This window comes from Prionailurus viverrinus, chromosome B2 (genome assembly GCF_022837055.1).
Source record: "Prionailurus viverrinus isolate Anna chromosome B2, UM_Priviv_1.0, whole genome shotgun sequence".
NCBI lineage: Eukaryota > Metazoa > Chordata > Mammalia > Carnivora > Felidae > Prionailurus > Prionailurus viverrinus.
In genome coordinates this window covers 133,915,078-134,059,256 of record NC_062565.1, presented here as the reverse complement: position 1 = coordinate 134,059,256, position 144,179 = coordinate 133,915,078, and the positions used below count along the sequence as shown (strand labels likewise).

Sequence of the window (144,179 nt, the reverse complement as noted above, 5' to 3'; positions counted from 1 at the left end):
TCTCTCCTTCAAAAATAAATTTAAAAAATTTTAAAAAGATTAGAGTAGAAATAGAGAGTAGGAAAAAAATAGAAAAAAAAGGAACTAAGAGTTATTTTAAAAAAATAAACAAACTTGGAAAACCCTTAGCTAAATTAATTCAGGAAAAAAGAGAAAGGATTCAAAAATAAAATAAAAAATGAAAGAGAAGACATTACAACAGATGTCTTGGGAAGAAAAGGACCATGGGGGGCTGTTATGAATCATTGTATGCCAACAAGTTGAATAACCTAGAAGAAATGGATAATTTCTTAGAAACATCCAAACTACCAAGAATGAATCAAGAAGAAATAGAAAGCATGAACAGACAAATAACAAATAAGAAGATTGAGTCAGTAATAAAAAACCTCTCAATGAAGAAAGCCCAGGACCAGATGAACTTTATTTGTGAATTCCACTAAACATTTAAAGAAGAATTAACATCAATCTGTCTTAGGCTCTTCCAAAAAATAGAAGAGGGAATACTCCAAATTTATTTTATGAGCATCTTATCAGCATCACTCTGATACAAAGCCAGACAAAGATACCACAAGAAAAGACAACCACATGTCAACATCCCTAATGAACACAGATGCAAAAATTCTCAGTAAAATACTAGTGAACAAAATTCAGCAGCACAATAAAATGATTATACACTATGACCAAATGAGATTTATCTCTAGGATGCACGGATGTTTTAACACATGCAAATCAATGTGATACACCACATTAAAATAACAAAAGATAAAAGCCATATGATGCAGAAAAAGCACTTGACAGAATGCAACAACCGTTTGTGAGAAAAATTCTCAACAAAGTAAGTATAGAAAAACTTATCTCAACACAATAAAGGCTATACATGAAAAGCACACAGCTAACATCATGATCAATGGGGAAAAACTGGAAGCTTTTCCTCTAAAATCCAGTACAAGCAAAAATGCCCACGCTCACTATTTCTTTCTCTCTCTTTTTTTTTTTTTTTTGAAATACTGTCACTATTTCTAGCCAACATAGTACTAGAAGCTCTAGCCAAATAAAAAGAAATAAAAGACATCCCAATTGGAAAGAGGTAAAACTATCTCTGTTTGTAGATGAAATGATCTTAAATTTAGGAAAGCCTAAAGACTCAACAACTGTTAGAACTAATAACCAAATACTCGAAAGTTGTAGGATACAAAATCAATGTACAAAAGTTAGTGGTATCTCTGTACAAAACAACAAACTATCTGAAAACAATCCCATTTATAAGAGCATCAAAAAAGAATACAAACTTAAGAATAAGCTTAATCAAAGATGTGACAATGTGGTATATAAACATGAAATATTATTTACCCTTAAACAAGAAAGAAACGTTGCTATTTATGACAACATAGATGGTCCTGGCGAACATTACGCTAAGTGAAATAAGGCAGACAAAGGAAGATATATACCACGTGATATCACTTATATATGGCATCTAAAATAGTCAAATTCAGGGCACCTAGGTGGCTCAGTCGATTAGGCGTCAGACTCTTGGTTTTGGCTCAGGTCATGATCTCATGGTTGTGAGACTGATCGCCACGTCGGGGCGTTGCACTGCGCATGGAGTCTCCTCGGGATTCTCTCTCTACCTCTCTCTCTGCCCCTCCCTCACTTGCACGTGCATGTTCTCTTTCTCAAAATAAATACAGTTAAAAAAATAAAAATAGAATAGTCAAATTTATACAAGCAGAAAGTAGAATGGGGCTGTTAGGGAAAGGGGGAGAGGGAAATGGGGAGGTTCAGGTCAAAGAGTACAAAGTTTCAGTTATGCAAGATGAAAAATTTCTAGAGATCTAACGCATAGCATGGTGAGTATATTTAGCAATACTGAATCGGATACTCAAAATTTTTAAGAGGGTAGATTTTAAGTGTTCGACTGCCAAGAAAAAAAAAAAAGAAGAAAGAAAATGGTAACTGTATGGAATAATGGATATGTTAATTAGCTTGATTGTGGCAATCATTTCACAATGTACACATTCATCAAGTTGTATACCTTAAAAATACGTATTTCGTATTTGTCAGTTATACCTCAGAAAAGCTAGAAAAGTAAAGGTAATGTGGGTGTTCTCTCCTGCTGCCCAGTGGCTGTGTGATGAGGGTAAGAAACTTAACTCTCCATACCTCAGTTTTACTGTTGGTAAAATAGGGCTAGCCATAATAGCTCTTAGCTCTTAGAGTTATAGTATTAAAGGAGTTAATATATGTAAAGAGCTTATAACAAATGGTGAAGAAGGGTGATACTCTCCTAAGGATTCTTTGAGTTGTAACAATCTTCCTTAAATCCAGTCAATCCTGATTATTAATGTTTGTTAATCATCAATATGCAGTAGTCAATCAATACTCACTTTAGATTAGTGAGCTTGGTACAGTGATGTTGAAGACATAGTTCTCATCATCAAAGAACATCTTATGATAAACATTTGAGAAGTAAAATAATATTCGGGGGGAATTTTATGTGTCCACTTGACTGAGCATGTCTGAATATGTCTGGGAGGGTGTTTCCAGATGCGGTTAGGGTTTGTAACAGTGAAGTCAGTAAAGTAGATTGCCCTCCCCAACATGGGTGGGTACCCTCCGATCCGTTGATGTCCTCAACAGAACAAAAAGGTGGAGGAAGGAGGAATTTGATCCTTTTGCTTCCCCACTGCCTTCTTGGGCTGGGACATCAATCTTTTGCCCTTGCACTGGGATTTACATCATTGCCTCTTCTAGTTCCCAGGCCTTCAGACTCAGACTAGACTTAAAGTGCTGGTTTTCCTGTGTCTCCAGCTTGAAAATGGCAGACTGTGGGACTTCTCAGCCTCATCATCATGTGAGCCAATTTGTAACCATAAATGTCTTCCTATATATATATCTCCTATCGGTTCTTTTTCTCTGGAGAACCCTGACTGATACAGAAGGCATGCTTCCCTCCCCTTGCCAGCTGCCTATCGAGCTAATAAAATATCCATCTTCTCACTGCTCAGTACAGATCCCTTCTATTCCTTCTCTAGTTCTTTATTAGTTCTCACAGGGGACGAGTGGCTTATCTAATTGATTCTGTTATTCACGGGGCCTTATGCCACTATGGTCAGTATTACTGCAAAGAAATACAATTCATCGTTGGGCTCAGTTCAGCCTAGGGCTAGACAGGTGGGCATGTCCAAACCTCTCAGTCTCTCCACTACCGTCACCTGCCCTCGCCCCTTTCCCCCTACGCACCAACATACCGAGCAGGAGACTCTATTCTCACATACACCCATCCATATATGCTACAACATAGGTGGATCTCAAAAATACTGTGCCAAGTGAAAGAAGCCAGTCACAAAAGGCCATATGTTACATGATATCATTTACGCGACACATCAGAATAGGCAAATCTATAAAGAGAAGTAGATTAGTCGTTCCCTAGGAGTTGAGAGTGAATGAGGGAGAGTGGAGAGTCATTTGTTTGGGGGGGTGGGGGTGGTGAAACTGCTCTAAAATTAAATGATAGTGATGGTTATACAGCTCTGGAAATGTAATAAAAACCATTGAATTGTATACTTGAAACAGGTGAACTTTACGGTATGTAAATTGCATCTCAACAAAGCTATTACAAAATGAGAATAAACATTCCTTACTACCCATGTGCTTCAGTCTTCTGGGTATACAGGGTTACTTCACCACCATTTCAGATTAAGTGTATAAAAATCAGACACTTAAATTTTCCCTGTTTATATTTAAAGACCTATAACTTATAAGGAGAGCATGACTAAGAATGGAAACTATGCATTCCTCTCATTTCTTACTTATCCCACTCAAAAAATTCAAGCTGCTCTTCCTGTATATTATCTTCCTGTTCTGTTTGTTTTCTTCCAACCAAACAGTTCCTAGGCGCTCATAACTTCCTCCTCTTCCCCCTTCTTCCTCTTCTCTCCTTCTTCTCCCCCTCCTTTCCCTTCCTTTCTCTCTCTCTCTTCTTTTCAAGGCAACATCCACTTCCCACATTTTAAAACCCTGTCTATAAAAGTTTGTTATTATGATGATGACATCTGACCTTCTTTGATTCACTATAAACACTGAACATTTAGTATATACTGGACTCTGTGATTACTACTAAAGACCCAAGATAAATGACCCAATTTCAGTCTTGACGAGCTTTCAGTCCAAGTGAAATGATGTGATATGTATATGTACACGCATGCAAATAGCTATATGACAACATAAAACAATGCAACAGATATAGGATGGGAGTATAATTAATTTTAATCAGACGAAATGGGACAGCGTCCTAATCCAAACAAATCTTTATAAATTTGCCATGTTGTCAGTTGACTTCAAAGTTCTTCAAGGTATCATGAACCAAATTTCAAAATTAAAGGGCAAAGTATGGGATTTAGAATTGGTCCCTCTCCATAAAGAAGCCTGTTAGTTAATTTTATATTCACGTAGAATCTATAGATGTTAACAGAATTAGACCACAAAACTGAAATTCTAATAAAAGGAACCAAAAGAATGTGAGAACACTAGAAAATAAAACCAAACCTTTGAAGACTAAATACCTCTAAATCACCAAATGAAACTCTTATAGAAACAAAACGAACCCAAACCAATTCAAGACAAAACAACACTTCTCATTTTGAAGTAAGGAAATAAATATGGCAACTCTTAATGCTTGATCTGCATACATGTCTATGGGATCCCTGTACAATTCATGTTCACTCTGATGATGCTACCCCCCAAGACACAGAAACAAGAAGCATGCTTAGCTCTACAGCATCATGCATAGAGAAACTTTGACTAATTTGTCAGTCCGTGATGTCACTGTCCACTTTCTGTTGTACATTCTGACATGCGCTGTGGCATTATATGAATAGATCTCTCAAAAAAACCTAGAATCCTGAGTCACTTAGGGGGATTGTGTGTGTGTGTGTGTGCGTGTTCATTTGTGTGTGCGTGTGAGAGACAGAGGGAGGGAGGGAGGGAGGGAGGGGGAGAGAGGGAGAGAGAGAGAGAGAGAGAGAGAGAGAGAGAGAGAGAGAGAGAGAGAGACTCCCAAACAGGATCCACGTTTAGTGTGGAGTCTGATGCAGGGCTCGATCCCACAACCCTGGGATCATGACCTGAGCCGAAATCAAAAGTCAGACGGCTCAACTGACTGAGCCACCCAGTCACCCCATTTTTGATATGTAAGTCACCACCCATGGTCAATCTCAATCCAATAGGCACAGTAAAGTGAAATGGAAAGCAATGAGCCTCTTGTGCGGGGTCCAAGGCCTTGAGCCCCGGTTCTTTCTATGGCTGCTGATGACACATTTCCCAGACTTTGTCTTCACATGCCTTGATGTCAATTAATCTCTCCTGGCCCTTCACGTTTAGCTGATTTTCCTATCACCCATCACCTGCTTGCAGTTGAATCTCTCTGGCACCAGAAGCCCGTTCTACTGGTAGTTATGTCCACAACAGGGTGCCATCACCACCTTCTCAATCAGCCTCTTGGTCTTACTTCTTCTTGCACAGGCTTGTTCAACCCTGGATGACGTCTTTTTAGGAGTATCTCTTCTCAATTTTCTTTTATGTACTCAGTTTATGTTTGTTTAATGACTAAACTTTGTCCCATCACCTTTTAGAATTTATGTAAAGGTGAACAGAGTATACTCGTCGATTATCTCTAAGTTGTATGGCTGGCTCTCCTTAGGACCCAAACAGCATGGGTAAAACGCCCAGTTTTAAAACCTGCAGGATCAGAGAAAATGAAATTTGCTGCTATCTTTTAAGGTCTTTAAAGTGATAGGCAATAAGGAAGCTGCCAAATCAGAATCAATCTAAAAAAAAAAATTTTTTTTTCCCCTGGGAGTGATGGAGAGGGAACATAGAAAGATGTCAGGCTGACAGATGGATCACTGCCATTTCAGATTTGCAACCAGAAAACAAGGCCAGGCTGTGGATCTTGGTGTGAAATTGCAAGCCTTCTATCTATTTCGGGAGATTACGCTGGAACCGCTTATTTTCTTTTCCAGCCATCTACCCCTTCTCTTACATACACAGCAGCTGCTACACCTGATGAGGGCTGGTCAAGGACAGTGCGAGAGTTATAGTCCTGCATATTTTCCTGTTCCCAACCATTTTTTTTTTTTGGTGCATACCAATTTATAAAATTTATCAAAGCAGAGGGGCTTGTAGATAATATGTTGCTCTGTGATAGGTAATTCCTAAGATTGGATTCTATCATCGAGAAGCAAAATACAGACTACTACAGCATTTTCCAACATCTCCTTCTAGGGTCATTTTCCTCTGGGTGACCTCACTTTCTATGCCCCCAACACCCCCGCACGCTACTGTGCATTATTGCTGCCTTTAGGCAGCCTGTTTGCTTCAAGCACCTTTGTATTTTCTAAATATTTCCCTGAACCTCCCCCCACCCAAACGTAGTTTTTATTTCCTGACGCCAATAAAGAGATCTGCCAATTCCCAACTCATGCTGGGTTTGGGATTTGAGAATCTGCTCTATTGAGAATCTGCTTTAGCGTTTTCTTCACTAAAAGAAATGGCTACTGGGGCACCTGCGTGGCGCAGTCTGTTGAGCGTCCGACTTCGGCTGGGGTCATGATCTCGCAGTTCGTGGGTTTGAGCCCTGCATAGGGCTCGCTGCTGTCCGTGAGGATCCTCTGTCCCCTTCTATCTGCCCCTCCCCCGCTTGTGCTCTCTCTCAAAAATAAACATTTAAAAGAAAATGGCTACTAAAACACATTGCCTTAATCGAATATAACGTGGAAGAGTAGAAATTTAGACAGTGAAGAAAGATGGTATTGCCTCATTTCAAATCACACCCCAGAGGTGACTATGACCCTTGTATATAAAAACTGGGCTTATGCTTTCATCTTCAAAAGGAAAAGTCTAATTTTTTACTTTGGTTGAGTCATTCATTATTCAAATGTCATAGTTTGATGTTATTTTTACTGGACATTATCTTTTCTTATCTTGACACGGGGAGAATTTTAAATCTTTTAAATACCTTCTGTATTTATAGTTTGGTTTTCGGATATGAAACATTTTTTAGCATTGCGTCATAAAACAGTGAGTTTAGGGGCACCTGGGTGGCTCAGTTGGTTAAGCGTCCGACTTCGGCTCAGGTCATGATCTCACGGTCCGTGAGTTTGAGCCCCGCGTTGGGCTCTGTGCTGACAGCTCAGAGCCTGGAGCCTGCTTCGGATTCTGTGTCTCCCTCTCTCTCTGCCCCTCCCCTGCTTGCACTCTCTCTCTCTCTCTCTCTCTCAAAAATAAATAAACATTAAAAAAAATAAAGCAATGAGCTTAATAGCAAAACAATCCCGTAATTATTAGCAAAATGGCTCTAAACTTTTAAGAAGTATTGTCTTACTTCATTTTCTGAATCAACTAATTTAAAAGCCATCAATGATGATATAGCATCCTCATGTCAAAAGGAAGGCAGGAAAGCAAGGTCCTAGTTTTACCATGTATACTGGTGTGGGATTGAGAAAGTGACATCACTTCTCTGGGCCTCTAAATGTTAAGAGCTCGATTCAGTGATCCTTGAAATTGCTTAGGTCATAGATTCTTGTGAGAATCAGATGAAAACTGGTCCATCTTTTTATCATACACACAAAGACACACAGTTTTGAGGCATGTTATTTAGACTCTTTGTGGCAATATCATGGTTAATATCTGGCCCGACTTTGAATTCCACCCTCACCGCTTATTGGTTCTGTGGTTCTTGGAAAGTTACTAAGACTCTCTAAGCTTCCTTATCCGTTAAGCAAACAAAACAACACCTACTTCATAGGCTATTATCGATCCTAATATACTTACGTACCTAATATAGGTAAGAACACTTAGAGTGGGCTTCAATAAATGATAGGTAAAAAAATTCATGAAGCCAAAAACCATTGGATTAAATAATCCCTAATAACATTTAATGTTTAAATTTTACTCTATGTATTTATTTTTTTTGTTTTCGTTGTTAATAATTTTAATTTTTAGAGCAGTTTTAGGTTCTAAGCAAAATTGAACAGAAGCCACAGAGATACCCCATATACCCCCTCATCCCACACATGTATAGCCTCCCCCATTATCAACATCTCCCACCAGAGACACGTTTGTTACCGCCGATGAACATACGCTGACACATTATTGTCATCCAAAGTCCACAGTTTACATTAGGGTTCACTCTTGGGGTTGTATATTCTATGGGATTGGACAAATATAAAATGACATGTGTTCAACATTAGAGTATCATAAGGTAGTTTCACTAAAATCCACTAAAAATCCTCTATTGATCCCTTCCTTGTCCCTGCCACCGGCAACCACTGATCTTTCTACTGTTTCCATAATTTCACCTTTTCCAGAATATCATATATTTGGAATCCTGCAGCTTTTAGCCTTCTCAGATTGGCTTCTTTCATTTAGTGATGTGCATTCAAGGTTCCTCTGGTCTTTTCATGGCTTGATAGCTCATTTTAGTGCTCAGTCATATTCTATTGCCTGGTTATAACACACTTCATTTATTCATTCACCTACTGAAGGACAGACATCTTGGGTGCTTCCAAGTTTTGGCAGTTGTGAATAGAGCTGCTGTAAGCATCTGTGTGCAGGTTTTTGTGTGGACAAAAGTTTTCGGTTCCTTTGGGTAAATACTAAGGAGGATGATCACTGAAAGTGTGTTTAGTTTTCTAAGAAACTATCAAACTGTCTTTCAAAGTGACTTTGCCGTTTTGCATTCCCACTGGCATCAAATGAGAGTTCCTGTTGTTCCAGGAACAACGAATCCTCTCCAGCATTTGTTGCTGTCCATGTTCTGGATTTAGGCCTTGCTAATGGGTGTGTAATGGTATGTCATTTTGGTTCAATTTGCCTTTCCTGGATGACCTACATTGTGGAGTATCTTTTTGTATGCTTATTTGCCATCTGAATATCTTCTTTGGTGAGGTGTCTGTTTGGAGAGAGAGGGAGAGAGGGAGAGAGGGAGAGAGAGAGAGAGAGAGAGAGAGAAGCAGAGAGTGAGAATCCTAAGCAGACTCAATGCACAGCGTGGAGCCTGATGTTGAGGTTCAATCTCACGACCTTGACATCATGACCTGAGTGTCTTAGCCTACTTTAAAATCAAGTTCTTTGCTTACTTACTATTGAATTTTAAGAGTTCTTTTTATATTTTGGTTAATAGTCCTCTATCAGATGTATCTTTTATAAATATTTTCTGCCAGTTGGTGGCTTATTTTTTTCATTCATTTAACAGTGTCTTTTGCAAAACAGAAGTTTCTCATTTTAATGAAGTCCAGTTTATAATTATTCTTTCGTGGAACATACTTGTGGTGTTGTATCTAAAAACTTACTGCCATACCAACGTCACCATCTACTTTATCTTGTAGGAGTTTTACAGTTTTGCATTTTGCATTCATGTTTGTTATCTATTTTCAGTTAATTTTTGTAAAGGATGTAAGATCTGTATCTAGATCCTTTTTTTTTTTTTTGCCTTTGGATGTCTAGTTGTTCTAGTTGGTATTTAATTTTATTTATAACCAAATAATATTTATTCATTATTTCAACATAGTACTTAAGTCTGCATTTACCAAGCAAGCATCACAGAAGGTTTTTTTAAAAAAAATATCCTCTGGGGAAAAATTTGGGAGCTGGATGCAGGGAAGGCATTCCATTAAACAATGTGGGGGAGCGCTGCATAGATCTTGCTTTGAGATTTGCAATGTTCACAGCATATTAAAAATTCTGATGAGTATTAAAATAAGGAAAATACACTCGTGGACCATCTCAGTGTTTCTCAAACTCATTTCACTGGGTGATTCTGTTTCTTTTTATCCCAAATCCTATCAATTTTTCTAAGAATGAGTGTTTCTGGACATAATTCAGGAATTACTCTTTTGGTCTATCATTCTTTTTCCTCCTTTAATCTCATCTCCCTCAAGGAATAGCTTCCTTACTTATTCAGAGGCCATGGTGTATGGTGGACATTGGGATTGCTGGGATATTAAGTACAAATAGAAATGGCTATACAAGATGGACGAGCACAGTGATATGTTTTGTCTGTGTTGACAAGTCCTAAAACACAGCCCAATCAATCAATCAATCAGCCAAAATTCCTCACACATGAGCACCGATTGCTAATTATGCTTGCAGTGGAAGGTAGTTGAGACATTGCTTGATAAGACCACAGTCTCAACATTCACACCCTACAAATATTGACTATGAGATTGCTTCACAGAGTTCTTCATCCAGAGACACGTGGGATGGCTGACATCCATTCGGTTATCTCATCAAATAACTCCACTGAGAGCTAGGGAAAACAATTTGGAAACTATGAGTAGCCACTGAATTGATGCATCTGAGACCATCACTGGCATTGGTGGCTCTGAATGTTTGGTGTGGAAATTTGGGTAATTGCATTAGATCTGGGATACAGATTTGATATTAGATACCCGTTAACTAGACTAAAATTTATCAAACACTTAGAAAATTCACATCCTTTCTTTTACTTACTCTAGATCTTCCAAAAAATCTTGCTAGCTTCCTCTTTGCCTTTTGATCTAGATAGACATAGTATTTCTGCACTCGTGACCCTAATTGTGACTATAAACTTGGATTACATAAGCAGGAAGTAACATATCAAAAAAAATAAGTGAGAAAGAAATGTCATGCAAAACAAAACAAAACCCAAACCAACAAACAAAACCCCAAACAACCCCAAAACATGAAAAAAGAAAAGATAAAAAACCAAACAAACAAACAAAACACCCCCCCCCCCCCCCCCCCGCAAAAACAAAGACAACTGAAAGAAATAAGTTTACTTTCTGGGGTTAAGGTACTGAGTATTTTGCTGAAACAGACGTGTGTTTTTTACCTTCACAAAAATTATACATCTTTTCTGAGTAAAAAGAACTTGACCCAAAAGAGAGAAGAGACTCCATAATTCTGTCATATGTAAACAGCATACTCCAGAAATAACTCCATCCTGCAATTTAGCAAAATAGTTGGGTAAAAGTTCTTGTTTCCCGAGAATTCTGAATATCTCGCAAGGATTATTTGTTGTTAGTATATGCTTATGTTTTACAGGAAATTTAGGACTGGGTTTCCAATAAATGCTTTCCCTGGATAAAGCTTTTATATTAAAAAAAAATGTTCATCAAGGCAGAGGCTTATATCTAGCCACTTTTAAGCCTCAGGATTCTGCAGACGCAAGTTTAAATTGGCATTGCGTTTTTACCAGTTGCTTAACAGGATTTTGCTCCATCGAGCAGGTGGACAAAAAAAAATATATATATATACATATATTTTTTTTTTTGAAGTGACTCACACTACATCATAGCTGGAAACAACAAAACATTTAAAAGGTCTTTAGTATAACATATTGTGAGTTGCCAGCTGTTTTTCTGATCCATAGAGCAAATCCTGCACAGAAAGACTGCTGCCCAGAAGGCACGAGCTGACATTGATTTGAATCCACCAGCTCCCCCAGTGGATCAGATGGCATCGCAGCATTGGAATCAGTATTACTATCACATAGTCATCTGTCGCCTCACGGGACAAGAGCTGTAAGAAATACGAAGGGACACTGCTCCCGTTAGGGGGTAGCTGCATTTATTTCCATGAAAAAAATTTAAAAAGCCACCACCTATAATGTTAAAATGAAATCTAACCCTAAAAAAGAATCCATCCTTTTCTGCCCCAGTATTAATAAACTCAGCAGCAGAACAATACGTTACTTCTGCTTCCCAGCCTGTTGTAGCCTTCGTTGGGGTTGACCTAACCAAGTTCTTTTTGAGGTGGCATGGAAATGATTTATCTTCTCAGAAACTCACACCTAAAGACATTCCAAAGTGGTTGCCACTTTTGCCTTGTGTCCATTTCCATCCTTGTGGGTGCACCCACCAAAAGAGGGGACTCTTCAATCAGTGAAACAGAGTCAGGAACTTTTCTACATCGTTATGTATTCTCCGATTTCCAGGACGGCCCTTCCGTTTGAAAGACTGCAAGCATTTCTGGAGAAAGCGAGGTCAAATTCTAAGTCATTTCTTTTTCTTTTTTTTTTATTTTAAAGATTTAATTTTAATTTTAATTTATTTTTTTAACTTTTTTGATGAATATAATTTATTGTCAAATTGGTTTCCATACAACACCCAGGGCTCATCCCAACACGTGCCCTCGTCAATGCCCATCACCCACTTTCCCCTCTCTCCCTAAAGATTTTATTTTTAAACAATTTCTAAACCCAACGTGGGGCTTGAACTCACAACCCCGAAATCAAGAGTCTCATGCTCCACCAACTGAGCCAGCCAGGCGTCTCCCTACCTGCCTCACATTTTAAAAAAGATTTTATCTTTAAGTAATCTCTATACCCCAGTGGGACTGGAACTCACAGCCCTGAGATCAAGAGTCTCATGCTCCACCGACTGAGCCAGCCAGGGGCCCCTTACATTTTAACTCATTTTCTCAGCCAAAGATAAACTGGCTGGCTCTAACGGAAAGCACCGCCATCTTCCTAAGCATTCATTAGCCCTCTGCGTGGTCATTTCACATTCATGGCAGGACACTGACTTTCAAGAAACATTTGTGAAGCTCATAATTCAAAGCAGCCCAATGTAAGCCTAGGCTCACAGAAAAAGCACAGACTCCTACCCCAAACCACACGCTTCTATCTATCCATCCATCCATCCATCCATCCATCCACCCACCCACCCATGCATTCACCTACTCAGTCAACAAATATTTACTGAACGCCTGTTAAGTACCTGAAGAGACAGCCACAGATAAACAGACAAGGCCCCTGCTGTCACAGAACTCATGTAGAAGGGACGTGTTACCCTAAAAACACGGATTTCATGATAATCACTGCTGTTATTTTGTAAGCGCTTGCCTTAATTCTATTCTTTCCCCAGTGCATTCTTTGCCAGGAAAATGCTCAGGGACAACATCTTTGGGTTAAGAATATAAAATATATTTAGAAAAGCAACGATGATGTGTGACGTCTACGATATAGCCCGTCAAATATTCTCAAAGAGATAAGAATCTGAACAGAGAAAGTCATAAATACCTTTAATATATAATACTAAACATAGCGATGGAAGCATAGATGATGTCTGCATGATGAATTGTTGACCAAGTATGTCATTCAGGAAAAAAGTAGAATCAATTCATGTGGGTCTTAGAGCATAAAGAAAGATACCGCTAAATGCAAACCTTGTTTAGCAAAAAATAATTTATTTTTAGTCACAGTAGCAAGAGCCCCTTGGGAATAACAGGTCATTAGAAGCTTTTAAGATTCTCATAACAGACGACATTCCCTTAGGTCCTTTTCTATCCCAACTTGGCCCTAATCATCCTTTCTTTGGCTCTTGTTTAAGGCAGTAGGCTGCAGTATAATATATCTTGACATCATAACCTAAAATATCAGATCGGCTCAATTGTTATGCAAGTAAGGCTGCTCTGCAAATGACGGAGGGGAGAGGAGATGCTACGAAGTGAAGAGGAAAATGCGTGCCACGTCCACTCCCTGCTGCCTGTGGCTTAATCTGAAATAACATCTGTGAAGGGACATGTGACACTTCGATCCAACAATGCATGTGATGGGCAAAAGTATCTGTAAAGAAATTTCTAGTACAAGGGAATCAGGACGCTGCAGCCTCTGCCTCTGCCTGTCCCTTCCCTCACCACTCCGCGCCCAGCCAGCTCCCTCCTAGGAAAGGGGGCCCGCTGGAATCGGCTCCCCCTGGAAAGCAGCATTTTACAGGGTTCACCCAGATTAGGACTCCATCCCCAGGGGTGGGTTCTCCGGCAGGGGCAAAAGCATCTCAACCCCCTCCTGGCCTTGAGAAGGCTACCAGCAAAATGATCTGCTCTGTGCAACCCCAATCCAAAAAAGGATTTAATTCGAAAAAAATTACATGTTGTAATTAGCATCTATGAATATTGATACCCTGGAGGTATAATCTTTTTTTTTCCCCTTCTGCTTTATAAGTTATCTTGGGGCATCTAAAACTGTATTTAAAGAGATTTCAAAATAATCATAGGAGTTGTCGGGTAACTGGTTCATGCTGAGAGATAAAATGGAGATAAAAGGATGTCAGAGAAGCAGATTCTGGGAAATATCTATGTACGTACCCACAGCATGCCTGCGTCTGCTTTTAAGGATTTTTTAAGGATGAAAACAGGGGGAAAACACATATATGCATATGGATGCAAAAATATCAGAGAATTCCTTGCCAGCTTCTCGTATTTCTACTATTCCTCAGCATGTATTGCCAAGATGCCTCTGGGCTCGGTAATGTGTCTATTATAAGCAACCACTCCCTGTATATTAATAAGAAGATTCAGGCTGCAAAACCGCCGAATGAGACTTAAATCAGTTGCGGCCTTAACTTAGTTATCAGCCCACCTTCTCATACTCGTCACACCATAAGGTTTCAGCAACACCCGCAGCAGAGTGGATACTCAAGAAAGACGATCATCATTTTTGAAGGAAATAGGACAGAGAATGGGGTCTAATGACAGTGCTTTGCTGCAGTCACTGCAGGAGGTACAACTGAGGCACCACCATGAGAAAGTTGTCAAGGGGCGCCTGGGTGGCTCAGTTGGTTAAGCGTCCGACTCTTGGTTTCTGCTCAGGTCTTGATCTCACCCTTCGTGCGTTCGAGCCCCGCCTCGGGCTCTGCGCTGACAGAGGGGAGCCTCCTTGGGGTTTTCTCTCTCCCTCTCTCTCCACCCCTCCCTTGCTCGCACGCTCTTTCTCTGTCTCTCTCTCTCAAAGTAAAGAAATAAACTTAAAAAAAAAGAGAGAGAGAGAGAGAACGTTGTCTAATTCCTTGGCGTCTTCACAAGGTGTGGCAATGGCCCACCAAGCCCCCCACCCTAAAGCGGCTTAATAAAAGGGCATGTGAGTGAGCTCCTGGAGAGGCCGGACTCCCAGGTCTGGTCTCAGGAAATGAATGGAATTCATGAATGAGTGAAGAAATGAATGAGCGAATGATGGATATCGTTGTGGCACACACCAGTCTTAACCACAGCTGGCAAATGGTGGAGGAGAGTGAGGGAGGTTTCAGGGGCTAGGACATCCGTTCTGCCCACATTCACCAGGACTCAGCACATGGGATCACAGCCTATGTGCCCGGAGTCAGTGAACAGCCAGTCTGTGCCAAACGAAGTAAGGGCTCAGACATCCAGCCGCTCTAAAGGTCTGCTTGCTCTGTGGCTCCAGCTGTCTATAGGTTCTGCCACCTCTTGAGTATCTGCGGCCTTGGTACACCTCCGACACACAGCGTCTCTGAAGGATCTTGGTCCCTGGAAGAGCAGAAAGCCCATGCGGCAGAGTCTTGGTCTATCAGCGCTGGGTCAGTTTCCTTCCCAGTCTATTCCATTCCCATCTCTAGTCCCACTAGCGCATGCTTGGCTCCCTCTTCCTGGTTCTTCGTCCTCACTTTTAATTTCAGTTCCAGTAGCAGGGTCCCTGTACTATTCATTTGCCTAAATCCAGACATCAGTTCCGGCCCAGTCAAGGGCCCATCAGGAAACAGAAGGCACACAGGCGCCATTTACACAGGTATAGGGAAGGTGTACAGAGAATGTAAGAGATAGAGAAGCACTTGGGGCTGGGTCAGAGGGGCTAAAAACAGAGTGGTCGTAGGAGTCAGTGGGGAAGGCCCCCCTATGGGGGGTTGAGAGAGGCAGCCAGCTCAGGGCAGCTTCCCAGGGAGGGATTCTGGGGGGCGATGACTCTCCCCCTTCTTCCTTCCACTCTCTGATCTCCTACCGGTGATTCCCATTGGCAAAAGTCAACAGCACGCTGGGGGGTAAGGATTTCCTTTGATCCTGTCCACACAGGCTGGCCTCCAGGAGCACAGGGCACCGTCAGGAAGGGCGGAACACAGATCTGGAGGAGCAAATGGAAGCCACGGGGCATAGCAACCCTGTGTCTACACATCTAGATCCTTCTTTTACAGCTCAGTCCCCATGGATGAGTTCCCTCTGCGAGCAGCTACCACACCTTTGGACGGAGCATTGCCAACCTTCTGGGACTTCAAACAGGTACTTCCGGACACCCCTCCCTAATACCGCCTGCCTATTTACCCACAGCTCCTCCCGTACCCCCATTAGAAGCACAGTTTTTGCAAGCGGGTCCATTTAATTTCCAAGGAAGCATGGGGTAGTGCAAAGATCTTGGACTCTGGAGTCAAAGAGACCTGAGTTCAAAATTCCCACTGTCATTTTTAGCTGCATGACTTTGGCCAAGTTAGACTCTCTGAATTTCATCTGTAAAATAGGGCTAATGAAACCAATATTCCCAAGCAGACAGTGTCACCCTGAGAATCAGAGGAGAGCCTGAATGAAAGCCACTTATGCATTTTGCAATATTCTATAAAACTAAGGAGGTATCAGGTAACTATCGAGGATGCGGCAGGAGCCACTACAACCACATCATGCAGGTGCAACATATTTTCTTTCTTTTTGTTAAAGCTTATTTATTTATTTTGAGAAAGGGAGAGCACAGGCACAGCAGAGGGAGGGAGAGAGAATCCCATGCAGGCTCTGTGCTGTCAGCAGAGTCCAACGTGGGGCTCAATCTCACAAACTGTGAGATCAGGAACTGAGCCAGTATCAAGAGTTGGACCCTTAACCGACTGAGCCACCCAGGCGCCCCAAGATACGACGTTTCTTCCTTTCCTTCTTTCTTTCGTTCGTTCCTTCCTTTCTTTCCTTCCTTTCATATATATACATATGTATATGTATATGTGAGTGACGGACAGAGAGAGAGAGAGAGAGTGAGAGAGAGAGAGAGAGAGAGAGAGAGAACAAACCAGGGTTCACCCAAAGTAGGGCTCAAACTCACGAACCATGAGATCATGACCTGAGCCAAAGTCAGATGCTTGACTGACTGAGAGCCACCCAGGCACCTGATACAACATATTTTCTTAAGAGCACATAGCAATTTGGGGGCATGTAGGTAGGTCAGTCGGGAGCCGGAGCCTGCTTCGGATTCTGTGTCTCCCTTTCTCTCTGCCCCTCCCCCACTTGCTTGCGCACCCTCTCTCTCTCTCTCTCTCTCTCTCTCTCTCTCTCTCTCAAAAACAAATAAACATTAAAAAAAAGAGCACAAAGCAATTTAATTTCCTTACTTGATTTTATAGAGGAAATTTACTATTTTCTCATTATTATATTAGCATCCATATTTACATCCACCCTGGCTGACTGCACAGTATATCTTCCAGGGTTTTTTTAGTCACTCCTAAATTTCCTATCTAAATAAGTTCCCATCAATTATTCCAAACAGCATAATCGGAGTATTGTGGACAGGGTTTTCCAAGGAACTATCCCGAACCATCAAATAGTAACACACATCACAATTATTAATTGGGACCCCAAGCTTGAGCAATTATATGACTTTTCCTAAGTCCATAGCTCTGTGGCAGCCCTGGGGAGAACCCAGTGTTCTAATATATCATACTGTTCATCTCCAGCAAGGAGAGCTTCTTCCTCCTAATCTTCCCAAGACCCAACTCATATCTGCCGCCACGGGAAGGGGAATGGTGTGATGGCATCCCTTGCCTCAAGTTAGAAGGACACTCTCCTAAAAGCTGAGTTGGGAGCCTTGAATGTCAACAATGAAAGTCAGAGACCAGAAATTTGCCACCGCAGGGTGCTTTTCTTTGCATCCAGTACGTATTTGGAGATGCCAAGAGCATTAGGTCCCAATCTAAATTGTTTTTGAATCGGAAGAACATTATTACGAACAGATACTTTTTAGAAAGCCAAGTGCCTTCAAACTTAACATCTTGCTGTGTCACGAAGCATTCCCACCCAGCATCTCTGCATCCCAGGAACTGAGCAGGAGAAACTCCGGACAATTATGCCGCCCGTCATCTGCCAATCCAGGACTAGAATAACCTTAAATTCTCACCCAACCTTGCGTTACGGAGATGGCTGATTTTTGTTAGCAGTTCTTTTTAGAATGTCTGACTATACCAGGGATTCATACACCTGTTCCACAGTCTGTCAATTGTCTTAGTTTATCTGTTGTTCTTTGCATTTTTACAGCATCATCGCCTGATGTATAAGTAAACCATTTTCATTAAGCCTCCTAGGTACCCAAACACTCCATCTTCCTTATGCCTGACCACCTCTCTGGCCTGTAACACGATGGCTTGTTTCCCCTTCTCCCCTTACGTGCCCCCTGCCATTCTCTTCCCTGCTCAGTTTTTTTCTAAAGGATTGCTCTCAGAATGCTCTTACCTCCCCCGCGCCCCTCCTCTCTTGTGGGATGAATCTCAAGAGGCTCTGTTCTTGTCCCTTTGCCATTCCCTCCCCTATTTTCTACTACAGGAATATCAACTGCCACGGCCGCCACCTGGATGCTGTGTCTCCTGTCTCTCTCCACTGCTCGCTGCTCACTGCTCACTCCAGGAGCACTGCACCCCCAGCGGAGGATCCTGCCTTTACAGTGTTCTCTGAATTGGGGAGGTGCTGGGTGACCCACTGGGATGCCTCTATTGATATTCCTTTATCTAGAACAGGAAAAGACTTAAACCTTGTATTTAATGTATTGATATGACAGTACTCCACGTCTATAATGATTTATAAGTATATATAACTCAGCTATTGAAAGAGGTAGACTTGAGACAGATGGACTGGACATTTTTTCACACCACTGCCTTCCAGCAAGTTCTTTGAATTATTCTTTGGATGCAGGTGAAATCTTATCCACGGGCAGTGGTTAATTTTATCTGTCAACTTGACTGGGCTAAGGGATGCCCAGATAGCTAGTAAAACATAATTTCTGGGTGTGAGGGTGTTTCTGGAAGAGACTGCCATTTGATTCAGTAGCTGGAGGAAAACATACGTGACCTCGCCAATCTGGGTGGGCATTATCTAATCCCCTGGGGGCCTGAATAAAATAAAAAGGTGGAAGAAGGGCAAATTCTCTTTCTGTTCTTGAGCTGGAGTGCCTATCTTTTCCTGCCCTTGGACATCAGAGCTTCTGGTTCTCAGGCCTTTGGACTGTAGGACTCACATCAGCAGCCCCCTGGGTTCTCAGGCCTTTAGACTTGAACTGAATTACACCACTGGCTTTCTTGGTTCTCTAGCTGCAGATGGTAGGTCATGGAACTCTCTGGTCTCCATTAATGCATAAACCAATTTTTTTTTTTAATTTTTTTAAACGTTTATTTATTTTTGAGACAGAGAGAGACAGAGCATGAATGGGGGAGGGTCAGAGAGAGGGAGACACAGAATCCGTAACAGGCTCCAGGCTCCAAGCTGTCAGCACAGAGCCCGACGCGGGGCTCGAACTCACAGACCGCGAGATCGTGACCTGAGTCGAAGTCGACCGCTTAACTGACTGAGCCACCCAGGCGCCCCCATAAACCAATTCCTAAAGCAAATCTCTTCTTTATCTCTCTCTCTCTCTGTATGTGTGTGTGTGTGTGTATAAAACCATCTATAATATATATGTATATATATAATCATTTTATATATATACACATATATATACACATATTTATACATATATACATATACAAACATATATATACACACATATACATATATATGTATATATATATAACATCATCTATCTATAAATCCAGACAAGGCAGAGAAGACCACTTAGAAAAGAAATAAGAACTGTCCACTGGCTTTCTTGATCGGGAGCAATATCATTTGTGATTTTAGTAAAAGAAGGTTTACCGGGCTGTTGGAGACAGAAACCAGATCCCTGTGGATTCACAGAGTGAACAGGAGGTGAGGAATGGAAGTGGCAAGTACAGAATCGTCTTTCCAGAAATTTATCTTTGAAAAGTGGACAGAAATTGCATGGTATCCACAGCGAGAAAATTTTACGGATAGGGACATGCGGAGAAAGGGGGAAGGGAGGGAAAGAAGAGGCAGAGAAGGAAGGAAAAAAGGGAGATGAACAGCATGCGGGGATGTTTATGATAATAGGGTTTTTGCTCAGGTCTCTAAAATTCCATGAGATGTTGGCCCTGAGGCTATTTTGATGTAGAGTGGTATTGAACATGTGACCTTTCAGTAGTTAATGTGCTCCCAAAGCCCTCTGCCCCAACCTCTCCAATTAAAAAGGCTTGAATTATTTAAATTTTCCTAAAAACATCGTACGCAATGGGATTTTCTTTTGTATGTTTCGTTTTTTGCTTTGGCTTTTCAAAAGACATGGGGAAGAAGTTGACTTTGGTACCCAGTGCCTCATGACACCTCAGGAAAAAGATCACCAATTCTCAGGCCATCGCGGAAAGCACGCATTCTGAGCAGTGGCAGAGAGTGTGTGGACAGTCCCCTTGCCTTAGAATGCCAAGCACTGTAGGAGGAACGTGAGGAGGTGAGGTGTGGAAGCAGATCGTCCATGATGTAGTCTAATTTACCAGTTGCCTTAGTTTTAAAGTAATAGAGGTAAGAAGCCACGAGTACATACAGTAAGCCCGTGATCTATGACTTGGTATTCGTGGAACGTGTTTATGGGCCCTTGAGGGATAGAAGCCAAGTTCTGATATCATTACCTCTTCAACATGGCAAAGGTTAAAGCGCTACACCTAATGTAACTTCGGAGTTTTATATTGCGAAGATGTTGGGGGTATGTTACTTAACGATCACTCTTTGATTTAAAGATACAAGCAGTTTGCTTAGGGCCCTGCCTTGGTCTCCGGCAGTAAGAGCTGCAGCAGTAAAACACAGGCAGTGACAGATGGTTATTAGCACAAGGAAACCTCCTAAAGGGCTCCAGCAAGCTCAGAAGGTCCACAAATTGAACCGGAATCAGTGAATTCCCGAAGTTTAGAGGTTTCCAACACCAAAGGGCAAGGGGATTAACGGGAGACAATCAGGGAACAAAGGTCAAAAAGCTGCAGGCAGCACAGTCCCAATTTATTAAACAGCCTCTAATTAGGACTGGTCTGGTGCTAATGTCCACGCAGAGCTCAATCAATAGTTCAAACTGGAATTCTGTAACAAAGAGAGAGAGACGGAGAGAAGGAGAAGGGGAGGGCGAGAAAGAGAGAGAAACTTTGACCTCCTGGAAAGAAAATGTGGGAGGGGGCATCTTTTTTGGCCAGTTAAATACAGTTGTTTTTAGGAAATCCTATTTTCTTTCTCAGTCTTTCAGCTTGTTGGGCACTTTCTATGTCAGTAATCTTTTTTTTTTTTTTTAATTTGTTATTTATTTATTTATTTATTTATTTATTTATTTATTTATTTTGAGAGAGAGGGAGAGACAGAGCGTGAGCAGAGGAGGGGCAGAGAGAGGGAGACGCAGAATCCGAAGCAGGTTCCAGGCTCTGAGCTGTTAGCACAGAGCCCGACGCGGCACTCGAACTCACGAACCGCGAGATCATGACCTGAGCCGAAGTTGGATGCTCAGCTGACTGAGCCACCCAGGCGCCCCTACGTAAGTAATCTTGATAGCATTTAAGTTTTTAAAATGAACTCTAATTAAGAACTTCTAAAAAAAAAAAAAGGCCACGATAGGGACCCAACAGTTCCCCTATTGCTCATTATGCTAAAGGGAAAGAGAACAGTGTGACAAAGAACATATCATACTTTATTCCAAAACATTCCTGAATGCAGTCTGTTTAACACCTATGTATTCATAGTATTTACACACACACACACATACACACACACACACACACACACACACTTTCCTCTCTAATGGTAACTTAAGAAGAATAAATCCCAAGTAGAAAACTACGGGAGAAATTAGAAATGGATATAAATCATTCTTGAAATAAAATGCGAACGCAGGACTCAAATGAGTAACCAGAAAAGCAAGCCTTCAGTCATTAATCTATTTTCTCACCACAGCAAGGCAGGTACCATCTTTTAATATCAGGACAGGTGCCAGGTGATTAATTAGAAAAGGCCTCCGAGAAATCCACAGGATAATGTTTCATGGAAATACTTGATATGTGCAAAGAAATAAAGGTGAGGGTGCCTCATGGCTTGAACACAGGAGCTGGGCAGCTGGTGGAGAGAAGCCAAAGATGTTACTTAGGCATCCCAGGAAACAGTTGGGAAGTTTATTATTGCTACTTACTTTATACCTAAGGGGATGGGAAGGATGCTGTGGTTGAATCACACACGCGCGCGCACGCACACACACACACACCATTGTAGCACAAAGTTGTATCTTCAAACTCTAAATGAGTGTCGTATATATATCAACAGGACAGGAAACAACCCTAAGAAAAACACATAAAACTGCTGTTGAATAATTTAGGCCACGTGGTAAACAAAATAAATAAATACAGTGTCAGTTATTTTCAATAAGAATATTATCACATATAAAATCTAATACACATGGGCTCAATACTGAAAGGGGAAAGGTGTCTTTCTTTTCAGTATAATTTTTTAAAATATCAATTTCTTTTTGAGAGAGAGAGAGGCAGAGAGAGAAGGGGAAAGAGGATCTGAAGCTACTAGCTGTGTGCTGACAGCAGAGAATCCGATGTGCGACCTGAACTCATGAACTGTGAGATCATGACCTGATCCAAAGTTAGATGCTTAGCCAACTGAGCCACCCAGACACCACATTAAATATAGTTTTTGTGAGGCAAGTTAAGAGGAATTCCCACAACTTGAAATGTTTTCTTTTAATTTTTTTAATGTTTATTTATTTTTGAGAGAGAGAGAGAGAGAGAGAGAGAGAGAGAGAGAGAGAGAGAACAAGCAGGAAGAGGCAGAGAGAGAGGGAGACACAGAATCTGAATCAGGCTCCAGTCTCTGAGCTGTCAGCACAGAGCCCGATGTGGGGCTTGCACCTACGAACAGCAAGATCATGACCTGAGTTGAAGTTGGAAACTTAACAGACTGAGCCACCCAGGAGCCCCTTGCAATATTTTCTTGTTGAAAATGGCTTGACTTCTAGTTAACAAAGTTTGTCACTAGCCCCGTTGTGAACCAGATGACACCAAAATAGAGGTGTCTGTCTACTCAAGGTCTCAAATGATCTGAAGATTCAGAGATGTCAAGCTTTCCACACCGTGTCTAAGGCATTTTGGTGGCAGTAGACGTACAAATGGCTGTGTCTTCTATGCATCTGGAAGTTGCACCTGGCTCCAGCTTCACTGCTCTATGTCCCAAGCTGCCAGGAGAAGAGAGGTCCTGGGAGGTCCAGGGCCCAATGACAACCAGCAACACGACCCACCTTCTTCTGATAGACTGAATGAATCTGCCCACTGGAGTCAGTTACCAGGGAATTTCAGAGCATGTTAAAGAACGCTGGCTGGTCAGTATTAAAATCAAATTATCTGGAGAATTGTACATGGGTGTAAAAATGTCATGGCATTTCTGTTCTTTGCAATATTTTCCTTTTAAATAGGTCCAGAAGAAGAATAAGTAGCCTTAGGTCAGACTTCGAGCCCTATGCATACAGCAGGCTTCGAATAAAGGCTTTTTAGAACTAAAAAAAAAAAAAAGAATCTCTTTTTTGAAAAAAACAAAGTTTAGGTCATTAAAGTCCATGGGAAACTCATTTTAACACAAAAGGATACATAAACGAGGTGGAGAAGTATTGGAATTCCAGCTGTACGACTCATTACTAAAATATCACATTGGCAGGCAGTTAAAAAAAACCCATATAAGGGATTTGAAGAATTGGGGACAAGTAAGCATAATTTTGATCTTCCCTGATTTAAGGAACTTTCCTAACAAAAGGTCCCACTTTTTGGGTCTCAGGTTTAAACCTGAGGTCATTACAGAATCCCTGAGGGTGGGGATTTGCCTATGGTGTGGTTTTAGCTCACACTGCACGCAGACTAGTCCCCAATGGCAATGAACTAGGATGGCTCCAGGGCCAAGACGAACCATGGCGGCAACAACTGCTCTTGGAAAATTGATAAGTGGGTGCATAATCATTCTCTTACTTTACCCTCCTTTTTGGTGCCGGTCAAGAGATATAATCTAAAAATCACTTTTTTTCTTCAGCTTAACTGAATCGTATATTTTACTGCCCAGTGGTTTATGCAATAAATGTTACTGAAAGGACTAATTTAGGATCTGAATTTATTTTAATTAGTCTTTGTAATACTGCAGCAGATGTGAGTCTGCTCATATGCAACCTGTACTGGCTGAGAATGTCAATGAAGTCTCAAACATTTTATGCTGCCGGAGAAGACAGTTTTAAATAATATGAACAGGAAGAGGAAGTCAGAGGAAGGGGAAAAGAAGGAAGCAGGCTTGTGTGGGTTTGGACGTGTTTTCTGTGCACACGCAGCCGGTTATGGTGGGGTCGTGGCGTGGTATTAATAACTGACAGCTGTTGTTAACTCCTACGGAAGAGTAGATAACCTTACGTGGAATCCATACCTAGATCCTGGGCTGCAGAGTAATGAGTCCCCCTGGAATGAAAGCTTCGGCCTTCTTTGTTGTAACTATTGATCTACTGTAGAGGCCTGATGTGATTTAGATGAGGGAGGAAGAGATAATGGCATTGATTATTCTATTTGGGAAGCAGACTAAGACAGAACTCAGGTACAATACATGAACAGAAAAAAACCCCACTCAATCATTCCTTGTCTTTTCTTTGCAGTCCAAGGCAACACAAGTTGTCATAGTGACAGGGGAACACATCTTGATAAACATGTAACTTTGAATTTCAGGGACACTTTGGTATAACAAAACCCTAACATTGCTTTTTCTGCTCCAGCTTTTTGATGGCCATGGATCACAGTCCTGGCAAAGCCTTGGATGGTGGCTTACTGGTGAGGGGTGAGCTTGAACTTGAGGGACCGGGTGCTCACTCAGAAGGAAGAACAGTCTTCCCCAACTGAGGTCATACTTTCTAACTTCATTAGGTAAAAGTGTCTTTGATTCAAAAGTGGACTGTGTGATGTAATGAGTGAAGCTTAGCCCACCTAGACCATTCAGCCTAGTTCAATTTCTCAGATGGCAATACAGAGGCTAAGGGTAGGCGATTTTTACCCCCAGGGCACATTTGCTAATGTCTGGAGACAGCCTGGATTGTCATGACTGAAGGTGGGGGTACTACTTTTATCTGGTGGGTGGATACCAGGGACGATCCAAGCATCCTATGATGCACACAGCACCCTTATGCAACAAAGGATCATCCAGCCCCAAATGTTGGTACCATCAACATTGAGAAAACTTGGTCTAGTTTTTATTTCATAACAGGGTTACCTAGAATTTGTTTGGAATTGTTCACCAAAAAAGCTGCTCAAATGTCTAATAGATTGCCTTGGGAGAAGAATCCAAGAGAAAAACAGAAATAAAAAGCATGGTGGTCGTGGTTTTGTGCTGGGTCTTATCAGACTCTCATGGCCTCACTGCCATCTGCTTGATAGCCGTTTAAACTACAGAAAATCACTGCTAAGCACCCCGTTAACCCAAGCCACCGCATTCTGGGCAGAAAATTAAGAGATGAAATAACAACCTTGACTTCCCCTGGGTTAATATTCTAGGCCTGAGTAACACTAAGTAATAGCATGGGGGTAGATTTTGGATGTCCTTCCTGTGGCAAGCAGAGAACAGGAGGGACAGGAGAGGAATCGTGTCATGACATTCTGGAATTCAGACACAAAGAGAACCAAGATCTTATCGGTTCTAATAAGGCACCATGTAGTAGAGAAGCTATGAACTTGGACTCTTCAAGTGGAAAACCTAGCTGTAGCACATAAAGCGATATGATTCTGACGCACATGCCTGTGCATAAGCTCTCTTGAATGCTGATTTTCTCACCTGTAAAGTGAGGTTCCTGGTATTTTTCCTTATAGAGTTATGAGGACTTTGCGGAACACTGTGATTATTTTTGGCTTTCATTGGCTATTTCGCAGATGAGAGAACCACACATCAGCAGCACAAAGTAAAGGTAAACAGCAAGTCTGGAAAGCCAGAGCTACACCTGAAATGTGGCCCAAGGTGAAGGTTCTATCCATAATGCATGCCACATATCTATTTCCTCAGATTCCCATTAATACTCCCCCTGCTTAACATCGGATGCACATCAGCACCCATCACGTGCCAGGTACCATTCTAGGTACAAGGGACACAAACACCAGTAAGACAGAAGCACTAGAATCATGGTGTGGATGAAGCGTGAAGGGAACATGGACTGGGGGTGCATACTCAGCCTCATGGGGTTGGACTGATTTAAAGCTGAGATGGTCTTCGAACTGGGCTTTAAGTGGTGAAGAAAGTGGAAATGGGGTGGCTCAAGGAAGCCCCCAGAGTCTCCAGAAACAGCAAAAGGTAGTGTTTGGCATGCTGGTCGGTGAGCAGAGAAAATGCAGGTTTCAATAGGATGTTGTGGATTGTCTTTTACGCATGGAAATAACCTTATGTTGACATGACTTCAGTTTACAAAGCATTCCTCCATACTCTACCACCATTACTACCGCATCGTGATGAAATGAACATTTATTGAGTGCTTACTATGTTCCAGGAGCTGGGAAAAGCATTTTACAAGAACCAGATTGTACATTTTAAACAAACAAACAATATCTATGAGGAAGATGCTATTATCATTGGGTGGAAGATTATTCATTGATTTTATTAATTATGAAGAAATTTAAAGGGGATTTAATGATGTGCCAAAAATTACAGGCTACTTAATAGCATGTTTTGGCTAAAAGAGGAATCTGTTGACTCCATGTCCAATGTTGGTGGAATTTATTTTTTTTATTTTATTATTTTTTTAATGTTTGTTTATTTTTGAGAAAGAGAGAGAGAGAGAGAGACCAAGCATGAGCAGGGGAGGGGCAGAGAGAGAGGGAGACACAGAATCTGAAGCAGCTCCAGGTTCTGAGCTGTCAGCACAGAGCCCGACGTGGGGCTCGAGCTCACAAACCGTGAGATCATGACCTGAGCCGAAGTCGGACGCTCAACCGACTGAGCCACCCAGGCGCCCCATAATTTAATAAAGATAGTATTAGTACTGGAAATTATCTCAAGGGAGTGCTCTCCTTTAAAAGGTGTTGGTAAAAAGAGAATGATCCTGGATCTGAAAGAGCCAGCTCAGTTGTAAAAAGAATGATGGTTGTAGTCTTTATCTATGGGAGGATTAATACAAAGAACTCAGAACATTCCCTTGTCTGCCCAACCTAGACGATTTCATCAGGTTCAGGCCATGAGCGTAAGATTCTAAGGAGGTTTCAGCAGCACATGGGCCACCAGAGGGGCTTTGGATGAATGAAAACTTTTCTAAATACTGAGCTTTGTTTGCTTGGAAGCAAGAGAAGTTATTTCAATTGTGCTGCCAGTAGTTCAGCAAGGATCGCACTAAAGAGTTCAAGTTTCCCTCAGCCTGATGCCCATGAGTCCAGTGGGTCTCTAGATATGTGTGGGTGTCAGATAACTCACAGAGCAAGTGGCAATAACAGGGATTTTCTCTCTCATAACTCGTTCTTTCAGACTAGGGTTCAAACTATTTTAATACTTGGAAATTAAAAACACTTAAAGCTCGTATATTGACTGTGATGTCATGATCAACGCTTTGATTTCAAGGACGTGCCTCAAGGTTCTTGATGGGAGGGGCTGAGGATGTGTGCGCGTGGGAGGGATGCGAGTTACTGTGGCCAGAGAGAGGATGTGGCAGATCGTATTTCCCAAGATGGTCACATCAAGATCCTCCACCCTACATCCTCTTCTTATAATCTGATATCTACATGCCTCCCACCAAGAAGTGGAGTTAATGTTCCCTTTGAATTTGAGTAGGAATGGGACTAGAAAGGAAGTGATGTGATTTCTGAGGCGAGGGCATAAAAAAAGATAGAGCTTCAAAATGGTCTCTCTTGAGATACTTGTGCTGGGAACCCAGCTGCTATGCTATGAGGAAGCAGAGGCCACTGCAGGCGCTCTGGCCGAAAGCTCCAGCTAAGACAGCCACTATCGATTGCCGGGCATATGAGTCCTTTGAGGTGACTCCAATTCTAGCCATTGACCGCAACTGCGTTAGAGACCCCCAAGTGAGACCCTTAGCGGAACCCAATCAACCCAGAACCAGAAGAGATAATATTTTTTTAGCCAGTTAGTTTTGGGATCATGTGTTATACAGCAATAAGCAACCAGAACAACTACCTCACTCACTTCCTGTGCTGTGTTCACTTTGATAAATGGGTTTGTTATATGTAATACACATATATTACATATAAGAAGAAGCTAGTGATATGATATATAAGACCTTCAAAAAGGTTTGCTAAACTCTAGGTTTCTCCTCCGAGAGAGAGAGAGAGAGAGAGAGAGAGAGAGAGAGAATGAGAATGAATCTGAAAGTATACTTCTGACAGTTCCAAATCCTGCATCATGATTTCTAAAATTTAATTTAGAGCTTTGCATTTCTGCTGACATTCTTGTTTCTTGTTTTTTGCTGAAATAGGTTTTTAATGATAATCTTACTGCTTGTGGGCATTTAAACTATGAATTCTGAGATTAGCAGTGAAGTAGAGTTAGAGAGATCTCATCATATTCAGATAGCTGAACAGGCAAGCAAATCATACTGTGAACTGTCACCCTCACTGCTGATAAATATCTTTAATCCCATTCAAATATATTCCACTTTCAAGGCTACTCATAATATGGTTTTTCCCCCATCATCAATTCTATTCATGCAGGTTGCCAAAGTCCCCCAAATGATTCTGCCTCCTTTCAATAAATTATCGGAATATAATTAATATTTCAAAGGTCTACTTGACCCAGGTTCCTATGTCTTCTTAATAGAGTAGATTAAAAAAAAACACTTTGGGGCACCTGGGTGGCTTAGTCGGGTAAGCATCTGATTTTGGCTCAGGTCATGATCTCATGGTTTGTGAGTTCGAGCCCCGCGTCAGGCTGTGTGCTGACAGCTCAGAGCCTGGAGCCTGCTTCAGATTCTGTGCCTTCCTCTCTCTCTGCCCCTCCCTCACCACAGTCTGTCTCTCTCTCTCTCTCCAAAGTAAAATAAAGATTAAAAAAATACCTCTAGCTTACATGGTAATGAAGATATAGACAAAGTCACATATAGGGTCAATACAAGTCCTGTGAATTGGATACAGAGGAAAGATTCCTTTCTCTGTAAATTGGGTTTAATCACTGAATGGTTGGGCAAGTGAAAGAGAAATAGCAATAAGATAAGAACATTCTGATGTTGGCATAAAGCTGAGGCCAGTCAACTGAGTGTTAGTTGAAGGTGCCGGGTCCAGATTGCCTATGACATACAGTACAGCCGTAACCTGACTCCTGGAACGAATTTTTCAAGATCCCTATAATTTAATCCTGTAGACCAAGTCTTCAGATATTTCCACTGTTTCCCTGTCTAATCACTGCAGTTAAAAAATAACACTCCAGGGGCACCTGGGTGGCTGAGTCGGTTAAACGTTCGCCTTAGGTCATGATCTCATGGTTCGTGGGTTCAAGCCCCGTGCTGGTTTCTGCACTGACAGTGTGGAGCCTGCTTGGGATTCTTTGTCTCCCTCTCTCTCTGCCTCTCTGCTGCTGCTCTCTCTCTCTCTCTCTCTCTCTCTCTCTCTCTCACACACACACACACACACACACACACACACAATAAATAAACATAAAAAAATAACACTCAAATAAAAAGAAAATACACCCACACAAGATCTTAATGATAGTTAAATCTGAATAAGGCATGAGCTGGGCTGCTAGCCCTTGGAGTTACAGATGAAATTCAGTTCCTGCTCTGAAGCCATCATACAGATGGATTATGTTAATTTTACTAGGGCTGCTGTAACAGAGGACCACAGATGAGTGGCTTGAACACCAGAAATGTGGTGTCTCACAGTTCTGGTGGCCAGAAGTCCAAGATCAAGGTGCGATGAAGAATTTTTGCTTGACCAAACTTTAGCCAGGCTTCTAAAACTTCTCCTAGCCCATCTGTGCACTTGTAAGATGTGGTTTCAGTAAGAACTCGACTAAGCCACTTCATCTCTAGCCTTGGTATCTGATGAGGTTCCTCATTCCCCACCATCCCCAGGTGATGTGTAACCACTCTGGCCTGTATTCAGCAAAAAACTTGTTAGGTTGGTTTAGCCAGGAACCCCTATGCCTACTGTTTCCTCTTAGTAATTTTCCATCCACTGACCCCCACCCTGCAACTTGGCTGTAAATTCCCACTTGCGCATACTGTGTTTACAGTTGAGCCCCAACTCTCTCCACTGGAAGATCCCACTGTGCTGGTCTCCATGCCGATTGTGAAGGTCCTGAATCAAGTCTGCCTTATCCTCTTTACCAAGTGTCACTGAATATACTTTTCTCTTTAATGGGTGTTGGTGGAGTTGGTTCCTTCTGAGGACTGTGAAGGAAGGGTCTGTTCAAGGCCTTTCTCCTTGGCTTGTAGATGGCCTTTTTCCTGTTCACATGGCATTCTCCCTATGTGTGTGTCTCTGTGTTCAAATTTCCCTTTTTGATAAGGACACCAGTCATATTGGATTTGGGCCCCACTCTAAGGACCTCACTTTAGCTCGATTACCTCGTAAAAACCCTGTATCCCCCCCAAAGGCCACATTCTGAGGCATTGTGAATTATAACTTCGATATATGAATTTTGGGGGAAGGGAGGCACAATTTAACCCATAGCAAATATAATGGTTAAGTAGAGAAAGGAAGTGCAGTGTAAAAAAACACGATAAGAGGCCTCACTGGAAAGTCAAGGCGCACACAATTAAGACAACAATTCAACTGGGTGTAGTACAGATCCAGAGACTTCTAGCATCACATTGCCTTCAATATCAGGGCTCAAGAGGGATTGCCTAATTGTACACACTCTGATTGCAAGGCCACCCTCTGAGTTGCCCCACAATACTCCTGGTATTCTCACTACTTCTTGCCTAGAGGCTTCAGGACTGATGTCACCATGGCTGTTGCCCCTGATCATGCTTCCCACCATATGAGGCCCAATTCTTCCCTCATTTGCTATGCATAACTCCCATCAGGCTGTGGGAAGGCTTCTTCTTTTCCTTCTGAAAAACACAGTCTGTCACTGACAAAATCCCCATACCCTTGACCTCCTTTATAATGTTCTTGTCACTTGCCTATCTGAAGCTTGTTACCCGCAAGGAGGCTCTTTCCCTGCTGCTCTCCCAGGTGGTAGCCATTTTTCTCCTATAGCTCTCTTCTCACTGGATCTAAAAGTGAGGTACAGGGGCGCCTGGGTGGCGCAGTCGGTTAAGCGTCCGACTTCAGCCAGGTCACGATCTCGCGGTCCGGGAGTTCGAGCCCCGCGTCAGGCTCTGGGCTGATGGCTCAGAGCCTGGAGCCTGTTTCCGATTCTGTGTTTCCCTCTCTCTCTGCCCCTCCCCCGTTCATGCTCTGTCTCTCTCTGTCCCAAAAATAAATAAACGTTGAGAAAAAAAATTTTAAAAGTGAGGTACAATTCTTTTTTGCTCCTTCTAGATTCTTCTTATTTTCCCTTAAAAGTAAATGTATTTGAATCTTATGCTTTCATACTATACCACCTTGTAGTAGTTATCTCCAACTCCCAGGGCAGTCTCTCTTATTCATGAAGATTTTAGGTTCTGGCTCACTCTCTACCAAACTACTCTTATTCTTTTAATCAAAAAAATTTTTTTTTCAGGAATAGAATTTAGTGATTCATCACTTACATATAACACCCAGTGCTCATCCTAACCATTGTCCTCCTTAATGTCCCTCACCTCTTTAGCCCTTCCCCTCACCCAACACCCCACCAGCAACCCTCAGTTTATTCTCTGTATTTAAGAGTCTCTTATGGTTTGTCTTCCTTTCTGTTTTTATTTTTGCTTCCCTTCCCTTATGTTCATCTGTTTTGTATCTTAAATTCAACATATGAGTAAAATCATATAATATTTGTCTTTCTCTGATGGACTTATTTTGCTTAGCATAATACATTCTAGTTCCATCCATGTTGTTACAAATGGTAAGATTTCATTTTTTTTGATCACCAAGAATTATTCCATATATTTAATGGAATATATATATGTATCATAATACATATGTATAATAATACATATGTATAATAATACACACACCACATCTTCTTTATCCATTCATCAGTCAATGGACATTTGGGCTTTTCCCATACTTTGGCTATTATTGATCAAACTACTCCTGTTGTAACTCATGATGAGTTTTATACCCATGTAGGATATTCTTCCAAAACCTTGGCCTCTCAGTTTTTTTTTTTTACTTCATCTCTTCCAATTATCTTGTTCCCCACTTACCTCAATTATTGATTCCCATGGTCATCATACCCAAACCTTGCCATTTCCAATACCTGTGAGAAAGCCTTTAACTCCAGCATCCCATTCCACAACCACCACCTCATATATTCATACCCATTCCCCTAGGATCCCCATTCTAATCCTTCAGCCCCATCAGCTCCTATAATTCATCAATACTCCCTTTTCACTGTCCCTCACCCGTTCCTGATGACCTCACCCAACTCCATGTTCTTAATTCCTTATTCAGCTAAATGGTCATGGACAAACACCGGAGTAACTCTCTTATTTTTATCTTTAACTCCCTCACCCTCTCTCATTTTGATACAACACCATGACAAAAGCTAAACCCTTTTAAATTCACTTCTCCACCTATTCCACGCCTGCATAAGGATGTTGAAAAACACAGCTCATGCTCACTGGGCTGACTTCAAATTCATGTCTTCATGCCTCTTTTCTGTTCTGTTGATGACTTCACTCAGCCACACAGCTCAATATTTCTTGGAAGCTAGGCATTAGAGAACATATTTCCTTTTTGTCATGATATAAAATTCATTTTATACATGAAGGGTAAAAGTTATTTAAAAGGGGAAAAGTTATTCTTCTTTAAAGACTAAATTCTGCCTGAGAAGTCTTTTACTAGTTACCACTGCTATCGCAGTTTAAGAAGTAGTTCATAAAAATTCAGAAACTTCAGGCAACTGAGATTTTACTCCAACCAATGAATCTGAAAGATCCTGTAGTTGATACTCTAATTGGATATCCAGGACAGGATTCTTCATAAATTAAAGAAAAATCAGGTTTTCAAGAAATGTGGCTCATCAATTTCTTTTTTAGAAGAGAATGTCACCATTGACCATTCCTAGTCTTTTCTCAGGCAAATTCTGCTTTTGGCTTACTTAATGGGCCATAGTTACCCAAAACATACATATGAAAACTAATGATAATGTCTTCCACTTAGCAGCATCTTCTCTGTTTTCAAGCATTGCATGTGAATTAGAGATTTGAGAAAAAACATTTGCATGTCATATATATGTATTTTTTTCTCTTGTGTGTGTGTGTGTGTGTGTGTGTGTGCGCGCGCGCGCACGCGCGTGCGCATGTGCTTGCTTTTACTTTTTGAGAGACCAATTTCCAGTTGTAGTCTGACTTGCATTACTTTCCTTTTTTTTTTTTTTTTTTTTTTTTTTGGTAAATTGAATACCTGATTCTACTCTAAATTCCCCATTTGTGTACAAAAAAATGACTGAGGTGAAACTGTGGACGCCTTCCTTAATCCTGAAACAACTGATTCCTACTCATAGGTACTCTCCTTCCCTGGTTGGTCTACTTCATGAATTTCCCAACATAGAATATAAATGCTTATTTAAATCAAGTACTTTCCTTAATAAGCACCACAAATTGCTTTCTGGTACAGTTGTCATTGTGATAGACATTCCTGATGAGATGTATGATTCTCTAGAATTTAATGGGGGAAAAAAGAGTAAAACACATATTGACCAATTTTGTTGATATTAAAATAAGTGACTTTTAGATAAAACTTTATAACTATTTTCAAGGTAAATATGAGGGGAAGATAGTGGTTAAAAATTTTTTTTTAACGTCTATTTATTTTTGAGAGACAGAGAGAGAGAGAGAGAGAGAGAGAGAGAGAGCGCGCGCGCGCGCGCGCGTGCGTGCGCGCGCGCGCGCGCGCATGAGTGGGGGAGGGGCAGAGAGAGAGGGAGACATAGACCATGAAGCAGGCTCCAGGCTCTGAGCTGTCAGCACAGGGCCTGACGCGGGGCTCAAACACAAGCCTTGAGCCGAAGTCAGATGCTTAGCCAACTGAGCCACCCAGGAGCCCCAAAGATAGTGGTTTTAATCCTGGAAAAAGCATATTTCTATTTCCTTAAATTCCCAATTCTCTTCTATAAACAAAAGAAAGCATAAGATCCCTAGAGGTCACTAAAAGTACCTGACACTGGGTCTAACTGGAGGATACAGAGCGTATTATCTCAGTCTTAATAGTTCCAGGGTATCTGATAGTTTTTCATCTAGGATGCTCATGTCTCCTTTTTAAGTATGAGAAAAGTATAAGAATTAAATAGGCAACACTTGGACAAATTTGGGATTTATTATTCATAGTCAAATCATTAAGATCTTGTCTGCCCTTTTCTTCTTAAAGAACATTTCATATTTTGCTTAGATTTCTAGATAGTGTATATGTTGTTTTGCCTCTATTAAACTGATTATGGGGTGCCTGGGTGGCTCAGTCAGTTAAGTGTCTGACTCTTGGTTTTGGCTCAGGTCCTGATCTCACAGTTCCCGAGTTCAAGTCCCACATCAGCCTCTGCTCTAACAGCATGGAGGCTGTTTGAGATTCTGCACTCTCTGTCTCTCTCTCAAAGATACATAAAGAAACATTAAAAAAACAAAATGATCATATAACTTTTTAAATCATTAATGTGGTGAATTGCAGTAATAGATGTTAACATTAACAGATGGTAACATTAGTTAAACAAACATTGTTCACCTTGGAAAAAAATTCTTATCATAAGGTATTATCTTTTTTATGCATTGCTAGATTAAGATTGTTAATATTTGTTTAGAATTTTTGCTTCAGTTTGCATATGAGAGATTAGTCAATAATTATTTCCTTCTAATATCATCTTTTGAAAAGATTTTGGTAACAAGGTTATCATAGTTTCAAAAAATGTCTTAGGAGACACTTCTTTTAACATGTTCATGGTAGACTTTCCTCTTGAAATAATGTGGGCTAGAATTGCCTTTCTTGGAGACTTTTATTCTCTTTGTTTTTGATGTTTTGCAGTTTCATTATGATCTTTTTAAGTGTGGATTTCTTTGTGTTTATTTCCTCTGTCTTGGATCTTAGGGCTTCCTGATTCTGAGGGTTAGTATTTTCTTTATTCCTTATATTCTCTCCCTGCCACACTCCGAGTATATTTTTGTTATTCCTTCTTAAACTATCCTCCGTGTTTCTCACCTGGTCCTTTATATTTTCCATCTTGCCTTTCTGTGCTGTAATTCGAAATTTTTCTTTTAACCTATCTTTCAGTTTTCTGGTTCCCTCTTCAGCTGTGTCTAATCCTCTGCTGATTTTAGTTTCATTCATTGTTTACTGTTTTATTTCTAGAAGTTCTATTTAGTTCTTTTTCAAATAGCCTTGCTTATTTTTCTGTCTTTTGCTTCTGGCACATACTTTCATTTCCATATTTTATTTCGTTAAACATATTAAACATATTCATTTTATATTTTATTTCTGATAACCCCAGCCTCTAAAGTCTTGCCTACAAGAGTCTTATTTGCTTGTGTGCTTAGGTTTTCCACTGTAAGCTCATGACACATGAGAAATGTCCATAATATTTCTCTGAAGGCTAGCTTGCAGGTGGGTTTCCATATAGGATTTGCATCTCTCTCTGTAAAGTTACTGATGGAATCTTCAAATCAGGACTACTGTAAAGTGCATTCCGCACTTGAAGTTTAGAAATGACTGGAAAGTGTGAATTTGGTTGGTAAACTCATCTGATGTCTGATGTTGGTATGGATTTTCAGGGACAATGTTTTCTTCCCAGTGCCAATTTCTCTGTTGTACCCAGAAAGGCAGTTTTCTTTGCTTCTCCTAGGATATGGATGAATGTTGAAGGGCTAGGTTTTTTCTCATTTGCCTTCACACTTTGTGCTAGGAGATACTCTTATTAGATTCACCATCCTGGGGGGGACTCCCTTAGTCTGTAATTCCTGTTCACCTTGAGATCATAAAGTTCAAGATCAACTTGAGCAAACACCTTCAGGGTAAATGCTGCCTTCAGTAATCAGTTCACATCTCTGGTTCCTTCTTCGAGTAGTTTTTGGTATCTGTGAATTTTTTTTTTTAATTTTTTTTTTAACGTTTATTTATTTTTGAGACAGAGAGAGACAGAGCATGAACAGGGGAGGGTCAGAGAGAGAGGGAGACACAGAATCGGAAACAGGCTCCAGGCTCTGAGCCATCAGCCCAGAGCCTGACGCGGGGCTCGAACTCACGGAGTGTGAGATCGTGACCTGAGCCGAAGTCGGCCGCCCAACTGACTGAGCCACCCAGGCACCCCGGTATCTGTGAATTTTTAACATTTCTACTATCTCATACAAGCATTTAAAGTCTTTTAGGGGTGTCTGGGTGGCTCAGTCTGTTAAGTATCTGACTGTTGATTTTAGCTCAGGTCATGATCTTGCAGTTCATGAGTTTGAGCCTAGCACTGGGATTCACGCTGACAGTGCAGAACCTGCTTGGGATTCTCTCTCTCCCTCTCTCTCTGCCCCTCCCTTGCTTGATCTCTCTGTTTTTCTGTCTCTAAATAAATAAATAAATAAATAAATAAATAAATAAACAACAACAACAAAAAAAAAAACCTTAAAGCCTTTTACAAATTCCATTATTTTCAGTTCTTCTCAGAGACAGTGTCTATACAGAGTTATAGCCTGTGGTCGTCTGTGGTATTTCCAGAAACAAAACCTGGGAGTTCTTTTGAAGACTGGAAAAACCATATCTGGGATTGATGTTAGTTGTTTAGCCGAGTTGACATAATAAAATAATTATAAGTTTCAGAAACAGCAAAGCATATATTTGCTGCTAATGTCATTCTGTGGCTGGGGTCTTAATTATACAAGAATGCCAATTTTGATTTGTAGAAGAATGGGAAATAATGATTATTTGATCATTTAGTTCTTTGGATTTTTAATGAATAGGCTCATTATATAACTTCTTTTCGAAAACCTAAAGCAAGCAAGATTTTAAAGACATTGCTTGTGTCTAATCTGGAACTTGTAGAAACTTAGAAACTAATTAATGGGGAAAATGTTAGAAATTTAAAGACTGGCGTATGTATTTTAAAATGAATTCTTTTTCCTTTCCTAGTATGTAAAAAAAATCAAGAGTTTACTGTGCTTGAAATTTATAAGTTATCACAAACATTCCATTTCCACATGCTGACATAAGAATAAAATAACTAAAAAGCAACAGTCATCTCTTAAGGGGTCACAGGTCCAGCAAGGAAATGGGAAAGAAGACTTTCAGTCTAACATTTAAAAGGCTCATATAAAGGACCTGAGGCTTTGGAGAGTTTTTTTTTTTTTTACTGAGACAATGCCTGTCTCAAGTGGAGGCTTTGGTGTGAAAGATCACAAGACATCATTTCTTCAGTTTATAATCCATTTAATACTATCTTTCAATCCCATTTCATGCTCAGTAAAGCAAGAATAAGTGAACTTTTTGCTGACATTGGTTTTGTTGAAGAGCTTTTGTTTATAAAGCGATGGTGACACGATCTTATCGTGGTCCATCATTATTGGGTTGCTTCTGTCCCCCATCCAAGTAATGCTTTCCCGTGATGTGTGCAATTGTTTTCATAGCGATGACTCCTGTCTTATGCTAAAGTGCTTTGACAGTGCTTGCTCACTTTTAGAAGAGAGACACATTCCAACTTTCTGCCACGAAAATCTATTTAAGTGTTCACCTTTACTCAACCATCTCTGGATTTTGAGGAGGAAATATGAATTCAACTGCTTGAAAGTGGACAATGGCAAAGAACCTCTGGACTGCTGACCAAAACTGGGGGGTGTTACGGAGTGGGCACTTCATGACTTTATGCTGAATCTAATTTCTTCTGTGAGCCGTGCTTACCTATAAAACACAGGCTGACAGTTAAATTACTGAGGAAAGGAGTCAGGAGGAGTTGAACAAAGAAAACTCAGCTCTTAGCGTTATGTCTACTTAAGATCTGTGAGTGTTATGTATAGTACTGTATCTCTCTATTTCTCCTGTCTGAGATTTATAATAGTAACCAGAATATGATACGAGTCTAGGCTAAAAGATGTTTACATGGGGTATGTTTTAAAAGACTGATTCAGTATTTGGAAAGGAAATAAATTATGATGGTTTTCGTAAAAGTTGTATAGTATTGCAATTTTATCTTAAATATCTATAGCACTTCATGGGCTGCTCTCACACAGTCAGTAACATTGATCTTTCTTTTTCAGATGAAAGAATGGAAATTTAGAGACCAAATGAACGACCTCATCGAAGCCCCACAATACAGTGTTAGCGAAGCTACGTCTAGAACCCAGGTCTTCTGACTCATAAACCAGTGCTTTCTCTGCCACAGCAGCCACGCATCAGCAGGTCCCTGATGTCCCTTTGGTTATCCTCTATCATACCTAGAAGGGCACACAAAAATCACACAAATTGACAGTTGACTTAGGCCCTCACCACAACTCTAATCTCTGGTTTGGGAGAGTCTTTCTACCATACCCCAAAATAAACATCAATTTCCAAGCACAGCCATGATCTATTATGGATTTATTAAAGTTGACAAATGGACAAACACACCACTAAATAACTATAGAGAAAGCTTAGAAAAATATTTATAAATGATAGCTCCCAGAAAGGTTTCACATTGACATCATGAAGAAACACTTATAAAATGCCCACTGTGTGTGGAAACTTCCTGATAACAGCGCTTTCCCAGAAGGGTCTGAAATGAGGTGGAAAGACAGGGCATGTGTCTAAGGGAATATCAGATTCCAGCCACCATCAGCATAAAGGTAGACAGAGTGATGCAGGATGTCTTACTGGCTCTGATGTGTACAGAAACGTTCGGAGAATAAATAGAGACAAATCTTACACGTGGAACTAGGGAGCTGCATTTTAGGGAAAAGAGGTAGAGACTGAAGTCAATGACTGGGGTCAGCCCCCACACTGCCATGAGAAGCGGGAGTCCTGGGGTGAGTTTCCCCGAACCTTGGCGTTCTCTGTCAATGTGAGACAATGACTTATACCCCAAAGCGGTTTAGAGGAGCAAATTAGGTTAAGTGTGAAAGTGCCTTGTAGATCATAAGGCAATGCATGAGGTAGGGAAGTGAGAAGGACAGGTTGTCAATATGGCTGTAAAACTTGGCTGTGGGTTTTGTCCTGGCGGTAACAACCACCTAAACTGCTTTGAACACTTTACAGAGAGCTTCCCCCCCAGACCCCCAACCCCCACCCCATGGCCGTTCTTCGACTTGATGCTCCAATTCATGAAGCCTTGTGGCAAATGCCAGAGGTGGCATTTGGGAAATGGTCAAGTACGGTTTGTGCTTCGTTATGGCATCACCGAGTGTTCTATATGCTTTGGGTAATCCAACGGTAACACACTGCTACGAGCTGTGTTCATGTGATAACTACCATTCACACTTGAGGTGCCATGCTTTGATTTCTAAACATAAACGAAAGAATATGTTCATTAAAATTTTTCAGGGAAGCACATCATTCTTCCTTTCCCTCTCCTGGCTCTTTGTTTCTTTTTCTGAATTCCTAGAACTGGGCGTTACACCCCACAAAATTATCATGCCAACCGTGACTGGCTTCAATTTGCTTAGATGCATCTGCCTCAATCGTGGGCGACAAAATGATAAAGGATGGACTTCTATAACATACAGCCCTTCTCACCTCCATTGGCGATACTGTCACAGCAAGTCTAGGTGAGTTTTTAAGTCATCTGTGAAGTCAACCGGAAATCAAAAGGCACTAAAAACAGAGTCAGTTTGAATTGACTAGGGGGTCAGTAGGAAAAAAATAAATAAATAAGAGGAAGATTTCCTGCATCTAAAGAGTTCAGAGTCATATGCCACGTATTAATCACACTCCCACATAATTAATGTTGTGCTTGTGTTTTGACAGACAGCCTGATACAAATTAGAAACCACCTTAAATCCTATTCAAGATTCTTTTTTTTTTAAATGTCAGCATTGCATTTCACACAGCCTAACATAAGAGCTTGTGTATAAGATGCAGAAACAGGCTGCAAAGAAGCCCCAGCAGGTATTAAGAACTATGTAAACCAGTCTGGATTTGGGGAGCACTACACGACTGTCTTTGCTCCAACTCTATCAGTATCTGGGGTTGAGACAAAGAAGGGAGCTGATCAAATGCACCAATGAAACAAAGATGGGCAGGATAATGAACAACCATGACAGAATCAAACTTAACAGGAAAAAAATCCAGCATTTAGAGTCGATTTCTAGTAAATCGTTAGTAAGAACTGAAGATCAAACCTGAAGGCTTCAGTTTCACCAGAGGTGATATGGTTGCATTGAATAAAAAGGCTTAAAAATAGTCTGTGTTAATAGAAGGAAATGTTGAAAGACACTTTTTGCATCTAATCATAGGGTACGTCCTTCCTCAAAGGCTGTACATTGGAATCACTGAGGAAGATTTAACATAAATCAGGTTCCCTGGACTTTCCACAATTTGTCTGCCTTCTTTTTCTAGACCTCTGTGGCTACCTCTTCTAGCATGTGTTGTGAATGCTATATTCTTCTAGTTCTAAAATCTTTATTCTATCCTATGATATCTTTGTATACCTAGGTCAGTATCTTCAAAAATTAACTTCGACATTTTGCTGAGATTACCTCCATTCTGTCAAGAGCTGGAAAAACTTGGCTTTATCTAGTATTGGTACTTCTGTAAAACACGACTGTTCTTGGCATAATTCCTCACAACTGCCTCCCTAAGTAGTTTCTCTCATATTTCATGATTTAGTTAAAAACCCAATATGGTTAGGAGAAAGATGTGCATAAGTGAAGCATAATTATATTGATTCATGTTCAGCTGATAAAGATTTATATGTCCTCAAGGCATAATAATGGCCAAGATTTGCCCATGATCAATAGCTCTTGAACCAATAAATCTTGATATCGGCAACAAAAGCCAATATCTACTTAAACTTTTTTCAAAGTGTTGTTATAATATGCTGATGGCATGAAACGTATGAACACATAAAACACAATCTCTTGAGCTTTGTGTTGACACTATGTTTGTATTCCCTAAGAGTTAATGTTCTATATTCCAGTGACATAGGAGCAACCTGATGATCGAGGGGAAAGTTAATAATGAGGACTGATAGTTAATAAGTTTTTAGAAGAGCAACTAAGATTCGAGTATGTGTAAACACTTTGTGGAAACACAAATCATTGAAGAGATGTAAAATATAACAGAGTTTGCCTATGGATTCTAAGTTTGCACCACATACTTACAAAAATAAAAACATTTTTTTTTTTTTTGTAAAGGAGAAGGAATAGAAGCAAGATATGAGAAGGAATGAGGCAAAAGGGACAGTGACAACATTGCATTGGGTCCTTGGCATGTGCCAAGACCTGATGTGTATTTTTCTGTTCCATTCTCATAATTCTATTAGGTGCAAGGCAAAACTCAAGCACAACTCAAATTGCTACAGAACGGGGGTGCAGGCTAAGGAACTGGCTCCACAGTTTTAATTAGCGGAGCTGGTATTTAAGTCCATGTCTGTCTAAACCCAATGATCATGTTCTTTCCAGGCTGCTATGAACAGAAAGCTTCAATGGTTACCTTTTTAATCATTTGGGATTTGTGAGGGGCATAGCAAGTCTTCTCCTTAGACTGGCCAACAGGCCATGCTCTTCTTCCCTTTCTCCTCCAGAATTATTTTCTCTGCTACACTAACCTGCCTCAGATGAACCTATGCCGTGATACTAAATATTGGTGGCTGACAATCATAAAAAGACAGGTCATGTAGGTGGTTCCTTGGGAAAGTGAAAAGGCCTGGTGAGACAGAAGGATGCTGGATTGTCTTTGGCCTTCAGGAACACAAAGTGTCCTTCCCCCACCATCTGCTCAGCTGCCATTACACAATGCCATATCCTGGGGGCCTTAAATGATAGAAATTTATTTTCTTACAGATCTGGAGGCTGGGAAGTCTAAGATCAAGGTGTCAGCTGACTTGGTTCCTGGTGGGAGCTCTCCTCCTAGCTTATAGATGTCCACTGTGTCCTCATATGTCAGAGAGAGAGAGAGAGAGAGAGATGGAGAGAGATTTTGATCTTCCTCTTTATATAAGGACACCAGGTCAATCAGATCAGGGCTCCACCCTTATGACCTTCTTTAACCTTAATCACCTCCCTAAAGACTTTGTCTACAACATAGTCACAGGGGGGTGGGGTGGGGTAGGACTTCAACATACGAATGTTGGGGGAACACATTCAATCCATAGCAACAAGTACAGCCCATTGAACCTGTACCCACAGAAGTGCTCATGCGATGGCCGTGTGAACTTGGGCAAATTTCTTATAAACCTTCTTGAGTTTCAGTGTCCTGACTAATAACATGGAAATCATTACGCTTGCCCAGTGAACACTGCTGGGTTGTGAGGAGGATGAAACTTCACAACGTGTGGGTAGTTTTTGTGCATAAGTTTTCCTGAGAAAATGTAAGTGGGACTAACACCCCAAAGATAGACTAGAGTGTTAGAAGGAACTTCTATTTTCTGGACTATAAAAAGTGTCCTAAAATCTCCAAACATCACCTGGTAGGTGGGAATTTTGGCAATATACATCAAGCTTTTTATATGTTTGCTTTTAGTCATTTACTGATTACTGTTTTTTAAATTTCCCAACATACAAATACATATTGCAAAAATACAGATGATATTGAAATAAAAAGCAAAAATCTCTCTCTACCTTTTTTTATTTTTCATAAATCCCACTCCAAGCCCCAAAGATAACCACTATTGTCAGTCTGGTGTGTTCCAGTCCATGTATTGACAAGGATGTATGTATATTTCCATATATGTTTACATACACATGTAGAGACACTGACTTTTGTGGAAGGTTGTTTAAAATATGAAAATAGCCTGTTTCCATGTTTGTTCTTTTCCTTCTCATTGAAGGCGTATTTGTCTTATGTTCAACAATTATTTTGTTTTTGAGCTAAGGATTTGCTATTTCAGAATGTGTTGAGATTTCTGCCCTTGTCTGGATTATAGGTTTAAAAGACTATACTTTTTGCAATATCAAACCAGTAATTTTCTCCAATTTTCTACTAATTTTTAGAAAACAATGAAGCAAAACATGCAATTATTTCAATATCTTGGTGCAAATAAACATTGCTGTGCAGACAAAGAGGAAAACATGACTGAAGCAGAACTTCCAGCTATAAGGCAGTTTAAAATATTCACTCGCTGAAGACATCGAACTCCGGTAGAGCAAAGGTAGCTTAAGGATGTACATGTATATTTCATAAAAGTGCAAGTTGTTTTAAATTCAACCTTATAAAATTTGAGCTTACATGCGAAAGTCATTTGTGTGGCCATACAAGTGTGTTTGTGCCAAGGAAGAAAGGGCGGTCTCATTTTGTTAAAAGGCCCTTCTTCTAAAAGTACTTATAAATTTTCTCATATTCAGCCCTGTGTGTGTGTGTGTGTGTGTGTGTGTGTGTGTGTGTGTGTGTATGTGTGTGTCAGCTTTTGTCATCTGCCTGAAAGCCTCGTCTCTCTTGCATTTAATAAACAAGTCTTATTTTACAATTCATTACAATTTCACTTAGTCTCTATGCTTCACATTAGTCTTTCTAAAGCAACTTGTGCATTTACTCTTAGAAAAGATAATAGGCTTGAGATGATTTTTTTTTTAAAGTCACCAACAAAACACCAAAGGTAGTCCAACGCAGCTAACAATTTAACTCTGTCCTACATACCCAGAGCAATACCGGCCGGTGAAAGGCAATGTCTTGATGGATCATTCATGGAAAACTAAACTAATTACCATCATTCTAATATTCCTATTTAAATGCATGAAAAACTGATTAGCTGAAGGCAGCCCTATATATAGCAGAATGGCATCTTCTTAATATTTATGCTAATGTAAAAGACATTTTACACAAAGGTTAGAGGTGACAAATGGGTAAGAAATGATCTGAACGTACACATTTGTTTACTTACAAGAACGCATGACATGACTATTACTCCTCGAGAGGGATTTAATTGGCACAGAGGACAAGGTGTGGAGAAATAGATCAGTGTGAAAATACATACACGTTCGCGGGCACATATAGACGTACACACTTGTAAGACGCATTTACACAGAATCACCAACCACTAACAGAGAAGTAGAACACCCACACCTCCAAGCTAGTTTTACAAGTAGATTTCAGTTCACATTCACCCCGAGGTTGTCACATTTTTTTTTTAGTCCAAAGAGAATTTTAATGGAAATGAGAAAAGGTTTAATAATTTAGCTGACTCTGAGCATTATATACTTGTGATATAAAAAAAAAAAACGAAAACATGTTAAAATGATGGCATTTCCAATTGCAGTTACTATCTTCAGCGAGGAATGGAGAAGTGGGCTTATAAATTCAATTTGATTTTTACACTGTCATTTCCACATGACTAATCCACAGACTGAGTTCTGTCTCCTGCCAGCTCTCTAAGCACGCTCCAAGGTGAGACTCCCCAGAAATGGTGCATGACAATGAGCACATCACACAAGCAGTGCATGAAGAACAAATAAAACATGAAATTACACATGAACTCGAGAGGCACATAAGTAGGCTAAGAATGGGTTACTGTCAATAACGGATTTCAAATAAGCCTCTGATTTAATGACAACAGAAAGCCAGAGTCTGATTGAGGGCAATCAAACACTTCTCTTTTTTCCCACTTCTAACTCGCGTTTTATATGGAAAGAAAAACTGTGCCATTACAACATCAGCAACGGAGAGCTACACAAAAATCCGAAAATAGAAGGGCTGTTTCCACCAGCAATTATCATACAACACACAGCCGCATCTACAGTGTGGTCAAGTGAACAAGCGACCAAGAGCAACTTCTTACTCAGCATATTGGTGGACATTCCCTGGAAAGCGTGTACCTGCTTTTCCCTTAAGCTTTCTAATTGTGATTGTCATTGCCAGCACAATATGGCTGAGGAGGAATATGGCTTTCCCATTTCAAAACTGAACATGCCGCCAGGTGACTGACCAGGGGGAAAGGAAGCCACGTGGGAAACTACCCCTACTTTGGTCCCTAAGACAGGTACATCTTTTTAAGAGCTTACAGGGGAGAACGCGTTACCCTCCCTGATTATCTCCTCCTAATCGAACCCCCGAATCCCAGCCCCCACAACGCTACCTGAAACTTTTATTTGTACACATGAATGTATTCCTTAGCATTTTCACTATTCACTATCTAGTAGAGTTTTCTAGATTTTCGAGTCTAAATGTTTCTGAGACGCTTTCCATCTTTTCCCCAAAGCAGTCTAGTTCTTGCCAGGGAGGTCCTGGTATGACAAAACCTTGTGGAATTAATATTGTACCGGAAATGGGAAGGAAGTGAAGAAGTTATTGACCAGAGTCAAAAGAGTCTAATTTCTAGATAAGAGACTAACCAATTGCAGATCAGGAGTTTGGAACCCAAAACTTTTTTTCTCCCTAACACACAGATTTGGATATTTTCACTGTGTGCCCTCTACACATTGTTGTAGAGACTGGGGTTTTCGCATTTGGAAAGCGCTTGCAGTCAGATAATACGAGCTGCATATGGAAAAAACTGGGTTGCATGGTTGAATGCAGTGTGTGTGTGTGTGTGTGTGTGTGTGTGTGTGTGTTTATGTGACTTGGAACCAGAGGTAGGCTGTAGAACTTGGATCCATGCTGATCCACTTCCAACTTGCCTGGAAGGACCTTGTCTGTCCAGTCCATTTCATAGCTGGGAGTGGAAATCAAAGTAAAGAAATGCACCCATCTTTTGTGTACCCCAATTCCCACAAGGGGAGGGAGCAAAATGGTCTTGACCCTTGGTGATACCCTGAAGCTAGATCTGGGGCGGTAGCTGTTGTCCTTTGACCCTACCGCTCTTCTCCAGCCCTCCGGATCTCCCCATGACACTAACCTTTCTCACAGAGAGGACCCCACTTCAATGTCAAGAATATGCATTTGCAAGAAACACGTTAGAACCCTGTTTCCTTGGTAACGTGGGCAGGAAAGGAATATTTGAGAAGATGGGAAATGTTCCTTCTGATCAGAATATATCCATTCTCCTCATCCTAAGGCTTCATCTGCAACACAAGGCAGGTCCCAAGTTGCTCTGTGCAGCTGTACATTTAAAGTTAAATGGAAAGTGAAGTCTGCCGCTAAGTTTAGCTCTCCTGCTGAAATCCTTGGGAGAGTATTACTTCCTTCTGGCTATATCAGCACCCCCCCGCCCCCCTTCTCCCATACCTATCAAACAGCTTTGAAGTTTCACTTCATTTGAAATATTCTACAGTACACGCACACAGTGTGCTAACGGGCTGCATGGATTAACGGAGCAAATAGTTGCTTAAATTTAATTTAAAAGTAGTTCAGATAAAGACCTAGAGAATTAGGACTGGGGTTAAGGTTGGATCCTAGTGAGGGATGCCTGGCTGGAGGGGAAAATCCAGGGAGGAGGGGTGGCTTCCCCCTGCCCCTCCACCTCCTATGAGGAGAGGATTTTGTTTAGTGCCTTTGTGCAGTCAAAGGGGCTCCTGGTTGAAGGATGAATATGTATGAGTGACTCTCAGATGAATCGGGTTTAGCCCTAACAGGTTTATGTGGAGCAGCGGCTACCCTCTGCTCTTGATTCTGTGTTGTGAGGTGGGCAATGGCAGCTCAGAAAACCAATGGACTTCTATTACAAACGAAGAAAAACGTTATCAAAGCTATACCATGCGTCTTGGAAAAAGCTCACATTTCTTTTTTTCTTTTCTTTGCCATACACAGATGTATCTATCAACTGTTCCTTACTTAGCCCTGTCACTGGATTTCAGTGACCCACCTGCAACTCATTACCCTTTTTACAACACTCTGCAGCAAATTCTTATTCATAATCAGACATCTTATCCAATTCTAGTCGCAAAAATCACTTAAGCAGTCTTAATGAATACGGCATCCTCGGGATTTATGGTTAGTAAAAATTGAGAGAAAAATATTTCTAAAAAGCCTAACATTCCCATCCATAATGCAAGTCTATAAAATCATAGCTAAGACAGTGCGGCCCCACTTGATTTTTTTCTTTCCTCTGCTCTTTTTCTGCTGTGTTTAGGCTCCTACAGTGGTTCTAGTGAAATCAGATTTCCCCCAGTATACATAAGTATACTTTTCTCCATTCATAAGTAGAAGTGAAGGCTGAAGTATCTTGAACAATTTTCCACCCTAGTGTCCAGAATGAATGTAACAAGAATGAATCTAAAATCGAATTCTAATTTAGATTTAGAACAATGAAGGAAGAGGACAGAGTAGTGCATTCTTTTTTCTTTTCCTTTCCTTTCCTTTCCTTTCCTTTCCTTTCCTTTCCTTTCCTTTCCTTTCCTTTCCTTTCACATTTATTTATTTTTGAGAGAGACAGAGACAGAATGCAAGTGGGTTGGGGCAGAGAGGGATGGAGGCACAGAAGCTGAAGCAGGCTCCAGGCTCTGAGCTGTCAGCACAGAGCCCGACGCGGGGCTTGAACTCACCAGCTGTGAGAACATGACCTGAGCCGAAGTCGGATGCTCAACCGACTGAGACACCCAGGCGCCCCAGTGCATTATTTTCTTAAGAAACAAGGAGACACTGCAGAGTAAGAGCTCTCCCATCACTGCTTCGCTTCTACTCCCAGGGTGAAGGAGCTTGCGGAATAATGAGGGAGGCATGTCTGGGAGCGCACAAAGCAACAAAAGGGAAGACCTCACTCTCCCCATACTCTCCCTTCTTCTAGATGAACTGGAGGCAGTTTATATACTGAAACACAGTGCAAAGTGAGACATGGCTGTGGGGAATCCACCAGAAGGGAACAGAAGAAGATGCTTCCAGACTTTTGCATTGAGATTCTCAAATAGCTATCATTGCTAGCTGGTCCTTAAGGCACTGCAATGTCCTTTCTGAGTTTGTTTTCTACTAACCAAAGCCAACCAAACCAATCAAACCCAACTAAACCAACCAACCAACCAACCAACTGACCAACCGACCGACCGACCAACCATAACCATTTCCACCATAATTTAGGAAAACAATTCTTTCTTGGACTGTACTCATGCAGAGAATTATTGCATCATCCTTACTAAAGGGCATGTGGGGTATCAGAAGAGTGTGACCTCTGCTTTCCTCCCTTCTGGAATTCTGTATCTAGAGCAGTGCCTGGCCCATGGTAGGTACTCAATAAATGTTTGTTGAGTGGAGGAATGAGAAAGGAATAACAAATTTAGTTAAATAATTCAACTTGAGTTTTATAAAAAACACATGCATTTTAACTGGCAATCCTCATATGGAGAAATAGATCATTCCCTATAATAGCAAGAACCACAGGATAAATTGTAATTTCTATTTGATTTGATTATGGAACACTACAACTATGGAATAAGAGGAAAACAAATTGAGGTTCTGTTCATTTTGATTTTCTGTTATTTCTGTGGCTCGCTAATAAGGCAATCAATAATATGAATAAATCCCTGCAGTCATTAGTGACTCTCTTTGGTGAATTTACCAATTTCTTTTTAAGGAAGGCAATTACAGCATATAAAACCCATTCCGTCTTTCACAGAATTCCCCCATACTATATTGAAAATCTAAATGGTCCATGCAAGTAGAGGTGACTGCATTTTGAGTGTTAGTAGCATTTTTTTCAGTTACAATTTTATTTTTAGATAATGGTAGATTCAGATGCAGTTGTGAGAAATGATACAGGGAAACGCTGGCTATCCTTTACCCAGTTTTCCCCCAATGGTAACAACCTGTAAAACCACATGTAGTACAATATCACAACTTAGATATTGACAGTGATACAGGCAAGACCCACAGCATGTCTATACCGCAGGGCTAACCAGGTTGCCCTTTTTATAGTCACACCCACCACCCTCCCACTTCCAGTCTACCTTAACTCCAGAGATCAGTAATATATTCCCCATTTCTGTAATTTTGTCATTTCAATAATGTTACCTACATATATCATACAGTATGTAATCTTTTAGGATTGACTTTTTTCCCTCAGCTTAAGTCCCTGGAGATTTACCCATATTATTGTTTTTACCAATAGGTTGCTCCTTTTTATTTTTAGGAATTACTTCATGGTATGCATGTACTGCCATTTCTTTTTTTTTTTTTTCATGTTTATTTTGACGGATGAGAGAGAGTGCGCGCAAGCGAGTGCGAACAGGGGAGGGGCAGAGAGAGAAGGAGAGAGAAAATCCCAAGCAGGCTCCACGCTGTCAACGCAGAGCCTGACATGGGGCTCCATCGCACAAACCGTGAGATCACGACCTAAGCCAAAATCAAGAGTCGGTCGCTTAACCAACTGGGCCATCCAAGAGCCCTTGCAGTTTGTTTTACTTTTCGCCCGGTGATGGACATTTGGTTGCTTCCAGCTTTGGGTTATTCTGAATAAAGTTGCTATAATCACTCACGTACAGGTTTTTGTGTGAATATAAGTTTTTAGTTCTCTGGAATAAAATTCCCAGGAGGGCGATTCCCAGGAGTGGGAGTACAGTTGTGTGTTTAGCTTTTTAAGACCCTTGCAAAAATGTTTCTAGAGTGACTGTAATATTATGCATTCTCTCCAGCAGTTTATGAGTGATCTAGTTTCTCTGCATCCTTGCCAGCTTTTGGGGTTTTCACTAGTTTTGTTTGTTTGTTTGTGTTAACCTTTCTGCTAATGTGTATAGATAGCCCAATGTAGTTTTAATTTGCATTTACCTAATGGTGGTCAACATCATTTCATGTGCATATTTGGCATCTGGATATCCTCTTGAAGGGAAATGTCTCTCCCTGTCCTTGACCATTTTCTAGTTGAGTTGTTTCTCATGTTGATTTTTTCAGGATTCTTTTTTTTTTAATTTTTTTGAACGTTTATTTATTTTTGAGACAGAGAGAGACAGAGCATGAACGGGGGAGGGTCAGAGAGAGGGAGACACAGAATCTGAAACAGGTTCCAGGCTCTGAGCTGTCAGCACAGAGCCCGACGTGGGGCTCGAACTCACGGACCCCAAGATCATGACCTGAGCTGAAGTCGGCCGCTTAACTGACTGAGCCACCCAGGCACCCCAGGATTCTTTATATATTCTAGGTAGTAATCCTTTCTTGTATATATGGTTTGTAAATATTGTCTCCCACTCTAGCTTATTTTTCCATCTCATTAACAAGGTGTCTCACAGAACATAAGTTGTTTATGTTGATGAGGCCCAATTTATCCATTTTTCCTTTTAAATATTCTATCTGCTATTAGAGTTTCCTATGTGAGAGTTTTATTTTTCTGCTCCCTGGGGCTAATGACACAGACACAATATCAGGGTTTTTGAACCAGTTTTAAGGTAAAGTCTGCTGAACTCTATCCATTTTTCCACCCAAGGAACTGAGGAGAGAGCTGTAAACATTTCTGCCTGTCAATATGTTTTTTTTAAAGATTCAGTATCTTTCTTCTCCTTAGCTTTATTGAGATATAATTGACATATGCTATCATGTCAACTTTAAGGTATACAATATGATGATTTGAAACCATTTATATTGTGAATGATTACCAAAATTGGGCTAGTTAACACTTCTAACACCTCCCATAATTACCATTGGTTTTGCTATGATGAGAATATTTAAAATCTACCTACCAACTTCCAAGTATATAATACAGTATCACTAACTACAGCCGCCATACTGTACATTATATATCCCAAACTTATTTATCTTTTAACTCTTAAGTTTGTACCCTTTGGCCACTGTCTCTTCATTTTCCCTACCCCCCAAGGCCTGGCAACCACCATTCTACTCTATTTCTATGAGGTTGGCTTTTTTAGATTCCACATATAAGTGATATCATGCAGTATTTGTCTTTCTCTGACTTATTTAACTTAACCCTCAAGGTCCAACAACATTATTACAAGAGAGCAGAATTTCTTTCTTTCTTGGAGCTGAATAATATTCCAGTGTGTGTGTGTGTGTGTGTCAGTGTGTGTATGTATGTGTGTGTGTGTGTGTGTGTGTGTGTGTGTATCACTGGACACTTAGGTTGTTTTCATATCTTGACTATTGTGAACAATGTTCCAATGAACATGGTGGGGGGTGCAGATATTTCTTTGGGATACTGATTTCATGTACCAAAAAGTGGGATTGCTCAATCATATGTTAGTTCTATGTTTAAATTTTTGAAGAATGTCCATACTGTTTTCCCTAGTGGCTGGACCACTATGCATTCCTACCAAAAGCGCACAAATGTTCTTCTTTCTCCACATCCTCAAGAATACTTGTTATCTCTTGTCTTTTTGATATAGCCATCCTAGCAGGTATGAGTTGATATCTCATTGTAATTTTGATTTGATTTCCCCAATGATTAGCTGCACACCTATTTGTGTACCTGTTGGCCATTTGTATGTCTTCTTTGGCAAAGTGTCTTTTCAGGTCCTCTGCCCATTTTTAATCAAATTATTTGTTTTTACTATTGAATTATATAAATTCCTTATATATTTATGATGTTAACTTTCTATCAGATATATGGTTTATAAATATTTTCTCCCATTCTGTAGGTAGCTTTTTAATTTTGTCAGTTGTTCCTTTTGCTGTGCAGAAACTTTTTAGTTTGGTATGGCCTCCCTGATTAATTTTTACTTTTGTTGCTTGTGCTTTTAGTGACACATCCAGAAAATTGTTGCCAAGACCAAGGAGGTTTTACCTTATGTATTCTTCTAGGAGTTTTATTGTTTTAAGTCTTACATTTAAATCTATTCTGAGTTAATTTTTGTGTGTGGTGTAAGATAGGGGTCCAATTTCATTCTTTTGCATGTGATTATTTTGTTTTCCCTGGACCATTTATTAAAGAGACTATCCTGTCTCTAGTGAGTATTCTTGGGTCCCTTGTCAAATATTAGTTGACTGTATATATGTGGGTTTATTTCTGGGCTCTCAATTTTGTTCTATTGATCTATATATCTGATTATCTGCCAGTATCATATTGTTTTATTATAGGATTGTAATAGGGGTTGAAACCAGTAAGTATGATGACTCCAGCTTAGTTATTCTTTCTCAGGGTTTCTTTGGCTATTCAGGATCTTTTGTGGTTCCATATACAACTTAGGATTGTTTGTTCTATGTCATTACAAAGTGCCATTGGGGTTTTGATAGGGATTGCTTTAATGCTATAGATCACCTTGGGTAGTATGAACATTTAAATAATCAATTCTTCTAATCCATGGACATGGGATACATTTCCATATATTTGTGTTTTCTTTATTTTCTTTCATTGATATCCTGTAATTTTCAGTGTAAGGATATTTCTCCTTCCTGGTTAAATTTATTCCTAAGTATTTTATTGTTTTGATGCTATTATAAATGGGATTATTTTCTTTATTTCTTTTACAGATAGTTTGTTGTTAGTGTATGAAAATGCAATGGATTTTTGTATGTTGATTTTGTATCCTGAATCATAACTGAATTTGTTTATTAGTTCTAATAGACTTTTGGTGGAATCTCTAGGATTTTCTATATATTAGGTCATCATCTGAAAACTTCTTCCTTTCCAATTTGGATGCCATTTATTTCTTTTCTTGCTTAATTGCTTTGGTTAGGACTTCCAACACTATGCTGAATAGGAATAGTGAGAGTGGGCACTCTTATCTTATTCCTGATCTCATAGGGAAAGCTTTCAACCTTTCACTATTAAGTAATATGATGTTAACTGTGGACTTGTCATATGTGGCCTTTTTTAATGTTATGGTACATTCCTTCTATGCCCAGTTTGTTTAGAATTTTGTAATCATAAAAGGAAGCTGAATTTTGTCAAATGCTTTTTGGCCATCTATATCATATAATTTTTATCTTTCATTACATTAATGTGGCATATTACATTTATTTATATGTGTATGTTGAATTATCTTTGCATTCCAGGGATAAATCCCATTTAATCATAGTGTATGATCCTTCTAATGTACTGTTGGATTTGGTTTGCTAGTATATTGTCGGGAATTTTTGCACTTATATTCATTAGGGATTTTGGCTTGTAGTATTATTTTCTTGTGGTGTCCTTTTTTGGCTTTGATATAAAGGTAATTCTGGCCTCACAAAATGAGTTTGGGGGTGTCCCATTCTCTTAAATGTTTTTTTCAGAATAAGAGAAGTATTGGTGTTAATTCTTCTTTAAACGTTTGGTAGAATTCACCAGTAAAAAGTAGTGAATTTCTTTTTCTTCCCCAAGGAGCTATAAAAAGAACAAACTAAGCCCAAGTTAGCAAAAGAAGGGAATAGCAAATATCAGAGTGGAAATAAATGAAATAGAGGCTAAAAAGACCAGTGAAGCAAGAGCTTGTGTTTTGAAAATACAAACAAAATAGACAAATTTTTAGCTAGACTTATCAAGAAAAAAGGAAAGAGAACTCAAGTAAATAAAATCATAAATGAAAGAGGAGGCATTATAACTGAGACCCCAGAAAAAGACCACAAGAGATCACTATCAAAAATTATTACCAACAAATTGGACAACCTATAAACCCTAAGGTGGGTAGTTCTGATGCCTGGATCCAGAGGGGTGGGCCAGCAGCCTATGTTCATTGGGGTGGGCCTGGCACTTGAATATGCGCTGGTGGCCATTCACAAAAATAAACTCAAAATGGATGAAGGACCTGAATGTGAGACAGGAAACCATCAAAACCCTAGAGGAAAAAGCAGGAAAAAACCTCTCTGACCTTAGCTGCAGCAATTTCTTATTTGACACATCTCCAAAGGCAAGGGAATTAAAAGCAAAAATGAACTATTGGGACCTCATCAAGATAAAAAGCTTCTGCACTGCAAAGGAAACAATCAACAAAACTAAAAGGCAACCGATGGAATGGGAAAAGATATTTGCAAAGGACATATCAGATAAAGGGCTAGCATCCAAAATCTATAAAGAACTCACCAAATTCCACACCCAAAAAACAAATAATCCAGTGAAGAAATGGGCAGAAGACATGAATAGACACTTTTCTAAAGAAGACATCCAGATGGTCAACAGGCACATGAAAAGATGCTCAACGTCACTCCTCATCAGGGAAATACAAATCAAAACCACATTCAGATACCACCTCACACTGGTCAGAGTGGCTAAGATGAACAAATCAGGAGACTATAGATGCTGGAGAAGATGTGGAGAAACAGGAACCCTCTTGTACTGTTGGTGGGAATGCAAACTGGTATAGCTGCTCTGGAAAACAGTGTTCCTCAAAAAATTAAGAGTAGATCTACCCTTTCATTTAGCATAACACTCTCCAGTTCCATCCACGTTGCTACAAAAGGTCATATTTCATTCTTTATCACTGTCAAGTAGTATTCCATTGTGTATATAAACCACAGTTTCTTTATCCATTCATCACTTGATGGACATTCAGGCTCTTTCCATAAGTTGGCATACAGAGAAAGACAGATACCATGTTTTCATCCTTATGTGGATCCTGAGAAACTTAACAGAAGACCATGCGGAGGGAAAGGAAAAAAAAAGTTAGAGAAAGAGCGAGCCAAACCATAAGAGACTCTTAAAAACTGAGAATAAACTAAGGGTTGATGGGGGGGTGGGAGGGAAAGGATGGGGGGGTGATGGGCATTGAGGAGGGCACCTGTTGGGATGAGCACTGGGTGTTGTATGGAAACCAATTTGACAATAAATTTCATATTAAAAAAAATAGATCTACCCTATGACCCAGCAATAGCACTGCTAGGAATTTATCCAAGTGATACAGGAGTGCTGATGCATAGGGGCACTTGTACCCCAATGTTTATAGCAGCACTGTCAACAATAGCCAAATTTTATATATATATATATATATATATATATATATATATATATATATACACACACAAGGACTAGATTTCAAGGCATCCTGAAAATAAAAAACCTAAAACCAAGTACCAAAAAAAACCCCAAACAAAACAAAAACCAAAACAACAACAAAACCAGATACAAATAAAATATCTGAAAAGGTACACAAGAAACTGGCGGTAATGGTAGTTGCTTCAGGGAAATTGAGGTGCCTCAATACAATAAATAATTACTTTAAAAAAAATGAATATGTGCTGGTGGGCCTGGGACCTGGGTGCATGTGTTTGGGCCTGGATCCAGTGTCCATGGGAGATAACTCAACGGTGGGGTAGGATGGGAGCCTCAATTCACAAGACTCAGCCTGGAGCCTGGGGCTTTGGGAGGACTGCCTGAAGGTTGGGTTTGTGGGAGCCAGCCTGGAGGCTAAGACCACTACGGTCAGCCTGGAATTAGGCAGACCAGAAACCTTGGTCTACAGGATCCCTACTGCCTGGAACTGAAGGAGCTGGAAGCCTGGGCTCTAGAGGCTGTGCCCATGGATAATGGCCTGGCACTAGGGAGGCCAGGGGCTTGGATTCATGAGATTGGTGCTGGTGTGGGACTCATGTAGGGTCAATAGTGAAGTAAGATGCTCACTTCAGTCTCCTTCCCCCATGGAAGGGTGGTTCTCTTCATGCTGAGCTGCCTGGGGTTGGAGAAATGACAGGGATAACACGTCTTTTTATTTCTGTGCTCCACTCAAGTGCTATAATTCCTACCTCTTATGGAGGTATTTTTGTGCATAGATATTGTTCAAATTGATATTTCATGGAGGAGATATATACTAGAAGTTCCTATACTGTCATCTTGCTGATATCACTTTCCCCTATTTTTCCTTTTACAGATTGTACTTTTGGTGTCAAATCTAAGAATTTTTGCCTAGATTTGGTTGTCAAAGATATATCTCCTTTTTTTTCTACTTAAAAATTTAGTTATATTTTACATTTAAGTTGTAATGTATTTTGAGTTAACTTTTTATAAGGTGTGAGTCTTCAGTCTAGGTTCACTTTGTTGCCGATGGATATCCACTTGCCCAGCACCATTTCTTGAAAGGGCTGTCCTTCCTGTGTTGAAATGCCTTTTTATCTTGTCAAAATCAGTGGGGCATATTTGTGTGAGTCCTATTTCTGGATTCTCAGTTCTGATCCATTGATCTACGTGTCTGTGAAAAGACATCTTTGCCTTATTCCTGATCTTATGAGAAAAATATTCAGTTTTTCACCAGTAAGTAAAATTTTAGCAATAAGTTTTTTTGTAGGTGTTTTTGATCAAGTTGGGGAAACTGTGGAAGTTTCTTTCTATTCCTCTTTATCCTCCTTTTTTCTAATCATGAATAGGTGTTCAATTTTGTCAAATGCTTTTTTGTATTAATTACAGTTTATTTTCATGTAAATTTTCTTCTTTAACCTGCTGATATGATGGATTATATTGAACTAGTCTGATATCTATGGAATAAACCCTAATTCACCATGGAGTATAATTAGTTTATATTGCTAAATTCTTTTTGTTAATATTTTGTTATTTTTTTTACATCTATATTTACGATTAATATTGGTCTGTAATTTTCTTTCTTGAATTATCTTAGTCTGTTTTGGGTATCAAGATAATACTAGGTTCATAAAGTTAATTGAGAAATGTTCCTCCTCTTATATTCTCTGGAAGAGATTGTGAGGAATTAATGTCTGGTATATTCCCCACTTAACCCCCTGGACCTGGGCTGGCTCATGCCAGCCTGCCTGCCTGCCTTCCTTCTTTCCTTCCTTCCTTCCTTGGAGGAAGAGTTGGCCTATTTTGTCTAAATTGTCATTTTTAGGTGTATAGAGTCTTTGGAGACATTTCCTTGTTGTCCTTTTGTTGTCGGCAGGGTGCTACAGCTTGAATTGTCTCATAGAATCCATTTGTTGAAGTCCTACCTCCAGTACCTCAGAAAGTGACCTGATTGGAGACAGGGTCTTTAAACAGGTAATAAAGTGAAGTCATTAGGCTAACCTTAATCCAATATGACTGGTATCCTTATAAAAAGGAGGTTTAGACAGAGGTATGCACAGAGGGAAGACAGCTATCTATAAACACGGAAAGAAGCCTGGAACAGATTTTTCCTTCCAAGCCTTCAGAAGGAATCAATCATGCCAACACCTTGATTTTGGACTTCCAGCCACCAGCACCATGAGGCAATGTCTCTAATGCTTAAGCCCCTCAGTCTGTGGTACTTTGTTATAGTAGCCCTAGCAAACGAATACACAGGGTCTTTATTGATATCCACATTTTCATTCCTGATACTAATCATTCATGCACTCTCTTTTCTTTGTCAATTTTTATCAATTTTATGTTTGCAAAGAATAGCTCTTTATTTTATTGATTTTTTATGCTGGTTTTCTGCTTTCAACTTCATTGGCTTTTGGCTTTATTCTTTTCTTCTATTTGCTTTGAATTTATTTTGCTCTTTTTTTCTCCCTAATAGAGAGGGGAGGGATTCTTGAGGAGGGATTCTAGAATACAGATTTAAAACTTTTCTTCTTTTGTATTGTATACATTTAGTGATATGCATTTGCCTTTTAGTACTGCTTTAGCTGCTTTCCACAAATTTTGATATATTGCATTTTCATTTTCATTCAGTTCAGTGTATTTTTTAAAATTTCCCTCTTTGATTCAGGTTTAGAAGTATATTGTTAAGTTTCCAAGTGTTTGGGGATTTTCCCATTTTCTGTATGCTATCTACTTCTAGTTTGACTTCATTGTGGTCAGAGAAAACACTGTATAATTTGAATTATTTTAAGTTTGTTGAGGTTTCTTTTGTGGTCCATGATAAGATCTATCTTGGTGTAGGTTCTGTGGACACATGAAAATAATGGTTATTCTGCTATTCTGAGTGGAATGTCTTATAAATATAAATTAGATTATGTTAATTGCTGGTGTTGTTGAGTTCTTTTATATCCTTGCTAATTTTCCTTTTTTAAAATATTTATTTATTTATTTTGAGAGGGAGTGTGCACGTGAGTAGGGGAGGGGCAAAGAGAGCGGGAGAGAGAAGATCCCAAGCAGGTTCCTCTGTGTCGGTGCAGAGCCCAACACAGGGCTTGATCCTATGAACCGTGAGATCATGATGTGAGCTGAAACCAAGAGTCGGAGGCTTAACTTGACTGAGCCACCATGGCGCCCCTTTGCTAATTTTCTTTCTAGCTCTTCTAAGCATTTGTTAAGAGAATGGTGGTAAAGTCTCCAAATCTAACCGTAGCTTTGTTGATTTCTCCTTTCGGTTCTATCAGTTTTATCTCCACGTATTTTGCGTCTTGTGGATCTTTTAGCTGTAAGCTACTGTTATTATACTGGCTGTTATTACACCCTGTTGGGGTGGTGGTAAAGTATGGGGAAGAGTAAGTTTTCTATAATCTTATGGTTAAATCTCGATCTTTCGGGGGGCCTGTGTCCCTGGGATGTGACTCTCACAAGTGTTTCTCATCTCCCCTCTTTCCCAAGCCTTAGGTGAGATAGGAAGTAGAGGAGGCTGCTGTTGTCTGATACACCCGAGAACAGAATAGAGCAACTGTTTTCTGAAAGACTTTTGTCCCTTTCTTAGTCCTTTGGCAACAAAGAGCAGGCTTTTGGGGGGCTGCTTTTATCTGCACCCGCTGGTGTTTCTCGATTGCTGGCTTCTTCAACAATAAATCTTGGACATGTGGGGAGGGGAAATTCAGCAAACTCGTTGCTACATTGTTCCTCCGGGTCCCCAAATCCATGGCTGTGTTTTGGTTTGGTTTTTCTACCTATCAGACTCTTCTCGTGTTTGTTTTATACACGTGTCTGGAGTTCTTAGTTGCATTTAGCAGAAGGAAAAAGGAAAAGTACATCTATTTCATCTTTCCATATATGGAACTCCTCCTATAGTTAATTTTTTTTTAAGATCCTAAATATCCATGCCCTGCCTGAAAACAGATTAGATGTCTCTTCTGGTACTTTAATATTATGATGAAGAGCCTATTTAGGAAATTGAAAGTTTTAAAGTTTATTTTTTTATACAATAATATCACTGTCCTCCTAATTGACTTGTTTATTTAGTAGCCTATTGCTTAAAGTAAGGCACACTTCTATTGTAGAGTAATTCTCTACCTTTTAAGTTAGCATGTAAGTTAATTTCAACTTGACCATTCCCCTCCCCAAGAAGTTGATAGTACTGTACACAGTTCATATTTCATTATGTTTTATAATGTTATCAATACACAAATTTGGAAAGGCATTTGACCAATAAAGATCTAATTACAGCTTATTTTGATCCTTAAGAAATAAGGAAATATATAAACTATAGAGAAGGTAGTTCTTGAACTTACCATATAGACTGCATCTAGTACAGTGCCTGGCATACAATATATGCTGAATAAATGAATGAATTAATGAATAAATGAAGATGGCACTGGGAATTTAATAAAGGTATCCTTTCCTCTGAAATACCAAAATATTCGTAACGAAGATGTATTTATAAGATCTAAAAGCATTTAAGGGGAATTTATAATTGCATGTAGAGATGTAGTTTATGCATCCACACATAAAGTATTTTGATTATTCTTTCAACGATAGATATACAGAAATTTTGAAGTTTTCTTTTAAAGAATCTTTTCTTCTTTTAATAGCATCCAAAACTTGAGAAAATCAACAATCACAAAGCTAGCTCTCCTCTACCTACAATAAAAGTTGGTTAATGGTTAAACTTCCTGAGCTCCCTGAGAATGCTTTTATTTCAAAAGATGTTCAAGGGTATGGTCATTGTCGGAAAACTTGCTTTTTCAAGTAAACAAATGACTTTTCTCCTGTTCTGCTTTCCAGGTCTCAGGATAAAGTGTTTCCAAGTGCTGCAGATCTCAAGCTGGGCTTCATCTGAGCCCTGTGGATTAAGCCTAATTGATGGGCAGAGAAAAAGTAGAAAAGCAGGCCTTGGCCCAGTCGATCCAAATCCAGTCTTTCCTGCCCAGCTCTCAATTTACATTCTTCATGGGCAGAGCTATAGTTGCTAAAATCTCTTACCTCTAGATGTGCAACATAAAAGAAACCCCTCTGATTGCTGCCAACATTCTGGATAAAAGAAAAAACTCTGACTTGAGGATGTTCATCTGGCTGAGCTGACCACTTACAGAAGATGAAGGAGAGATGTATGGAAAATCTTGGCTTTCTTCCCTATGGACAAAGTCAAGATTTTCCAGTCATGCAGGAAGTGGATGGCAATGGCTCTCTACTGACTTCCACCTTTGATCTCTTTTTTTCTATGGATATCTTTTCTGGCTACACTGCCTAAGATTTTAGCCATCATTTCCCCCCAAACACAATAATATGAATTAATTGCAAGTTTCTTTCCCTGTCTAAGTTTTGTTCATAACACTTATCATTATTTTGCATGCTACACGTTTTGCCCATTTATAATGTTTATCATCTGTCTCACTCCACTGGAATGCTGACCCTCTGAAGGCAGGGTTCTGTTTTCTTTGTCTACTGCTGTGTCCTCAACAGTCCACATGCATAGTAGGCACCCAATCAATATCATAAAATAATGGTTGGATGAATTATCAAGGAAAAAGACAAGGTCGCAAATCGTTTAACCATCAAAATGATGACTGCCAATTGCACAGCAATGTGGTTTTAATCACAAAGGAAGCTTAGACAGAGAGAAGGAGCACTAGATTTGGGATGAGGCAAGTCTAGGATGTCACTCTGTTATCTGAGCAGGTCACCTGGCCTCTCTGGGTATCAGTTTCTCATCTTTAAACAAGGAGACCAGGATAGAAGATCTCTAAAGCACCTTCCAACTCTATCATTCAGGCATTCATTTGTTTTTTTATCTCATGCTCTGGGAGAGACCCTAAGTCCAGAGTTTCAGTGAAAATAAATATGGTTTCATTAAGGTATTTTGTACCTATCATACATCATAGAGTATGGTGACACAAGTTAAATCACAAAAGATAGCCTCCCCTTCCAAAAAGCATAAGGTAGTTTAAAATAGAGCCAAAAATAAAATAGAGGAACAAAATAGAGCAAAGAAAAAAAAGAAAAGAAAAGTGGAGGTGGGACTATTCCGTTGCATAAAAGGAACCACATAGAAAGGACTATATCATCAAGAAAGACGGATTTCTAACAGTGTATGCTGGTCACAATCATATAATGAGTCATGATTTACAACATGAGTTTTGCAAATAGGCTTGGTGCATTGAAGTGTTCTAACAGGTCGAGTTAAAAAAAATTTTTTTTTAATGTTTATTTATTTTTGAGAGAGAGAGAGAGAGCAAGGGAGGGGCAGAGAGAGACAGAAATACAGAATCCGATGCAGGCTCCAGGCTCTGTGCTGTCAGCACAGAGCCCGACGTGGGGCTCGAACTCATGAGCCGTGAGATCATGCCCTGAGCCAATGTTCGACCCTTCACTGACTGAGCCACCCAGGGGCCCCTAACAGGTCATATTTTTAAATGACTTCTGAATCTTTAATAATAATAATTAAAAAAAAAACTTAACATGTGGACCTTGAGATTACTGCTTTGCCATAAAACAAGGTGATTTCCCTTCCTTAAAATGAATTATTCTCTGGGAGCCACGGCAAGGCCTATAGAGCACTGTTCACACCAATTCTTTCTCTTTACACACTTTTTGCTCTTCTCCAATCATAAGTCATTGCACCAATGGAATTCCCACTTGCACATAAAGTGACTGGTGCCATGGACATATTTATTGTCACTTTTTATTAAAAGACTATATGTTTTCAGCCATGACAAGAGACCAGCTGGCTAATTTAGAGTGCCGGCTGAACATTTGAGGAAAAGTAATCATTTTATTTTTCACTGGCATATTTAGAAGGCACATGCTGAATATGAATGATTGGAAATACAAAAATTGTACAGATGTATGGGGGGGTATCCAAATGTTTTAATAGGAAACGCACAGCAACCCTCTTCATGACTGTGTGGTGCTTTTGACTAATGCAAGGCAGAATACTTATTTTTTAAGCAACAGATGAAGATTGGTTGAAACTGATTATATGGTATTTTACATTTTTAAAGGATGGTTTTACCGTCAATAATTCATTGTGTCTTCCGAAAAATTGTATTAATTGGTATGGGTTCTAAATGTAATAGTTTATTTATTAGTAAACATGGTCCCTCTATTGATTATTCAGCAATCCAATGTGTGAAATTTCATTATTTAACAGTCACCCACCAGCGTTTAATTTCAGAATCCAATTTAAAACCTAGGAATCCTATATCATGTCTCCAAGTACAAAATCACAATAGGATTTTAGTGCAAAATGAAAATATTACATTTTATTTAACTTTACTTTTTTTCACCCTGTTTTCAATTTCTATTTTTAATGTCATAAGTAAAAGATAGTACTGCAGTGACATATGCATATACTCTGTCAATAAACAAATATCCAGACACCGGAGAGCGCATGATCAAAAATATACAGCAGTAAAAAAGCAAGTCTACTGCTCTAGAAAATAGTAAGTCTGAGACACTGTCGTTTCTCTTTGCTGCCAAATCACCAAAACATATGTAATTTACCAAGTACTTTTTATGAGACAGGCATTATGCTAGACATACTGTAAAGAATTACTAATGGTAAAATAGATGCCTGGAATTTAACAAACTATACGCCATAAAACGAACTCAAATGAAATAATACAGTACAGGAACTAGCGTGTCACTTCTCCAGAGATCCTATTATGTGGCTGTCTGAAATATATGAGAATCTTAAAGCCAGCAAAATCAGGCTGCTCTGTTGCCAAAATAGATGCCTTCAATCCCCATGCGTTTTAAAATAGCTTTCTCTTAGATTCTGGTGCATAATGTCTTCTAATGAGCTTGATTGTCTAGCTTCCCAGAATACTAGAGAAGTCAGAAGAGGTTAGAGGATATAAAAAATATAATAAGAGGAAGTAGTGACAGCTGAAAAGTAAAGGAAAATTTAAAAATAACCCCCAACTGTCATCTCACATCATATTAAAAAATTAACTAGAAATAGAGCATATCTGTATGTGAAAGCTAAAACTATAAAAGCTTTAGATGAAAACATAAGACAAAAAGTTTTTGCACCCTTGGTATACGCAACTATTTTTTAGATGTGACACAAAAGCATGAACCATAAAAGAAAACTTTGATATGTTAGACTTAATCAAAATGTAAAACGTTGCTCTTTGAAAGACATCATTAAGAAAATGAAAAAGCAAACCCCAGGAGAGAAAATTCATCACACGTATATTTAAAACGTTATTAGTTATTAAAAAACTCTCATAGCTCAATAATAAGAAGGCAAAACCCAGCAAAAATGACAAAAGATTTGAGCATTTTACAATAGAAGATACAGGAATGGCCAATAAGCACATGAAAAGCTGCTCCATATCATTTGTTATCAGGAGAGTACAAATGAAAACTGCCATGATAATATTAATGCACATCCGCAGAATGGCCAGACTTTTTTTTGAAAAAAGACTAATCATACCAAGTGTTGGGGAGGATGTGGAACAACCAGAACTTTCATCAGTGCTAGTGGGAATGTAAAATGGTACAGCTATTTAAACAAAAGTTAAACGTACAATTACCAGACAATCCAGCAATTCCACTCCTAGATGTTTGCCCCAAAGGAATAAATGACATGTCCATTCCAACTCAGTTAGAAGTTCCATGAAGCAAGGTGTACAAGCAACATGGAACTCTTAGGACCTGACAGGAGTCGTGAAGGAGTTTCAGGAAAACTGGGCAACTCGCAAGGGAAACGGAAAGACTGATGAGAGAATGAATTACATATGGGGCAAGGAGGCAAATCCTGGGTACATGGAATGGGGTTTGATGGAAGAGTGTTTTCCAAACATACGTCTTGACTTCCCGCTTCATCTTTAGGTATTATTCCTACCCCCCAAAGTCTAAAAATTCCCCGTAGCACTTCTCTGAGCCCTCTGACTCTACCAAGAAGAGGAAATTTATGCTGATTTCATGCTTTCATGGCACTACTGTTCTTCATCAAAGCAAAAAAAAAAATGCCATAAATTGTAAGACACACCATTATTTTATTTTGTTTTATGCAGCACTAAAAAAAATGTTGCTAATTAAGGTATGGCATACTTCTCTCTTGTCACTTAGAATTCTTATTTTAACTTACCAAATGAGCTCTTCTAGGGTCATTTATACATAGTAGACCTGTGACTGGTGATCATGATTTTGACCTCTTTAATGTCTTTAGCACTGAAAACTTATGTCAAGACCACCACGGTTTAATTAACATAACATCCTAGTTTCATCTTTTCCCCCGATTGAATCTCACGTTGCAGGAAGTTAGATGGCTTCTGTTCAGAGTCTGCTGGAAGTCTGATGGAAGTCCAATGCTTTAACGCTAAGTCCTACACAACAATTGAATCAGCAATGCCAGCCTCTCGTTGCTTTGACATTTCTTCCATCTTGTCACAGATTGCATTTTTCAAATACAGCTGCAACAGTGTCTCCCAGCCCATATGCTCTTCTAGGATTTTGCTCCCCCATCAAAAGGTAAAGTTAACACCCCTCCCCTTGAATCTGGGCAGTCTTCTGACTTGCTTGTAGCCAACAGAATGCCTCAGAAGTGATGCCACACAACTTCTGAAGCGAGGTTGTGAGGGTGACTCCGATTCTATCTTGCTCACCGGACTATCTCTGAAAGCCTCCAGCTGCCATGTAAACAATCCAACCGCCTCAGGGCCATCAAAACATTTCAGAGGCCGAAGCAGCCCACATAGAGAGACACAGGGAGAGGTTCTGAGACCACGTGAAGGAAGATGCCTGACCAGCCTCCAGGTGTTTCCGCCCCCTGCTAGCCCAGCTCTAGTTTCCTTCTGACTGCAACTGCCTGCCAGACCTTGAGCCAGAACACCCAGGCAAACCCTTTCAGAACTCCTGTCCCACTGAGACTGTGAGAGATAATAAAGTGATCGGTGTTGTTTTAAGCCACTTGGTTAGGGGAATGATTTGCTATACAGCAAGAGATGACTAGAATACATCTATTCCTAGGAATCTGGCAATTTCTCCTGCCCTTATTGAATTGCTTGATTTGTGCTCTGCATTCCTTTTTCAGGTAGCTCAGTAACAAAACGTAAGTAGCTGCGTCTACTGGTGGGCATAGTTTACGTAAAGCCACTTGAGCTACTGCCTTACAAAAAAGTATGGACTTGTGGTCATATTGATTTTATTAACATAAATATTTGCGTCACTAACATATATGCCTCCTGACACTATATCCATGCTTCTAGGTGTATGGTTGTTAAATATATATATATGCACAATATACATATTTGCAAAATGATAGGGTACTTTTTTTAGAAGATACTTTAAATGGCATATACAAATCACTATCTGTAGTATCCACAATGAACACAAGCCAGCTGAAGTGAAGGCAATTTGAATCCCCCTGACCAAGTTCAAGATTGTGCAATCACAACCAAATCATGACAACTACCTGGTCGTAGGTGAAAAAATGTCACTCATTTTAAGATACATCTGAATTTTAAGATGTTGAAATGTGAAATTTTGGAATGAAAATGAATGAAGCATGGCATTCTCTGTTCCTCTTCCATGGCAGGTGACATAGATAATCGTTTTGTTTTGTATTCGAAGTATTTTTGTATACCAGTGTTATGGATCAGTCCATTTACCTCCATATCTCTAACAGCTCCAAACTTCATGTCATATATACTGCTTTGCTATAGCGAATCAAATAATCATCCAGAAAGACTCAGATCTGGTTCTGAGCCTTGCTGGACAATTTTTGCTTATTTCTGTCTGGCTGTGAGTTTCACTTCCCACCATGACTCTTACAAATATGTCCCTGTTCTTAATTTCCCAAGCTCATTCCCCACCAACTTGAGAAATGAGAAGTAACATGGCACGGGAGAAAGAACCAAGATTTGGTGGCAAACAGTGTTGAGTTTGCAGACTGTGTGGCCTTTGGTAAGCAACTTAACTTCTCAAATCTCCAGATGGTTTATTATTATTATTATTATTATTATTATTATATGGGAGTAATATTGTCTTCTTGGAAGGGCTATAGCTAGGGAAAAGTTTTATGTAAGTACCTAATATCAGAGTACCAAACCATAATAACCTTAGTTCTGTCTTTGTTCCATTGTATCACCATCTCCCCCGATTGCCTTTTATTTTGTAGAGAAGAGAAACATCATTTTTTCAATTGCCCTCCACTTCATTAAGAAAAATTACCTATATCTTTACCCCACCTGTCTTCATGGCTCTTATCTCATTGAGAATATCCCTATTCCTTCAGAGAATGTGAACATAAAACATGGTAGTATCTCAGTTTCTTCACAGATAGATAAGGGATAATAAAAGTGGCCACTCACAGGGTTGTTTATTAGGATTTAATCAATCAATGCATCTTAAAACCTTAGGTCATTTCCTGGCACATAGTAAGTGCTATAAAAATTAGTCTTGGCATCTTGATTTTCTCATATCTTGCCTCTGGCAGTGAGCATCCAAATGACTTGAGGTGGAGAATCAGAAGGGAGATGATGAGCTAAGCTCGAGTATGTGTATTAGAAAGAACTAGAAATGGTTATCAAAGAGGCTAAAATGACTTCTCTGTCACAAAGTTATTGCCAGATCTTTCCTTCAGTCAGTTAGCCCGATCATTGTTGTTCTTCCCTAGTCTCTGTCTTGTAAAACTGAATGAAAATTGTGTTTGTAATGAACATTCAATAGATATTTGTTGTTGAACTGAATATAACTCTTGTTTTCAAGTAAGAGTCAATGAAAAATGTAATTTACATACAGAATTTTACTTTAATCAACTTTGACAGGTACATTTTTTAAACTTATAGAACCTACTTCATGCACAGCAGGACTTGGCCCATTTTGGCCAGGACTATGTGCATCCATTGGCCTAGGGACACCCAACATCACTTGGTGTTAATTCTAGGGCAAACCATTAACCGTACCTGCTCTAGTGACTATATATTGCTAAAGTTTTTAAGGTACCACCTTCACCTTGAAGGATACAAAATGCAAAGGTTAGATTTTATTTTATTCCAAATAATGATGAACGTTATAAAAGTTTTTTAAAAAAGATCTTTCATTATTGAACTTTGCAATTCATTAGCACTGTTTATTCATTTCTCCTATAACTTTAGACTTGACTCACATGGGTTTAAACCCATTGTTACTATCTTGTAGAAGTTATTTCGCCTAACTTTATAATTGCTCTTTTCATATACAAAATATTATTGAGGAGGTAGTTCTGAAGATTACATGAGATAAGGCTGAAGTCAGGTAAAAGGGCACCTTGAGTACAAGAGGTGATTTAACAAAGCCGAATTTCATGGCCAACCTTTCCCATTCCCCTGACCTTTTTTCTCCCCTTAAAGTACATGGGCAGGACTGTAGGGAGAATTTTAGAATGCTGTCAACAGTGCATTTTACCTTCTTCTTTCTGAGCTTTAGAGCATTAAAAGTAAAAAAAAAAAAATTGCTGACATTTCTTGGATCTGATTTGAACCCCTTATCTATTTAATCTTTAACAATCCATATATGTGTATAAATACTTCTTTCTTTTTTGCACAGAATTTTCCTCAGGTTACTCACCATTAAAAGATATGCTTTGGATGATATTCTCTGATAATCTAAGAAGGAATATAGAAACCATACCCAAGCCTATATAAACTTGATTAACAAAGCCTTTGAGATTATTATAAAGTACTCTCTAAATTTATATCCTAAGCTCCTGAGGTATCTAAGGCATAATCTACATTTATTTTAAATAAAAACCCTTCTGGGTCTATGTAGGAAAATGAGTACATTTATTAACAAAACTCAACCCAAGGCCTCCAAGATGACAGTGGAGGGATAATACCCACACTGTGAAGACCAAAGGCAGTGTAGACAATAGTCCCAAATGTTATCTCCAAAATTCACCAGTGCCTTGACCATCTCTTTTTCTTTCTTTTTTTTTTTTTTGATATATGAAATTTATTGTCAAACTGGTTTCCATACAACACCCAGTGCTCATCCCAAAAGGTGCCCTCCTCAATACCTGTCTGACCATCTCTTTTTCATCACTCTTGCCATCTTTCTGTTGACTCCCAGGGAGTGAAACTCTGCATCTCACTTAAAATGCTAGCCCAGGAGAGGCCAGTAGTACAGTAGTAACTTCCTTCATGCCCTATGGCTCAGTTCAGACTTTTTTTTGGACCTCATTAGCTATAGAATAACAAAAGCCTATACACTAAACACACACACACACACACACACACACACACACACACACACACACACACCAGGATAAATGTATGAAATATCTATCTCCTGATGTTGGATGTACCACCTAGGGACAAAGTTAAGGCTCCCCAATTTCCTGAGTTCTATATCCAAGAGTTCTATATCCAAGAAGTTCTATATCCAAGAATACAAACTCCATCTCCTTCACATAAGGCCCATTTTCTCTGCTCATCAATTCATCTGTGTCTACCTCTTCTTCACTATTGACACTAGAACCTTTACCTACTGTGTGCCCAGAATAAATTCTGAACACAGTCTATGAGCTCTATCTTCTGGGTCACATTTATTCCTATTCTCATTTATTCTGCGGCTCAAGGAATTAACTAACTCCATGGTTAATATATTTAAGAGTCATTAATATATACTTATCATATTCATACAGAAGAGTATTCAGCTTTAAAAAATCCAGCTACCGTGACATCCTTCTGTGTGCAACAAGAGTAAAAAAATTGTCTCTAAACAGAGAAAATGTGATTTAAATAAAATTCCTGGAATCCACAGTTAGGCATGCCAATAAACAAATCGCCAATGGCACCAAAAAGGCACTGACTTTAAGCACTGGTCTTGTCACTATGCAGCCCACAGGTGTGGAATAAGTCATGCAGCCTCACTAGAAATTAATTTCATCATATGTAATGTAACAGGTTCGCTACATGACCTCTCTGGACTTCACTCTAAAATTTGATTCTGCCATGTATCTCATTGCTAAATATGTTTTGCTGTTTATCCTGTAAAATAAGAGATGATAGTTTTAGAGATAGCAATTGGCTGCTGAGCCAGTAGGTCACATTTATCAATCTCATGCTATATGCTTCACATAGAGTTCAACACTAGTGGGGATTAGCATGTGCCTTAGTTTGGGTTCCCAAGAGAAAGACTACAAGCGAGGATCTGTGTTCAAGTCATCTGTTAAGGAAGTGCTCCCAGCAGAAATGGGGAAGTGAGTAGGACATGTCGGATAAGGAATGGAAGAAGCCCAGCAAAGGAAAAGATCCCAAACCATGCTATGAAGAAAGAATATGCCTCAGGGTTTGTCCAACTCCAGGCAAGGAAACTGGGCTTCATGCTCACGTACTTGGAGGTGGCCTGCCCTGGGGAGGATACAAATCCAAGGCACTTCTGGCCCTCTGAGCAAATAGCAAAGCAGCTCCAGTAGCCTGAGAACAGTCTTCTGAGGAGTGTCATAGATACAGGCCATTGGATGCAAATGGAGCATGTGCAATGGTGGGGTGGGGAGGGATGGGGAGGAGGATGGAAATGGAATCCCAAGGCTCTTAGCAGAGCACTGACTATGTCCACTGCAGAGTCTATCCGTTAGGATGCTTTCAGTTACATGCAAGAGAAAACCCAATTCCAACGTACTAATCAATAAAAGGAATTTACCCACTTCATCAGAGGTAGGGTAGCTTTCACATATGGCATATTCTGGGCCCCAGCACCCCTTTCCTGCAGTTTTTCAAGGTCTTGTATCCTCTGGAAGTTGATTTGTTCAGGGACAGTCCATATTAATATTTTTACTTCATATTTTCCCTTTCCCAACCATAAATCAAAAGTCCAGAGCTTTCCTCTAATTGGAACATATTAGGTCAAATGTCCTCTTCTGAATCAATGTCTGTAGCAAGGTATGTGCGTTCCCATGACCGACTAAAGCCAGAATGAGGCCAATCAAGGCTCTTACTCAAAAAGAGAGGAGTAAAATGACTTGCGGAACGAGCGAGAAGATCCACTGCAATTTCTGCTACACTGGCATCCATACATCTTCCTCCCCACATCTAGGTTGCCCAAATCTCCACCCCTAAATGGAAGCACTTGTTCTCAACCAAGCTGTATCTGGGGCCACTTGATAGCCTGTTTCTCCCCTAGAGACTCGGATTCAATTAATCTAGGTGCGACTTGGCCACAGGAAGTTCCTAGTGGTTCTGAGTGGCAACCGAAGTTAAGAACCACCAGTCTAAAGGAAGACAATGAAGTCTCTTCCAGTTACTCGCATCTCCAGGGCAGGATTTCTAGGTGAAGTCCTTTTTTTAAAAAAAAAATTTTTAATAAAATACTGATATAACTTCTAATGGTCAGTAATAAGTCAACAAACCTAAATTACACATCCCCTGCACTCCTCAGCATACATATGATGGAGAGAAGGTGGTAAGCTACAACAGAGATTTCATTTGTAAAAAGAAAAGGAAGCAGCATGGAGTGGTTATCGGTTCATATCCTCCTGGACAGGAACACTGAGCTATCCTTGCCTTGTATGAGGAGTGAATGATTTAGTTGCTTATCTTGTAGAACCTACTCCTATTCTCTGGGACTGTCTTACCTATCCTTTGTCTTTTGGGTTATGACAACGATGGACAGTGGGGACAATTTTCTTTTGGGGCCTGTATCACCTTGGGAGCCTATCTCTGATATTAGAAGAGCCTAGAGATTGCCCCAGGTTTGAATAAGAGCCCAACCTTTGGCTTGGGGCTTATTTGGAAATTCTGGTTACTGGGAGAGGGTTAAGGATTAGGTTTCCCTCAGATATCAGCTTTGTCTCCAGTGATGGCTTCTCCATCCTGCATCCTACCCTAGGGCAGAGAATTTGATTTTTAAAAATCTGATCAGTGTTTTTTTTTAATTCTTTTTTTTTAATGTTTATTTACTTTTGAGAGAGAGAGGAGAGAGAGTGTGAGTGGGGGAAGGGCAGAGAGGGAGACACAGAATCTGAAGCAGGCTCCAGGCTCTGAGCTGTCAGCACAGAGCCTGATGCAGAGCTCGAACTCATGAACCTTGAGTTCATGACCTGAGCCGAAGTTGGATGCTTAACCGACTGAGCCACCCAGGCGCCCCCCAATCTCCTCAGTCTTAATCAGGCTTTTACTAGTCTAGGAAGGAAAACCACTTACAGAGAGGGTTTCTTTTCAAAAAAGCTATATTTCTTAAATTTTGTTTTTTCAGATTGGTTAGTTTTAGGCCAATCTTGTCTCTCTCCTGAGGGACTTTAATGAAAGCTGAACATTTCCTACTAAATCACTGAATATTGCAATTTTGGTTAGCACTTGAACTCTGCTGTAAGCTACAACAGGCAATCATTTAACCAGCTATTTTGAGACTCTATAATAAGATTTACCAACTTCAGCCGTAGAAAAATGAGATTTTTCCTCATCGCTCTGTTTTCCTAGATGCAGTTCGTTCACTATTTTAGGACCTATCATGTATATGGCACCACTCCTAGCACTAAATTCTGTGTCTGGTAGGATGCTTTTGGTTACAAATAATAGAATATCACTACAGTCTGGCTTAAATCATGATGGGAATAGATTGGCTCAGGTCACTGAGAGTGAAGAGGCGGGGCTTCGGGTGCAGTTCAGCTAGACGTCTCGCTCAGTCTTGTAGTTCTTCTTGTCCCTTTATCCTTATGGATCAGCCTCATGCTCAGGCTGGCTTCCCTTGTGGCCATAAGGTGGCTGCAGCTAAAACTCAATATGCACTCTCCTGTCTCCAGGTCACGTGTGGTGGGATTAGGACAGTGGGCAGATTTTTCCCTTTATCGTTACACAAAATTCAGAGTTTCGCTCCAAGTGGATAGAATTAGATCACATAATCACCTCTGGTTAAGAACTGTGGTTTGAAGGGTGGGTCTGTCTTGACAGACCCCGGCCAATGGTTTCTCACCCAGTAGCTGGGGTAGAATAACCCCAAGGGATGCTGCCCGGCTGCTTGTAAATGCCTGAAGAGGTGGCCAGAAAAGAATACATTCCATAAAGAGAAAAATAATAATTGGCATTGATTCATATTTTAGATGTAGATGAAATTACATACGATGTAAATGAAGCCCTTCTATTTTCAAGGGATTCCAAATGAAAATAAAAAATGAATGAAAGTGATAATCTTCCCCCAACCCCGCCCCGCCCCACCCCTTTCAGGTCTTAGTGAGTATTTTTGTTTGTTTAAGCACGTAATAGTGTTAAAATGCGTGAATCTGATTTTTTGAGCTTTTCTGGTCTCCAGTAGGTAAACAAATAACACTTTAAGCTTTACAGATGTTGCTGTTTAACAGTATTTCTGTACTTTTAAAAATAGCCGACAATCCGAGTAGTGAATTCACACAACTGCTAAATCCCTAAGACCTTAGCGAGCACATCATTCTTGTATGATTGCATTAATGTATTAGTGCTCATGCTGTCATCACAACACGTGGCAAAATCCTGGGAACCAAAAGGTTAACTCTGGGGAATGAAAGTGCGTTTGACAGCTCCGTATTCACCAGAGCGATCTTGGGTTACCATTTTCGACGCTTCCCCTCTCTCTGCTTCTTTTTATTCCTAAATGATACAGCCTCAGCACGATAATCTACATAAAGCACCCCCCCCCCATAATCATATTAAGATTAAGGAAAATAGGTATGAAACGTATTTACGGTTAGCGATGGTGAGCAAAGAGGAAATAGGCAGGAGAATTTTTGTGACAGTTTACATGCCAACAAATAATCACACGGTTTAAAGTGTACTCCCAAAGCAGATTAGACATTTTACGCATTTAATTATAATCATACTTTCCTCTTATCTGATATGAATATCTCCAATTTAAATATCAGCTTAATTGATGCCTATCACTTAATAATCATACTATGATCCAGGCCAATTATAACAATTCTTTCCTGTGAAACTACAGTTAGAAGAATGTCGAGTAGGAAAATGTTTAAATCCTGACATAAAAATGGCTGTGATAAAACCAGGGGCTTTGAATTTCATGGTCCTTTAATACTGCCTTTGAAGTAATGAAAAACCCATTTTCCACCACTTGCTTCAAGGACTTCACTAATAACATCTTCCACAAAAGGCCGATCTTTTTTAAAGAAGGATATTGTGACGTTATTTTAAAGCATTTAAAATTATATAACAAACTTTTAGTGGAATTTCTTAGTCTACCTTTTTCATTCAGCCTAATGAAATACTTGTTAAACAGGTTACTCCATCTTAACCTTATGGAAATGCTGATGACAGAGCATCCATTATTCAATTCAGTTCCAGAAATAAAGGATAACAAGTAGGGAGGAAGAATGTTATAAATAACCTAAAGAACCAGGAAAAAGGCTTTTCTTTTGGTCTAAACCTCAGGTTCACCTTAGGTGGCAGATTAATGGGGAGTTGATAGCCTGGTCGTCATCGCTGGTGGACACGTGACCTTCACACCGACCTCCCCTGTAGTGTGGCTGGCTGTGAACTCAGAAAGAGACCCGGTGGCGGAGAAATCACCAGGGCTTAAATGGGTCAACAGAATTGGCAGCAATCTTCGCAGACGTCTCTGCGTTAAGCTCTGTGCGTCCTGAATAAAGTCAGCCACATCAAGAAGTGGGATTTCGGAGACTCCTGGAACAGGGCTGTCTAATTAAAAAATGGTTCAAGATGAAGTTTCCCAGGAGCACGGAAATCCAAGGAGAAAATGAGCTTCTTCTTTTAACTTCAGATGAGATCTTTGGCTAGGAAACTGCAAAGGGTAATTATGCAAAATACACATGAGGACGCCACAGACTGTCTGGGCTGAGGGAAAAGTGACTTGTGACAGGCTTTGGGTTTGGGCGGCTCGTTTTCCTGGGAGGATCAGGTGCTGGAATGGGGTGTGATTCTAGTAAGTAACCAGTGGGGAATCAGGGGGCACCTACCCAGTCAGTGCTATGGATGAATGAATGAATGAATGAACTAAGTAAATTCCATCTCTAACAAAAGACTTTCCTGTAGTAATGGCAGAGGGCAGAGCTATCTTCCCCTTTATCACACATGCTTCTCTCCCGGTTCCCTTCCTTTTCATGGGAAGAAGAATAATACCCAGTTGTGAACCACACGGTCAGGACCTCAGAATAGTGCCTGGAAGATTCTTAGGCTAGCTAACCTCCTTATTGTTAGAATCTGATTTTATGCATGTACAGATGCTGATGGTATTTTTTTTTTAACATTTTCATTTATTTTTGAGAGACAGACAGAGACAGAGCACGAGCGGGGGAGGGGCAGAGAGAGAGGGAGACACAGAATCCAAAGCAGGCTCCAGGCTCTGAGCTGTCAGCACAGAGCCCGACATGGGGCTCGAACCCACAAACTGTGAGATCATGACCTGAGCTGAAGTTGGACACTCAACCGACTGAGCCACCCAGGCGCCCCCAATGGTATTTCTTAGAATGTCCAAATGGGGCGCCTGGGTGGCTCAGTTAAGCGTCTGACTCTTGATTTTGGCTCAGGTCATGATCTCACAATCTGTGGGACTGAGCCCCAGGTTGGGCTCTGTGCTGACAGTGTGGAGCCTGCCTCGGATTCTCTCTCTCCCTCTCTCCCCCTGCCCCTCCCCTACTCACACATGCACTTGTGCTCACACACTCTCTCTCTTAAAATAAATAAACTTAAAAAAAATGTCCAAATGGATGAACCAGCATAATATTTGTATCAATATAAGTGTTAAGAACTGTTTCCTAAATATTTCATGACATTATTATTTCCTTGCAATCATTACATTCCAGAAGACTGCCTTGGTCAGACCTAGTTTTATAATAAAATATAGAGTCTTATGTTCTAGACCAAACTAAATGAAACTTCAGCTTGAACCATTTTTTAAATTAGCTGGCATGTAGCATTTCATGGCACAACAAATGACATAAAATGAGTCTTTGGAAAATGCCTCACATCTCTTCAAGGCAGGAATGTCTTTGAAAAGTCATTCTCTTCTGCTGAAATTTGACTTGATTTCATACTATTGTCTTCATTTTGCGACATTTGTAAAAGACGAACTACCTACAAACTATTTTAGACTTTTCCTGTTGGGAATGAGGGAGTGGTTACATCTGAGTTAGCAGGTGGACACATATAAAAGACAAGATGGCCAGTTCATCTTGTGGAACACAAAATCATAAATTTTAGGGCTGAAATGGGCCTCAGAGAACATCTAACCCAAGTACCTCATTTAAAACATGAGAACAAAGAAGCCACCTAGGCCATATGCTTGTGAATTAGAAATGTGGTCATTAATAGAGTACAGTAACAGACACTATTGATATAGCTATATAATATATAAAGCATATATATAGCTACAATAGTGGATCCTATTTCAGTACCTATGATGTAGAAGAGGCATTGAGCTGGCAATCTTGGCTGGTGACTTCCTGCTCAATTACACTAAGAATTGGAACCACGATGTTTTCCAAGTGTTAGCCACTCTTTTCACAAACACATGAAGGATCTAATCTTAGCTGCAATCACCCCATTTAATTTAAAGGGGGGAGGAATTCTGAAAATATTTTTTAAGTCAGAGAGTTTCTGTGAAGTTATATTCAAGACACAATTTTTTTTTCAAGGCACATTTAATTTACTATCAGGAAGGCAATACAAAAGGCCCAAACACAACGGAAGGAAACACATTCCCCCATTAACACCAAGCACGATGCCCTTTCAGTGTGTGCCTGTTGAATGCCATGGGGACTTAATTTCAGTACCGAAAAAATGCAGTGATTCTCAGCACAGCCAACATCCTTATATAACCTAGTAGTGAAATGAATGTTTATGACACCTCAGTTTCAACCTGAAGTTTCATAGAACACCTTTCTGTCTGCAGTCTTTAATAAGATTATCTACAGCACTAACAACCATTCAAAGAACAAACCATTGATTAAAACCACACTGACTTTAGGCTCAATCAAGTAATACAGATCTCCAAAGTAAATGGCTAAATATATGAACTGCTTATACGGACATCTATTATTTGATTCTCTCATAACTATTAAGTTGGTTCTTAGCAAATAAACTCTTTAAAGGCAAAATTCACCTCACTTGGGTTTTGATCCAATAGTTTAACAATCATCATGAAATCCACAGTCTTATGGGCAAAACGGATCTACGGTGTCTCCAGGTCACTATGCTCAAGGTTAAGAGCGAGGCATATTCCATTTTTCACATTTTATGGAATTTTATATGTTCAATTCATGATTTTTAATCTAGGTTTACATTCCTCCCAACTGTCTGAAGACACAGTGTGCCGCAGACTTAAGGCTTCTGTTTGTCTGTCTATTTTCTTCAAACAGAAACATTTCTCAAGTGTCCACATGTTCTAGAAGGGGAATTTTTTGGAGGCAGCCACTTCTTAGGAATGGTCCGACACCGTCAGGCCTCTGAAGCAAACGCTGAAACACAAGGTTCATCTGATAAGTTTTACGTGAACCGTTACAGGCTGGATAGTATAAGAATGCGATTTTTTTTGGCTCAAAAAGTCTGAGTTGGGGTGTGGAAACGAGTATTTGGCTGTCTTGCCACCGCTTCCTCCCTGTGGGACTGTCATGGAGGTCTTGACTGGGGAGTACGACTTGTTTGCCTACTAGGAGTAAACTTCCAGGCACTCAGTTCATTTTGGGCTTGCTCTGGTTTGCCTTTAGTCTGTTCTGGTTCACCTTTCATTTTTAGGAAAAACAAGCTGATCAGTGGGTCTACCATTGTTGATCTCAGTTGGGCAGCACTCTGCTGCTGGACTTGCCCAAGTTAATAGACTTGAGTGCTACATGCTACCTCCTGCTCCTTGCTTGTCAGTCGTATTACAAGGATGTCTTCCCTGTGAGCAGACTCTTGTGTCTTTAGTTTTTCTTCAGATTCCCTTAACCCCAGTTACCTCACCGGAACTGAGGTCTGTGTGCTCACCCTCCAGAGCTTGGACGTATGCTTCCGATTGTCTCCATTGGAGAATTAACTCATCTCAGGCCGTAACTTTGAAGTGTGTTTCACTCAAACCTTTTTGGGAAGAGGTTCCTCGTTGGTCATCTTGAATCCTCTCTAGACAGAGTCCCCACGGGTACCACTGGTCACACAGGCCAAGGCGGCCCTTCCCACTCACCCAGGCCACCAGCCCATGCTACCGCTACCCCTACAATGCCCCTCGTGCCACAGCCCCGGTGCTCCCCTTTATTTGCTAAGATGTAATTGCTGAGAAGGAAGATTACAGTCTTAAGGCTAATCATTGTTATCCTCAAATTTTTCCTGTAGTGGAACTCAAAAATATACTTAGCTATTCTGCTTTTGTCTAAGGATATGGAGAATACAAGGAGTAGAGGAAGCCTGAGTTCACCTACATAATATTTGAGGTTCTCTAAGTAAAAATGCTCTGTGGGATATAACTGGCTAAGTTTTCATGACTGGGCTCAGAGGTGGTGGTTGGGGAGGTAACAGGTATTTTAATCAAGAGACATGATGCCTAGTTTAACACAGTTTACTTCCTTCATCTCATTATTACACTTTGCTTCCTTATAAACTCTTTTGAACACAGTTTTTGAACGGTGATAACTGATTAAAGCAATTTGGCAATAAATGCTATAATTCAGTGTAATAAGGACATACATGTCCAGACAAAATAATATCATAAAATGTGTAGAAAAAAAATCATGGCCTTGAATGGGGTTCTGCATAACCAATGCAGCATTTCACACTATCAAACCCTGAATTTTCCACACTGGCAAATGGGAAGTGACATTCATTAAAGTGAATAAAGGTTGTCTGGCTAAGTCCTGAAACAACAAGGAAAATTTAGAGGCAATGTCTTGACATGATATGCTGAAAGCTGGCTCTATATTTGCAGGTGATTTAAAGCTCTTTCTTTCATAAAGTTCTAACAAAAGTGCTATCTTTTCTTTTTTCTAGCATGTTCCACAGAGAATATTCCAGTATATAGATTACCAAGGGGGAAAAAAAATACACACCTGGACTAAATAACAAGACTAATTAAAGGTCAATATACAACCCCAAGCCTCAAATCCTTCTTGACCATGTGGACTTGGATATAAACCTTCAACTGCAAATCATAGCAGCTGCTAAGGGAGGAAAAAGCCGGTAAGAATAGAAAAGAAACATACGGGCATACATTTCTGGGAGGCTCTTTCTGGTTTTTTAATGCTGGCTGTAGAAAGATCACATGAAGCTACCTGAGTCTGTATGGTGTCTAATTTGTTTTCCTTTCTCTTACAGCTCTGATGAGTCCTTGGGGAATTAGGTCAAATAACCAATGCCCAAGTGTCTAGAAGATGCTTAGGTAGGACTGCAGTGTTCCAGTCATGCTAGGAAGAGCCCCCTCCCTGGTGAGAAACAGGGGGTCCATGCTGTTCCATCAGCACTTTGATTCTTGAACTACACGGTAAAGAATTCTCAATAATCAAGGTCATCAGACAGCAGGGGATATGAACTGTCAGACCATTTGAGGAATCCATTCCAATTGATCTGATACCGAAGAGTAAATTTTCCTTCAGAATCAGTTTTCAGTATCTGGGAGTCAGAAAGCAAAGCACTGGGTTTACCCTCTGTAGCTTGAGCAGTAAGGGGTATTATTTGTTCAGATCAGCAGACATTCCTATCCATGCAATCTTTCATTCTCCTAACCATTTCTAAAATGGGTGTCTACTGTGCCATGAAAAGCATATAGATTAGAAACTGCTTCTTTACATCTTGCAACAGAGAATGATGCAGACTTAATGTCTTTTTACATCTCTACAGAAACATCAGATAGGTTGAAGCCAAGATGTATTTTTCAAGGGCCACGCTGGGCTCTCTGTACACGGGACAATCCTTTAACACGGCCTCCCGTAAAGCCCCCTGGGTTTCTCCATGAGAAAGATGAACAGGTATGAAGAAAAATCTTAGCAGATTTTTCATGCCATTTGTGAAATTTAAATTTATAAATAAAAATGGACAGTAAATAAAGGAACATCAACAGAAATAAGACACATCCATCAAGTACCTTACCTTACAAGCGTCTAGGGAAAGAGTCAGGGAACACAAACCATGAAAAGCCTGGTAACCATTGATTCAAGGCTTGTGTGTTTTTTAGACTCAATTATATATTGATAAATACAAATATATAAAATCATATATAATAAAATATAATAATATACAATCTATAAATAAAAATATCTTCCCCTCCAAATAAATATGTAGAGTTCCAGGAAGTAGTCCCAGGAACTCAATCTGCCTTCAGAGCAAGTAGATGTAGGCACCAAATTATATGTATAATTTTCACCTGTGTATCTATGGCATCTATATTCCTCCCAGTTATTGCTGGCTACTCCATTCTTCCCTCCTTCCCTTCTCTCCTGCCACCCTTTCTTTCCTTTCTCTCACAGGAGACTCTCCTCATCACCAGAAGAGATGTGTTAGGAAAAACAAAATGGCGAAGAACCAACAGTGCATGTGACAAAAAGGGAATGCTTGGTTGCCACCAAATTGCTCTGGGTTAACCCCATCCTCTTTCCGCAGGAAACAACTTTTCGGAGTTTGCAAAGGAACAAAATGAAGGGTGTCTAGTCCCAGCCCCTCATTTGGGGGACATAGAGAACAAGGGGGGTGAAACTGGCTTGCTGAAGTCCCACTGTGCAACTGATGACGAAATCTCCCTGAGAGACAGATTTGATTAAAGGTCTCCAAGAACATTTACTCAATGACAGAAAGTTTAAGAAAAGATGCCACATGCAATAGGCATGGTCATCATCACATCACCTTTGTCTGGAATGAAAAGAAGCAACGGACAAAATACAGATGTTTTCCTGACGTTTTACGTGGAAAGGCCAAAGAGACTAGCTTTATATCACGCGTTAAAACAACAGCAACAATGACCACAAAACAAGAGAGAGTGTAACACTTTTCAGTCTGTGAAAGAGGAGTGTGAAATTACGGTGGGAGGTTTTTCCTTTTCCCCCAAGGACAGACAGCTTGGATTAAGAACTCAGAAAGACTTCTCTTGAAAGATTTTAAGGCCTGAAACACACAAGTGCCAAGGGATGCTGTGAAATTTCTTTTGCTAGCAGCCTTTAAGATTGTATCTTTCAGGGTTGGTTTACATGTAATGTGCCTGTGACCCTGCATTACCCTTCAAAGTCTCTAAGAAGCTACGATTGCATCATTTAGGGTCTGACTTTAAAGCCTGTGCACCTGTGATTACAGTGTATTAAATTCAAAACTTGGAAAGAATTAAGCATTATCCAAGTGTTGAATTTAATGACACCAATTTGCATTTACAAAGCAGCCTCGTGATTATTTTGCTTTATATTCAACCTGTCCAGGTGGTAGAAAGGTTCTGCTTCCCTCTTACCCCCTCCCCCCCTCCCATTTGGAAGGGAGGAAAAAAGAGATCCAGGCAGGACAGTGACTCAGTAAAGTCACCTCTGAGTCCCAAGGAGGGGTGGCCTCCAAAGAGTCCCAGTGTGCACACTTTCCACAGTGTATCTGCCTTTGGTTCTTGAGGAATCAGGACTCTAGTCACACCCCTTTATTATAAAAATAAATTATATAGGAAAATGGTTCCTCTTTTATATTTTCTGTAAAGCTTATTTTTATTTCTTTAATTTTTATCTCTTTTGAAATTATAATTTTTAATAGTGTTTTTTTTTCTGAGGACCACCCAAATCAGAATCTTTTATGCTTGTTGGAAAAAAAAAATAGATTTCTGGGCTCTGCTGATTATGTACCTGATTTGAATCATAGGGGACAGCATCCCCCAAATCTGCATTTTAAACTAATACCCCAGATGCTTCTTATGCATTGTTCTAATTCTTAAGTATTACTTAAATCAATTCTATAGACTTGCTCTAAAAATCACAACTATCTAATTGCTTTCAAAGAGCAACAACGATAACAAAAGTAGAAGCTATAATGTTGGAATAAAAACATATCATTAGACAAACAACACGGTAAGCTGTACTAAAAAGAAATTCACAAGAAGAATCCTGCCTAAAATCTTTTCCCTCGTGTGTAAATCCTCTCTTTGCTTCATTTTCACAGGACACATTGATATTTATGAGTCTGTGCGCCATTTCATAGCAAATTAAAGGTAATCATCTGCCTCCTTTTCTGACTTGGTTTTTATGGGATTGACCCTGCATATATTCAATATTCTTCTTATTGTTGGACTCAAATCCTCAAGGAAAATCAACATAAAAGCCTTCACTGTTACCAAGCGAATAACACAAACAACCAGAAAAAAATCCATCAGTGTCTGAGAAAAGTTAAGCTCTGATATGGTTGGTGTATACTTCAAACTTGCCCCACATCCAAATTTCCCAACCTTGACTCAGAAAAGGGGCTTCCGTGCAGTTGCCAACTATTTACAATTTTCAAATGTTACCTTAAATTTGAGCCTCTCTTTAGCATTCAAGCCCCCTCTTCTCTTTGCAACAGAGCTTAGAACCTGAACAGCCTTGGTGACAGAAGTTTGCCAGCAGAAGTATCATGAATGGGTTTTGACTCCCAGCTGATGAAATTGTGCACAGTATGACCGACAGATGTTTGCTTATGAAGGAGTTACACATGCCTAAAATACCTTTCCATGCATGGTGAGAAAGAAATAGCCATTTCAGATGTACCGTTGCCCCTGGCCACAAGCTCTTTATGTAGAAATGCCATTTTGCACAGCGTAATCTCAAAAGCAGGAACAGGAAGACAGGAGGGTCTCACCAGGGACAGCAAGAGATCTAATGAACAGCAGTCTTGTCTCCTATTAAGTGACAACAAACTTAAAGCTATGCCAGGTAGCCCGGTGCCTGTGTATAAGATCAATCTTTCAACATTATCTGTGAGAAATTGTAACGCAAGATTATCAGGTGACCAAATCCAAGGAGAATTGGTACCAAAAAGCTATATCTCTTGCCAATTGACATTAGTTACAGGGTACTCACCAGTGGGTCTGTGGACAGACAAGGAGATAACAATAGGAAAATCGTCCGTTCATTTATTGTGGCACTATTTGGTTCTAATTAATTATGAAATACCTCAGGCTACTAGTCAGCATGTGACAGCTGGGGTTTTGTCAAAGCAAAGAAATGTCAGTAATTTGAGAAACTGCAATAACTCTGATATTCAATTTTTACAAAGAACCAAAAGGGGAGGGATGCCGGGATATTTTGGCAGATTTTAAGTAAGCATAATATCGAGTGTGCTTTTAGACTAGAGACAGAGCCAGATGAAAAATCTGATGAAATTATTTTTTTATTAGAGATCAGTCAGAAGATTAGCTCTGAATGTGTCACCTTTAACAAGCCAACCACTGTCGCTGCGCCTCCATGGGCCACTTGTGGAAGGGAATTGGCGTAAGTCCTCTGGACGGCACTAGGGCAACATATACGGAGCCTTCAAAAGATGCATGCCATAGGACCTCACAATTTAAGTTCTGGAAATTTAATCTAAGCAAATAATTGTAAGTATTAAGTAAAGATGATTACAGGGTCATTCATAATGGCTCAGTTTGTAAAAGCCAAGAGTGAGAAGCCACACAAGTGTGCTAAAAATGAAACACAGGTCAGACTACGGTACAACCATTCAAGGGATCATGCACATTTGTAAAGGCAGTGCGGCATGGGACATCCTCAAGATATGTTATTTAATTGTTATTTATGTTATTTAGTGCTTTGGATATATTATTCAAAAAGAAGTCTAACCAAATATTATAATTGGTAGAATCCAAATGCATGTGCAGTAACTGAGCTTTGGTGACTTTCCCAGACCAAGGGTTTATCTTAAGAATGTACCCAGAATGAAGGCTGGGTCTGAGTGTTTCCAGGGAAAAAAAGACTATATGGGGAAAGTGGTGTCTCTACATGTCCAGGAAGGTTAGGGACAAACTGCTGTTCCAGGGCACTAAATCCCAGCCACAGGAAGCACTATGACAGGTGTCAGAAGTGAGCAAAATGGCTCTGGTATTCCTATACCTATTTCCTTATATTTGATCCTAAATGACAAAGGACATATTGTGTTAGGTCAATGATTTCCTAGCTTTTTATTTTAAAAATTTCTTAAAATAAAATAATACATAAACATATACAATATATAGAAATTTATAGAGTTGGTTAAAATGTATGCAGGGGACTTCTAGAAATCTCTAGCAGTGTGGACGACCAAATATCTAGACTGATCATCTTGCTGAAAACAAGTAGAAATTCCTAGACAAAATACTAAAAGTAGTTTATGACTGGAAGGCCAAAACCCAGTGAAAGCAGGAATCTGAAGAGGTAAGGTACATGCTGAAGGCAACAGGGCTTTGAGGGCTTTGATGTCAAAGCGAACTTGAACATGGGCTTTCATGGTCCTATGAAACACACAGGGTGGGAGACAAAGAAAACCAGTGTCCATCCAAGGTCTCTAACATGAGGTCCTATAAAAGGAGGCATGTGAATGGCCTACAGGCTAAGTGTCAGGGAGGACCAGAAATCACATCCCCTCGTGAGACTGAGCGAAAAAAAAAATCATAAAATAGAGAACATGAAGGGCACAAGCGCTCAGGAAGAACAGGCAGTAATGAGTAGACCGGCAAGTTTTTTGATGTTATAACTGTCAAGTGCAGCATAAAAAGGCATTATATTTAGTATGTATTTTAAAATGTGGCAAGTGTGAAAACATGAGTAAAATGAGCAACCAACTTACAAAAAAAAAGGCCAAACATTGAAAAAACGCTAAATAAAACTTTCAGGAATTATATAAATAAAGTGTCTTCAGAATTAAAAATTTGGTTGCTATGCCTTTTTCCACATAGCTCAGGGAGACTTAGGAAATTTGAAACTAGATCTGTAGAAATTACTGAGAATGAAACACAGAGAGACAGAGAGATGAGAAATATGAAAGATGAGTCATGTAATACGGATAACAGAGTGAGAGGTCAAACATGTATCTTATTGGAAATCCAGAGGGAGAGGAGAACGGGGGCAGAGGCAACAAGTGGAGATCTAATGGCTATGAGTTTCCCTACTTTTATAGTATTTATGGTATAATTACTATTTTGTACTTTTTACATCGAATAGCATAAATAAATGAACCTAAAACATGGAAGCAAATTGCTCAACACCAAAGACAAAGAGGTCTTAAAAACATGGGGGTGGGTCCAATTACCTACAAAATTTAACCATTTAATCACGAGTTTACTTCCTCAAATTAACAACAGAAGAGTAACAACAGTGGAGTATCTCCAATGTTCACAGAGAAAGAGACATGTCAAACTACATTTGTAGCCTTAATGACATTATCGTTCAAAAACAAACACAAAGGAATATTCAGATAAAGAAAACCTGGAGTCAGCTAGTGAGGCATGGAATTAGAATCTAAGATCAGGGTGCTGGGTGTGCTCATGGCTACCAGGGTATCTTTGCTTCCTGACCTTTTCAGTGAATAGAAAAGAAAATGTTTGCATCCCCACACATATACGTATGCACATGCACATATTACACGCATTATACACATGTATGGGTGTTGTAGAAATAATGAATGTACACTGATAGTCCCAATTCCAATCCATTTCCAGATGATTCTTTCTTGCCCTCTTTCTATAGGTGTATGTCAAACCTGGCTCCCAGCAACACATTTAGTCACTTGTTGGACCCTATCATAGACCTAAATTGTTTCAGAACTGTTTCACCTACATTACAACAAAACCCCAAATTTACTCAAATGGTTCCCAGATTTGTTTATAGTACTTGCCTCACAATCTTGCCCAAGAAAGAGAGTATACAGTCAGATACTGTGTTCATAAATTACTTCAATTAGTGTTTTTTTCTCCTTTTGGAATTCATTTAAAATACAATTATGTTCATTTGGTTCAGTCTGCCTTCGGTTTTAGCTTTTCCTATCTTCCCAACCTTGTTGATTTATTTTTTTTGAAACGTAGAACATTAACATGCTTTCAAAAGTAAAACTATATAAAAAGATAAATTCAGAGAAAAGACACTCTTCCCCAAATTTCTTCCTCTTTTTTTTTAATGTTTATTTATTTTGAGAGAGAGAGAGAGAGAGAGAGAGAGAGAGTGCGAGCAGTGCAGGGCAGGGGCAGAGAGAGAGGAAAAGAGAGAATTCCAAGCAGGTCCTACATTGGCAGTATAGAGCTCCACATGGGGCTCAAACTCACAAATTGTGAGATCATGACTTGAGCTGAAGCCAAGAGTTGGAGGCTTGGCCATCTGAGCCACCCAGGTACCCCTCATGTTTCCTTTTCTTACACAAGAGTCAGCAGGCTAACTATGGAGGCGTTTTGCTTCTAAAAACTTCAAGACTTAGAGTTAAATAACAGATCAAGATAAAAATTAAAAATATTTATGGAAAAACTGCAATGACGACACTGAATATCATAATATATAGATGCAGCTAAAGTAATACTTAGTGAATGAATTAAGTGTCCATCTTAGGAAGTCAGTATAAGAGCATCAGAATAAAGCAAGCAAGACAGAAGGAAGGAAATGAGAAGAGATGAGAGGACTAAAACCAACCATACAACGAAGAGTGTTAAGACAGACAAAAGTTATTCTTGAATAGCAAATAAAATTTACAAAACTGTTTAGAAACAAATAGAAAAGAAAAACAGAACATTTCATTAAATTAGACTCAGAAGGAAAGGATGAAAGAAATTCACACATAGCAAATTAAAAATATAGTAAGAGATGTTATTTTTAGTCACTGTATGCTAATAGACAAATGACTTTTAAAACTTCCCCAAAGGTTGACTCAAGAAGAAATAGAAAGTCTGAAAAGTACTGTATCTATTGAATAGTTGGAATCTTTAAGTAAAAGTATTTCTAAAAGAAAATACTAGGTTGTATTTCTAACAAAAGTTCTAATAAAAATTTTTTTTAAGTTACAAATGTACCCAAATTATACCAAAGGGTAGAAAAACAGAGAATATTTACAAAGTAGTTGTGTGTATGTGTGTGTGTATGTGTGTGTGTGTGTGTGTGTGTGTGTGTGTGTGTGTGTGTGTGTGTATGTGTGTTTCTTTTGTTTTTGGAAGCTAATTTGATCTTGATGTCAAAACCTGAGACAAGGATGGTACAAAACAGAAAACCACAGTCCACTCTTTCTCATGACCATATGTATTTGGAGACTGTTAATTGCTTCTAGCTTCAAGTCCCCTTGTGCTTCTTTTAGTAACAGAAATTCACATAGAACTTCATATAACCTGGGCTCATGGCCACCCAGCCATAGGAAAAATAGTTCTTTTCCCTTGCAGCTATGTGTAGCCATGGGATTAACTTTGGGTGAATGAGATGTGAATGGATCTGAGAAGGGCAATTTCTTGGTCACCTTTCTAAGAGACCTATTCAGGACTCTGTCTGTCTTTCAAGTAGCCTAGAAGGGCTGTAACTTGGAAGCCAAGTACAGAATACATAAATCTGCCCTACCAGCCATGAACACACTAAACTACTCCAGACTATTATCAGAAAGAAAAGTAGATGTCTATCTTATATACGCTGCTGTGTGATGAGTTTCTTTGTTACTGCAGCTTGGTTTCTAGCCTAATAACAGATACAAAATAGATATAAGAATCATAAGTAAACTAGGGCGCCTGGGTGGCTCAGTTGGTTAAGCGTCCGACTTCCGCTCAGGTCATGATCTTAAGGTTTGTGAGTTTGAGCCCCACGTCGGGCTCTGTGCTGACAGCTCGGAGCCTGGAGCCTGATTCAGTTTCTGTGTCCCCTTCTCTCTCTGCCCCTGTCCCACTCACACTCTCTCAAAAATAAACAAAAAAAAATTTTTAAATCATTAGTAAACTGAATTCAGCAAAGAATATTAAAAATGACCAAATTGCATTTATCCCATGGGTACAAACAAGGGTGGTTTAACATAAAACAATCTATTAATATGTTATATCACATTAGCAGATCAAAGAAGAAAAACAGCATGATGATCTCAATAATTTCATTAAAAAACATTGGGTAACAATGTTTTGTATAGCTACAAAAATGTAATACCAAACTCAATGTGATACATTAAAAATATTCTTTTTAAGTTAAGAAGGTCATACAGTACTCTTAGAACTAACTTCTCTTAAGAGTGGTGTTGGAAGAAGAAGCAGCACAGTAAGGTAAGAAAAGAAATAAAATAATTAGAAAGAAATAAAATTGTCCTTATAGACTGATGATAAAATTGTCTATATCAAAAATCCCAAGGAATTACAAATAAAGTATTATAGTTACTAAGAAAGCTTAGGGGCACCTGGGTGGCTCAGTCGGTTAAGTGTCCAACTCTTGATTTTGGTTCAGGTCATGATCTCTCTGGTTCATTGGGGTTGAGCTGTGTTGGGCTCCACACTGACAGCACAGAGCCTGCTTAGGATTCTCTTTTTCCCTCTCTCTCTGCTCCCCCACTCACTCATGCACACACATGCTCTTTCTCAAAGAAAAAAAAATATTTAAAAAGATATTACTTTTAATAGTATCAAAATATGTATTTCACAAGAATAAATCTAGCTACTTTCCTACTTTATGGGGAAAATTTTATTAAAAATTTTTAAAGTCTTCCCTACCCACCAAAAGATAAACTCTGTTCAGAGACAGCATGACTTAAAATCATTATGAGGGTAATTCTTAACAAATTGACCTATTGATTCAATTTCAATCAAAATTCCCATCTAAACCCAACCAGGGATTTCTTTTCATGTATATGGAATAAAATAATAAAATAAACTGATGTTAAAATGTATATGGAGGAACACAGGGTCAAGAATAGCCAATATATTTCTTAAAACAGAGAAAACAAAGAGTGGGGAACTCAAGTTCATGAGGATTCAGGAATTGTTATTAAATATACTAAGACTGGGTGGTTTGAGAGCATACATCTGGGAGACATTGGGTCTATTTCACAGCTGGTGCTGTCGATTAGTGAGTAGAACATGACTTTTTATTAAACGTCATTAGTCATCTAAAAAAAAAAACTGAAGTAGATCCTAACCTCACACCATAAACACACATCAATTTGGGGTGGATTAAAAATACAATGGAACACACAATTATAGAACTTTTGGAAGATGACGTAGAAACTATTTTATGACCTGGGGTGGGGAAGGACTTTTTATCCAACACACGATAAACTTCTGGAGACAAATTGGGAGACATTGAGAGGCAACATTTAGGGCTCAGCTTTTGCAAGTAAACACTTCACGTGGGAGAAAGGGATGCCCAATATCTAATTTGGGCAAATTGCAGTATTTGTGGAAAGCATGAGAAATTAACCCACCAACACAGGCTTCTCCTGCAGATTTCCTTCTTATACTGCAGTGGACTGACCACACCGCCCGACAGCAGCCAGGCGGTGTTAGTAAGGCAAAGCAATGAAAAATACCATCAACATGCACCAATAGGACACGTAGTTCATTGAAATATCTTGCATAAGCAATAAGATAAATATTAAAGGTTAATATTGAGTCACGAAGGACATACTTTCCTATCAATATTAACAGATGTAGTACATTAGCACCTGAAAGCTACACTTAACATTTTCATCTGTAAAATAGAAAGAAGTAATTCCTGGAGTATATAAAAATGATACACAGCTAGAGACCTTTGCCATGAACTACCCCCAAAATTATTTGGTTACAAGACAATGAATCATGGAAGCACCACTGAAAGCTGAGGCTATAGAACATAAGACTTTTTCCTCTAGGCCAGTCCTCACAAGCTGGTGACCCTATACTCATTGCTATAAATATTTTAATCCCATTCCCTCCCGTAAGCTACCTGCTCATAGATCTATAAAATCCAGTTAACTGTAAAGAATGTCTTCTCCTTTTCTCCCTTCCTTCTCCCTTCCCTCCCCCCTTTCTTTCTCTCCTTCTCTTCTTTTACCTTCTTCTCCTTCTTCTTCTCCCTTATTTTGTAATAAACAGAAATTACTGGCAACTGAAGACAATTGAGGAAAAGATATTTTCTTTATAAAGAGGAGAGAGAGGACTAAAAACTGAATTTGAGCATATGTTAAACCGATTTTAATAAATGAAAAATATAACCCTAATGTGTTTCCAATATCAGATGCTTATTATATTTTCAGGAGCCTAGGACAATTTTTCTCTGTATGCTAGAAACAGAAGAGAGCCCTATTTTCCTTATCTAAATAATTTCAGGCACATATCAGATCAATAAACTAGAGCTGGCATAAAACAATGATTATTTCATAAGGACAAGTCCTTGTGAAATAGTCATAAATGTCTAGACTTGGAGCTGTGACTTCTTTTACAATGACAGCAGATCTGAAACATGAATTACTTTCCTTCCTACAAAAACAACTTTGTAATACTGGATAGGCAAACACTGAAAAAGCAATTTTAATAACTGTCCTGAGAACACATTGGCCTCTATTTTCAAGTTTCTAATTTATGTACTCAATTCCAGTGAAAGAACGTGGATATTGCACTGTTCCCATCCATGGCTCCCTCTTTTCTTCAGCCTGTGTCTTCAAGCTAACTTGGCTCAACGCTGTCATGCAGCTGAGGGTACTCTGTCCTGCAGATTAGTGAGTTCTGAAGATGTGAGTCAAGGTCATCAGCTGGCATTAAGGTTAAAGTGCTCTTTTGGTACTAGGAATTCACCAAGGCTAATTGGGATGTCATATCTGCTGATACTCACTCTGATCTGCATGATATGTTTAATGATATGCATTAAGCTAAAAAAAAAAAATGTCAAAGACATGTTGAAAAGAAAACCAGAGGCCTAAAATGGTGTCACTTAGGTCAGGTCACCAAGGTCTTAATACCTAACCTGCTTGCAGTCTCGAATTCCCCCAGAAATGCAATTCAGTTGGGACTATCTCGCTAAGCACCAATGCAGTAATCTGTTACTTGGGTCCCTCTCCCTCCCCCAAAGGAACATGAGATAATAGACTCTCCCCTTCCACCTCAGGGAAGGTGACCTGGCCTTTTCATTTGCTAATAACTTTCTTGCTCCACCCTCCTTCTTTCAAAAACTTTCCATTCTATATGATTTCTCAGAGCTCCTCTCTACTTGCTAGACTGAATGCTGCCTGTTTCATGAATTGCTTAATAAAGCCAATTAGATCTTCAAATTTACTCCATTGATTCCTTTTTTTTTTTGAAATGTAGTCTTTATAAACTTGATTTCCCTTCTGGCTGCCCTTCCCTCTCATGTCTTTTGGACTTCCACTCATGTGGTGCCGTCTTTCCATTCCCAGGCTGGCATCAGCAATGAGGCCAGAGCTTGGCATCCTTGGGTTGACTCTTAATGTGCCCTACACACAGCTCATGCTCAAGGGTTTTGCTCTTGGTAGTCCCTGCCACTGCTTTGGCCCTGCTGTGGCCTCTTCAGAAAAGGGATTATGCCATCTTTGGACAATGGCTGGAGGAAAATGGATTTAGGTCACCTAGCCGCCTGAGACGTTACAGTACTTACTCTGTTGAAAACTTTTGCAAGATTCCCGCCTTGGCATGTGTTTTAGGTGTTCTTCGTCTTATACCTCTTTGCTTATATCTTCAGGGTTTCCTCCCTAGCTGGGGTTGAAATTGGAGCCACAGGAAAATTAAATTTGTGGTAGTCAGAATTTTGACTCCTGCACCCTCTGCTCTCTGGTGACACACCATGGTTATGTTATATTACGTGACAAAAGAACTGCTGATGTAATTAAAGTGATGGGCCTTAAAATAGAGAGATTAACATGGATTATTGGATGGGTCCAATCTCACAGCAGAGACCTTCTCCATTTGCAAGCAGAGGATGGATCAGAAGAGGAAGTAAAGAAATTCAAAATGTGGGAGGGACTAGACCCAGGACTGCTGGCTTTGCAGATGAAGAGGGTCATGAGCTAGGGGATATGAACTGCTTCTAGAAGCTGACAGCAGGGAAGGAAAGGGGAACTATAGCCACATGGAACTGATTTGTGCCCAACCGTGTAAATGAGTCTAGGAGCAAACAACCACCCATCCCACCTGCAGGGCTTCCACGTAAGAGCCCAGGATGCCAACACCTTGATTCTGGCCTTGTGAGGCTCAGAGCAGAACCAGCTAAACCCACCAGTACTTCTGACCTACAGATCTGTGACATACTAAGTTTGTGCTGTTTTAAGCCATTTAGTGTGGGGTGTTTTGTTACAGAAGTAATAGAACACCAAGAAGAGTTACCATTTTTCTCATAATTTCCCATCTCTCTTTTCTCCATTCAAACAGAAAGTTGGTTCTGTGTTCTAGTTTGGGGGAGCCATGAGGTATGGAATTAGTTGGCACATTGTCCTGACCATTGTTTATAGAAATATAAGGCTGAAGGGAAAACGGGGTCCTGGGCTTGGATGGGAGGACGTCCAAGCAGAGGGAATGGGGGAGAATGTCTGCTGATCCTGAGCTATCCCTGGGTTTGTGGGCAGGAGACTGGAAAGGAGGATGTGGGGGGATCACCAGAAGTGTTCTCAGGAACTAGTAACCCAAGAAAGGATCCACTGCCTGGCATGACCTCCGTGGCTGGAACAGGTGAAGGGTCACCACTGGGAGCATTGTTGAAAAGCCCACGAATGATGTGGAGCCTGCCCACTGGTCCTAAGCTACTCCTACATCGTGCATGACTCTATGTTCACCTGAAGAGCACGAGGGCCTCCTGAGCCAGGACAGATGTGGCCAACAGTCCCACCCACCATCTTACCACAACAAAACCACGGTTCTCTGCCTTTCGCTACATCCAGGGGGGTTGTAGGGTGGGCTTTTCCAACACCTTTCAGTCACGCCTACCATCACCATTCTTCTTGGCTCCCCATCCTCCAAGTATGGCGCTGCTCCTGGTGCTGCCCCTCCTGGGGCTGCCCCACCCTCCCAGCCACACCACTCTAGTCCCTGCTGCACCTGTTTCAGGGCTCTGCAGCCGCCTGGGTGTGGAGGGGGTGAGAAAGTTCCTCCATTCCCCCCCGCCCCCCCCCGCCAGGAGCTATGGTCACATGCTCAAAAAGCAGCCCCACTCCCTGGCTTTCTGCAATCTCCAGAAATCTCAGCACAGAGCAGGTGACCACATACTTCTACATCCAGGCCGGGGCACTTTTGATGGTGAAAGGAAGAGCAATTGACAATTACACAAGGACAGCACGTAAACTGAGATCGCCTCAGACAAATTGGTGGTGGGGTCACCTTAGCAAAAAGGATCTTTCCTTTGTTTTTTGTTTTTTGGTTTTTTTTTTGGCCACAGTCTCTGTTCTCTGCTGTGCCGGGACAGTCCTAGTATGCACTGGATATGTCAGGGGGAAGGTCATGTTCTAATTGATACACTGTGCTGTGCTCCAGGTCTCTCTGCCTTGTCAACCTTTTATTCCTTGGGCCACACTGAGTTCATTTTCCCTTCTTGTAGGCTCAGCTCTTTGCGGGGAAGTTCCTTGTCCCTCAAGCAGATAGGTTCACGTCAGATTGTCCCTTCATCCTTCAGGCAGACCTGGGCTTGGACTAAAGGATACACACAGTTCATACGTGAAGCCATCCATTTGCAAGTTAAGGGCTTATGATCACACAGCAAGAAACTATTTGAGCTGGAACCGGATTCCAAGTCTTTCACATTACATTCCCAAGCTGTTTTTATTTTTTATTTTTTATTATATTAAATACCATGAAGTTCCAGGTAGCTAGACGGTAGGCTCCTTGAGGGCAAAACCTATAATTCTTGGCAGGGCCAGAACTAGGTTCTTAAAGTTTCTTCATCAGGCACTTCACTCCTTTCCTCATGTATCCCAAGAGAATCTGATGATTGTAGCTTTCCAAAAGCTACACATCCAGAAAACTAAAACGTAGCCGCTTTAGAAATTACTGTGAACCAGAAGCACAGAAGGAAAATTTCACCTAAGCTAAAGTTCATCCAATGAGAAACTTTAATAGCAACTGAGCCTGAATACCCATGTCATTGGTCACAGGGGAGGCAACATTCCCTCCATAGCAGGTAGAAGAAAAGAGTTTAGAACTAATACCTTAAGAATTCTTTGTCTGAGTGGTTGTATCTCCATAGAGACTTACTGGTTCTCACTCCCACAGAGTGTGAGGATTCTAATGTTTGCATAGCCTTCCGAAAGACTCACGCATTTAGATTTTATTGCTATAAAATGATCAGGTATAATTTTGTGAGGTAAGGTCAGAAAATATTGTAGCCTCTTATGCTCCCCTTTTAGAGCTAATTTATTAAGTTAAAAAAAAAAAGGGAAGAAATGTGCCTTCAAACAAACAGACTAAATTAGACCTTTCAAAACACTTGTCATTAAAAGATGGTTTGTTGAAACTTCAGACAGGTTAAACGTACGCCACAATTTGAGTGAAAAAATTAGCTTTCCAGGGTTGCAATTACAATCCTACTTAGTTGCCATGGTGATCACACAGCATATGGATTTTGTCAGATAAAGACATTAGGGGTGGTGAGAAGGGACAGTGTATTTTTTGAATTACCACATGCCAAGTGTCAACTCTTTTGCAGTCCTCTTGCAAAAAAAATATATATATATATATATGTGTGTGTGTGTGTGTGTGTGTGTGTGTGTGTGTGTGTGTGTCTTGATTTGGAGGGGGGTTGGGAAGAAGAACAAGGCTTTGGAAAAGCTAACAAGGGAAGATCACTAGAAATGTGTAAAGAATATCTGAATTTAAAATAACTTGAATATTAGGGCACCTGGGTGGCTCAGTCAGTTAAGCGTCCAACTTCGGCTCAGGTCATGATCTTGCAGTTTGTGGGTTTGAGCCCTGTGTCAGGATCTGTGCTGACAGCTCACAGCCTGGAGCCTGCTTTGGATTCTGTGTCTCCCTCTCTCTCTGCCCCTCCCCTGCTCTCTCTCTCTCTCTTGCTCGCTCTCACTTTCTAAAAAATAAGCATTAAGAAAAAAATTTAAAAACACAAAATAACTTGAACATTAATGTCAAATTGTATAAGAAGGGTTCTTCGGGGTTCTAGAGTTAGAAACACCTACTATTTAACAAATACATTCCAATAATAGGTGGCCAGTATGTTCTAGTTCCTCCTGTATTATGGTTTCTCTTATATTTATATGCCCTATCATTTGAAGGTTCTTTTCCCTGTTTTAACTGCATCTAGAGTTAGTTTTGTTAATGATCTTGTTGATGTTCTGGGCCAGTATAAACACTGTAATGTAGAATAAGAATGTCCCTGGGTTGAAGACACAGGACTAAAAGATGAGAAGTGACCCCAAATGAATTTCTTCTTGTTATAAGAAGAAGAAAAAAAGAGTAAATACTCTGTGAACTCTAATAAAACTTGGAATCCTTTATAGCTATCTTCATGTGTCATTCGGAACTTATACACTCATGATGATTACATATTTTCTGCCAGCATGGAAGTGAAATTGAAAGGTTGTGCCACAACCCTGTCTGCTGTGGTGTGGTCGAGAGTCCCAGAAGTTGGCTAGCCTGCGTTTAATTGATGGTACCAACTCATCAGCAACCATAGCAACCATTAGCTGGTGACCTGATGGACTTTACATTTTAGTTGGCAAAGAGGAATAATCAACAAACAATAAATAATACATAGGATATTTGTAGAGTATGATAAAGACTGGCAAGTAGGGAAACCGTGGTTTTGTAATGGAAAGTCCAACATGGGGGAGGAGGGATGTAGGTGGTGGGACAGGAACCTACCCCAGATGGAGTGTCCTGGGACGATCACTCAAGGAAGAGATCTATGAGTTGGGATCTGACAAAAGAGACATTGGCAGCCGAGCCAAGATCTGGGAAAAGATCAGAGTAAAACAACAACACAGGTACTTTGCACAGTCAAGAGTTTAGCTGAAGCAGAATGAGGAGCAGAGCAGAATACAAGAAGGATCAGACAAGGGCGTTCATGAAGGGTCTGGTGGTCCAGGATATGGAGTTTTGCTTTTACCCGATGTCCTCTATAGAAGTTATATGACTACATCAAATTGCTTCAGATTTACGAAAATCCTAGTATTAGCCATCTTGGAAGGGGTGCCTAGGAAAAGAAACACATAGGGTTGGATGGAGTGCTTTTAGGATCTTTTGGAGACATCCAAGCCAGTGTCTGGGGCTGACTTCACTGATGAAGGGTTGGAAGTCCCCCCTCCTGGCCCTCCACTCCCCTCAAGATTAAGTGATGCAGTGGTGGTATCCAAGCCTCGACGATCATCATAATAACTTGGGGAGCTTGTTAAAACTTCAGGCTCCTGAACCCTCTCCCAGGCTTGCTTAATCAAAATCACATGGTAGGAGCCAGAGAGCCTCTCTGTCCTGATGACTCCACTCATCAGCCATGTTGAGATGCATCAGAGCAGGCCAATTCTACTGGTGCCAGCAAGATCAGGAAATGCTAGGGGAAATTACTTCTTTACCTTCACAAATTGGGAAGTCAGAAGGGGCTAAGGTCACCTGTGGCCAAGGCATTCAGGCTGACTCTCTTCCTTTCTCTCTTGTTTACCCAATAAGACTCCTCTGGTGAGAGCTTTTGAATCTAGGCTCCCCTTATAGTCTCAAATTGCCAGTCTGTTTTACTGGCTTGGTGCTTCTCATTGCTGAAATGGAGATGATTTCTCAGAACTGCAAACTTGTCTGGGTATGTAAATAGTGTGTCTGTGTCTTTAAATAGAAAGACATTAGGGGATATTAGCCCAGGCTAATTATACAGATCAGTTATAGCTAATAATTAAAATTTGCCTTAGGCTTTGTGGGAGGGTCGCTCTTAGGGACTAAGGGTTGGTTCTCTCTCCCTTGTTGTTTTATATATTTACAAATTAATTTAAATGTGATAATCTGCAACACTGATAATGATAAATGCTTAACTAAACAGAAATGTGTTAGTCTTGAGACAGGCTCCTTACGAGATGACTGAGACATAATCACTGATCTAAAAAAAATCTCCCTACAAATACTCCATTGCAGTCATGGAGGGCTATCTACGCAAGGGGAAAACACAAAAACAAAGCAAAAAAAAAAATTCCTCTCCGATTTCATTCAGCCTAGTTTCTTGGAAGCCAGTGTGGGGCTCAGAAAATGTCCACTGTGTAGACATGCATTTGAAGCTGGACCCAGATCAACATCCAATTTAATACAGGTCAGCGAACAAGTGTTAAAAAGCAAGGTCACTCGCCTGCTTCCAATCTATACTGGATTAAAAACAATGATTTAGAGGTGAAAGGCTCTGTGTACTGTGCTATGAGCTCAGTGCCACTCAGCACTTTGGCTATTCTTCAGCGCTGAAATCCATGGTGCCATATTTTCCTGAGGTCATCTTCATGAGACAGGACGTTGCTTGGTCTCATCCTGCCAGAGAATTTATTATATCGATTTAGGGAATAAGGTTAATTGAAATGAACTTTGGGTTTTAAAGGTAGGTTTGGTGCAAGCCTTAACAATTAAAATGGAATTCTTCTCCTTTAAATGACTTGGGCTCATTGGACTGCACGGGCGGGACTGTTTAGCACAGAGGCGGGCATAATTTTACAATGTGAAATGCTCATTTACTTTTCTCCTGTTGCTATAACAACTCACTTTTGAACCAGACATGGTGATAGAAAGCCTTGGCTTTGCAATGAATTTCACATTGGTTTTGTTTAGATTTTTCAATCATTTCACTTGGAACTACAGCTGGAAGTACAGGAATAGATTTTACTCTTTCCTTTTTTAGAAACCTTGCTTAGGACTGAGGCTTTGTGTTTCCATCTCGTCTGGAGGCTTGCAAACAAAACAAAACAAAACAAAACATCAAAACAAAAACAAAAACTTATACCCCATGCACAGTTTATGATTTCCCTGGCATAAATCATGTTTCAAATTCAGATTATGTGCTATCTTTCCCTTAAAGGGAACACCTGGGTTGTTGCTGCTTCCGACAGAGAAATACAACTGTCAAGTCATTCTGTCTTTCAATCTTCTTCTGTTCAAATACTACCAGCAAGACCCATGTCTCTGCAGGATTTGGGGATCTGTAAACCTCAAAATCTTGTTAAGCCTCAAACAGCACAGCAACATGCTTTGTTTCTTAATGACTCCAAGAAAAAGGCAAATAGATTTGGCAAAGAGCGAATAGACAAATGTTTGCAGAGAAACACAAAAGAGTACATGCGCACCCAACAGGATTCCAATTCTGCTTCTGTCCCCTTCTTAATAATCCCACCCATAACAGATGCTGACATAGGCCTAAAACGTATGCCCTTGCTTGTGGAGCATTAGTCTCTCAAAGGCCAATTTAGATGCAGGTGGAATTAAGCACTGAATTGAGGAGTAATGTCACCACGATGGTGACACAAATCATTCCTGACTTTGCTCCCTCTCGGGAGAACAACTAACATCTATTCAAAAACGAGATGTCACTATGACAGTCCTAAAACACAGGGACAGGAATGAGGCAGAAGCACCCTCTGCACCTCAAGATGAAGACAGGCTGCATTAGAAGGATAAGAGTCTACGCTGACTACATTGCCCCTCCTCCCCCAGACCAGTGCAGTACCATGCATGGAGGTCTCCCCTGGGCCTCCAGTTCCTCCAGTGAGAAAAGAGAATTTGGGGGCAAGTAACCTCCCCCAGCACTGTGGGTCACTTTTTGGAGCTCCTACTCTGATCATGCCTCATATGGATTGCAGGGGAATCTGCAGGGCCCAGCCCTAGGGGTGGGGGTGAGGGTGAGGGGTAAGGGGAGGAGGGACTTATAGCGATCTTGGCAGATTGAATTCATGCCTCTGGTGCCCAAGTAGTAATTCTAACTGGTGGCTTACTCATCTGCAGAACCACACTGGGGGTGCATTCTGACCAGGGAACTCAGCGGGGTGCAGATTTGCCTGACTGAGATCCTTTAACAAGGAGTTTTGCTGGTCCTGGAGCCAGTTCGCCCATACCCACACAAGATGCTGAGTCACAGCCCCACCCACTGTAGATATGCCTTCCAGGCCCATCTGATGAAAAGGGCTGGTGATGACTCCTGGAAGCTGTGTGGCCAAGTAGCACTCTAGCCCATAGGTGGATAAAGGGAGCTGACAGTCCCCAGAGGAAAGCCATTACCAGGCTTGGAGTCTTCTTGTGCTGGACACAGGCAGGGATTAATTCATAACCAAGGCTTAGTACACCTCTTAGCCCATCCTAACCAGAGAGTCTGCTTGAGAAATTGAGTAGCCTGCAGCAGCCCAGGCCCCTCCTACCCAGCCAAGGAAGCTGAGACCTAGCCCCATCCACTGTGAAGGTTGTCTTCTGGCCCCACTTAACTAGAAGGGCTGGTGAAAACACCTGAAATCTGTGCAGCCTAGTGGAACTCAATACAAGAGAAGGACAGACAGAGCTAACAGTTCTCAGAGAAAAGCTAGTGGCCCTGTTTGGCCAGGGAACTTGGGGTGCAGGTCAACTTGAGATAACAAATAAAGAGCTTTGTTGGTTTTAGATCTGTTTCTCCCACTGCACCCAGGCAGGGAATCTAATTCATAGCCTTACTCATTGCTGAATACTGCCTTTAGCCTGTCTGACCAGGGAATGTAACCAGAGCACATGGAACATTGCATAGTCGATTCAACAGTCCTATGTACAGTGGTGCTTGAACAGGGAGCAGCCCATGGCTTACCTCATTTGCAGGACAAGATTAGTGGCCTTACCTGACCAGAAAATTCAGTTTACACTCAGGCCTGATTTGGGTCCCCAGATAATGAAGCCCTAGTTAAGGCCCTGAGCCCTGGCCTGCTTTCCTGATGGAACAGGGAAACAAATTCATAGCCCTACCCATTACTAAATACAGTATCCTAGTGATTTAGTAAGCCTACCCAGAGAATTCAGGCAGTCATGGTACCTGTTCTACTGCCACATTTGGGGAAAAGGACCAAAAGCCAGCAGTTCTGTCCAACTGTTAGTGGCAAATCACCTCCCCCCCCCATCCCTGTTCTCAGAGCTTTGCCTTGTCTAAAAATGGACCATAACAGCAGGCCCCACCTACCCAATGACTGGCAGGTACACCCAGAAACAAAAACTGAGCTAACAGGTGAAGAACTGTCTCCACCAAAGCAATCCTATAAAGTCTGGAAGAGAAACCCCATTACTTAAATGCACAGACACCAATGTAAAGAATTAAGGACACACACGCACACACAAATCAAGTAAATATGGCACTATTAAAGGAAATGGATAAGGTTCCAATAACTGACCCTAAAGAGCTGGATATCTATACACTATCAAACAATTCAGAATAATTCTCTTAAGAAAGTTTAGTGAACTGAAAGAAAACAGACAGATTACTAAACAAAATTAGGAAAACAATGCTCCAACAAAATGAGAAGTTTGACAAAGAAATACAATCATCAAAAAAACAAAGCAAAACAAAACATAAATCCTAGAGTTGAAAAATAAATAACTAAACACAAGAATTCAACAGAGAATTTCAAAAGTGTATTTGACCATGCAGAAAAAAGAATCAGAGACATGGAGAATAGGACATAGGACATTAGAAATTACCAAGAGGATCAAAAAGATATTTTTTAAAAAATGAGAAAGAGTAAAGAAAGACTATAGGAATTATAGAACATAATAAAGAGAAACAATATTCACCTTATGGGAATTCTAGAAAGAAAGAGAAAGAGAAAGAGAAAAAAAAGTATATTTAAAGCAATAATGGCTGAAAACTTCCCTAACCTGGGGAGGTAAATGGACCTCAAGATCCAAGAGGCCCAAAGGATCCCAAACAAGTTGAACCCCAAAAGGGCTACACTGAGACACATTATAATTAAATTGTCAAAGTAAAACACAAAAAATTTAAGAGTAAATAGCAAGAGAAAAGTGAGAAGTTATATACAAGGGAAGCCCCATAAGACTATAAGTGATTTCTGAACAGAAACTTTTCAGGCCAGGAGAGAATGGGATCACATATTCAAAATATTAAAAGAAAACAATGGTCAACCAAGAATTCTATAGCTTGTGAAGGTATCCTTCAGAAACAAAGGAGGGATAAATACTTTCCTTTACAAACAAAAGCTGAGGGAGGTTTTGACCACCAGACCTGCCTTACATAAAAAGCTAAAAGGAATTCTTGGAGTGGAGGTAAAAGAACATTAATTAACATCATAAAAACACAAAAAGATAGCATAAATCTCACTGGTAATGGTAACTATATAGTCTTAGTTATTTTCTGCAATATAGTAATAGTGATGCGTAACTTACAACTCTAGTTTAGAAGTTAAAAAAATGAATGTAGCAAAAATAACCACAAATATAATAATATGTTATTAGTTGGGTAATATAAAATACATGTAAATTATAACAGCAATTACCTAAAATATCAGGGGGAGAAGAAATAAAAATATAAAATATATGACTTCTACTGAAGTTATGTTGCTATTGGTTTAAAATACAGTGTTAATAAATTCAAAGTATTTTATATGACTCCTATGGTAACCACTAGGGAAAATCTTGTAGTAATCACACAAAAAAACTCGATACAGCAGTCAAAGCATAAGGATACCAAAAGGCATCAAAACACAAGGACAGCAGGATAAGAAACAAAGAATCATGGATTTACAAAACAACCAAAAAAACCCAAATAAAATGGCAATAGTAAGTCCTTACTTATTAATACTTTAAATGTAAATGGATTAAATTCTCCAGTCAAAAGATTAGAATGGCTAAATGGAAACAACCAAGGTCCAACAATATGCTGCCGACAAGAAATTCACTTTAGCCTTAAAGACACACATAGACTGAGAGTGAAGGGATGGAAAGGGAGTGAAGGGATGGAAAAAGACATTTCAAATAAATGGCAACAACAACAACAAAAAGGCAGGGGGAGCTATACTTATACCAGAGAAAAGACTTTAAACTAAAAATGGTAATAAGAGATAAGAAAGATCATGTAATGATAAAGGGGCTAATACCTCAAGAAGATACCCCTATAAATATGTATGTGCTCAACATTAGAGCACCTAAATATATAAAGCAAAAACTAACAGAGCCAAAAGGAGAAATAAGCAGTAATGAATAATAGTTGGGGACTTTAATACGCCCACTCTCTGCAATGAACAGATAATCCAGACAGAAGTTCAAAAAAGAAACAGTTTTAAAAACACTACAGATCAGGGGCGCCTGGGTGCCTCAGTCAGTTAATTGTCTGACTTTTGATTTCAGTTCAGGTCATGATCTCACAGTTTGTGAGATTGAACCCTGTGCTGGGCTCTGCACTGACAGTGTGGAGCTTGCTTGGGATTCTCTCTCTCTCCCTTTCTCTCTTTGCCCTTCCCTCCCTTCTTTCTCTCAAAATAAATAAACAAATAAATATTAAAACAACAACAACAAAACCCTACAGACCAAATGAGCCTAACAGACACATACAGAACATTCTATCTGATAACAGCAGACTACACATTCTTCTCAAGTACACATGGAACATTTTTTAAGATAGACCACATGTTAGGCCACAAAGTGTGGCTTAGCAAATTAAAAAAGACTGAAATCAACCCAAATATCTTCTCTTATACCAATGGCATTAAAGTAGAAATCAATAACAAGAGGAAAACTGAAAAATTCAAGAACACAAGGAAATTAAACAACACTATTCTGAAAAACCAATGGATCAAAGAAGAAATTAACAGGGAAATTTAAAAAGTTTCTTAAGACAAACAAAAATGGAAATACAACATACCAGAACTTAGGTAATGCAGCAAAACCAGTTCTAAGGACATTTATAGCAATAAACACCTACATTAAGAAGCAAAATAGATTCCAAATAAACAACCTAACTCTATGGCTTATGTAACTAGAAAAAGAAGAAGAAACTGAGCCCAAAGTTAACAGAAGAAAGAAAATAATAAAGATTAGAGCAGGAATAAGTGAAATAAAGTACAGGAAAACAAGAGAATAAATTAACCAAACTAAGAGTCAGTTATTTTGGAAAGATAAACAAAATCGACCAACCCTCAGATAGATTAACAAAGGAAAACAGAAAAAATGAACCAAATCAACAAAATTATAAATGAAAAAGGAGACATTACAACATATATCACAGAAATATAAAGGATCAAAAGAGGCTACTATGAACAGCTATATGCCAACAAACCGGGTCGCCTAAAAGAAAAGGAAAAATTCTTAGAAACATGTTATTTACCAGAACTGAATCAGGAGAAACCAGAAAATTTGTATAAATCAATTAAAAACATGGAGATTAAATCAATAATCAAAAGTCTCCCTATGAAAACAAGCCCAGGACTGGATGGATTTTATCAAACATTTAAGGCAGAATCAACACCAATCCTTCTCAAACTTGTCCAGAAAAACTGAAGAGGACGGAGCACTCCCAAACTCATTTTATGAGGCCAGAATTATCCTGACAGAAAAACCAGAAAAAAGACATTACCATAAAACAAAAACAAAAATAGAAACAGAAACTGCGGGCCAATATTCCTGATGCATATAGATACAAAAATTCTCAATAAAATACCAGCAAACTGAATTCAGCAGCACATTAAAAGGGTCAGTCACCATGATCAAGTGGGATTTATCCCTGGAATGCAAGCACGACTAAACATACACAAGTCATTCAACATGATACATCACATTAATAGAATAAAAGAAAAAAGTCATCTGATCACCTCAATAGATTCAGAAAAAGCACTTGACAAAATTCAAACATCTACTCATGATTAAAGTCTTAACAAGTTAGGCACAGAAGAACTATCTCAACCCAGTAAAGGCCATATATGATAGGCTCTCAGCTAACATTATACTCAATGGTAAAGGATGAAAGCTTTTCCTTTAAAATCAGGAACAAGACAAGGGTGACCACTCTCAACACTTCTATTCAACATAATATTGGAAATCCTAAGTTAGGGCAATCAGGCAGGAAAAATAAATAAAAAAGTATCCGAATTGGAAAGGAAGAAGTAAAATTGTCTCCATTTGCAGACAATGTGATTTTATATAGAGACAATCCTAGACCCCACCCAAAAAGCATCTGATCTAACCAATGGATTCAGGAAAGTTGCGGGATTTTATAGAGACAATCCTAGACTCAACCCAAAAAGTGTCTGATCTAATCAATGGATTCACTAATGGATCAACTTACTCACTAAAGTTGTGGGATATAAAGTTAACATACAAAAATCAGCAGCATTTCCAAACACTAACAACAAAATTTCTGAAAAAAATAAATTATCCCATTTATAATAACATTGAAAACAATAAAACGCTTAGCAAATTTAACTAAGTGAAAGATCTCTATGCTAAAAACTATAAGACATTGATGAAATAAATGGAAGAAGACAGAAATAAATGGAAAACTATCCTGTGTTCATGGATTGGAAGAATTAATATTGTTAAAATGTCAATACTCCCAAAAACGATCTATAGATTTAGTGCAATCCCTATCAAGATTCCAAAAGCATTTTTTACAGACACTGAAAAAATGCTCTTAAAATTTATGTTGAATGATCAAAGACCTCCAATAGCCAAAAAATACTGAGAAAGAAGAATAAAGCAGGAGGTATCACACTTTCTGATTTCAAGCTATACTGTAAAACAATGAGCATCAAAACAGTGTGGTGTTGGCATAAAAACAGACAAATAGACAAATGGAACAAAATCAAGAGCCCAGAAATAAACACAAGCATATATGGTCAACTAATTTGACAAGAGAGCTGAGAATACTCAATGGAAAAAAGATAATCCTGTCAATGCATGCTGATGGTATAATTGGATATTCACGTGGAAAAGAACGAAACTGGACCCATATCTTATGCCATTCACAAAAATTATTTCAAAATTGATTAAAGACTTACATGTGAGTCTTTTTTTCTCCTAGAAGAAAACAGCAACAAAATTCCTTGACATGGGTCTTGATAATAATTTTCTGGATGACATGTAAAGGGCAAGTAACGATATCAAAGAGAAACAAGTTGGGGGAGCCTGGATGGCTCAGTCAGTTGAGTGTCTGACTCTCGATTTTAGCTCAGATCATGATCTCCCAGTTGTGAGATCAAGCCCGCATTGGGCTCAGTGCTGATGGCACAGAGCCTGGCCGGGATTCTCTCTCTCTTCCTCTTCCTCTGCCCCTCCCCCCTCAAAATAAACAAGTAAACATTAAGAAAAAAAGAAAGAAGTGAGACTATATTAAACTAAAAAGTTTCTGCACAGCAAAGAAGCCATCAACCAAGTGAAAAGACAACCTGCAGAATGGGAAAAATATTTGAAAACCATTCATCTGACAAGATATTAATTCCAAACCAGAGAAGAGCTCAGACTATTATTCAAAGCAAAAAACCCCAAATAATGCAATTAGAAAATGGTCAAAGGACCTGAATAGACATTTCTCCAAAAGATGTATGAAAGGCAACTGGCACATGAAAAGATGCTTAAAGTCACTAGTCCTTAGGTAAGTGCAACTTAAACCCATCATTAGTTATTGCCTCATGCCTCTTAGAATGGCCAGCATCAAAAAGACAAGAGATAAATGCTGGTGAGCCTGTAGAGAAAAGGGAATCCTCATGCACTGCTGGTGGGAATGCAAACTGGTGCAGCCACTATGGAAAACAGTATGGAGGGTCCTCAAGAAACTAAAAATGGAACTACCCTATGATCCAACAATTCCATTTCTGGGAATATATCCAAAAGTAACAAAAACACTAACTCAGAAAGGTATCTGCACACCCATGTTCATAGCAGCATTATTGACAATAGCCAAGACATGGAAACAGCCTAAGCATTCATCAATGGATGAACGGGTAAGGAAGATGTGAGATATGCACACGCGCGTGTGCACACACACACACACACACACACACACACATAGGAATATTATACCGACATCAAAAATGAGGAGATCCTACCATTTGCAACAACATGGATGGACCTTGAAGGCATTATGCTAAGTGAAATAAGTCAGAAAAGACAAATACTGCATGATTTCACTTGTATGTAGAATCTAAAGAAGAAAAGCAAAATACTCAACAACATAGAAAACGAGATCAGACTTGTGGTTACCAGAGTGGAGGGTGGGGGATGGGGATTGGAGGAAGGTGATGAAAAGGTATAGACTTTCAGTTATAAGTAAGCATTAGGGATGTAATGTATAACATGATGACTATAGCTAACACTGGTGGATGACATATAGGAAAATTATCAAGAGAGTAACTCCTGAGAGTTCTCATCACAAAAATTTCCCTCCTCCATTCTTTTCTTTCTTTTCTTTTTATAAGAAAAAAGGAAGTTAGCTGAACCTATTGTAATCATTTCACAGTCTATGTAAATCAAACCATCGCGCTCTGTACCTTAAGTATGCACAGTAATATATGTCAACTATTTCTCAATAAGACTGGGGGGAAAAAAAGAAGTGAATTGAAAACTGGACTCAAATGTTTGGAATGAAACAAACGCTTTCTAGTCAATATCTATACCTTCCCTGTTGGGGAAGATAAAACTACAGAATGGTTTTCATGTCTTGATAAAACTTTTAAAAACCAGATTTCTGCAAGGCTAAGAAATAAGACGTGAACAACAACGTCAGGAAATAGAACTGCCCTCTCCCTCATCTCTAGTAAGATGAGAAGTGGCTATTTGCCGTTCTGGCCCCTTAGACATTGTTAACCTCTTCTTGTCTGTAGGTCTTATCAGGAAGTAGAGCTGGAATGATGGGCTAAGAATTGTTCATCAATAGCCTCTATTCCTTAAATATTAAGCTAAATATACAGAGATCAACATGGTACAAGTGTTCAAAATGTCAAGGTATCATGTGAATGTCAACAAAATAGTGCCACATGGAACCATGACAGCATTTTGGTCCATTTTTCATAGTCTGTTTTTCTCTTGATCATCCAGTTAATTCCATGACCCATAATCACAAACATGGTTAGAAGCTATGTTTTGTGGCAGAAATGTAGACAATACATTTGTTCCCTATGGCATTACAAAAAGTGTGACCTATTTGGAAACATAATAGTGATGACCTTTAGGTAAGGATATTTGTTTTCAATTCTGGTGGATCTATTAAAAGTAATCTTCAAGCACAGAATTAAAAAGGACAAACCTAGTAATGGGCCTGACTTCCCCCTCTCCCCTCCCTCTTTCACCTACCAGTAGGGTGAGAAATGTCAAAGTCAATCGTAGGGGCTTGAAATCCACAGGGAGAATGTGAATTTCTGTTCTGCAGAAACTGAGCAGAACCCAGGGTGCAGCCCAGCCTCTTTGCCAGGCAGGCTGTCTGGAGTCTGCCTGATAACCAGCTATTCATGAGTATAAATTTGGAGGCATCTAAACTCGCAGCTTCTAGTTAACTTTATAAATGCTGTGCAGAAGAAGGAGAATCAGCATTTGGGCACCTTGAAATGCTAGGTGCTCATTTTATTTAAAATAAATCACATCCTAAGCAGTTTTTTAATCGTCTATGTGAAAATTGGGTTAAATCAATTTAGGAAAGCCTATGGACATGTTATTTGGCCAATGCCAAGAGCCCCTATCAGTCCATATATTCACTAGTCCTGATTTTCAAGCCTGGTTTGACAAACAAGTAATTTTTAAATATTTTTAGATTGTATTTATCTATTTGATTCAAAAAATTTTTTAATTTATTTTTGAGGCAGGGGAGGGGCAGAGAGACAGGGAGAGAGAGAGAGAATCCCAAGCAGGCTCTGCACGGTCAGAGCCCGACTCTGGGGGCTCAAACTCACAAATCCTGAGATCATGACCTGAGCCGAAATCAGGAGTTGAACGCTTAACCAACGGAGCCACACAGGTGCCCCGATATTTTTAGAGTTATGAGAGGAGGGCAAGATACATGATCATAACATTAGCAAGTATCTTCACTCTTTCTCCATCATTTCCTTATAATGAACAACATATCTGTTTCCCACAAGGACCGAAGAAGCCCTGTTTCCTTCTTCTTGATATATATGGACTAAAAATTGCCTGGATACGTTCACAGTTCAGAGGGAAACAGATCACGGGAGAACACTCTTAAAGAACATGATTAATATTTTAAAAAAAATTTTTTTCAACGTTTTTATTTTATTTTTGGGACAGAGAGAGACAGAGCATGAACGGGGGAGGGGCAGAGAGAGAGACACAGAATCGGAAATAGGCTCCAGGCTCCGAGCCGTCAGCCCAGAGCCTGATGCGGGGCTCGAACTCACGGACCGCGAGATTGTGACCTGGCTGAAGTCGGACGCTTAACCGACTGCGCCACCCAGGCGCCCCAAATATCTTAATAGCAACCCAAGTGGACATAGCTGGGCTGGCACTGAGCCCTCTGAGGCCTTCCTTAATCACCTGAGCACTGCCTTCTCTTCCACATGACTTGGGCAAGGTTCCCTATCACCTTGACCGCTAGAGAAGTTGTCACAAGTAACTTGCCCCTAACAGAGTCACGTGTGCGGGGCCCAGGATGTGAGCCCCTAACACTAGGCCCGTGCCCTGAAATACCACGAGACCCTACCTCCTAAACAGCTTTGCTCAGAAATGGACAACTTTACAAAAGGACGTTTTGAGAGAGAAAGAGCAGAAACAAATGCAAGGTGTTTTGAAAGAACTACCTGGCCAGGTGCAGGGAGCCTGAAAACCACCTTGAGTGAAAAACGCACCTACTGTTCCCTACCACACACAGCTGCGAGGAAAGTGCTGGGGAGAAATGAGACCAGAACAGGGTGAAGACATTCATCTGCTCACCGGATCCTTTTTTAAAAACGTACTTTGAGCGTTTATTGCATGCCAGTCACTGTGCCAACCGCTTCGGAAACACAGGTGAATAAATGGCACCTTGCTTTCACATAGCTGAGAGGCTAGTGAGCAGAGATGTGAATGAACACAGTCATCACATAATACTAAACGCTGAAATAAAGCACACGGGCAGAGGACCCGGGCAGGGTACAGCAAAGGAGGTGATGTGTGAACCAGGGCTTGAAGGAAAGAGGAATTTTCCAGATACAGATAAGGAAACGGCAGGGAGAGAGAAAAGATCGGGCGTTGGGATCATGATTATTACGTGTGTGTTTATTCACTAGCGAAAGGTCTTAAAGGTCAAGCTCGAGGTTTGAGGCTACACCACATCACGCCGGATTTTTTTTTTTTTTTTTTTTTTTTAGCAGGGTCATAGGTCTGCGTTTAGGTCTGTGTTCGGGGAAGGGCTCCCACAGCAGGTGCAGTGAACGGCAGAAGGTTGCAGACACCCAGAGGTGGGTCAGCATTTCAGGAGACAAAGGCATCATCTAGGGAGTCACAGCTGAAGCCTGAATTAAGTCAGGGAACAGGGTCCTGAAAGCTTATTCCGAGCATCCTAATTTGCATCACGATTTCCTAACCGAGTACAGTCCTGCATAGCTGTATGGTAGAAAGAAAAAAAAAATTGCCAAAGAAAGAGGTTTAAGTTGACATGCTTGCGTGTTTTTAGATCCCAGATACAGTTTCTCAGTGCTGTTCGGAGAAGCATGCATTCCTTCTTTCCTTTCTACTGTACTTTTCTGAGCTCAGGCTCTCATCTGCAAAATGATGGTAATCACAGCATCTTCCTGATGAGAAAGCAACGGCATAATGCCTTCAGGGGCTAAAGCGCTTAGCACTGTGGAAGGCACACCTCAGCCACTCAGTAAATGTCAGCTGTGGTTGTGTTACCTGCACATTTACTGTGTATGTGTGTCTGTGTGGTGGGAGTGGGTATCGTGGTATGCGTGTGCACATGCACATGTGTGTGCTGGGCTTCCAGAATGTCTTGTTCTTAACTCCATTGCATTCCTTATTTTCAAAAATTTTCTACAGCATCTTTTATTGGACCATTTCTACTAGCCAAGCCACTTAACAGATGAAATCTTGACTTCCTGCAGGATCAAATTTAAAAAATAAAGAACGGCTACACAAAAGGGGAGAATGCCATATTCCAACGGCACTGAAGAATCGTTTTGCCTTTAACTTGGATCCTCCTTTGTCCGTGGACCTGATTGCTGATGTTGAATGTACATTCTTGCCATCATCCTTGAAAAAAATTGTATAGGTGTAAATACTTTCTCTGTTTAGGGGAAATAATCCCAATCCACTGCCCCACGAAGAAAAAGAATCTAACAGTCAAAGGGAACTGTAAAAGACACAATGACTTTCAATCCTCGATGGGGAAGTTTTAGGACAACACCAAACTTTTATTCGCTATTTTTCTAAGGTATTCTTAGAAGCAATAGTGAAATTACTCTGCTGTTCAATTCCTTTATCAAAATATCTCCATCTTCAGTTTGAAATGAGGGGAATGAATGATAAGCATCTTATATGTTAATCCTACCTCCCTTGAGCATCTTAGTTCATTAAAAGGGTTTATTGAACTCTGAATAGGCGAGCAGTTGCACAGGTACATTGAGTATGCTATTAGCAACAGCCTTTCTAGGGGGCGCCTGGGGGGCTCAGTCAGTTAAGCGTCAGACTTTGACTCAGCTCATGATCTCATGGTTTGTGAGTTCAAGCCCTGAGTTGGGCTCTGTGCTGACCACTCAGAGCCTGGATTCTGCTTTAGATTCTGTCTCCCTTTCTCTGCCCCTCTCCCACTGGTGCCGTGTGTGTGTGTGTGTGTGTGTGTGTGTGTGTGTGTGAAACACATGTTTAGCATATGCCACTTTTTAGCACTGGTTCATTTCCCATTAAGGCTGCCTCGAGTCATGGAGAGAGAGAGGGAGTTCTGGTGTCAGGAAGGTCCAGGTTCAAATGGTAGCTTTGCTTCTTGGGAGGTGTTTGATCCTGGACAAATGACTTCCCCATTATTTGCATGGTGAAATGTAGCAATACTACCTACGTAAGCTACTTTTTGGAGGTTCCCAAGCCAACATGTAAACCATCTATCACACTACCTGGTACAGTAGAAGTTCTGTCATTGTAGCCATAAATGACCCACAATCCCGTCGAGGTTTCACGTGGTAGAGAAGGGCTGTCTCTTCAGAAGTTCACATAGCTCATGGATTGTGTTTATGGTGACGCACAAGGTGCCGTCCAACTACCTTAATTTAGTGTGATTCTTGATTACACACCAAACAAGTATTTAGAGACATTCCTTCCTACAACTTCATAAGGTAGGCATCCAGTAACAGCCTCAGCTGTACCACTTGGGTCCTGCCGGGTGTCATGCAGAAATGAGAAACAGAGGTATATACAGAGATGGCCTCAGCGGAAGGGAGGTGCTACTAGAGGAAATGGAAAACTGTGGCCATCTTCAGGGTTCCAACAACATAAAAATATGCAACCACAACATTCATAGCAACTAACATGCTACTCGCCTTATTCAGGCAACAGACGGGGATCCACTCTACCCTAGTAGCAGCCCTCTTAGGAAGGCACCGGGCACTTTTAATCACGATGCCAACATTTCTTTAGTGAAAGGCACTTGACTTTGGAAATGATTCTTCCAGGCAGGAAAAACAATCCATGTGTGATTGGAACCTTCACACAGAAGGGCCGGTGGTTCCCACCCCCCAGCCAATTTCTGTTTTGGTTTATGCTTCGATCGAACAGCTCAAGTTCGGTGATCCCTTCTGAGTGGTGTTTGGGCCGGCCAGCACATTTCCTATAAAAGCCTGCTTAAAAAAAACCGGAAGCTATAGACTCCCTCCACCCACCCCCTCCCGCCACAAATCAAAGAATAAAATAAATACAATTACATAATAAACCAACCATCAGCTTCGTTCGGGGGAGCTCGGAAGGGGAGAAAAAAGGATATTTTAATAAAGACCTTTAGTTCAGGGCAGGGGACCAGGCTTCCCCCTAGCCGGGCTTTGGGTTTTCTGAACGCTTACTCCAAATAAACAAGAAACGTCTAATCTTCCCGTGGAGTGAACATGCCCAGCAAGCAACAAGAGCACAATGAGATGAAGACATTCTTCGGGCTACCTCCCTTATACACACTCTTAGGTCTATAATCCGCAAATCAAACACTTCTTTCTCATGTGTGCCTCCCCGGGCAGCCGTAAAGACAGCAGACAGAGCCCCGGGACTCCTTCCAAGGTCACTGTGGGACACTGGGTGAGGCCGGCCTCACAGAGAATCTAAACCATCCTGAGCGGACTATGTCAATGGACTTTCCCTGGTCTGCGTCGCCTGAGTACCCCCCGCCGACACCAACAAGTCGAATTCGTGAAATCAAGCCGCTGCTTCCCAGATGGTAGCTGAAACTGGAATACAGAGCTCCCATTTACCACGGCTTTGCCTCACAAAGGAGCAAGCATCCCCTTGCTCTCATCCCCTTGCATTTCCTCTATGGCCGAAGCGGGTCTGAGGGTGAGACAGGGCGAAACGTTCTTATCTTTTGAATCCAACGTCGCCCATGGCCTCAAACACTGTTCTTTCTTCATAGCTTCTGCCCGCTGAGCAGGAAGGTTAGAACCACCCCCAGGCTCCTCTCTGTTAATTTCCAGGCAGTCACTTGAAAGAGGTCTCATCTTAATTAACTCAAAACCCCTTCATCAAGGTAGTTGTCCTTGACCGAGCCAGCCCAAAGCGGACGCTGTAGGCTGCCTAGGCCTTTCCTGGAAACTGTGTCTTAAAAGGAAGCCTCTTAGAGGTACAGAGGACTGCCCTTTTGTCTCTCAAATTGACTTATTATTTCAGCGCTGAGCAGAGTGATTGCACAAAGCGGTAGGGATCGCACAAACAACATGCCGTTTGGAAAAAGTTGGACAGCCTTTAAAAGTGTTATTTGAAGAAGAAACGTTGGAGGCAAATATTTAAATAGCCCTTGGGTTTCCACATGATCTGTGGTTCTTCAGCATCCTACGAATTATTTGCATTTCATAAATGAAGAGCTTGAGGAGGACAACTAAACCTGCTTCTGTGTCAGCAGTGCTGGGTTGGAAATACGTCCTTTGCCACCGTAAGAAGACTAGTGGCCATCACTTGAATCTGGTGGCAGGCTCAGGGAGACTCCGTTTCAACCTGGGGCTGCCTGCTTAAGCAAGGCTTCCTTGCCCTCCTGTCCTTGGCCACCCCTCTGCCCCGCCCCCACCCCACAGAACAGGTTTTCTGAGAAATCTGATACCCAATCCAAGGGAGCATCCCCATGGGAAAAAAATCAAGGCTTCAGATGCCACAATTCGAGCCACGGGGATACAAAGCCAGTCAATAATTTCCAGCGGCTGTGAGACATGTGATGTCAAATTGGTAGTTTAAAATTGGCCACCTTGAGAGTATTTACACAATGGAAATCGGTAGACACTATGAATTAGAGCCTCTCTTTTACCCCCAAAGCCAGATGTTCAGCAGTTAACAACACACCATGGACAGAAAGCTATTCAACAAGACGAAGCCAAAGAGAGTGATCCGTCAGCCTCAGACGGTGCCACGGCTGCTTGAGGGAAGACCAGAAAGTTCCTTTACAACACAACAAACAAAAGAGACAGAGTTGACCAGCTCAGCCCACTTTTTATTCCTGGCCTCACGTGCATTTAGGCTTTCTTGCTAGCCATCCGGCTACCTATCTATCTATCTTCACATAAACCATCGATGAATACACTGTCATTGCAAACATTTGAAATCACGCAATGCAGTAGTATAAGGTGTAAAAAGCAAAAGATCCTTCTCAACCACCCCGCCTCACTTACACTGTTCTGAAGATAAGTATTCATTAGTTTTATGTACCTTTTCTATTTTTTTTAATGTTTATTTTTGAGGGAGAGAGAGAGCAAGCAGGGGAGGGGGAGAGAGACAGAGAGAGAGAGAGAGAGAGAGAGAGAGAGAGAGAAAGAGAGAATCTGAAGCAGGTTCCGGACTCTGAGCTGTCAGCACAGAGCCTGACCCAGGGCTTGAACCCAAGAACCATGACATCATGACCTGAGCTGAAGTCGGCCGCTTAACTGACTCAGCCACCCAGGCACCCTATACCTTTTCTATTTTTTACACACATACACGTATATATGAATGTAAACGTATTTTCACACACACACACATATGTATACACTATACATATGTATTTCTATAAACTTTTCCGCATTTTGTATTTTCATAAAATCTAGTCTGGTGAAGGTATTCAAAGCCCCTGTTCCAATCGCAGATTACCAGACCTCTGCCCAATAACCGAAGCTCATCCTCAGTGGGGCTGAGATGCCTCCTCCTCACTGTACCCTTACTCTACTGCCATTAATTCTTCAGAACGTGCTTCAAAAATGTGTAGAGTGACAAATACAGACCAGTATTTTTGGTCACACCCAACAACGTCTACCATACTGCTGTTGATAAACCTCTTCATCTTTCCAAATGTAAATTAGAAACAAATAACCTGAAAATAATGATAGGCACCTGGGTGGCTCAGTTGCTTAAGGGTCTGACTCTTGATTTTTAGCTCACATCATAATCTTACGGTTCGTGGAATCGAGCCCTGTGTCGGGCTCCTTGTGGAGCCTGCTTGGGATTCTCTTTCTCCCTCTCTCTCCGCCCCTCCCTTGCTCATGCTCTCTCTCTCAAAATAAATAAATACTTTTCTGGAAAAAAAGAAAATATAAGGATAGAGATGATAGATTTAATACATAAAAATTATTTTGAAATATTTGAGGCTGATTTTATATAAATAGCTCATAAAGTTGGTTTTGTTTATTGATGTTTCAGGAAAACAACTGTATATTTGAAATGTCAATTATAGTTATTGAAAGATATAATTACCTGGATTAAAATAGGATTATTATCTCACATGATATAGCTCATGGAAAGTCCTTTAAAAACTGTAATGTGCACTACAAACAGTAGCTATTGATGTCATGCATAAAAAGAGACATTTGTTCTCTCTTCTTTGCATAAAAATTTTATTAAATGGGCTATATATCAAGCACATATTCCTTATGCTTTGACACATGTTTCACATGATTTTCTCCATGTAAATGTTTATTCCTAACTCACTGAGCAATTGTTATGCATTATGCATAAGCCTCCAATTTTCAATATTCAGATAATTTAGAATTTCTATATATAATTTAAATCCTCTGCATGTAAATGACTATTAACATATCTCAGTTAAATACTGCTAATTCTCAGGTTACTAGATGGCAAGGAATTGGCGTGGCAAGAACAATCCAGAATGACTGATAATGCCCAGCACATAGGGACTTTGCAGGATATGCCATGTTTTTCCATTATGAATCTGAATAATCAAGATTATGCTAAGACTGATAATTTCCCTAGCGGCCATGTGAAGTTCCTGGCAGGCACATATCTTCATTTCCTTTAGGCTCTCCTGTGTTTGGCATAATACAACCCACTAAACACAATTAAATGAATACCTGCAAAGGTAAGGAAAACGATAACCAAACCATTAAATACACTGCAGTCCATTCAAACACGTAGGTACGCTTGACATTTCTTTTATTCAGAGGCTGCTTCCTAAATGTCTAAATGACCATTGAGCATTTGTCACACATCAGCATGTTGCTAGTGGCATCCACATTTAATGTCAAAATAGCCACTTCTTAATCTTCAAACAGTGTGGCAGGTGTAGCTGCAAATCTCCTAGCCTTAGGAGGTTGAAGCAAGCGTTGATTTGATAGACTGAAGTTTATGCCTTTTCTCCTTTTAACTAAGCTCACTCTTTTGGTAGCAGGCACTTAGAGGATTCCCAAAATATTTGCAAACATTTCTGTCAGATAGCATCACCGTCACCATATGATTTAAACAAGCATGTATTCATCACACTTAAACCAGATGTCATCTGAGTAGATGAGAAATGAATCATTTGCTTCTGACAGCTTGTTTATTTCTGGCAACACTTTCCAGCAGGGATTGTCTAAACGCACAACACACTTTCCTTCATATCTAGATGCAGGAATGAAAATCCAAATACTAGAGGAAAGGCCTTTGTTCGAGGTGGTGCTTTTTAAAAACAGACTCCCTTTCCGCTCAGATCAAGGAATGTGTGGCAAGAAAAGAGACGGGGTCTTAGAGATCGATGCTCTCTTTGTGGCATAAGAATGATGATAATTCCGTTATTATTACCACCTCTAACTCCAACCTGAAGGATCATTCCCGTTAAAGAAAGAGCAGCACCCAGTAACTCAAGTGTGCTGGGAACGGTGCTAAGCATTTTGCCAACATGATCTCATTGAATCCTCATGACTGTAGACTTTGGTATCTTCTCTCTGAACATAGAAAACCAAGGTACGGGGAAGACCTGGGTAAACTGCTCAGGGACTCCCAGGGATTAAGTGAGAGGTAAATCAGTGATCTAGCAAAGCCTCTGCTAGACTGTTGGCATCTCAGGTTTGGGGCCAATGAGCTAAAGCTTTCAGAACTTCCTCTTCCTGATTTGTGGGACTAGGGTTTGGGCGTGGGATAACTAAGGGTCTTTCTAGTTCTAGAGTTACAAAAAAAAAAAAAAGATAAAAGGAAAAAAAAAAAAAGGAAACACTTCCCAACACCTTAAAGCAATTCCTACAATATCTGTGATTATTCACAAACATTTGTACCCTACCTACTGTAAGTGGGCAGGAAGTTAGCTTCTCCATAAATACCATTTTCCAGTTTACTTATAACTCTTAGGTAAGAAAATGGATTGCAAAAGCCCTTTGACGCAAAAACCCTGAAGAATAAAAGGCATTTGTAAATTTCCTTTTGGGGGAAGGTTAGGCCAAATGATCAGAGAAAGGTTGTGTACATATATATGCCATAGACAATTATCACTAGGGGCACTTTGTAGTTCCTGAGGCAACTGAGTGGTTTGAAAATAATGACTGTTCTAATAAAGAGGAGAAAGAGGAGGAGGAAGATGGTGAAGAAATGATTGGGTAGCACTGACATTCTGCAAGATTAAGACCTTTATGATAAATCCTACAGATCTAGGCCAGCTCCCAGGTCAGAGGCCATGATTCAAATGGCTCGAGGAACTGCTGTGTCAACCTTAAATGATATCTCTCCCTGCCACAGGCCTAGTAGGAGGTGGCATTTAAAGAAAAATATCAACTCTCATGGATGCCCTCTGTACTTACATCACTGGCTTCTCTCTTTCGAGGGTAAGGACATGTGCAGCTTAGGCTGTACAAAGTTGGCTGGTGAATGAGAATACCTCTGAAGAGCTACACCAGAGATCAGGGAAATGTGCCTTTTTCGGAGGAGGCTTGAAATTTAATTCATGTCCGTCCCACTATGACGTGATGGGTTTTAGAATGTTCCTCCTTTTTCACATTCAGCCAAGATTGTACCCTCCCCTCCACTTTTGGGGGGATATCCCCTTATGGGAATAAACTGCTGATATTCAGAAAATCTTTTCTAAGAGTGAGTGTCAATGTCATAGAATGTATATAGACAGAGACTGGGGAAATAGCATTTGTATTAGGGTGGTGAGATTATAGGAGAATTTGTTTTTATATTTTATGTTTCCATGTAGATGGCCATAATGCTGTTTTAACCATGTATGCGGAAGTTGAGAGGGGAAAGACAGTTTGGTATAACATTCATTGATTTGCAACAACATAATCCCCACACATGGCTCTCCATAAGCAAAAGCAGGTCTCTATTATATGTGTTCTCTGGGATCACCCATGGGAAGGATCTGAATTTCTGACAGTCTTAAATGTGACAGCAGCCTTTTAGCATGTAGACGAGTACAGTAATTCGGCAGCAAACTCAAGACTCATGCTCACCAGACTGGTAGATCGGAAATAAATCACGGATGTCAGACACATGCTCTCTTAGAAAGGAGAGAATTGATAAGGTGCCAAACTCCATCACACCCACACCGTTCTTGTTTCAATTGATAGAACCTCTCACCCTTGAAATTCTGACAAGTACTATTAGGAGAAGAGACTCTAACTCATATCTCTTCCTGACTCTTTATCCATCTTTCCAAACAGCTTCTATCTGAGCTCAGTCTCAGGCTCATTTAATTATGACATCTGAATCAATACTCCATACTAGACCCAGCCTGCACTAGCTTGCTTGGCAGTTTCCAATATCTGTGACAGCCTTTCTAAAAATGTCCATCTCCTCATTTTGAAGAGAAAGTATCCAGTTTAACATTAGGTACCTTTATTTATTTTTAGTTTTTGAAATCCATTGTTACTCACAGGACTAACAAGATTTAGCACACATTTCCAAAAAATATAGTGCGTTTTCTGAACTCAGATTTACTTTCTGTCCCTGGAATGCTAAGCTAAGGACTACAAAAATGGAAATGAAGCCAATAGCAATTTAAATAAATTACGAGTTGACAATAACCTGCCTTGGTGATATTTTAAATGAAACGTATTAACTGCAAAAATATCAGAATGCTTTAGGATATCTTAAGAGACCCCATTTTTTCATTTTTTTTTTTACCGTAGTGGTTTTAGATATTTGAATGTAAAGCAACACATCATGAGGGAGGTTTAAAAAAAAAAGACTGCACAAAAATTATGTGCTAAATTTGGAGCCTGAATTGTTGAAGTAAACAGAATCAGTTAACCTGAATCAATGCTCTATAAACACAGAATATACATCCAAAGAGGATTTTGGTTGAACAACTCTCTTAATATGAAATATAATATATAATTATAGCTATGGTTATGCACCAAGAGAATATATAATGGCCTCGAATCAGAATACTTAGAGTCTTGTCCCTGTGGATCAAATCTGTGAGCCTAGCACAAATTATCCAAAGTCATGGCGTCCTTGTCCATCAAATGCTCATAAGGAAGAGAGCACCCAGGATGATAAACCTTAAAGTTTGAAAATTCTGTGATTATAAGACACCTCAATTGTGTGTGCATAGGCATTTAAAATGGAATTTTTGCTTACTATCTATAAGATCTAGGCCTCTGTGTGTCTATGGACTATACAGGCCTATATCGGTATATGAAATTAAAGTCCTGTACATGTCTATAAGGTATAGGCCTCTATAAGTCCATATAGTTTTAGGCCTATATGTATCTATATAACATAGGCTTCTAAGAGTATGAAGAAATGTAAGCCATGTGTGTCCACAGAGGGTACGTCTATTTGTGTCCATTAGGTAAGGAGCTCTATGTTTAGAAGATAGGTGTGTCTTTGTGTCTATAATATACAGAACTACTTGCATCTAGAAGGTATGAGACAGTGCATGTCACTAAGGTTTAGGCTTCTATGTATCTGTATGAGATATAGGCCTCAAATGTCTTGAAAATGTCTGCGTGGAGTCAAGGAACTGGTTACATTTCCTTGATAAGATACCTTCTAGTTTTCCGAATAAAGTGTAATTTTGCCACAAGGAACAAAAGAGACACGCAGGCCCAGACATACTCGCATACATATGTAAAATTATTTTTTGGAAGTCTCAGGGAGAAGTCTGTATAAAATATACACATAAGTCATAGGTAAGTTCTTTTTATCATGAGGAATTTAAAAAAGGTTATAGATAATCGTTTTAATGACACTTTGGAAGCTGTCAAATCAAAGTCAATTGTTTGGTGACTACTTTTACTGCTCTGAACAAAAGGGGGAAAAAAAAAGACGCTCTATATCTTTCCCCTGAGAGCAGTTAGTTTTACAGCCACTGGGAGGACTTTAAGCTTGGCATTGCCCGAAAGGTGAAACAGCCATGAAGATTGGTTGCCTTTGGGGATGATAAGTGATTGATGAGTGCTCAGATGTTCTTATGAAGGAAATCTGAGGCCTAATACAACTTGACAGATGCCCCAAACAATAATATTAATAGTTTACATTTATTATTGTCACTGTCCCTTCAAACTCCTTGATTAGACCACTATTGCATTTATGTACCAATACATTATTTCTCGTTCAACCCATTATGGCCATCTCAGAGAGACAACCAAAACACAAAGGTCTTTTTCACAAGACACACGAAATAATCTTCTAAGTGTTTTCTGGACTGCTGAATATTTTTACAACTTCTAGTAACCAGGTTCTGGCAGTTAGCAAAGTGTGTGTCACTAGATATGCACTTATGAATGACCACAGAGTAAAACTTCCTCTTGTTTCCCATACCTGCACATGATCATGTTTTCTGAATCCTAAATATATCCTTTAAAATACTTCCTGAAAGAATCTATATATTTTTTGTTTTCTAGGAGAGAATGGAGAGACGATGGCAGAATTCCATTTTCCTTCTTCTAAACTAATTTCCTGTCATTCACAGAGCACTGCACTTGTACCTTCTCACATACGGGAAGATTTAGAGTTATCTAGGTCTGGCTTCTTAAACCTTTGACTTTACCATGACTCCAAGTATCTTCTAGGAGCATAAGAACTATTGTTAGATCTTCCTTTCAAAATCTGATGGGTTAGAAGTGTTTTGTCTACTTAGAGTTCTACAGAGAGGGACATTTTTGATCAGACATGGCAACAGTGAAAAACAGTCAAGACACATTTATTTGGATGGGGACTGTTTTCTGATGCCAGAATCTATGAAGGAAATCTGTATAATCCTGGTTCTCTGAATTTCCTGTATGACTATCACATACAGAACAAAAGGGGACAGGCTTAGCATAAGAAACAGCCAGTGTAATTTGGCAGAAAGAACCCTTACTTAAGGCAATCATTTAAATTATTTTCCAAACTGAGACATTTATTACTTTCTAGAAAAAAAGTTTCATTAACTATGTCACTAGGACAGCCAGCATAAACTGTGACTGTTGCAGGCAAATTGGGACATACAGTCACAATGCCATTATTGACTGGGCACACATTTGCCCATAATTCAATGCCTCTAGGCCTCAGTTTTTTTATTTTTATTGTATTAAAACATGTGTTGCTCATCAAATTTCTTTTAGTTCTACAGGATTGCCAAATTATGGATAATTCTCACTAGTAGATAACTGGAAAAATATGCATATCCTAAAAGCAATATGGTACATTTAGGTAACTATTGTCCAAACATTCTATAAATTCCTTTCAACACATAACAAGAAAATCATCAGTTCATTGGGAGATCTGCTTTCTGTTGGTTGCAAGTTTCGTTTGTGCCAACAGTGACCTTGTACCGCCAAAAAAGTACAGTCTTACGTTTCATTAGTGGAAGTCAAGCCTTAAAAGCATTGGAGAAAAGAGGTCCTCTGTATTCACCCTAACCAGTCCACATCTGGAAGAGTGCATCCAGCATGATCCGGAGCAATTCCAGATATGAGGAATGGAAACTACGTCATTTGTGGAGAGGTGGAAATAAGTAGGTATACTTAGACTAGAAAAAGAAGACAGTACACCTATCTTTCCAAAACTGAAGGGCTGTGATATGGAAAAGAGATTTAGAGTTCCAAAGACTAAGACAGTAACCAACAAATTGAAGTCATAGGGACAAAATTTGCAACAGTGTACGGAATTCCTTTCTAATATTCTGATATGTCCACAAACAGAAGAAGATGCCTATGAAGGAGAGGGGTCCTTAGCGCTTACACTGTTCAAGCAGCAGCTGGATTCTTCCATGGGGGAGAAAGGGCAATGAACGAGAGCAGGGACTTCCATGTTGTGTTGCATATCATCTGAGGAGGATCCGTGGAAGTGGCTCTGGGCACAGTACAGAATGAGGATGGTGAACCAGAGAAGCTCTGCTTCTGTTTGTTTTTGAGTTGTTCTGGTCTTTGCTCCCCAGTTTGCTTGAGATGAGGGCTCCACACAGAATGGCTTTTGGATCAAAATGGGTGGGAGAGGTTTCTATTAAAAAATCTGTTTGAAAGCCACTGACACAAAAGTTTCCTTGCAACTGTAGGTCTGTGGGGGGGTCTATGACTTTAAATTCAAGGAAGGTGCCCTCCGTGAACATCTTCATGTTCATTCAGCTTTCCTATAGTCTGGCTCTCAGATTAACTCTTGGTTGGTATCTTCTCAAAAACAGACTGAAAAAAAAAAGATGTCGCTGGAACTGGCTGGTCTTCAAATTTTATGCTTTATGTGTAAAAATAGGAACAAGCCAAGGGGTGTAAGACACTCAAACATTTGATTAAGAACATTAGTTAATATCTGAAGCCATATTTATTGGGGGAGAAAATACAATTCAGATAACAAAGATGTGCTGGTATGTGTTTTCTTTTTATTCACCTCTAGAAACTCACTTCTCAGTTAAGTCTGAAAAATACAGACTAAATTAAAAAACTAAAATGAAATTTGATCATAAGACATCACTTTTGTTGTACGAAGTTTCAAAATTTCATTACAATGTTCTTTCCGGGGAACTTGATTGGCTGAATATCCTTCTTCACCTTTATCTCCTGACACATCACTCTAAACTTACTTGGGTTCCATATAATATTTGGTGGTTTTAATGTTTTTCAGCAAATGTTTTTAAAAGAATCAGATGACTCATACTCTGAGACTCTGGGACTCAATGAAAACTGGAAGTGAATGTGAATTAACAATGCAGGCTGCCAAATACCTTTAAGACAATGGGAGGAATCATTTGAACATAAAAGTTTACCCCAGTTCCACGAGGATGGCAATAATTTTAAAATTGAAAGGAAAATAACAAGTGTTGGTAAGAAATTGCAACCCTCACACCTTGCTTGTACGAATGCACATGATGTAACTACTGTGGAAAACAATTTGGTGTTTCCTTAAAAAGTCAAACATTGAATTACCATAGGACCCAGAAATTCGACTCCTAGATATATACACAATAGAATTAAAAACAGGGACTTGAAAAACTACATATCACAGCAGCATTATTCACAATAGCTAAAGGGTGGAAACAGTCTCTTTTTTTTTAATTTTTAAAATGTTTATTAGAGAGAGAGAGAGAGAGAGAGAAAGAGAGAGAGAGGGGGAGAGGGGCAGAGAGAGAGGAAGACACAGAATCTGAAGTAGGCTCCAGGCTCTGAGCTGTCAGCACAGAGCCCAACAGGGGGCTTGAACTCAGGAACTGCAAGATCATGACCTGAACCTGAGTTGGACGCTTAACTGACTAAGCCACCCAGGCACCCCAAGGTGGAAACAATATAAGGGTCCGTCAATGGATGAATAGATAAACCAATTATGGTATGTCCATACAGTGGAACATTATTCAGCCACAAAAGGAGTAGAGTACTGATACATGCTATAACACGGACAAACCTTGACAACATTATGCTATGTGAAGAAACCTAGACATAAAAGGTTATATATTCTTTGATTCTGTTTATATGAAATATATAGGATAGGTAAGCTCATAGAGACAGAAAACAGATTCGCGGTTGCCAGGGACTTGGGCGGGGGGAGGGAAACAGGCACTCACTGTTTAATGGTGTGGGTTTCCTTTTTGTTTCGTGAAGATGTTTTGGAACTAGATGGAGGTGTTGACTACAGGACATTGTCAGTGTTCTAGGTTTCAAAATTTTATGTTACATGAATTTCACCTTAATTAAAAAAAAACATGTAGTATAAATCAATTTTGCGAATCCCCTCTGGGGATAAAATATCAAATGTCCTTAACTCTCAAGAGCGCAATAAACAAAGAAACAAACAAAATGTTGACCTCAGTTTTCATGCTCAGTGACGGCTGCTGCTGCCTGGTTTTTAAATTAGGTTGTTCAGAAAGATGGCTATGCTCCATCAATACCCATCCATCAACAACTCAGCCACGGAGTCAGTACCCATCCCTTAGAACCATGGTAAAGGCCAGACCGTATTCCTTCAAGGAGCTGGCAGTCTGGTTAGGAGGACCAGACCCAGCCACATAACTTGGTATGTGTTACTTTGCTATAGACCTGAAGTGTCTTGTCACTTCAAAGATCAGTGAAGGATGGCCAAGTCTGGGCAGGATTTGTGGAGGTGACAGAATTGAAGTCCAATCTTGAAACACAGGAGAGACTTTTTCAGTGTTCCGTATACCCCTATAGCATTTATCACTGGATTTTATCTGTTAACATGTCTGTCTGCCCTCAAAGACTGTAAGATACTTGAGGCTAACAACCATGTCTTTATATTCCAAATGCCTCAGGAGAGGACTTGTTCCGAGTTCTTAGAGGAAAAAAAAAATCTCTCTCACAATCATTCTTGTCCCATCGAAATTAGAGGTAAATTGCTATAATTTTTGTAAGTTTGGGGGCCCGTTATTTGCATGGTCCTCTTCCAAGTCCCTGATACTAATTTTGTATGGCTGATTTTGTATTTTTTTCCCCTCAGAGAGGACTTCCCAGATTGTATAAGCTTGGGGTCTACAAAATCTAGATTCACTCTCGAATAAAAAGAACTCAATTGGTTTAACTCAGAGAAAATCAAGGGCTTTTGAATGGAGGATAGCCTGTACTGCTTAAGAAAGATGGGCTTTGGAGTCACATTGCCTGAGCTGGAAATCCGATCTGTGTCACTTAAAAGCTGCACGACCTTGGGTCTGCTACTTAACTTCTTGAAGCCATGATTTCCTCACTAATTATAAAGAACGTTAGCACCCACGTCACGAGCGTTCATTTTTTCATTCAACGTTATTTCCTGGGTACAAACTAAGCGCCGGGCCAAGGAAAGTGAATCAACCAATGCCATCTCCACAGTAGTAGGAGAAAACGTGGGTTGGAAAGCATACGTTTTATTCAGGCTTCCAGATGACAGTGTGAAATGTAGCAATCTGCGTTCTAGTTGGTTAGACTCGTGCGTATACTAAAGGGAAGAGAAAAAAGATCAGACATCTGGATACACTTGAGACACGGCAGTGAACCAAGAGCACTGTCCAGTGTGGCGTCTCAAAATGAGACCCCCAAGCTGGAGATTTAAAATCTTACCTCTGTCTCGTGGCCCTCATACCGGGAGCCTATTTTGGGTGAAATTCTACAAGGAAGTCTTTGATACGTGAAAGCAGTGGTTGTTCAGAAGCTATACATGGAGAAAAATGCATTCCCTCCCAAGCTTCTCATCATGGCCAAGAACGTGCATTGCTGGCAGCGAGGTACTTTTGGTAGAAAAAGCCTATTGCCTACAGAATTCACTCCGTCTGGTGGTTCAGCGGAGTGAGTTTGGCAAGTAGTCAGGCCTGGTGCAAACGCATGTGTTTCCGTAACCTTTTAATTAAGGTTTCATCCGGAGCTTTTATTTGAATTTTTATACGGCACAGAGGCAGCTTCTTGTGTGCTAACAGCCTCACTGCTGTGCAGCAGAAGCAAGGGCCCCGCATATGCCAATAAAGCTATCCTTGCAGGTATATATCTTCCAACCATGTGAGGAAGAAGCCAAGTTTAATGGCAAGAGGGACTCAGTAATTCTGAAGAATTAGGAGACAGGTCACATTTGTGAATGGGGGATCATACGCCTACCCATACGAATAGAAATGATTTTCTCAAAGTTCTGTTCAAAATCTTTGTTGGATACCTACTTTTTTCTTTTTTCTTTTTAAATCTGGGATTTAATCCAGAACAAAGACTGTCAACAGAAATACCAAGTAATTCAGGCTAAAAGTTCTACTTCCAGCATGGAGTTATTCGCATTGGCAGCCTATGTTGCACAAATTAACTTAATGATGGGGTATAATCAGGACTTCATCACACTTGACATAAGCACAGTCTAAGTTTCCCTTTTCCATTCTCTCCTTTTTTATTAACATAACAGAACGAAAATTTTCTTTGCTTTATTTCGGATGCAACAAACCACTGATCTAAAAATAAAGGGCAAGTTAATCTTCCTCATTTTCAAGTACCGGGTAACCCTGGGCAGCACATAAGCTTCCATAAAAGGCAAAGAAGGCTGTAAATAACAATTATTTCCCATTCACAAAAGCTGCCTTGACAGTCCAAAAAATAACAAATTACAAGTAAATAGTTCCCAAGAGGTTTTAAAGCACTTTACTCATTCTGAACCTGTTGTGTTGTCGTTTCCTTAGAGTGGAATTCTTAACTCCTTTGATGAACTACAACCAAGCTTGTGATTTCTGGGTGTTCTACCTAAGCAGAAGTGGAGGCAGAAAAATCCACTGTCAAGGACTTTGGGTTTTTGTGGGGTTTTTTTGGAAAAATGAAGACAGCTAAGATTTTTTTTTTTTTTTTTAGTTTGAAAATCTTAATTTTATTTTGTTACGGGTAAATTAAAATGAACATCAGTCCATTTCCCTTTGCTGGCCTCCTGTGATCTGAAACCGGCCAGAATTCTTATTTTACTAGCCCTTAATCTGCTGAATAGGTCCACTTAGGTATTCATCAGCTACTAGCCAGATTGTACTGAGAGTAGAGAAGTAACCTGTGAAAACGTTAGGGGGTTGGCTGGTTCATATGTATGGATGCAATGAATTCATAAATTCAGCTAGTAGTAAGAGGTAAGTGGTCCAATTGCTATGCTACTGTCTTTCTTATGTTTTTTTTTTTTAGTATAGTTGACACATGATGTTACGTTAGTTTCAGGTGTACAAGAAAGTGATTCATCAGCTCCATAGGTTATGCTGTGCTCACCACAAATGTAACTGCCATCCGTCACCATACAATGCTATTACAATACTATTGACTATATTCCCTATGCTGTACCTTTTATTCCTGTGACTTATTCATTCCATAACTGGAAGCCTGTATCTCCCACCCCTCCTCGCTTACATGTGGAATCTAAAAAACGAAACAAATGAATAACCAAACAAAAAGCAACAAAGATATTTTGAGCGCCTTAAATTCAGGAATGTATTCGACTTCCCCTTTATGTTTTCACTATAAAAAGATAGTAAAGAAGCCTAATATATATTCCCTGTTCTTGGGAAACTTATCTAATGGGGAGTGTGAATATATTAATTCTTTTGATTCATTTGCTTTCTTATACTATTTCTACTGAATTCCTATAGTGTTGGTATAGGAGTAGAAATATGGCATTGGTATAGGCATTTCTATACAGTTCATCTTTGATGAATGAGCCAAAACGTACATGCATGTGAGGCAGGGAACGGAGGTAGAGTAGAAAGAGCTCTTATCAGGTCAGAAAGTGGCTGTGTGACGGGCTGTGACCCTCTGAGCGCCCACTGTCCTCACTGTAAGAGACTCTTCCCAATTGTATAATTCTCTGCTTACGGTCCTGGTAACACACTGCTCATGCAACTGGAACTATGGTTCCAGTCACTTCCAGGCAGATGCTCTCCAAGGATACTAACGTAAGAGTAGGTGCTAGAAATGAATCAAGGATTAGTCAGATGAGTGGTTCGCACAATGCACAATCAAAGAGCACCCAATTGTGAAAACTCTTGAACTCTATAAGTAGATTTTTATTCTGTTTTGATATAATAGCAGAGTCCCTGAATGGAATTATACTTAAGACTGAGAAGAGGCAGCTGGTGGTAATGTAGGTATAATTCTATCAAGAAATTCAGCCGGAGCCATAATGAAGAATTAGATGGTCAGGTGATTTGATTTGCACACATATCTACTATTTCCAGAAAATGGCAATTTCTTCAATTATTTAAAAAATAATTCCCATAGATTCTTTTTACGAACGTATTTTTTTTTTATCCCAAATGACTGCATGACCCCACTATTATTTTGTGATGCATACCTTATCACAGAAATGGACACCTTGAAACCATTTTTGCTTTCAAGCACTGCAGCTCGAATTACAGATTTACAGGCGGAAAATGCTTTGTGCTAGCATGACGATTCTTCTAACAGTAAAACAGGAGTTTTACCTGCTCAAAACCAGAGCCGTTTCTGCCTAAGGCATTGAAGAGAATCTGATAGTGAATAATTAGGGACACTTCATTCTTATCCTTCAACAAAGGCAATTATTTCAGTTTCAAATATTGGGGTCACATCTTTATGTTGCAGTTATCAAATATCAAAGAGATATCTGTAAGACATGTAAAATCCAGAAGGCCTTTAATTTCCTCTTGGATTATTCCAAAATGCTAAACTAGCACTTTATCTATCCATCCATCCATCCATCCATCCATCCATCCATCTCTCCATCCATCCATCGGAACTTTATCATACAAATGCTGCAGAGAACTACAAATTATCACTGTTTCGTCTTCCAGTAATAAGAGACTAGCATTTTAGACAACGCGGGGATTTGGGACTGGGGCACAATTAAAAGAAAGGCTGACATTGACAACAATGTTCTGATGCCATATTCTCCCCCAGGAAGCAAATATAAAGAATATGCATAATCACTATTAATCAAATCATAGTCTGGCAGTTATTACTCTTTAAGATTTAAACAGTAGTTACCACCCTGAAAGAAAATTCAACTAGACAGTCCTAGACAGTACATCTGCCAATTATTAGGTTAACCACGTGCAATCTCTGTTTTTGCAGATCAAAAACAGTTGAATATTGGCATTTGCCTCTGATTCGCCACCCTAGTTGAATTTAGATGACCCAGTTTACATTTCATATGGATTTTATAACTTTATACATCATAACTGCAGCCGCTGTAATTTAATTCCTCATTAAATGGTGTATTTATCTAGCGTATTAAGGACTTTTCCCCCAACGGACAAGACTTAGCCCTGAACTCTTCAATAAGTAAGTTATTGCAGATGCTGGATAGTTTTTGCATGACTGCCCATTTGTGATTATGCTTTGGTTTTTGTCCTGGGGCTAGAGAAGGCTCACAGATTTAACATCACCTGGGTTGTTTCTGAGATTTCTGTCAGTGGGGTGAAGTCCTGGCAACAGGGTTGTTTTGTTTATTAAGTTTATTTATTCATTTTGAGGGAGGGAGAGGGAGAGAGAGAGAGAGAAAGAGAGAATACACTTGAAAGTGTGTGTGTGTGTGTGGGGGGGGGGGAAGCAGAGAGAGAGAATCCCAAGCAGGCTGTCAATGCAGAGCCCAACGCAGGGCTTAATCCCACGAACCGCGTGGTCATGACCCGAGCCAAAATCAAGAGTCAGACGCTGAATCAACTGAACCACTCAGGCACCCCAACGGAGTTGTTTTTATTGTTGGATCAACAATAGTCATCAAACCGTGTAATATCCAGCGTTCCTGATATTTAATAAACTTAAATCTATGAAACAATTATTGACCACTTCCTGCTGACATGTTCTAAGATCTCGTGTCCTCAGTATTCATCGTGCGCAGCACTACTCCTAGTTCATTGCAAATGCTAAACTTAAGCAATGGGGATATTCCTTGAGCAAAATGTAAATAAATGCCCGCAGTGGAACCCAATTAGATTAAATCTGCTGTTCCTTGGTACGGTAGCATGGGAGCGGTGATGCCTGAAAGCACAATCATGCGGCCCCTGACTTGGAACAAGTCCACCATGCTTTGCCCTTGGAAACTACAAAAGAGGAGGGCACGCTTTGTGAATGAGTTTGTATTGCAGCAGAAAGAACCAAAGGAAAACTTGGCCTTCGTCCCTCAGCACTTCCACAAAGGCACTAAATGTGCATTGAAGGGCACAGATGGGGGAAACCTTTCCAATTTAAGCTCCAGGGAGGAAGTCTGCTTTGCCTTCCTTGGGAACTCACAAAGATACCAGTGTGGGGTTTAAGGGGTGTCAAATCCCCCTTCAATCTGGAGCAGGCTAAGTGCCCCAGACATCCGTAGCCCCTTACGGGTCACAGAAAAAGGAAAGCTGTGCTGGAGAGTCCATGGGAAGGACGCAGGCATTTCCCCGTTTCTAGGATAGCCACAGAGTGGCGGATGGAAGAAGGGAGAGGGCAGGAAGGTGAACCACATGTCTTCTCCTGGCGTTCAGGTGCGTTTCAGCTTTTCTCTAAAATTCTTAACAGAAAGGAGGATTACTTCTGCATTGCATACTGTGAAAAAGGACATTTCCTCAAAGAAAACCATTAAAATCTCAAATACAAAAACAACCACCTGTGGTTCTTTCTATTTTAAGCGTCTACGTGGATTTTCACGTGAAGTGCTCGTTCTGTCTTTATGACGGGGAAAAGTACATATTTTCCTTTTTGGTGGAAACACGCATACCCGGACAATATTTCCTGTAACCTGCTCGATGGTGGCACTCGGGAATTGACTAAAGGACAGGAACAGCGGCAGATGACTTGATAATTGAAGGGCTTTGCATTTTGAACATCAAATGCAGCTGAATCTTCTTGTAATATAGGTTAAGAAAGAGGAGGAGGCTGGGGGTAGGTAAAGATGAATTCCCCATCCACTAACAATGCAGCTGCACAGGGACAACACTGGACCGTAGGAGTTGGAGGAGTTGGGGTTGGCTGCAAAATTAAATGCCGTCACCTGCAGAAGTGGAATGATGCTTTGTTAGGTACTTTCAGTTGACTTAAAGAGTATCTTGTCCTCAAAGGAGAAGGAGAGGGGCGCCTGGGTGGCTCAGTTGGTTAAACGTGGACTTCGGCTCAGGTCATGATCTCATAGGTTCGTGGGTGTGAGCCCCGCATTAGGCTCTGTGCTGGCAGCTCGGAGCCTGGAACCTGCTTCAGATTCTGTGTCTCCCTCTCTCTCTGCCCCTCCCCCACTCACACTCTGTCCCTGTCTCTCTCTCAAAAATAAATAAACATTAAAGAAGAAGAAGGAGGAGGAGGAGGAGAGGGAGAAGGAGGAGGAGAATCTCTTCAGTGGTGCAGAGGTATCTAGAATAAAATTCTCAGAAATAACTGTACAAATGCCATATCACTGATTGTAAAACAAAAATATTATACATGACTTTTTAATATCTCCTAGGAGGGACATAATAAGGAAAATATATTTGCTTTCCAAGAAAACACATCAAATAAGGTAAATGATTCAATATGTAAGAAAAAATTTCCATTAATATTCTTCATAAAATTGTTTCATAAAAAAGCTTACATATGAAAATAATTTTTCACTTAAATAGATTTCCTCTTTGATGTTAATAGACTTAGCTACTCAAATTAATTTTGAATTTTGCAAAAAACAATATAAAACATTGGCTTTGTTATGATATACGAAATTATTTTTTAATATTTCTTTGTACCCTTGAGCAATTTAAAATCTATGAAGTAATACATTCTTCCACAGGAAACAATTGCTCTGGTGATTCTGAAATCTTAATTTTTATATTAAACAAAAGCATTAGGTTTTAGAGTTTATCGAGGCAACAAAATGAGATACACAACTGCCTTGAAATAGTATCTGCAAGTAATAAAATGTTAGGGATGACTTAATTGTTTTTATATAAAAAATGTGGACTTTTAATCGATTATAGTTGAGGTGTGAATAATGTAAATTAATGCAGGTAAATACTTCAGCTAAGTGCTCTCGGGTGAATTGCAATCAAATTTAAGACCTATAATTTAACAAGATAAAGTCACCTCTAACTTACTCTTTATTAATTTCAAACAAGGGGAATTAAATGTCATTACTGAAATTAGGCATTGTGGAATTATAACATTCTATTTGCAAAAATTTTCAGTCCCTATCAGTTTAGTGGGTGTCATATTAAAGTTATAGAATTTGCCATTGAGAGTTCTATTGAATAATTCCAGGATTTCCTAACATTTTCTCCATAAATGGAAAAACTCATAGCGAACCTCTCCAATTGTGAATATGCCCAAAATGAAGACGGTATCGAATATTTAATTACTAAATTGGTTTTTTAACCTGATGTCTGAAAATGGGTTTTGATCACTTTCAAACTTCCCTTCCTAAATTTAATTGCAAAGGTACAGAATATTTCACTTGCCAAATGCAATTCAATACAATTCAAACCGAAAACATTAAGGTGATACAACAATGACTTTACGTATTGAATAAAAATACTTCAGTGAATATAAAAGGAAACAAGAATTGACCACATTCATACTTTCAAAGTATAGTGTAAGTTATGTTGGTATAAAGATATGACCCATTCTGAGATGTCTCTTTGGCGGCTTAACCCTGTCACAACCTGATGTTAAGTTGGTTTTTGGTTTTTTTTCTGTGAAACGTCCAAAATGATTTATCTATAAAAATAAAATTATGTATCCTTTTGCGCTTTTCTATGATAAAAATTTTGACAATTCCAACTTTTTCTAGCAAATGAAGATAATTCATTGCATTAGAAAGTCTAAACTTCATCATGATTATAATCCATTCCTTGGCACATCAACTAACAAAATGTATTGGACTCAAAATCAAAGACGTGTTTGTCTTTGGATAAATAAACCATGGAATATATATTGGCCCATATATGTTTGTCTTTGGATAAATAAACCATGGAATATATATTGGCCCATATATGTTTGTCTTTGGATAAATAAACCATGGAATATATATTGGCCCATATTTGGGGAATTTTAGGCATTATACATATAAATATTTCCATTGCAAATAGTGCGCTTACCTATAACATATAACTGCATTAGCTCACTGACGGAAGGTTCTGATGTGGGGCATAAACAGAGCCCACCTATGCTATATATTTTGGCTGATTTTAACATAATCAAAAATAAGCAGAATTGGAAATTGCCATAGGTAATCCTCATCTGTTATTCAAATGCCTAGTTTTAAATTTCTTTAAAACTCTGTTTGATGCTGGTTCTAGAGCCAAAAGGCAGGGTGAACTTGGACAAGTCCTTTGGCCTTCCTAATACTTGGTTCTCACTGTGCCCATCTATAACTGAAACACCAGGCTGGATGTTCTCAAAGGGCCTCTTCAGGCGTGACATTTCACAGTCCTTTTAGTCTGTCCCCGAAAAGCGTTATCCTCAAATATCATATCCATTTATATTTCCTGATAGGATTTCTGACAGTCAAATGGCTGAAATGGCCAAAGGAAAGAAGGGAGGAAGGAAGGAAGAGAGGGAAGGAGAGGGGGAGGAAAAGAAACCAAAGAAGTCATAGTTGAATAAACAATCTTTGATAAAGCAAGGATCTGCAGGACTTGATGTTCTACAAAGACTTAAAAATATGCAATTATTTAAAAAATGTGCTACCTTAAAAAAAAAAAAAAGAAGACACAGTGATTATTGATGAATAAAATGCCCTTGAATGAATTTGAGATCTTGAGCCTTAGTACTACTGACATCAGCTGTAGGATGCGTTGAATACGCGAGGGTGCTCCGTGAAGACAAAAGCACATAAAAAGAAGAATACTATATGAAGAAAGAAGAAAGAAATTAAAAATTAAACATAAAATTGGTCAAGCCATAAAAAATATAATTAAAAAAGTCCTTTGAGGCATTCTATCATGATTAACATAAAAAGTTGTAACATTTTCAATTAAAATGGGAGATAATTCATTATAAAATGAAATGTAGGCTCCTCCAAGTATTATTTCATATAGGTCCTTTCAGAGATCACCAAAAAAGGCTTGGTTTAAACACTATTACTATGAAAGAATATTTTGAAATAGCTTGATGTTATATTTAAAATGTCAGCTATAATTGATATTCATCACCGTTACTATATCACGTCTACCCAGCCAAGGACAGTAACCGTTTACTATAAGCAATTATTTTCAGGAAGGTCTGGAAGGTCTTCTGTGATTATCTCGATATTCCAAACAAAAGCTGATTGTTTTACTTGCACGGGAGAGCAGACTGACTGTAAGTATCTGACATCTTGCATTTCTTGAAGAGAAAGGCAGTAATTTTGAGAAACTCTTAAGTCGTGAAGGATTGACTGGACACTCATATTTGTGGGCTGATTAATCACAGTGTGCCTTATATATATTAATTCCTCAGTAAAAATGGAATGAGATTCCTACAGCCCTGCTTTCCTTACATTAGTTCCCACTGAAAATTCTTCCCAGCCTTATCGATGTGCCTTAGCAGCAGTTCTCAGAGTGAACTCTCTGGATTGTTAATCGGTATTACATGGAGATGGCCCGCGTGGGTCAAATGGTGTTACGTATGTTCCTACATGGCAGGAAGAATCTGAAATATTAATATGCTAATACACGTTGTGAATCTCCAAGGGGAACATACAGTATGTCACAACCCCAAATGGGCCTTCGTTCTGTATCTCTCGGAACAGTTAATGGGACTATAGCTTTGCCAAAATCACTTTGGGGATGTGGTGCTGTATGACGAACTCCTTGGCCAATCATCCAGAGTCTCCTTCGTTCTATCCCCAGTCCTTCTGGATGCCCTCAACTCAAGCCATCAAAAATAATAAATGCTGTCTCTTCTGTTGACCAGACACACGATCCTCATGAACCTGCACTGATCTCCTTGAAGGGGTGCAGTATTGTAGATACATTCTAATGGGCTTTCCTCTTTTGCATTTCTGTGTATATAGGTTGCCTTCTAGTGAACCCACGACATCCCCTGCCTAGTGCATGGAAGGCATGAGATCTGTGCTAGTAGGAGTGAAAGAAAGCAAGTAAAGAAGGGCAGTAGGGAGATTCCGAGTTAACAGTCATGAAGGTCAGGACTGATAGACTTTAAACTCATAAAGTCCTATTTGCTCTCGTAGAGCACGTTAAGAGCTCAGTTTGTCTGCAGATTTTAGAAGTTGTTACTCTATACCAGAAGTAGAGAGAACTCAGGATACGATGCAAGAAAAGCAGAACACCATTCCAGAAGAGCTGTGAGGAGAGAAAGTGGAGGCAAAGGAAGCAGAGAACGGTATCTTGACCCTCGCCTCTCTATTTTGAAATCCTGGTAGACAGATGTGTGAGAGTGGCTGAGAGTAGTGCCGAGGGCAAAGAGGCTTTTATCCTTCATCCTGTTTAGATTTAGGGGAACAGACTGTTTCAAAGAGTGCGGAGAACAACTTGAAAAGTCCAAATGTTTGGATGCAGCGAGGGAACCTGAGGACCATAATGCATCGGGCTGGCTAGAAGATATTCCCAAATCCCACTGTGCCCTGTCCAGAAAGCAAAGAAGGCACCCGGTGGTGCTGGCTGTGAACTCTCCAGCACAAACTGTCCCTGCACCCTGATGACAGGATGATCATACCAGCTGGGGTCTAACTGTGAGCTACCCAGACCTCAGGACAAGCCAAGCCTGGAGAGACAAACAGCCTGTATGCCACGCACAGACCTTGACACAACTCGGTGGGCCCCAGCCAGTGCACACGTGCGAACCAACACAATATCGAGAGGCAATGCCCCGAGCCCTCCTCATGCATCCAGCTGTGATGCATGGCATCCCCGTGGCAGTTGGGACAGAAAGAGCAGAGCTTATCTGAGCCAGAACCTGCGGGGAGTTGAACTTCACCTACTTATTTGCAACTGTTTAAATCAGACGAGACTGAGATGCGTTAACTAGCAAGTCCAAATTTTCCCCTCTCTGGTATGATGAGAACTCAGAAAGAACTGATCAGTCCTAGAAAAATAAACTACATTTTTTTTCTGCACAGCTAACTGCATTCAAATTGTCAATGCTCCCCATTCTTCTGAGACACTTGTTTTCTCTACCATGCTTCCTATTCCATCCATCTCTTTCTTTCTTTTCCTTCCTTCCTTCCTTCCTTCCTTCCTTCCTTCCTTCCGTTCTTTCTTTCCTCCTCTCTCCCTCCCTCCCTTCCTTCTCTCCTTTCTGTCTTTCCCTTCTTTCCTTCCTCCATTCCTCTGTTCCTCCCTTCCTCCCTTTCTCACTCTCTTTCTTTCTTTTGGTGCTGGTATGTCTTACAGCCCTCCACCCCTCCCCTCCCCCAATAGTGTGGCTTTATGAAGACAAGAATGCATTACATTTCTCATTATCAGCACAGTGCTAACATAAATCACCAAAGCAAAGAGATGAATGGCAATGCCTTCCATAATTCAGTCCAATTCTATAATATATTTGATCATATTTGGATTATAAAATAAATACTATATCACAGAATGCACCTAGTATAACTAAACATTTAATGCTGAACAAGCATAGTATCGCTTTGCTAACAGCACGGCCAAAGAATCTTCAAACACTGTGGAAATGAAAGCTAGGCAATTATCACTCATATAATCACACCGTTACTTTTACCCAGCAGTGGAAAGCCAGTATGGCCATTAGACGGCACAGAGAGCTAGACTGGCATTCTTTAATAGGAAAAATAATGATATTTTAGATCCGTTCACAGGCAGAAACTCTGGCACATCTGATTTCAAAGTGGAAGGTGTTCACAATAGAAGCAGCAGAACACAAATCATGAAGCCTGAGGTAAAAACAAGACTTCATCTCAAATAAGGTATTTTCAAGTCCTCTTTACAGTGAAAGTAAAACTCCACCACTTCTTCAGATTTGATCTTTCTGGGTGGCTTGCCTGAATAAAGTGAACAGAATTTAAAAATAACGAAGAAGATCTCATGCCAAAATGGGGTTACAGATTGAAACCAAAGGGTCTTTCTGTTTACTGCTGCCTGGGTTAAGGCATAGAGTTAAACATACTCCATTTGTTCACTCTTGCCTTTTTTCTTCCTCCGTCCTATGAGGGGTATAAATAAGTAGCCCCTGGCCTTTTCAAACCTACACCACCATGTTTCATTTATGGCATCCAAAAAGGTCAAGAGGCAAAGGATAAAAAACTCCCAGCACGGGCTAACTTTGTCAATTTAAAATGTGGTTCCCTATTCAGCCCATTGTTAGGCAACCTGTTCAAACAACATCTCGGTTCACATAGGCTTCAAAGTCTGGGGAGCAGCCTATGCAAGGTTGAAATCTAACCTTCTTCACCCTCCTGTCTTTCTGTCTCCTGTTTTCTGATCTTTTTAATCCAGAATCTTTAATAGAAAAATTCTGTTGCAGGACTGAAAACAGCATGGGGTCAAAATCCCATGTAGGTTATTTTAAGCAACATCTACAGTCTTTTGAATGTTTCAAGAGCAATTTAATTGACCTCCGGGGACTCTTCTTCAAATATGTTCCATTAAAAGACACATAAACACAAGGAAAACATATTTTAAGGTCATATTATTAAAAGCCAAAAACCCAGATAAATCTGAGTGTTTAAACAAAAGGCCCTTCAAGCAACAAACCACATATATCTCAGGTAAATTAATTAACGTGGAAGTGAATTTTTAAAGAGGAAATGTGAATATAGCGAAACCAAATCAGATCTTTTTAAAGAACAAATTCTTCCAACAAAACCAATAACCTGGACTAAAAACCAATAAGATAAGCAAGTACATATTAGACACAGGGAGATTTCATTTCTATAGTTCATGCAAAAGACAATGTGGTCCAGCATCTTCTGTATCAGCTCAAAGTGGAAGTCGACTATCGTAAAAAAATAAAATGAAATAATCAGATGCTGTATATATTATATTATGAAATTTGATTCATAGGTCAAAGGATTCTTGTTTGTTTGTTTGTTTTCCTGCTATTCATTTCCCTTCTGGATTACCTCTCCCCCGTTCTCTCAAATGAGAAATTTTTGCATCAACAACATACCTAGAAAAACAGCTACTTTCAGTCACTAATCCACAGAAGGAAATTTGTAAAATAATGTTGGTGTATCAGTATTACTAGAAAAGGTAGGGACATACCAGCTTCAGGAACTTTAGTAAAAATGTTATTGTCAGTAAATTCTACTCCTGAAACCAATATTGCACTATAGGTTAACTAACTAGTATTTAGCTAATTATTTAAAAAAGAAAAAAGTGTTATTGTGGAGTAGGACTTAACCACCATATTGTGCAGAAGACCAATGGACCATGTCATACTCTCCAGATGAAGTCACTGTCATACTGGGGGAGCCAGGAGATTAATGAGGTTCCTGGTAACAGGATACCCAAAGGCTGGGACAGCACAACCAGAGTAGCAAAAACGTAAGCAAAATGTCTCCAGGATTTTCACAGTTTATCAAAATTTGAATGGAGGGCACTAAAAAAAAAAAAGTTCCAATACAGGCAGGGAGAAGTGACCAAAAGAAAGGAAAAGAAAGAAAAGACTCCCATAAAAAGAATTTGTGAAAGGCAACTTCTCATCAACACTTCATCAACACGTGGGCCCGTTTCCAAACTTGAGAACAAAGTATGTTATGCTAGAAATCCAAAGTAAGATCTTAGAGAAAAAAAAAAATTAATCTGAAAAAGATTTAACACACACCAGCCTTTTCAATATAAAGCAGATCTAAAGCCCACGTGTGCTTTCATTGGGTTCCCTCAGGCAATTTTGAAGCAACACCACCTACCACAATAAAATGAACACTTACCAGACAAATCAACACTCCCTGAAGCAAAGAAGAGAAAACACCACTTACCTAGGAAAAGAAAGGAATACAATGATTAAGATGCTATCGTGTAAAAAACAATTACAACAGTTCTTAGATTATCCCATCCCCTCTACTACTGGTATTTCTCAGTGAATGCCATTAAGTTTTTAGAAGAAGACCAAGTTTTAATTTATTTATGGCATGAAGGAAGTTGGGTGAGGGGTAGGCAAGACTTCCCTAAGACAGTGCCATGTTGCAAAATCCCCTGCGAGCTAATTTTGCCCTAACTCACTATAATGTATAACCATAGGCAGGCAAGAGAGGAAAAGGTAACAGGAATCCAAAAGGAATCAAAACACACTCTTCTGTTGTTGTTTCTAAGGAGAACAAAATTGGGGCACCTGGGGGGGCTCAGTTGGCTCCGGCTTCGGCTCAGATCATGATCTCGGGGTTCGTGAGTTCGAGCCCCGCATTGGGCTCTGTGCTGACAGCTCCCAGCCTGAAGCTTGCTTCAGATTCTGTGTCCCCCTCTCTCTGCCCCTCCCCCACTCATGCTCTGTCTCTCTTTCTACCCCAAAATAAATACACATTAAAACAAATTGTAAGAACAAAATACAAAATATTGCCGGCGAATCAAGCATGGAGAATGCTTTGCAAGAAATCTGCATCAGATTAAGGAAGGAAGGAAGGAAGGATAGGTCCTAAACCAGGGCTTTCCCATCCCTGGATTTAGCCTGTTGGTTTTTAGAGTAGTGTTCAAAGCTTTCTAGAAAGAAGCAATAGCCGTAAGTCATCAGCCCTCAAATCTCATATTAGTGTTCATGAAACGTAGGTACTGATGACTTTAGGTTAACTCTGATTTCACATATTTTTAGTTGCCAATTTTTTCAAGTGCAGAATGCTTATAATCTGCACAAACCTTCTAATTTCAGTAGCCCATTAGTCATAAAGTGAAAAATCTTGGCTCTGCGTCTGGGCTGTGCACCACAAAATGGAAGAAAATTCACAGACACTGTGCATTAGAAATCAAACTGCATTTAAAATTCATTACAGCTACAGTCTCCAGTATATAAATACTTTCAATTTCAGTGGTCTTATTTCTGAAATGCAAAATGGTCTTTCTTTTGAATTCTTGAGTCTTGTGAAGGGTAAGAATCTATAGAGAAATAATGGGACACGAAATATAGTGGAAAGTAACTAAGTAACGGAGATGAAATGAAAATGTCCTTAGTCATTCCATTCATTTACTTATTCAAGAGATGTTTATTAAATGTCTACTGGGTATAAAAGAATCTTCTAAGCATTGTATGGAAATCAGATATTTACAAAAAGCACCACTGATGTCCCAAGGAGCTCTTAGTCTAGGAGAAAAGGGGCGTGTCCCCACACAGTCAAGATGGTAGAGGGGAACAGTGGTTACAGAGAGGTATACATAGATGCTGTCAGGAGGGTGTGCTGACTTGGGTGAGGGTGGCCAGAGAGGTTGCACCGAGAAAAGCTACAGCACATTCAAGGATGGGCAAAGATACGGGAGAGAGATGTGTGAAGTCATTCCCAGGTCGTATCTGATACGAGTTAGGCAAAGTGAGATCCGACAGATAATGTATTCAGCATCTAATTGGTAGCCAGTCTTAATTCAAGAGTCTCTCATAAGAAAGTGGTGGGAGAGACAGCAGAAGGGGCAGAAAGAAGAGGGCCATGATTTGGTGGTCCTTAAAGGCCAGCCTGCCCACTTTCTTCTCTGGCCTCCTAATCGTAGGCCAGCCAAGACACCAAAATGCATCTTACCATCTACACTAGCAAGTGAGGCAGTTTTGACCACATCTTACTTTTTTTTTTCCCTGCTTACCCATGGTGCCTAGCAGCAGGGTGGGTACTCTAGAAACAGAATTGCATTTATGTGTAGGGACATGATAGATTCGGCATACATTTGCCCACTTTCTCTCACTCAGAACCAGGAGGGCGGTAGGCATACATGCCCTTCACTGGGTCACTGCAGAGGAACAGAAGCCTGGCCTGAGCGATGATTTCATAGGGGAGCCTTGGCATCGTCTGTCAATCAGGAGATCCAGGAGGTACCTTCTCATGGCCTCCAGGCAGTCAGAAAACTCCAGGCAGGCAGGGAAAGGAGCCAAACCAACTAGGGTGTGAGCCACCGTGAGTAGGAGGATGGCGTACATCAAGATGAGTTCAGTTTTTAACATATATAGATGGTTAAGCACCAGGAGTACATTCAGGGATGGAAAGGGGGCCCGGGGTACGGCTAGAGGCTGAGGGTGAGAGTTTGGGAGTCCCCTGAAAACTGGCTGTAGTTCTGGGAGTGTGGATGAGATAGTGAGGGGCCAGGGTACAGCCAGAGAAAGGGGGAGACCCTTGGGAAAGCCATCAGCATGACAAAGGGGGAGGAGGCACCCACACTGACGAAGGTTTTGGAGGAGAATGCGAGAGGCAGGAGGCCAGCTGGGCAGGGGGCAGCCATGTTTGGGTCCAGGAAGGAGGTTTTCTGGGAGGTGCTGGAACTGTCAGAGTGAGACATGCAAAGTGGTGGAGGTGGGGGTGACCATGAGTGAAGCAGGGGGCTTTGGTGATTAGTGGAAGGGAAGTGAGGTGGAAATCTGAGTTGTGGGAGGTCAAGACATGAATCAGCAAGTGCAGACACTGTGTTTAGTGTTTTCCTTGCAAAGAGCGAGAGAAGGACAGGAGTTAAAGGGGAAAAAGCAACTGATACTCTGAGGAACAGTATTTGGCATTCAAATAGGACATCTGAAAACTTACCAGCAGATAAAACGAGGTTCTAGCAAACACAAACTAGCAAGCTACCGGATAGAACAATGTTTTCCAGCTCCGGAATTGTCTACAAAACATCACAGTGTCTGTTTTGGGATTCATATCCATACTCTTTTTTTCTTTTTAATGTTTATTTATTTATTTTTGAGACAGAAAGAGACAGAGCATGAACGGGGGAGGAACAGAGAGAGAGGGAGACACAGAATCGGAAACAGGCTCCAGGCTCTGAGCAGTCAGCACAGAGCCTGATGCGGGGCTCGAACTCATGGACCGAGAGATCATGACCTGAGCCGAAGTCAGACGCCCAACCGACTGAGCCACCCAGGCGCCCCTCATCTTCATATTCTTAAGCAACATGAAGCTATAGAAATAAGCACCAGAAACAATACATGCACCATAATTATTTTTAAACTCATGCCATTTACAATGACATTGCCTCTTTCTTTCACCAGACGAGGGGATTTTTATCTCCAAATGACTGTCCTCAGAAAAAAAGATAAATTCACTGTCTCTTCATTCTTCCATCTAAGCGGGGACCCTCTCAACAAACCACTTACCATATGCCCCGGTTGCGAGCTCACAGCTGTGGCTGCACCCTTTCCGAGGGAGCTCTTGGTCAACAACCGAGCGGTCAGAACGAACCCACTGAGGAAGACACAGTGTCCCCACAGCCACCACACGGACCTACTCAGATGCTCCCCACTTGAGGGCCTCCCCTGCACTCCCAAGCCCCCTGCTCTAACCTTGCCGATTGCAGAAAGGTTGCCGAGAAGTTAAGCAACGCATTTAGTCACACATGTGCCATGATGTTTAAAGATCAAGGCAAGTAGGAAATCTTTTCACGTCTTCTTGAGTGTGCTTTTATTTTGCACACTTTCAGGGAATCTGATTGTCAGAGCTAAACTGAGACCCAGGAAATAGTCTATCTCCCTAACCCGGAGAGCTTGTGAGTGCCACAACCGAAGGCCATCTCTTTGCTATTCTCATTTTCTTGTCCTGCGCTACCCAAAGTGGAAGTCAATCCTATCTACTGGCAAATATGCCCACTTTTAAAAACTACACACACACACATACACACAAAATCAATCAATCAGTGTTAATCTGAAATACCTTATTTTTTTCAAATTTTTAAAACATGTTTGTTTATTTTTGAGCAAGCACAAGCCGGGGAGGGGCAGAGAGAGGGGGACAGAGGATCCAAAGTGGGCTCTGTGCGGACAGGCCGACTGCAGTGGGCCTGACGTGCGGCTAGAACCCACGAATCGCGAGATCATGACCTGAACCTAAGTTAGACGCTCGACTGACTGAGCTACCCAGGCACCCCACTGGAATACTTTAGATTGGTTTCCAAAGCACCCCAATGAGTTGCTTTGTAATTAATGCGAGGTGAAATAACTGAAGAACAACTACAGGAAGGACAAACCCTCATACGCAGGTTGTTTTGATGCTTTATCATTTTGGTGTTCATCCTTTTTTTCCCCGTTCATAAATAATTTTGCACGAAGCCAATAGATGCAATATATCTAAAATAAGCAGACTGTATTTTGGTAGGAGTTATGAGACTGCTTTGGGCCGTGAACTGAAATGGATGCTGACCAAGGCTTCAATATTAACTACCACTCATTGTTACAAATGCAGGCATGGCTGGAATTTCAGGGCCAGTGAGAGTTCCAGCTACATAGTGCCAAGCCCTCCAGAGGGGAAATCTGCCAAAGCCCCTTTAACCACACGCCTGTAGGAATTTGCGAACTTAATTAAATGCACATACTAAGTAGTTAAACAGCAGAGTCACTGTTTATTCACATACATATCACTGAATCACCAGATGGCATGGATTAGAGACCTAAACTCCCTGATGGCGTGTTACACATCATACAAAACACACTAAACCACAGGTAGGCACTGCCTCTCACAATCGTATTCAATATAAGCTGTACAAGTAGAATAAAGAGGAAAACAACATACAAAATAGCAAGTTAGAGAAAAAAAGGCTGCAAGATGTCTCAATCAGCAAATATTTAAGAAATGCATCACGTAAGTTGACTGAGCGTTTGTTTTTTGAAGTCCTCTAGATATGTGAGGATATAATTTAATTCATCAAACACCTTCTGAATCACGAAGTTGCCTTTGACCGCAAGATAATGCAGCAGACGCGATATTTGTGGTAAAGCAGAACACATATTTGCTGATACCACATAAATACTTCCTAAGTAGGCTTTGGTCTTTAGAATTTTACCAAGATCGTAGTTCCTCCAAAATGGAACAATGGATTGCGCCTGAGAAGATGCTTTGCAGCCCACCTTCTCATTCACAACTGGACGAAGCAGGAACACCCAGCAGCGTGGGTGTGAACACTTTGAGTTTGCTTACCCCGGTGTTCATGCCCTGGTCTAATGGCCTCCTCCTGAATGTGGGTGGGATCTGTGATTTGCTTCTCATCAACAGAATGTGGCAGAGGTGAATGTCACTCCCTTGATTATACTGTATTATGTAAGACTCTGTCTTGCCAGCAGAGTGTCTCTCTCTCTCTCTCCTTTCTCTCTTTCTCTCTCTCTCTCTCTCTCTTTCTTGCTAGTTTTGAAGAAGTAAGCTGCCACAAACCCCACAACTACAAGGAAATGGATTCTCCCAATACCTGAGAGAGCTTGGAGTGGATCCTTCCCCAAACCCCTGATGAGAACTTAGCCCTGCTGGAAATCTTAACTGCAGCCTTATGAAATAGTAAAGGTATATTGTATTAAGCCTTTAAGCTTGTGGTAATTTGTTATCCAGCAATAAATAACTAATACAGTTGCTTAACCAAACCATATTGGGAAGGTAATCCAATCTGCTGCAGGGGAGAACTTTCGAAAGTTAAGTCTCAAAATATCACCTATGTTTAAACACCTCAATAATTCTGTAAATTTTTGGAAAGGGCAACTTTATTTACATGCCATTCAAGTCCCTTTGGAGCCCAGGTTTTAGCCCACATCTCTCTTACCACACTTCCCTCTTCTCTGGCCATATTCAACTATTCAACAATGGCGGTTACAGGCCCTTCTCTTCCTTAGCTCCATACTTCATGCGTCTTTGTCGTCCTTCAGGACTCAATTTAGGCATCATCTCCAGCCTGGGCTGTCCTATTGCCCTGGTGCATGTTTCTGTCAGGGCATACTTCTTGCAATGGTCCCTGAGGGGATTTTTTAAGGACCAAGAAAGCTTGTCCATTTTTATTCTTTAAATTCTCAATACCTCACACAGTGGAAATAAATATTGAATCGGTTAGTTAATATTATGGTATAATCACAGTTTTCTTTAAGCCATTACTCATACTAACAATTATTGTTATTCACAATGTAACTACTAACGGGATCCCATCTAATAAACTGATGAACTCTTTGTACCCCCCTCACTATAAACACATGTAAATGCAGGTTAACCTTCCAAAATAAATAAATGAGATTATTTACAGGAAAATTCTAAGTATGATTTACTGACTGTTGTGTCCCTTACTTCTCAGAAGAGCCCTCCCAGCTCCCAAACTCCCACAAGGTGGGCGGGGGCAACTGCCCTGTGGGTCAACGTCTCCCTCCGTCCGATCTTGCCTTCCTTCTGAGAGCAATTCTCAAGGAAACCTTCTGTACTCAACTCTGGTCTAAGAATTTGTTCTCAGGAAATCCAACTGAAGACAATGACCATGGCTGAGAAAGTAATTTTGAAAATCATTAAGCAATTGTTATACATTATTCTCAAGGTGATGCTATATCGCCTGTAGCAAATCTGAATCCATCCATGGGCACGAGTTTTCAATGTTTATTACGTTCTTTCCAGGACCAGGAATGGGATGAAGGGAGTGAGGCATTCACTTCCAGTGTAAAATTTAAGAGAGGACCAAAACAGTAGTAATCAAGATAAATTATATTTGAATGCATATTTTAAAAAGTTGAAGTTAATGCCAAAAAATACATGGACGAAATGCCAGTGTTTTAAATAAAAACAGAATGAATATTAGTGATCTTTTCTTATGCCTCAAGTTCCAATACGACTTGGCATGGTGCTGCTTGTACCCAAACCAAACAGAATTAGCTTTCTGAAAGAAGTTTTTTCTGTTCAAATTCCAATGTGTACAAGGTATGTGACTTAACAGGGCCTTCTGTGATGTGGTCCCTGTTTACCTCTCAAGCCTTATATCTTGCCACTAATCCTCTCTTCCCACAAGCACACATGCTGCCCTACGTGTGCACCTACAGAGAACCCTTCGTAGCTCCTAAAATGTGCCATGCTATCTATCCTCTGGGCTCTGCACATGCTGTTCCCTCTGCCTGTCCCCCACCTGATCTCTAACTGGTTGATTTCTAGTCATCCTTTAGGCTTCATATCAGATAGAACTTCACTTGGAAACCCTTCCAGGTTCCCAAAAGACTGAGTTAGTTCCTTCCAAGTGACCCCGCTAACATCATATTCTTACCGCTATAGGAATAAGTCTTAGTCCACACACTTTGGGTAATAACTAATAGAACCCCATTTAAAAAAATTTTTTTTAACGTTTATTTATTTTTGAGACAGAGAGAGACAGAGCATGAACGGGGGAGGGGCAGAGAGAGAGCGAGACACAGAATCTGAAACAGGCTCCAGGCTCTGAGCGATCAGCACAGAGCCCGACGTGGGGCTCAAACTCACGGATCGTGAGATCGTGACCTGAGCCGAAGTCGGACACTCAACCGACTGAGCCACCCAGGCGCCCCTAGAAGCCCATTTTAAACAAGGCAAGCTAAAAAGGTTTTGGAAAAAAAATGTGCTGGGATATCTCATGGAACCTGAAGCAAAGTTGAACAACTATGTCTCAGGAAAGGTGGGAACCAACTGGATGACAGGGAAGCCAT

The 144,179-nt window shown here is 40.1% G+C and overlaps 1 pseudogene; it reads right to left on the bottom strand.

Annotated features, from left to right (window-relative positions):
• Positions 1-76,152: 76,152 nt before the first annotated feature.
• Positions 76,153-76,853, bottom strand: LOC125165251 (pre-mRNA-splicing regulator WTAP-like; annotated as a pseudogene).
• Positions 76,854-144,179: the final 67,326 nt, after the last annotated feature.